The sequence below is a fragment of the Eleutherodactylus coqui genome, chromosome 8, assembly GCF_035609145.1.
Source record: "Eleutherodactylus coqui strain aEleCoq1 chromosome 8, aEleCoq1.hap1, whole genome shotgun sequence".
NCBI classification, from domain to species: Eukaryota; Metazoa; Chordata; class Amphibia; order Anura; family Eleutherodactylidae; genus Eleutherodactylus; species Eleutherodactylus coqui.
Genome location: NC_089844.1, coordinates 71,757,356 through 71,901,534, shown reverse-complemented (window position 1 = coordinate 71,901,534; position 144,179 = coordinate 71,757,356).

Sequence of the window (144,179 nt, the reverse complement as noted above, 5' to 3'; positions counted from 1 at the left end):
AGATCAGCATGGCTGAAAGGGACTCATACCTTGTCTCTTTAATTTTTTACCAGACAGAGGATTGTACTTTTTATAATACTTGTATCCAATATTGCAGCTCAGTTCTGTTCACTTATAGACTAAATCATATTGTTATTGCTTGTATTTATTTTCTTTTTTTATCTTGTTCATACTATTTAGATTTTATTGATTTTACTGTTTTACTTTTCTTCCTTCTAACAATGCAAATCTATTATACTAGTATCATTGTATGCACCCCGGCCACACTTCCAGTCATTGCAGTTCATGTGTATTTGCCATTTGGAACGTTAAAATGTGCACCCCCATAGTTCCCGTCAATGGAGCGCACAAACATGCGCTCCAGACAATCAGCTCATGCCAACACTTTCAGCGATCGGGAATACATGGTTCCACGGTTAAAGGGGTTGTCCTGCGGCAGCAAGTGGGTCTATACACTTCTGTATGGCCATATTAATGCACTTTGTAATGTACACTGTGCATTAATTATGAGCCATACAGAAGTTATAAGAAGTTTTTCACTTACCTGCTCCGTTGCTGGCGTCCTCGTTTCCATGGAGCCCGCCTAATTTTCAGCGTCTAATGGCCAAATTAGACGCGCTTGCGCAGTCCGGGTCTTCTTCTTTTCTCAATGGGGCCGCTCGTGCAGGATGCCGGCTCCGTGTAGCTCCGCCCCGTCACGTGCCGATTCCAGCCAATCAGGAGGCTGGAATCGGCAATGGACCGCACAGAAGCCCTGCGGTCCACCGAGGGAGAAGATCCCGGCGGCCATCTTCAGCCGGTAAGTAAGAAGTCACCGGAGCGCGGGGATTCAGGTAAACGCTGTGCGGATTTTTCTTTAGGTCCCTGCATCGGGGTTGTCTCGCGCCGAACGGGGGAGGGGGGGTTGAAAAAAAAAGCACGTGCCAAATTGAACAATTGGTGGGAAACTTAAAAGACATGTCCTCCATTGCCCTTAATGTTGGGAAAGGAGGTAGTTAAGAAGTGTATATAAATATTATTCCTGTATTGACTAGCTGTTATCTGTGCCTTATAAAGGAGGTCTTGTCCTCTGAAACATGTTGCATTTCTGTTTGCTGTATTATACTTGTCATAAATAAAATGGCGTTAACCTACCGCTGTGGATCTGGATTTAGAGATGCAATGTTTATGTTGTGTTCAAGGCACACTTGGATTCTTGGGGGGGTCTCTATATTGGGACCCTCTATGAAGTAAGTTCAATTTTCACATATTTTATCTTATTTTACCACACACTACTTTTATCACTCTTAACCCCCTTGGGACTTATTTTGGTTTCCCTTATATACCGTACGGCCAAAGTGTTTTACCCTTTGGATATCCTGCAGATGCTCTACTTTGGTGGATGTCCTAAAAAGACAAGGGGTTCCCTCCTGACAAAATTAATTGCATAGAGCCATCTTGGATTGAGGTGTAATGACCTACCCATCCAGAGTAGATTGATCACGCCAGGTGAGTTATCTCTAGTTTGGAGACTTGTATTTTTTGCTACTTTCGATCCTTGGAAAGCTGCCCTTGCTTTAATTTTACATGTATGGCTTTGTGCCAGGTAAACAATAAAGGAGATGTTGTGCTGGTGGCCCCTTTGGTCAGCTGAGCTCAGAAACAGACCCCAACAAACCTGAAATTCCTTTCCTATCCTATGGATAGGCCATCAATATCACAGTCCCAAAAACTCCTTTAAATGTTCTTAAAGGGGTTGCGGTATAGTCAAGCTGCATAATGCATTTCCTGTTTTGTTGTTTAAATATACTATATTGTGCTATATTATGTTAAAGGCCTATGGCCCTTTTAAGCATGTGGCAGGAAGTGGAGAGGTGACACACCAATGACCACACAGTTATCAGGCGTTGCTCGTGTGAGACTAGATGTAGAGTGTAAGTAAGGAAGGTGAGAGAAAGCTACTGAGAAGTTATTGCTGTGGGAACACCGTTCCATAGACTCCAATGCAGATCCGCAATCTGAGGCTTGATTCTGCATAGAACAACTTGATACCTGATCATCGTGGCTACACCGTAGATCAACAGACCCCAGAGTTAAGCTTCAAGTGCTTACCTGGTACATACCTCTTCAAACCTGCGATCTAACCAGCATTTCCTAAGACCTGTTAAACTTTTTGGTTGTTACATACCGTAGTCATGACCAGTGCCCCCTATAACTACCCCTGAACATTACATATGTTGGAGGGGCCTGGAAGAGAATGTACCCACCAGACTCTCTAAGGGTGGATTCAGACGAACGTATATCGGCTCGGTTTTCACGCCAAGCCGATATACAATGTTCTCATCTGCAGGGGGGGAGAATGGAAGAGGCAGGAGCAGGAACTGAGCTCCCGCCCCCTCCCTGCCTCCTCTCCACCCCCTCTCCGCCCCTCTGCACTATTTGCAAAGAAAGGAGGCGGGACGGGGGCAGGGCTAAGTTTCGTGAATTAGCCCTGCCCCTGTCCCGCCTCTCCTCATTGCAAATAGTGCAGAGGGGCGGAGAGGAGGCAGAGAGGGGGCGGGAGCTCAGAGCACTGCTCCCGGATCTCCCAGCCTCCTCCCCTGCAGAGAGAGACGACGTATATCGGCTGGGCGTGAAAACTCAGCCGATATACGTTCGTCTGAATCCAGCCTAAGACTGTATCCCTGCCCATCAAGATGCTGCCCTCATTATCACCCCTGTCCGGCCAGCCCATTCCCCTTTTATATTCCAAGCATTTCAGAATAGAAAATCTAGATATTTTCACTAAAGAATGTTCCCAAAACAAGGGTTTTGGAGGTTAAAGAGTCAAGGACTGCAACAAAATATCTTGCAATTCAGCAAAAGGCTTCCAAGAACCACTTACGAACAACTGTGTACATAAAGATATCTTCTAACACCAACAGTTGCGGCTCGAGATGAGGGAAAATTTACAAAAGTCTTCTCTATTGTTTCTCAAAAATGCAAATCACTGTGAATCATGTGAAAAGATGGAAAACTATTAACACAATGCTTCCACATTACCAATATACAGAGGTTTCCATTCTGGATCCATTGGGAAAGTCCAGCCACGAGATCATATGATCCATACTAATTACCCAACCAAGATCAATTAGATTCACATCATGGTGTCTAATATGAAGCCCTGATTAATTGCAGTCTTTAAAAGGGATTTCTACTGTAATGATCATGCTACCATCTCTAGGCTAGAAAACTGCATCTTCCTATAGACAAAGGCGGATGGAAATTGTATTCCTTTTTTCTTCCTACTTGCATTTCCCTGCCGCTACACTAACATGTTAACCTAGTTACAGCAATTAGTGCTTCATTAGTAAGGCTAACTAACTGCAGCTTGATCCTGTAATGATTTACCAAGGTTTTCCATATACAAGTGCATAATCAATGTTTTCCAATTACTGCTATCGTGCAACCACTATTTCAAATAAACTAGCTAATAATACAACCCCATTACGGAGGCTGGAGAAGCAGAGGCATTTAATTGCAGTGCAGAGCGTCTTCAGCTTTTAAAATTTTTCACACTAATGAACTGTCATGCAAAAAGTTGTATTGATTTTTACACCACATGACTTCAACCACAAATATGTAATTATCCCTTTTATATCTAGCTGGGGGATTAAAATAATCTATAGTATGTAGCCTTTACTTATCCCTGATAGGTTTAGTCGTCCTTTACCCTTTTCAAAACATTGTAGTTTTTGATGAATGAACTTTAGACGTTTCTTTCTATCACTGCCATTTGAGATCCGTTTGCATCTTGGCAGTAAAATGTTATTTTAACAATTGCAGGAGAAGAAAAAAATCAAAAATTAAAGAAGTTATTTTCCAAAGCTATTAGGTTGCAGATAAACTTCACAGCTTGGAGTTGCTGCTCCATAAAACATACAGAATATCTAAGTGCAATACCTACAATTAGCTCTTTCCAATAGCATAAGAAGGATGTGCTTTAGGCCCCGTTCACACGAATGTTGTATCGCGGCTAATTTGCCGTTGGCCGAAAATCATGGGCATCGAAAGGATTGGGTTGTAATGCATTCGTTCAGATAGGCAGTTATCCGGCGTGTAAAATCGGCCGGCTGGAAAACATAGCACATACGCTGCCGATTACGGCCGTCTGCTTTTACGCATGGACAGAAAAGATAGATCTTGCCCTATCTTTTGGCCGTGATCAGCCGGAAGCTCCCATTGAAGCTGGTGAAGAGTCAAAGCAAAGCAAAAAGTTGCAGCAAGTTCTATTTTCTTGTGATTTTCGGATGAAATTCACCCATTCAGTTCTATAAGGTCATTTTAAAAAAATGGATTGCAGAGTCACCTTAACTGATGTGTTGCATGTCTTGAACTGTCCGATGGGACAATTCTGGCATCAGTTTTCACTACAATTCTGGAGGTAAGAAAGCCAGATGTCTGGGTATATGGTTACCCAGCTTTAGATGTCAGATTATGAGACAGACTGAATAATTTGTGATTGAGTTATATTGTACTATATTAATTTCACATGCTGCATTTTGATGCATTTATTAATGTTTTGTTTAGCCAAAGTAGGAATTTAAAGGGATTGCATCAGAATTACAAGTTTTCCCGTATCCACAGGAAAAGGGATAACTTGTTGAGTAATGGTAGTCCCACCGCTAAGACCCCCACCCCCAAGAATGGGGGTTCTATGTCCCCCATCCTCCTCAGTGAGGACTTACTAGACTCACCGCAGTGAGGAAGAGATTCAATGGAACAACCTTTGGGAATGCATTCTAATACTCCATTCATTTTTAATGGGACTGCCGGAGAAAACGGATTGGCAAGCACTCGAATATTCCCTGCAGTCCCATTGAAATGAATGACGCTCTGATAATGCATGCTCCACCAACACTCCATTCAATGTGACATCACTGGAGGTGGGAAAACTATCCCTGCAGTGATGAGAAGAGGGGAACATGGGAACTTTGTTCTTGGGCGTCTCAGTGGTGTGACCCCTACCGATCAGCAAGTTATCCAATATCCTGTGGACAGGGAATAACTTTTGGTACAACCTCTTCTTGGGCTTCTTGCACACTGGTGTATTTTATATCTCTGTACAACCCAAGTTTACATAGAACCATAATACAGCACTCAATGGGGCCATACGTTGCTTCATTTCATATGAAGGCATACATAATCTTCTGTTGGATCTGTATGAATCAGAAAAATCACGGTCGGCTCCATTGTACACTGTATTACAGAGTTATTTTCCCCTAGAAATATTGTGCAGAGGCGCGTATTTTGGAACAGGCAAATGCCTTAGGCTGCCTGTCCACTGGCATTATTGAATTGCATTCCCTGCGGCGATAATCCAGCCGTGGGGAACTCAATGCACGCTTTCCATAGCATTGCTATGGATAGTGCAGCCCCCCTGTCAATGAGCGGAGAATCATAGGGATTTTCCGCTCGCAGGCGGCAAATCGCAGAATGCTGCAAATCACCGTGATTCTCCGTGGTCAGCCTATCTGTCAGATAGGCTGATAGCGGGGTTCCGTCTGCCGGCTTCTGCTCCCGGGCGGCAGCGGAGATCTGCCGCGGGATACCGCAACGCCCGTGGACAGGCAGCCTTAGGCTCCATACAACAGAGCTGTAGGATCTCCAAGTACACCTGAATGTGCTCAATGGATTTAGAATTAATTGGCAATAATTAAAATGGAGGCAGGTAATATCTTTGTCCCATGAGCTTGTGGTCACATGATGGATTTTGATGCTAATTTTATATGGATTCTGTGTCAAATCCACATCCCATGCATCTGATAGGGAATCTGCGGCTCTGTAGCTTGTATAGCATGGATGTTCTAATGTGTGGATTTAAAATCTGCATTGTGGAAAAAAAAGAAGTGATGCATCAATTCTGGATGGGAAATCTGCATCAGGGTATCCACATGTGGATTAGTGCCATTTGTGTGTATCCTTGTGTGGTGCAGAGTATTAAGGCAGCAGCAATGCAGTCCTAAGCTCTCACTTTCAACCTGAAGGCTGTGAGTTCAATCCCCACATAGTTCAGTTAGCTCCTTCAAGGTTGACTCAGCCTTCCATCCTTTTGATTGGTTGGTAAAATCAGTATGCAGCTTGCTGGGGGTAATAAATTTAAAAAAATTACCTGAAAGCGCTGCAGAATAAGTTGGCACTATACAAATAACAAGCCCCTTGCCTTCCCCATACAAGGCTCAACCTTGTATTTCTGCTGCTGATTATGTGGTGGATCTGCATTGAATTTTTCCAACGCAGAGTATACAGTGTACACCTACTCTAACAGAAAACTGTTCAGGCCCTTAAATTCTCTATTATGTACACCAAACGCAGCCTATTACAGACATGTTGTCAGCATCTGAGTAAGGCCTCATTCACACGAGCGTATAAAAGACGCTGAAGTTAACTGCGCTAAAAAAACAACCGTGGCTAACTGCGCAAAAAAAGTGTGAACTGGCGATTTTCTATAATCAAGCCACGAGCTTACTTAGTGCTGAATTTGCCCATTTACACGATCGGCAGCTGTGTGTTGCGTGTTATCCAGCTCCCATAGGAGTCTATGGAAACTCCTGTGCGGCTCACACCAAAGATAGGTCAGGTCCTATCTTTCAACACAGCAGTTGCTCATGTCCTATTATTGTAGGTGCGCTTTTTTTACGCTCTTAAAATTCTTTCATCTGAACGCTTCCATGGTAATCCATTGGTTCTATTAATTTTTTTGCGTGGGTAACTATGGAGTTCGTTTCACACTCGTGTGAATGAGGCCTTCTTCTCGAGCACAGTGACTAACTAGTTTTGAAATGAAGGGGAGTGACCCAAACCAGTAGAACCCTTTTCAAGTTTGATTTAGCTAAAAGTTCGGTTGAGCACAAACCCAAACTGAGCTTTTAGCAAAGTTTTACCCCGGATAGTGTTCTACTGGTTCGGTTCTCTCAACACTAGTCTTGAATACTGTTGTATAAGACTAAGAGCCATAAAAGCCTTGTATAATACTATGGTGTTATACAGGGCTCTAGTGGCTCTTAGACAATGTTATACAGCAGCTTTCGAGGTTTTAGTAAATTTCCAGTTTGCTTATAATTCGGACCAAATCAAACTTATTGCAAAATTTTGGTGAACTGGCCAAACCGAACTTTTCAACAGTTTGATCATCACTAATCTTCAAGCAGTCTTTAAGGCACATACTATATATTTAGTGGTCCCTGAGGGAAAAGAATACTAATTGGAGCCTGTACATTTACATGCATGGGCACCATGTTGAGAACTTAGCTTGCGTATTGTTGCCTATTAAAAAGGGCCTTTTTGTTTAATAAGTAAAATTTTGTGGGTCCCATGCAGTACCTGGTGGGTAGTAGGTGGGTAGCAGCACACAAGTGATTTTGGGATGCCCATTTGTCTTGACCCCTGAGATCAGTACCATTTTTATTGCACTGCCCTAAGGTCTCATACACACACATGACAATGCCATGCACACTACAGGACCATTACAATTCCAGAGGCACCTGGAGTTGCATTTTGGGCGAATACGTTTTTGTGGGTGCCATGTTTAAAAACAATATGTGGACCTAGAACACAGCCATGTGCATGAGCCCTGAGTCTGCAAAATATTTGGGAACGTGTTATAGATAAAATGTAGCTATGCATTGTTAAACATTCATACATTGGACTTTTCAAACCCATATATTAAATGGAATCTGACAGTTTATATGATCCCCAAAAACTAAGGTTATCAGCTCAAAGGAGCTGAAGCAGTGAGTCCTGTGATGTGACACTTACCGCTGTCAGCTCTATATCTTTTTGTAGTTAAATTAGATTGCAAGTAAAACTCCAGCTTAATATATACAGTAAAAGCAATTCCAATAATCTAGAGCAGATATAGATTGTTATCCTACAATTTTGGGCTTTCTTCTTGCAGATTTACTGGATATACTCTTGTCTGATTCAGAAAGAAGAACGATTAATAATCTAATCCCAATACTGCATGATTAAAGGGCGTCTGTCATCACCTTTGAGACCTATAAACTACGTAGGTGAGGGGGACCTGGGGGACAGGGGACTGGGGAGCTGTTTTCTATACTCACTGGGTCCCCTATTTCAGTTCTGTGCCCCCAAGATATCAGCGTCAGCACACAGCATGACTTTTCACAAGGTTGTGTGCAGTCGCAGGACATGGTGCGCGATGCAGGTTTCAGGATACAATGCAGGAAACAGAGTTACAGAAATGTACCACTTTTATTTTGGATCAACTAACTGTAAAAGAAAAGTAGTGTATCATTGAAAGAACAGATCAACCTTCACGGTATTCAATAGTAACTACATCTAGAAACGTCTTAGAAATATTACTGTATCTGCGATAACAAAATAAGAGAAGTTCACACTTTGTATGAATAATAACAGTGGAAACATACAGTATGAATGTCAAGATCTGTTGGCCACAACGGGGTCATGGCGCGGTGGTCTCGACACCTAGATGCACTGTTCCAGTCTGTCCCACAGGTAGATGTTTATGTTTTGGTGGTTTGTAGAGATGAGCGACCACCAAAATGCTCGGGTGCTCATTGCTCGAGTCGAACTTTCCGCGATGCTTGAGTGTTCGTTTCCAGTAACGAACCCCATTGAAGTCAATGGGCGACCCGAGCATTTTTGTATATCGCCGATGCTCGCTAAGGTTTTCATTTGTGAAAATCTGGGCAATTCAAGAAAGTGATGGGAACGACACAGAAACGGATAGGGCAGGCGAGGGGCTACATGTTGGGCTGCATCTCAAGTTCCTAGGTCCCACTATTAGGCCACAATAGCAGCAAGAGTGCCCCCCCCTCCCAACAATTTTTACTTCTGAAAACCCCTTTTTAGCAAGGCATACCTTAGCTAAGCACCACACTACCTCCAACAAAGCACAATCACTTCCTGCATGACACTCCGCTGCCACTTCTCCTGGGTAACATGGTGCCCAACCCCCCCGCACGACCCAGTGTCCACAGCGCACACCAAAGTGTCCCTGCGCAGCCTTCAGCTGCCCTCATGCCACACGCTGTCCCCATAGCCACACCACCCTCATGTCTATTTATAAGTGCGTCTGCCATGAGGAGGAAACGGAGGCACACACTGCAGAGGGTTGGCAGGGCCAGGCAGCGAGCCCCTTTAAAAGGGGCGGGGCAATAGCCCACAATGCTGTACAGAAGCAATGAGAACTCCAATCCTGTGCCACCTCCGTCAGGAGCTGCAAACGTGGGCATAGCAATGGGGAATCCATGTGCCACACAGTATTCATTCTGTCAAGGTGTTGCATAGCTCAATCGACACTGCAAGGGGAAAGCCGTCTGGCTCTGCCCCCTACCCAAGTCAGTCATTGTCTTTGTGCCAGACAGGTCAAACACCGCGATGGGAGCTAAGTTTGCACCAACAGCATAGGTGGGTCCTAGGAAACCCAAGACATGAACAAAAAATTGATCTGAGCGGCCAAACATGGCAGACTTGCACCGCGCCCACGACATAGGCCTCGGCCCACAGCTTCAGCAATCCTAGGCAGGAAGCGAACTTTCACTGCACCCAGGACATAGGCCTCTGCACAAACCCTCAGCAATTGCGGGCCTACAGCGGAGTCCTATGCTAGCGTAGCTGTGCACGTCTCATTAGCGCTGTATTGCTCCTGTAGTTTGTCCCAATGCAGTGCCCCGGATAGTAGAGCTAACGTCAGGTTAAATACAGGTGGGCTTCGGCCCACACTGCATGCCCCAGTCAGACCGGGGTTTTTTATAAATAGTCACAGGCATGTACAACTCCGCAATGGGAATTCCGTGTGCACCCACAGCATGGGTGGCTCCCTGGAACCCACCGGCGGTACATAAACAAATCCCATTGCAGTGCTCAGCACAGCTGAGGTAACGTCACATTAAATGCAGGTGGGCTTCGGCCCACACTGCATGCCCCAGTCAGACTGGGGTTCTTTATAAGTAGACATATGCAGTTAGAACTCCGTGTGGACCGACAGCATAGGTGGGTCCCAAGAAGCCACCGGCGGTACATAAACAAATCCCATTGCAGTGCCCAGCACAGCTGAGGTAACGTCACATTAAATGCAGGTGGGCTTCGGCCCACACTGCATGCCCCTGTCAGACTGGGGTTCTTTAGAAGTAGACACATGCAGTTACAACTCCGTGTGGACCGACAGCATAGGTCGGTCCCAGGAACCACCGGCGGTACATAAATAAATCGCATTGCATTGCCCAGCACAGCTGGGGTAACGTCAGATTAAATGCAGGTGGGCTTCAGCCCACACTGCATGCCCCAGTCAGACTGGTAATATGTACCTTAACAGTAAACGAGTTGGTGGGAAATGGCCTCACCACCATCATGTCTTTGGGAAGCCTCCGTTTCCACACCACAGTGACATAGCATTAGTAGCGGTATAGTCAGAGCCCATAATTAGTAACATTTCAGCGGTAGCATTAGGGACAGGCCCCAGTAACATATCACTAGCAGCAGTATAGGGGGAGCACAGTCTTAGTTCCATTTCAGTAGTAGTAGCAGTCAAGACAGGCCACAGTAACATTCCCGTTGCAGCAGTTTAGGGAGATAACAGTCTCTTTCACATTTCAGTAGTTGCAGTATAGAAAAGGCCCCAGTTACATTTATGTAGCAAAAGTGTAGGCCAACCCCACACACCTTGCTCTAGCATGAGTGCAGGCGAAGCCCATAAAAATTACTAGGAGTACACTGTAGGCGAGGGCCCAAGAAAATTGGTGTACCAACAGTACTAATGTACCTCAGAAAAATTGCCCATGGCCAACCAGGAGGGCAGGTGAAACCCATTAATCGCTTTGGTTAATGTGGCTTAATTTGTAACTAGGCCTGGAGGCAAGCCTGTTAAAATAAAAATTGGTTCAGCTACAAGTTTCAACTCTTTAATGAGAATTGAAACGTATAAACATTGTTTGCAAAAGTCATATGACTGAGCCTTGTGGGCCTAAGAAAAATTGCCCGTTCGGCGTGATTACGTGAGGTTTCAGGAGGAGGAGCAGGAGCAGGAGGAGGAATATAATACACAGATTGATGAAGCTAAAAGGTCCCCGTTTTTGATGGTGATAGAGAATGATGCTTCCATACGCGGGTGCAGCCTACGTATTGTTTAGGTACCACTGCTGTCCGTTGGTGGAGAAGAGAAGTCTGGGGAAATCCAGGCTTTGTTCATCTTTATGAGTGTAAGCCTGTCAGCACTGCTAGTTGACAAGCGGCTACGCTTATCCGTGATGATTCCCCCAGCCGCACTAAACACCCTCTCTGACAAGACGCTAGCCGCAGGGCAAGCAAGCACCTCCAGGGCATACAGCGCGAGTTCAGGCCACGTGTCCAGCTTTGACACCCAGTAGTTGTAGGGAGCAGAGGCGTCACGGAGGATGGTCGTGCGATCGGCTACAAACTCCCTCACCATCCTTTTACAGTGCTCCCGCCGACTCAGCCTTGACTGGGGAGCGGTGACACAGTCTTGCTGGGGAGCCATAAAGCTGGCAAAGGCCTTGGAGAGTGTTCCCCTGCCTGCGCTGTACATGCTGCCTGATCTCCGCGCCTCTCCTGCAACCTGGCCGTCGGAACTGCGCCTTCTGCTACTAGCGCTGTCGGATGGGAATTTTACCATCAGTTTGTCCACCAGTGTCCTGAGGTATAGCATCACTCTCGAACCCCTTTCCTCTTCGGGTATGAGAGTGGAAAGGTTCTCCTTATACCGTGGGTCGAGCAGTGTGTACAGCCAGTAATCCGTAGTGGCCTGAATGCGTGTAACGCGAGGGTCACGAGAAAGGCATCCTAACATGAAGTCCGCCATGTGTGCCAGGGTACCTGTATGCAACACATGGCTGTCCTCACTAGGAATATCACTTTCAGGATCCTCCTCCTCCTCCTCAGGCCATACACGCTGAAAGGATGACAGGCAAGCAGCATGGGTACCCTCAGCAGTGGGCCAAGCTGTCTCTTCCCCCTCCTCCCCATGCTCCTCCCCCTCCTCCTCCTCCTCCTCCTCAATGCGCTGAGATATAGACATGAGGGTGCTCTGACTATCCAGCAACATACTGTCTTCCCCCGCCTCCGTTTCCGAGCGCAAAGCGTCTGCCTTTATGCTTTGCAGGGAACTTCTCAAGAGGCATAGCAGAGGAATGGTAATGCTAATGATTGCAGCATCGCCGCTCACCACCTGGGTAGACTCCTCAAAGTTTCCAAGGACCTGGCAGATGTCTGCCAACCAGGCCCACTCTTCTGTAAAGAATTGAGGAGGCTGACTCCCAGTACGCCGCCCATGTTGGAGTTGGTATTCCACTATAGCTCTATGCTGCTCATAGAGCCTGGCCAACATGTGGAGCGTAGAGTTCCACCGTGTGGGCACGTCGCACAGCAGTCGGTGCACTGGCAGATTAAACCGATGTTGCAGGGTCCGCAGGGTGGCAGCGTCCGTGTTGGACTTGCGGAAATGTGCGCTGACCCGGCGCACCTTTCCGAGCAGGTCTGACAAGGTTGGGTAGCTTTTCAGAAACCGCTGAACCACCAAATTAAAGATGTGGGCCAGGCATGGCACGTGCGTGAGGCTGCTGAGCTGCAGAGCCGCCACCAGGTTACGGCCGTTGTCACACACGACCATGCCCGGTTGCAGCGGTCGGTCTGCTCTGTCAGACCCTGCAGCAGTTCGTGGGCCATGTGCCTCTTCTCTCCTAAGCTGAGTAGTTTCAGCACGGCCTGCTGACGCTTGCCCACCGCTGTGCTGCCACGCCGCATGACACCGATTGCTGGCGACGTGCTGCTGCTGACACATCTTGATTGCGAGACAGAGGTTGCGTAGGAGGAGGAGGAGGAGGGTGGTTTAGTGGAGGAAGCATACACCGCCGCAGATACCACCACCGAGCTGGGGCCTGCAATTCTGGGGGTGGGTAGGACGTGAGCGGTCCCAGCCTCTGACTCGGTCCCAGCCTCCACTAAATTCACCCAATGTGCCGTCAGGGAGATATAGTGGCCCTGCCCGCCTGTGCTTGTCCACGTGTCCGTTGTTAAGTGGACCTTGGCAGTGACAGCGTTGGTGAGGGCGTGTACAATGTTGCGGGAGACGTGGTTGTGCAGGGCTGGGATGGCACATCGGGAAAAGTAGTGGCGACTGGGAACCGAGCAGCGCAGGGCCGCCACCGCCATCATGTTTTGGAAAGCCTCCGTTTCCAGTCTCCAGGCTGATCAATTTGGCTATGTGCACGTTTAACATTTGAGCGTGCGGGTGCGTGGTGGCGTACTTGCACTTGCGCTCAAACAGTTGCGCTAGCGACGGCTGGACGCTGCGCTGAGAGACATTGCTGGATGGGGCCGAGGACAGCGGAGGTGAGCATGTGGGTGCCGGCCGGGAGACGGTCGTGCCTGTGTCCTGAGAGGGGGGTTGGATCTCAGTGGCAGGTTGGGGCACAGGGGGAGAGGCAGTGGTGCAAACCGGAGGCAGTGAACGGCCTTCGTCCCACCTTGTGGGGTGCTTGGCCATCATATGCCTGCTCATGCTGGTGGTGGTGAGGCTGGTGGTGGTGGCTCCCCGGCTGATCTTGGCGCGACAAACCTTGCACACCACAGTTCGTCGGTTGTCTGCACTCTCAGTGAAAAACTGCCACACCTTTGAGCACCTTGGCCTCTGCAGGGTGGCATGGCGCGAGGGGGCGCTTTGGGAAACTGTTGGTGGATTATTCGGTCTGGCCCTGCCTCTACCCCTGGCCACCCCACTGCCTCTTCCAACCTGTCCTGCGGCTGCAATTGTCTCCCCCTCTGAAGACCGGTCCTCAGTTGGCTTATCACACCAGGTGGGGTCAGTCACCTCATCGTCCAGCGGCTCTTCCTCCAAATCCTCTGTGCGCGCCTCCCTGGGACTTAATGCCCTTACTACTACCTCACTGATAGACAACTGTATCTCATCGTCATCGTCCTCCTCACCCACTGAAAGCTCTTGAGATAGTTGCCGGAAGTCCCCAGCCTCATCCCCCGGACCCCGGGAACTTTCCAAAGGTTGGGCATCGGTCACGACAAACTCCTCCAGTGGGAGAGGAACCATTGCTGCCCAATCTGGGCAGGGGCCCGAGAACAGTTCCTGGGAGTCTGCCTGCTCCTCAGAATGTGTCATTTTCATGGAGTGAGGAGGCTGGGAGGAAGGAGGAGCAGCAGCCAGAGGATTCAGAGTTGCAGCTGTGGACGGCGTAGAAGACTGGGTGGTCGATAGATTGCTGGATGCACTTTCTGCCATCCACGACAGGACCTGCTCACACCACTCAGTTTCTAATAAAGGTCTACCGCGTACACACATATATTGTGAGATGAATCTGGGGACCCCAGAAACTTGCCTCTCTCCTAATCCCGCAGCAGTCGGCTGCAATACACCTGGACCAGGAGCTCGGCCTGTGCGCACACCCTGACTTGGGCCTCCGCGTCCTCGCCCACGTCCACGTCCTCTAGGCCTACCCCTACCCCTCAGCATGGTGTATTACGAGTAGAGCAGAAACAGAACGCTGTAATTAAATGTGCCGCTTATTGGCCTGTGGTTGGAGGCTGACTTCGCTTACGGAACGCACAGCAGAGCCAGGAAACAATTATGCGCAAGCCTGTTGTGAGACCTAGGTGCGTATGACTGAGCTGCTGCAATTCACAGCGCAGAACCAGTGAAGTGGACAAAGCCCAGTGGTAGGCCTTAAAGGAGATGTCTCGAGGCAGGAGTGGATTTTTTTTTATTGCCCAGTCCCCCTAATTAAGCATACATTACTAAGCCCCCCTGTAAATGACTTTTCTAGCTGGTTCGTACTTACCGTTCCAGCGTTTCAGCAACTTACACTACCGTTCAAAAATTTGGGGTCACCCAAACAATTTTGTGTTTTCCATGAAAAGTCACACTTATTCACCACCATGCGTTGTGAAATGAATAGAAAATAGAGTCAAGACATTGACAAGGTTAGAAATAATGATTTGTATTTGAAATAACATTGTTTTTACATCAAACTTTGCTTTCGTCAAAGAATCCTCCTTTTGCAGCAATTACAGCATTGCACACCTTTGACATTGTAGCTGTTAATTTGTTGAGGTAAGCTTGTGAAATTGCACCCCACGCTTCTAGAAGCATCTCCCACAAGTTGGATTGGTTGGATGGGCACTTCTGGCGTACCATACGGTCAAGCTGCTCCCACAACAGCTCAATGGGGTTCAGATCTGGTGACTGCGCTGGCCACTCCATTACCGATAGAATACCAGCTGCCTGCTTCTGCTGTAAATAGTTCTTGCACAATTTGGAGGTGTGTTTAGGGTCATTGTCCTGTTGTAGGATGAAATTGGTTCCAATTAAGCGCTGTCCACTGGGTATGGCATGGCGTTGCAAAATGGAGTGATAGCCTTCCTTATTCAGAATCCCTTTTACCCTGTACAAATCTCCCACCTTACCAGCACCAAAGCAACCCCAGACCATCACATTACCTCCACCATGCTTAACAGATGGCGTCAGGCATTCTTCCAGCATCTTTTCATTTGTTCTGCGTCTCACAAACGTTCTTCTTTGTGATCCAAACACCTCAAACTTGGATTCATCCGTCCACAACACTTTTTTCCAGTCTTCCTCTGTCCAATGTCTGTGTTCTTTTGCCCATCTTAATCTTTTTCTTTTATTGGCCAGTCTCAGATATGGCTTTTTCTTTGCCACTCTGCCCTGAAGCCCAAAATCCCGCAGCCGCCTCTTCACTGTAGATGTTGACACTGGTGTTTTGCGGGTACTATTTAATGAAGATGCCAGTTGGGTACCTGTGAGGCGTCTGTTTCTCAAACTAGAGACTCTAATGTGCTTATCTTCTTGCTTAGTTGTGCAACGCGGCCTCCCACTTCTTTTTCTACTCTGGTTAGAGCCTGTTTGTGCTGTCCTCTGAAGGGAGTAGTACACACCGTTGTAGGAAATCTTCAATTTCTTAGCAATTTCTCGCATGGAATAGCCTTCATTTCTAAGAACAAGAATAGATTGTCGAGTTTCAGATGAAAGTTCTCTTTTTCTGGCCATTTTGAGCGTTTAATTGACCCCACAAATGTGATGCTCCAGAAACTCAATCTGCTCACAGGAAGGTCAGTTTTGTAGCTTCTGTAACGAGCTAGACTGTTTTCAGATGTGTGAACATGATTGCACAAGGGTTTTCTAATCATCAATTAGCCTTCTGAGCCAATGAGCAAACACATTGTACCATTAGAACACTGGAGTGATAGTTGCTGGAAATGGGCCTCTATTCACCTTTGTAGATTTTGCACAAAAAACCAGGCATTTGCAGCTAGAATAGTCATTTACCACATTAGCAATGTATAGAGTGCATTTGTTTAAAGTTAGGACTAGTTTAAAGTTATCTTCATTGAAAAGTACAGTGCTTTTCCTTCAAAAATAAGGACATTTCAATGTGACCCCAAACTTTTGAACGGTAGTGTATAAAAATTTTCCCAAGATGGCCGCCGGCTTTTTTCCCGTCGCTTGCTGTAGCCCGACGTGCGCGCTCCCGAGACGCTACCAGCTGTGTCTCCTTGACCACCGGACGCCACGCAGCCGCCGACCGGACCCCTGGAGTGAACACGGCCGACCAGTCACCCACCGCCAGGCAGCAGGTAACCGGCGCAGCCCCCCCCCCCGGCACAGCGGCAGCCCCCCCCATCGCAGCGGCAGCCCCCCCCCATCGCAGAGGCAGCCCCCCCCATCGCAGCGGCAGCCCCCCCCCCCGGCCCATCACTTACCAGGACGGCGGGACAGCTGGGCGGCTTCCCGGGACAGCTGGGCGGCTCTGCACCTTCCTCTAACAGAGGATGGTACAGAATGGCCGCTCCAGCGCGCTCCCGAGCAGTGACAGCTCGTCTGCGCATGCGCAGAAGAGCTGTAGCGGGGAGCACACTGAAGCGGCTCGTGCTGAAAGGAGAAGAACGGACTGCGCAAGCGCGTCTAAAAAAGCAAGCTGCCAGCGAATTTAGACGGAACCATGGAGACGAGGACGCTAGCAACGGAGCAGGTAAGTGAATAACTTCTGTATGGCTCATAATTAATGCACGATGTATATTACAAAGTGCATTAATATGGCCATACAGAAGTGTATAACCCCACTTGGTTTCGCGAGACAACCCCTTTAAGTATTTTGCCTCAATTTTTTAAAATGGTGAGGTGAAAAACCAGAGACACCGCATGCAGCGGATATAATGTGTACTGTTTCCCTGTGGCGGGATGACGGCGGTCATGTAACGGGCGCAGCAGAGCCAGGAAACAATAATGCGCAAGTGTGCTGTAACGCTTAGCTGGGTATTAATTAGCAACTACTACCCCCAGCAGACACTGTATGCAGCGTATATTATGTATACTGTTTCCCTCTGGCGGGATGACGGCGGTCATGTAACGGGTGCAGCAGAGCCAGGAAACAATTATGCGCAAGCCTGTAGTGAGACCTAGGTGCGTATGACTGAGCTGCTGCAATTCACAGCGCAGAATCGGTGAAGTGGACAAAGCCCAGTGGTAGGCCTTAAGTATTTTGCCTCAATTTTTTAAAAATGGTGAGGTGAAAAACCAGAGACACCGTATGCAGCGGATATAATGTGTACTGTTTCCCTGTGGCGGGATGACAGCGGTCATGTAACGGGCGCAGCAGAGCCAGGAAACACTTATGCGCAAGCCTGATGTAACGCTTAGCTGGGTATTAATTAGCAACTACTACCCCCAGCAGACACCGTATGCAGCGTATATTATGTATACTGTTTCCCTCTGGCGGGATGACGGCGGTCATGTAACGGGCACAGCAGAGCCAGGAAACAATTATGCGCAAGCCTGATGTAACGCTTAGCTGGGTATTAATTAGCAACTACTACCCCCAGCAGACACGCAGTAAACTGAAGACAGTCACAGGCAGCCCAAATATAGTATTTTTCCCCAATTTTTTTGAAAAAGCCCACTGCCCATATACCCAGTATACCTCTTTCCCTGTACCACTGTCCCTGCCTCACCAGTACTGCCCCTATACTGAGTAAAATGACTGCAGACTAAGGACGCTATGGTCTGCACGCCCGATATACAAAAAAAAAAAAGTGCAACAATGCTAAAAGCAGCCTCAACAGTACTGCACACGGTCAGATGTGGCCCTAAGAAGGACCCTTGGGGTTCTTGAAGACGAATATAACGCCTAACACTCTCCCTATAGCAGCTACAGCAAGACAGCACTTTCCCTGATCTCTGTCACCATGCATCTGTGCTGAGCCGCGGGCGGGGCAGATTTAAATACTCGAGTGTCATCTGATCTCCCCAGCCACTCACTGCAGGGGGGTGGGATAGGGCTGGAACGTCACAGGAGGAAGTTGCAATGCCTTCCCTGTGCTTCTATTGGCCAGAAAAGCGCGCTAATTTCTCAGGGAAGGAAATGTAATGGAGTCGAGCACCGCGTGGTGCTCGTCTCGAGTAACAAGCATCTCAAACACCCTAATACTCGAACGAGTATCAAGCTCGGACGAGTACGCTCGCTCATCTCTAGTGGTTTGTTATTTCTTTGGGTGTTACTTTGGTCGTTTGTGTTCCCTCAGTGTTTCCTCTGTCACTGATTTTGTTCTTTTGCTTTGTCTGTGGATTTTACCCCAGTGTTTGTGGAACTCTGTCTGTCCATTTGCATATTTAAGTCTGCTTCTGGGTCACAACATTACTCCACGGGGTTTTAAAACGGACCAGTACAAGGTATGTGCCATTGTGGATTAGGTGCAGCCTGAAAATTTGGAGGTATTTCAAAGATTTTTTGGTTTTAGCTAACTGCTACCATATGTTTATACAGGGATTTTCAGTAATAGTAAAGCCTTTGACAGATATGACGAAGAACGGTGCCTTTTCTTTAGAGTGGTCCTCAAGCGTGGTGAGAGCTTTCCACACTTTGAAGTTTCTCTTCTGCTCCTTTTCTTATTTAACCCGAGTCTTCTAAACCTTTTGTGGTAGAGATGGATGCTTCGGAGGTGGGAGTGGGAGCAGCTCTGTCTCAAGGCACTAATGAGTTGAAAAATCTCCATCCTTGTGCTTTCTTTTCACAGAAAATTCCTTTAGTTGTACAAAATTATGATATTGGGGACAGGGAACTGTTAGCTATTAAGTGGGCTTTTGAGGAGTGGCAGCATCTTTTAGAGGGGTTTCAACATAAGGTGACAGCTTTAACTGACCACAAAAATCTGGTGTATTTGGAGTTTGCTAAGAGACTTAACCCTAGACAGGCTCGGTGGTCATTATTCTTTTCTCGCTTTGACTTTATTGTCACATATAGCCCTGGTTGTAAAAATGTCAAAACAGATGCACTCTATAGGAGTTTTGTTCCGGTAGTCTTTGACAAACCTCCGGCACCAATTCTGTCTGAAGGGTTTCTTCTGTGTGCAGTTTCTTTGGATCTGGAGGAACAGACCCATAAGGCGCAATATTTTGCCTCTTTGATCTTTCAGGGGAAAAGCTTTTTGTTCCAATACACCTAGACTCTAGTTGCTGTCTTAAATGTATAGTTCTGTTCTAGCAGGTAGAATCATAGAATGGTAGAGTTGGAAGGGACCTCCAGGGTCATCGGGTCCAACCCCCAGCTCAGTGCAAGATTCACTAAATCATCCCAGATAGATATTTGTCCAGCCTTTGTTTGAACACTTCCATTGAAGGAGAACTCCCCACCTCCCGTAGTAACCATTTCCACTCATTGATCACCCAGGTCATCGGGGTATCAACAATACTAGACGGTTAATAACCAGAATTGTCTGGTGGCTTTCCATTAGATGGGATGTTTTTAGTTTGTCTCTTCATGCAGGGTTTGTGCCAGATGCAAGGCTCCCCAGAATTGTCTGTCTGGGAAGTTATTACCTTTGTCTGTACCAGAGAAACCTTGGACTCACTTGTCAATGGATTTCATTACTGATCTACTATCAGGCAGGCAACACAGTGGTTTGATTAGTGGTGGACCTATTTAGGAAGATGTATCATTTGAGTGCTCTGCATAGTCTTTTCTGATGCTAAAACGTTGGCTAAATTGTTCTTGACTCTTGTGGTCAGGTTACACGGGTTGCCATCTGATATCGTCTCAGATCTGGGTGTCCATTTTGGGTCTTCATTCTGGTGCTTCCTGTGCCATCGATTGAAAGTACAACTGTCTTTTTCCTTCGGCTTATCATCCTGCTTCTAATGGTAAAACTGAAAGATGTAATCAGTCTTAAACAATATTTGTGGTGTTTTGTCTCCAACAATCACAAAGATTGGTCTTGGTGTTTACCTTTGGCAGAGTTTTCATTGAATAAGTCTTTGGAGTAAATGGGAACCTCTCCCTTTATTTGCAATTATGGATATTATCCGTGTCTTGGTTCTTTTTTGAGACTCCTTTCTGAGGTACCAAAAGAGAATGAATTTTCATCTCATCTCGAGAATGTTTGGGTGGAAGTGCAGAGAAACCTTATAAGATCTGTAAGAGACTACAGGAGGGGAGCTGAGAGCAGGCAGTCTGAGGGGATTAATTTTCGAGTTGGTAATTTAGTGTGATTATCTGCTAAAAATATTAAGCTAAAAATACCCTCCTTAAACTAAGCCCACGTTTTATTGGTCCTTACAAGATCAAGAAGATCATTAATCCCATTTCATTTAGATTGGAGATTCCTGGTTCTCTTAACTGATGTTCTTCACAAATCACTGATTAAGAGGTACGTTAATCCAGTGAATGGAGAGTTCTCCCCTCCTCCAGTTCTTATGGATGAGAATTTTCAGTTTGAAGTCAGTCAAATTATTGACTCTCGCCATGTAAGGAATTCCGTGCAATATTCGGTGCACTGGAGGAGGTACTGACCAAAAGAAAAGACTTGGGTTACAGTCACAGATATCAGACCTGATCACCTTGTTAAGACTTTTCATACTAATAGACCGGGCCAAAGTTCTGCTATAAAGCTAAGTGGTGCTTTTGTTTGTTCATTAGTGTCCTCCTTCTGTTAGTTATTAGAGTTAGTGGCCGTGGCACGAGACAAGAGGCCACCTTTATCGAGACGATAACCTCACTTTTAAGCAGGGCGGTTCTAGACCTAGTAGTCATGGTGAGGTTGAGCCTTATTCCTTCTACTTAGATTATATAATATTTTACTCCGTTCCGCAGTCTGCTCCCTGTGTGACCACAACATTACATTCATCCTGGGTGTGGTGCATCTTACGCTCAGGGCGAACTAGGCAACTAACACTTTAACACAAGGGCTTAATCTACACAAATCGTTGATGCGAAATACCCTTCTGCGGCTTGCAGGTTCTGGAACCAAGTTGCCAAAAAATTTACTAATACTGTATACAAATGTCCAGGCTTGACTCCAATTACTTTACCCAATAATAGTCTGATACTAATGATTTGAGCCTCCATTAAATCACTAGTATCTGAATTAATATTTTTCAAATATTCTCAACCTTCACAGCAGACCTGCTAACTGACAAGCAGGTAGAAGCAGAAAAAGAGGTGGAGCGAAACCCATGCAGAAGGTTGGGGCCTACTGGGCATGAGCGGCTGTGTTATAACAGGTATATGTATCTCAGATAGGTGAATTTAATGTTTTCTCGTAATTTGGATTATTATTCCTTCACCTCCATGCTAACTCACAAGTCCTTACTGGTGTGCACACTGATCAGCTTTTAATGAGGCCGGCCTCAATTAAGGCCTGATATCGATGTCCTTTGCTGATTATGGTCTGGCTGTTAAGCAGAGCGGTGTGGAAGTCAAGCGGTGCAGCTTTCTTCTGTAGTTCTTTAGATTTGCAGTTCCTGTTCTCCTGCTTTGCAGGTTCTGTCTCCTCACAGCTAACCTTTGTTCAGCTGCACTCTTCTTTATAGAGCTCCAGTAGCAGTAATCTCCAGCAGTGGCAACCTCTCACTCTTTATCTACTGTGCTCTCTCCTCAGTGGCGCAGCTATAAATTCCCTTGTTTATAGGGCACCAAAGGCACTAAGAAAGTTTACCTGTCTCTTCAAGGGGATGAGGCTTCCACCACATGGCACTTCCAGCACCTCTATATTCTCCTCCGCCCTGCCTAGTGACATGGCCAGAGGGGGCAGAAGAAGAAATAGTAGACAGTGGCAGCATAAATGGTGAAAAATACGGAATTATAGTTTACTGTTCCATAATCCTGAATTAGGCAACGTTTCAACCGTAGTGGTCTTTTTCAAGCCACCATCAGTAGTTCAGACTACTGATGGTGTCTTGAAAAAGACCATTACGGTCGAAACGTTGCCTAATTCAGGATTATGGAACAATAAAATCTAATTCCGTATTTTTCACCATTTATGCTGCCACTGTCTGCTATTTCTTCTTCTTCTTGAAAATAGTTAATGGTTCATTAACTCTTTAGGTGGCTTTGCATTTTTTACATCTCCCCCTTTTGGGATAACAGTTGAGTGCTACTGGATTTTTTTGTATTATGGCCAGAGGGGCAGGATCTGGCAGGTTGTCTCCCTGCTGTGTCCCAGGCAGAGGGAGGGTCTTAATGTGGCAGTTGGACTATTCTATAAGCGGACTATTCTCTCTTACAGGCGCAGGCTCTCCCATTCATCTCTATAGGACAGCGCATGTATTAAGCCTCGTGCAAGAGTCAAGCTTGTGCTAATTTCTCGGAAAAACAGCACTAGGATGGGGCACCCGCTGAGTATAAAAAGCAGCTCCCTGGACCCCTCATCCCTCACCTTTGAGCCCCATGACATAGTTTATGGAACGCAAAGCTGGTAACAGTTGCCCTTTAAAGAAGTTTTTATAGATACACTGTAGGTTATCTATTGTTATCATTTTTGTAGTTTGTTTATTTACATTCGTACAGTATGTTGCTTGTATTTAACATTGTCCTGTAAGCAATGCTTTAAGAAATAGTGATATATTGTAGTTATGTTATCGGCTCACATAGAACTTTCGTCTTTTGCTTAAGATTCTCATTCAGTCTTACTATGCATCTCAACCGCTAGGCTAAAATTCAGTAAATTCGTGACATGCATAAAATAACATGCGGAAGAGTAACTGTAACAGAAAAAAATATAAATGCGACAAGCAAACGCAAGGCATACTTAAATTTCAGGCATTGCTGTGTTTTGTAAAAAGGTCTCTGGTATAATAAAAGGCTATTAACATGACTGCTGACATGAAGCTATCAGAGTCACGGATATTGATGAAACTCTCAGCTCTCAATCTGCTGCACAGGAAGTTTATCATGCAGCTGTCAGCTTAGACAGAGCCCACAAACAATGATAGCAGCTGACATTTCCTTTAGCTCATTTACAAAAACACAATGTTTTGGAGGCATTGCAGATTTCTGTAAGCAGACGCCATATAAATGTGACTATATAATGTAACTGGAATTATTCACTGACTGTCATTTAGCTCTTTTTTTTTTTTTTTTTACTCCGGCCTACACCGTGTTCCTTCTGCAAGAGCAAGTTGCATGTATTATGGCAGATTACAATCAGGAGATAATGCTTTGTTTCTCATTATTCTTAAAGGGGATGTCCGATATGAATTTTCGAAAGATAAGCATATAACAGTTTCTTGCTAAAGGGATCACAGTAATTAATTTGTAGGAGAATGCAGGAAGCAAATGGTTAATTTCCATCAAAGCACCATCACAGAAGAAATAAGTATTACACAGTGTCTATTGAACCGATGGGCTGACCATATAATCGGGTACATGCAGGATCTTTGAGCAAAGGCTTCTATACAAATCAGACAAAAGTTGTTCAAATCCACTGATTTTGGCAGAACTGGATAACGGTCGTATGTTTATGAGGGTCTCCTGACTTTCCAACTTTAATGGGGTGGGGGTGGGGGGAGGGGAAGATACAAATGCACAGGCGAATATTTGGGAGGAAATGCGAAGATTTAACTGTATTTACAAGGGTTTGGATGCTCTGAGCACTAGGTGTAAGCCCCTCCCCCCGAAAGTTCCTGGAAGATTCTTGGCGCCTCAGGTGCTGATATATAATGGAATGTAGCTGTATCACAGGAGTAGGAGATGCAGTAGCAGTGTGTGTTAGAAACTGCGCTGAAAAATAAGTTGGCACTATACAAATAAAATTTTTATTTTTATTAACAGCACACAGGAGAGAGCATCATCATCTGAAGGAGCAGTAGATGCAGAGGAAGTAGTGGTGGACGCTGATAACAGATGCTGATAACAGAGAGCGGCATGAGCAGTGCTGTTCCCATTCTGGAATAAGTCCAGGGAAGAGGGCCTGATGACTGGGGCTGCATACAGACTGCAAAAGGGCCCTGATCACTGGGGACCAAAAATCAGAGCAGCAGCAGTCTGCAGAGGAGAGAGAGCCATCAGTGTGGCTTCAATGACAGGAAGACCACCTGGATTTCTGAAGACTCATGGTGGAGGAATGCTCTCAAGTCCAGACTTGCTGAAACTGAACAAGCCAGTACCATCACACGATAGGCGTAAGTGAGGCTGACCTCATTAAGAGCTGATCTATGTGCACAGCATAAGTAAGAATTTCTGGGTCATTAGCAGACCTGCTGTCAGAGGTGATTCCATTGGCACTATGGTTAAGAAAATGGTTAATCGATAGCACAAGACATGAAAGACTGTTCATTATTAATGGACTGTATGAACTCTACTGGAAGTTTTTGTTTTATGCTAAAATTTCAGTCACCTAATTAATACCAATGTGATTCATGTAAGGGTGCAACAAGCCACCTGATGCCATAAGTGTAGCAGTGAAGTGTGTCTAAAAGATCTTATAAGAGAAATTGACGCCAATGACGTTGGGCATCGTGGGAGAGGAGATGCAGCCCCTGTGGGTTGGAAAAGGCCTTAGCTGTAGTTAGCGGAGTCATTATTAACCAGTTTTAGTAATCAGGTGACTAGTTGCAGCCCAGTTCGGGGCACATAACTTGAAAATTACATTTTAACATAAGTGCCCTTTTATGGAGTGAAAACAACATTTTAGTGAAGTTCAGTTTTTCAGATATGTGCTGCCTCCACCTCTGTTTGTCACCGCCGTGCCATAACACCACCAACAATAGATGTTATTGAGGAGACAAGGATCCGGTATATTGAATTTCAGTGCACATTCCTTTTGTGTCCACTAGGGGAACTGTTTAGCTGCAGATTTCTTTACTGCCCCCATTGAAAACACAAGAATGGCCGAAGTGAGAGATCAAGTATATGGGGGGAACCAAGAGAAATAGCTGTCAACTCATTGTGTGCGTTTTCTTTGAAGGTGTATGGGCACCTAAAGAATCACTCTACGCAAAAGTCCATCCACTATAAAATCTGTTCTCCAACCTAGACACCCCCTTTATGTTTAGTCTGCATAGTATTTCACTTGTTAAAACAGCAGTTTGTGTTCCAGACCTGCAGTTGTGTTCTTACTCAACATAAAGTTTCAACCATATTGAGACATTTTGAGGCTGTGGAGAACACTCTTTAGCCTCTCAGGTACTCAACTAAGATGCAGGTTTACACATACACCTTTTGTCCAATTTTCCTTTTACCTAGTACACAGGCTACAGCAGCATATAAACATTATGTCAAAGGGGAGACCTGGAGCAGTGCTGCTGGACACAGTATAAGCTTGTTTGTTATTTTTACACCTGGGGAGCATGTTGAGCTACAATTGGAATAAGTCGGACAACTCCTTTAACCATTATCAAATAGGGTAAGACTTGTATTTTTTTAGATAAACAATGCATGCTGGGGCTGCAATATTATGACTTATGCTTCACATTGTTATTATGAAATACCAGTCTTAAGTCTACAAGCTAACAAAATTGCAAAAAGTATACGTCTGTTTTAAACCATTTTCAGGAATATTAGTGACAGAAAGAAGAAAAACTTTGGAATTACAAAAATTCTAAATGGGTATAATAACTATATTGATGGCGTTAAGGCCACTGCTGAGCATTTGACCTTTTGTTCAGTATTTTTAGAACCTGGTTTTCACAATGATGGTGTGCTTGGGCTTCGTATTACTTCTAGTTGTGAGGGCTCTAATCCAGTGTTTTTGAAGGCTGATGTTGTGGGTAAACCTGTGCATGTAAAGTTGAACAAGGAGATGGGCTCAGATGACATCCACCCAGACTTCTTATCTTAATCCCTTGAGGACGCAGCCATTTTTTTAACATATTTTTTTTCTCCTTCCAATCTTAGAAAAATCATAACTTTTTTGATTTTTCTGTTGACGTAGCTGTCTGAAGGCTTGTTTTTTTTTTTCAAACAAGTTGTATTTTTCAATGGTACTTTTTAATGTATCACATAATGTAAAAGCTTTTCAAAAATTCTTAAGTATAGTGAGATTGCCTTTTATTACATTTTTTCTTGGAGATGGGGTGACCAAAAATTCTGATGCTGTGTATTTTTTTCTGCTAACATACACTATGTGAGATAAATAATGTCCTGTTTTAATAGATCAGACATGCGGCAATGTCAAATATGTTTTTATTCTTAGTTTTACATTTTTCTATTATAAATATGGGAGTATTTCTGTAGGCATTTTATTAAGATGTGCCACAAGCATGTTTTAATAGTCAGAATTATATAGCAGCACTGGGGACCTTCAGAAGGCCCCGGATGGCCATAACACACGAACGGCACCGCACAAACACATTGCAGGGGGGAACACTTTTGAGGCCTCCACTTGTTGATTATATCATTTAAATGTAGCTCTGAGAAGTTATAAGAAAATATTTATAACACAATGGTTTATATACCGCAGCTCAGTTCTATTAACTCCTATATAATGCAGTCACCATATAATAGTTAGATACCAGTGCTATACAATGATAGTGATTACAGTGCATTCACCTCCAGTGATCACCTGCGATGTCTTTTCTGAATGGAGTCATCCACTTTCTCTTTTCTTCTCCAGCTGGCACAAACTGCCATGAAGATTTCTTAAAGCTATAACTCATCTCTACACACTTCCTCCATCATACTGTAACCCCCAATGCCTCTCACAGTGTCGCCTACAGTAAAAATGAAGTGAAGTGATCCCAGGGGCACTGCAGAAGCTCAGGAAGGAGAAGATCTGGTAAGGAGACTGACGGGGAGGAATAAGTAAGTATAGATTTTATTTTAATGACAAAACCCCTTTAAACATAGAGAACAATTTAGAATAATTAAATCAATAATTTTAGATAAACTTCTTAGATAAACTGGATAAAGGGTCAAACCAATAGAAAATGCAGTTCAACGTCTCCAAATGTGAAATAATGCACTTGGGGGAAAGAATCCTCGGACTGAGTATCTCATCAGCTGTGCTGTGTTGTTCAGGACTTTAGAAGAGAAGGATTTAGGGGTTCTGTTTTCTGACAGTGATGATGAGTAAACAGTGCTGTTGGGCAGCAGAGAAAGCAAGTAGGATGATTGGCTGCATAGCTGGAGGTATAACCAGTAGAAAGAGAGAGATTGTGATCCTGCTGTATAGAGCTCTGGTGAGACCACATCTATTGTGTTCAATTATGGATACTTCATCTACCGAAAGACATTGATAAAATAGTACGAGTCCAAAGATGGGCTACAAAAATGGTGGAAGGTCTCGAAAGCAAAATTTACTAGAAAAGACTTAAAGAACTTTATTTGCATAGTTTGGAGAAAAGAAGGGAAAGGGAAGACATGATGGAAACCATTAGATATGTTAAAGGTATAAGTAAGGTTCATCAGGGAAATGTTTTTATTAGGAAGCTAAACACTGGAACAAGTGAGCACAATCTGAGATTAGTTGGGACTAATGTGTCTATTGCTGGTGAGAAGAATTGGCTGGCTTATACAATAGCAGGAAAAACTTCATCGATCATGTAAAAGAGGATTCAGACAAGAGGAATGAGTGACATGAGCATCAACTCTGACCAATGCGGTGGGCATTCTAAAAGGGAATCCAAAGAACATCAGTGGTGCCACAACAGGTACTCGTACATACAGCAATATCTGGACACGGAAGCCTTTATTACATTATTCCAGTTTTAAAAAATCTTACATTTTCCATGATATAATAAAGTAAATTAATAATTTTTCCATGAAACAACTTATTTAATAGAACAATAGGAAATTCAAAAATACATCTAGATTTCGATAAACCCAGTCAATGTACTATATTGGACTTAAAACACATTTCAAAAACATTAGAAAACTTGCACTTATCTATTTATATCCGTCGACTGAGTAAAGTCACAATGAGAGACGGCTGTATGCTTGCTCCAAATAATGAAACTCCTGAGCCAAGCGTAAACTATGACATCAATCATCAGTAACATCGCAACGAACAGTTTATGAGGCGAGCAACCGCAGTGCTGACCACTATTGTCATTGACATCAAAGCTGCAAAAATACCACAATAAACAGATTTTGCTCAATATATTTTTATTCTGGTCTTGTAATTTCTCTGGAATGAGTTACAAATTTTGCATTGGAAAATGCTTTTATCTCTACTTATTGTAACTTTTTATTCTCATTAGACCACCATGCCGATAAACTTAAGGTTTTTGCACACTACAGAAGTGGTACAATTTATGGATTAGACAAAAAAACAATATCTGAGCCAACCAAATGGATGATTGTCCAAATGACAACAATTTTGCTCAATTTAAGGGGTTAAGGGTGAGAGAGTGCATACTGATTGATACAACAGTGGGGCACAATACTTAAATATAACAATATGAGTTTTAATACCCTGTCACCTACCTTCATTCATGATGGTAATGCCCAGGGTGCCAACACAAGAAATGCCCAAGCGCTCATTTCACTTATCCAGGCTTCATCAGGAAGTATTCAAATAACACCAACAGAGGGTATATATGCAAAGTATCCACTTTTTGTTTATACAATATATACCATCTATTAGTGTTATTCTAGAACCTTCTGGCAACGCCTAGATAGGTGAAACATGCTTTGGGGCATTTCTTGCGTTAGCACCCCAGGGATTACTATCATGAATGAAGGTAGGTGACAGGGTTTATTAAAACACCACTTTATATTAGACCATTTGAAAGAAAACAGCTTGATGGAAGCCCTGGAGGTTGCCCTCGTGATGCTTTTATAGTTAACAGGGCCTCTCCATAAGTATGACTGAGTTTGTCTTGTCCATCTGTATTGTCAGTGTTTTCTATGTGAGTGAATTTGATGTGTATTACACCTCTGGAGCACTGAATTGGTTTGCTGTCTGGAGTATGTCTGAAAAATGCATCTTTTTGCATGTCATGTGATCATGTTTTATGTGTATGCAAGGATGTGAGGTGAAGAAAGTTAGTTAGTGGTTCTTCTTGAAAAGGTTAGTCTGCAAGTTCACTGGAGTTGGAAGAGCTGAAAGACTTCTAGTGAGTGGGAGAACTTGTGCTTTATCCTATGAGGAGCCCTAGGATGAAAGAGGCTGAGCAATTGCCTTGTGTGTTCCCTGGGCTCAATTCACCCAGGCCTTCCTGCTGTTGACCTGGAGGATGAGAGGAGCTGCCGTGCAGCGCTGAGTGCCCTTCTTTAAACATGAGTGTTGACCGGTAGAGACTTGGAGAGTGAGAGAAGGAGAGAGTCCGGGAACAGGACCCCACAGATAACTTGGACTGTGGACTCGTCTCTAATCCTGTGATTCCTTCCTGTCACACCAGTGTTTGCACCAGTGTCCTGATGGGGTGTGTATATCAAGTTGTTTGGACTGTTGAACGTTAACACCAGTAAACAGGCTCAACCATCCATTCCCGATTCTGCTCAGAAAATGTAACCCCTGTGTGTGGACTCTTTATTTTCAACATCAGAATTTACTGCAGAGGAAGGAACAGTGGCGTCATGAGTTACAAGAGGACATTAAGGTAACCCCACCACTTGAGTTACCCTGTGAAAGTCCCCCAGCAGTAACTTGGACGGGTCCTGTGCTACCCCCAGGGGAGGGGATGGTAGAGCCCAATGACAAGGCTTTATCTACCCCACTGTCTAGTCAGCTGTGGGCCCGCTCTTCGGACGCTGCTCTGTGACCTATTGCTTTATTTAAATACAATATATACGTACAGTATGTATCTCAAATGGTACAAACAAATTGCACTTGTCCTACCAACATATCAACCTAAAATTTGAAAAGTTATGACTGCTGAAATACGGAAAGGCAAAAATGAAAATTTACTTTGGCCCTTAAAAGGGTACAAGGTACTTTGAAAAAGTGTATGCAGAAGAGAAAAAAAATCACAAAAAGCAGCCATTTACTTACCAATATACTCATACAAGAGGGCAGGTAGAAGTACCAAATCCCTCAACATGCAACAGCTAAACTGCTCTAAGGAGGAACATTGCACAGGAGCAAGGTACTGATGAACAACCACTCACACACCTCTTAATGCTCCTTTTACATGGGACGACAGTCAGCTTAATGACTGCACAAGTGCTGGCATCACCGTTAAGGTCATTAGTGCTCGAACAGAGCATTTAGACCGCTGGATCGCAGGCTTCTTGCTCAGTGCTTCACCTTCTAATTCTAAGTGCTGAGCGAGGAGCGTTTACATGGAACGAGAAGCCAGCGGCCCAGCCATAGTTTTTATGCTGACTGAAAGTCGGTGATAATGACTTGCGAACGAATACTGAGTGATTTTTTTTAGCATTTACACTGCACATTTGAACGAATTTTGAGCGATAATCATTACGTGTAAATGGGCCCAGAAAATGTAAATGGGTCACAAAATAAGGGAGGCAGCTGCTTAGTACTATGCTTGCACATAGATAAAGCACATAAAGGGTGTCAGGCCACATAGTACGTGTAATGCACCATGCAACCTTATAACTTATCACTGGCCAACAAAAAAATATTTTGGAATGTTTCCTTAACTTCATGAATCAAATCTTACTAATTTTGGGGTGAGAAAAACGAATATGACAAAGAAAAAATTTTATTAGTTCTAGTTTCTGTGATATACAATAGATGGAAGTATGTTATTTTAACGCATTATGAGAAAGTGATACATTTTAATTACATATGCTAACAACATTGAAAGTGCATTTGAAACTTTTTTTAATGACTGTTACATTCCAAGAGTTCTAAATTTATGGAAGAGATCCTGGCAGGAGGTTCGGGGTGAAGAGAATCATGTGGTGACTACATGAGATCGTTTTCTTGGTCGAATCTTTCCCGTGTTCATCACTGACAGCTCCACAAGTAGGAGGGAAAAAAATCTAGGTGGGAGTGTAGAAAATCTTGCATCCGAGTTAACGGTATTTTTCCAGAAGTACTGTCACCAACTGAGTGTAATTATCTCCTTTGTTGCCTAAGAATCCATGAATAACTCCCTTTAAGGCTTGCCAAGCTTCCTTTTCTTTTCCCTCCAAAACTTAGTCAAACGCAGGATTCTGTACAAGTTGTGGAATTTGTGGCCCAACAAAAATACCTTCCTTAACCTTTGCATCACTCGATCTAGGAAATTTGTTTCTTAAGTAGTTAAATGCCTGTCCTCCCTGGTTCATAGCTTTGACAAAATTTTTCATTAAATCCAGCTTTATGGCCACCTGCAGACGACCAGGTCGGATCCGGCTGCGAGCGCCTGCAGAGAGCACCGCGGACTCACCCGCTCCCGCAGCTCTTTCATGTGCCGGCTGCCTGTGTGCGAGCCCCGCACAGAATTAGAGCACGCTGCGGTTTGTTTGCTGCGCGTGATTTCGCGCAGACAAACCGCGGCCATCTGCATAGGATTTGCGTGCTGTAATGCAATCCTATGCAGGCGTCCAGAGGCGGAAATTCTGCAGGGAATCCCACCGCGGAATTTCCGCCCGTCTGCAGGCTGCCTATATGAAAGGGAAGAAGGACATCTTTTGGGTCCACGAGAGGCTTGGCAATGACATTTTTCTCACAGGCTAGTCCGCTTGAATGTAATGTGATTTCCTATACCTACTGTTCTACATACATAAAAAGCAACAGTATTTAGGGTACCCCAGTTGCATTCCTAAGAGTACAGCGATGACTTTTAGATTGCCACAGATTTTCCACTTGTGTTCAGCATATTTGATTGAGTTGAGGAGGGCTGTCATGTTTGCGTAAGTCTCCTTCATGTGAACTGCATGACCAACAGGAATAGAAGGAAGACAGTTGCCATTGTGAAGTAATACAGCTTTCAAATTAAGCTTGGAGGAGTCTATGAATAGCCTCCATTCAGTTGGATCATGGTTCAAATTCAAACCATTAATGTTGCAGCAAACAACCAGATTGTTTTTCTTCTCAGAAAAAGGAAGCCGATCCCTCTGACGTTCTCTGTACTGTGAGACCCTGACATCACGTTGGAGAAGATTCAATTGTTGTAGTCTTGACCCTAGAAGTTCCGCCTTCTCATTTGACAAGTCAAGGCCTCGAATGAGATCACTCAATTCTGCTTGACTCAGTCTGTGCGGACTATCATCTTTTACCTCAAAGTCAGGGTCATGAGATGTGGAAGGCTTGTTGGGTTCTTCTATTTCCACATTTTCTACTTCAAGCTAATAATGTTGGGGTGGAGTAAGAACTGGTAAACTATCTGAATGTGGAATAGGTCGAATAGCAGATGGAAGATGGGGTATTGAACTGTTTCTGTTTTCTTCATTGACAATCCTGCCTTTAGAGACTGAGTCAAGCAGAAATAGCAGTCATCTGTATGGTTGGTAGACTCCTGCCAAACCATAGCCACAGCAAAAGCCATAGATCGTTTTTTTTTCATTTTTCAGCCATTCTCGTAGTTTAACTGAACAAGACTTGTAAGATATATGTGGAGCCCATGACTTATCCTGGTCCCCTACCTTCATACCAAAATAATGATGATAGGCTGTCTTCACAAGAGGCATCAGATTGTGTTTCTGTGATGAAAATGTTATTTCAATACAAATGTAACAAAAATTATTCACTAAATTTTCATGGCGTTTTGATATAGCAAATTTTACACTTCCAAAGCACTCCAAAACCAGAAATTCTGAAAAAAAGAAAAATAGAAACAATATGAAACTCAGTCATAGCAACATTATATTTATAACCTACAAACATATGGAGAGCATTGTATCATGTCAGTTGAGAGGTGTGACAACTCCCCCCCCCCCCAAAAAAAAATCACAAAATAAAAATGTAAACTCTTAAAAATGACATGTCACTGTATTTCCAAAGCAAGAGCTAATCAGTCATTTTTGTGGTGATTTTTGAATTCAGCAGATGGAATTTTGAGCCTGAAACAAAATCATCATTGGGCAGTGATAACGTAGTAATGCCATATTTCAATCCAGCAGTCTTCCCTGCACTTCATGGGTGAACCACACCGGCACCCTGGCCTCCCCCAGCGCTCAAAGCTGCACTGCATGTAACTGATATGTACCAACAAATTCCAGGTATTGGTTAATATTTTGGCCAAAATACACAAGCCCACAACCCAACATTAAAGGTCCTCGTTCTCTTGAGAGCCCCTACACTAACATCAATTTAAACGCAAGATAGATATATGCAGCAGAATTTCCACACAGAAAATCTGCAGTATTTACAGTAGCCGCAAAGTGGATATTTAATCCATAATCAGTATGTAAATTGACCAGCAGTGCGGATTTTAAATCCACAGCATGTCAATCTATGCTGCAGGTTTTTCACAGAGACATTGCAATTTTTACCTATGAACTATGTGGGGCTATAAAATCCACACTAAAATCCAGAATACATAATCCATTGCTATTTACTTAAATCACAAAAACGCAGTGAATCCAAAGGAAAAATACGTGCAATCTACAGCTGCAAATTTTTAAATAGTCATGCAAGAGAAAGAACAGAATCTGGAGGAGGAAATGTCACCATTTCAGAAACAATACCTTTCAGCACCTTTGAGCCCTATAAACTACATTATGTGGCTCAAAGGTGAGGGAATCCGCTGAGCAGTGTCTCATACTCCCGGGTGCCCCGTTCCAGCACTGTGCCACCAAGAAATCAGCACACACACACAGCATGACGTTTTTCAGAAGGCTATGTTCATGCACTTTCTCATTGATCTCCATGTGGTTGCCTCAGTGGCCCAACCCCTCTTCAGCTAGAATTTACCTGTGTTACCATACCCTTACATCATAAAAACATAAATATGCCATGCTTGTACGATACGGATTAATGCAAATGTCTTGCTTCATGTTTACATTTTTGGTCTCATATGTTTTTATATCTGTCGAAAGTTTTTGAATACTTATTTTCCAGATTCAGAAGCAACATACATCACACCAGTAGGAGGGCTTGGCAACACAAGAGGAACTGCAGGTTGGGGAGAGTGACCAATAAGAATCCTCTGAATCAGATGTAGAACCAGAGGCGAAATTAATGGAACAGCATCAGGCTCCCGCAGTACTTTCACAACCAGATCATTCCCCACTGAACTAGCCAACTCACTACCTGCTGGGATGTGTTACAAAGTGGGATACAAACAAGTCCCCAGGTCATAGATAGGGTAGAACGTGGATGAAGATGCTCTGTCCATGATTCAGATAGTGGACCACAAAGATCAGTGGGACTTCATGGGTGCTGTATTTTGCCAGTCAGTTATGTGACCTTGCACAGGATCAACAATGGGCTTTTGACCCAGTGGTCTTTATGGTCTTTGAAATCTTTGCATTCCTCCAGTACATTGCTGATACAGAGGACATTATTGTTTGTTTATGCAGACTGGGATTCATTCTTCAGCCTGTTCCATGGGCAGCTCGCCAACAATCTTGGCCTACAGTCATTCAGACACAATGGCGATTTCAGCAGCGACATTGGACCTTCTCCTATTCTAATTCTTCATTCCCATCAGCTTTACCTTCATGGTTTACTTTTTCCTACCTCTCCTATGCAAATTTTCCTCTACCGTCTTCTTTATATCGCCCTTTTACTTTTTCCTGTTCTCACATTACAACTTGCACGTCTACCATCATGTCCTCTGCCAATACTTCTCCTACACAGAAAGTGGTGCTCCCCCAATTCCACATTTTTTATTAACTTTTTTTTTTAGAAATAAAGTATCAAGGGTGAAGGGTGAGTTTTGTTAGTACTAATGGGCATGGGGAATGGTTTGATGGGTAAGAAGGGTATTTTTTACAAAGTTTTTTTTTTTACAAAAATCTATTTTGTATTAAAAACGAATAAAGCATATAGATTTAAACCTTGGCTTTTATTTTTAATTAAGTAGTGCAGAAATGGAACTTCAGTGGGCTTTTGCCCTAGTGAAGCCTATCTTGAAACCAAAAAGCCTTTTTTAAACATTTGGTAATGGTAGAGAAAGGCTTTCTAGGTTCACAATGGGCCTAAATTCACTAATACAGAATAGTTTTCTGTATGGGTGCAGTGGAAAAAAACAGTTCACAGAGTGTGAACAAAAATATTTTTGTTTGTCTTTGAAACAAAAGAAAATTACATTTTAAGCACAATGAATAAAATCAGTTAAACAATAATAAAGAAGATTATGCAGGTGATCCACCATCTATAACAAAAAAATGCATGAGAAAAATTAATTCTGCTATCAAGGACACAAAACACAGACACAGGAGCATTCCCAGGGCACTGCACCTTCAGCGCTCATGAAATAGTCAAGAATGGTGTCTTGTGCATGGACACAAGAAAAAGTCAGACTGAAAGTACCCAACTTGATGGCTGGGTGCAGTATGTCCATATCTACACTGGGATTATGGTCCCAGGCAAAGTTGTAGAGCACACTGCACGCCAACCACAGCATCAACTGTGGTTGGCTTTCCCTAGATGGCGGTGGTTAAGATCCTCCACTGACTAATCATGATTCCAAAGGTGAACTCCACAACTCTATAGGCCCAGCTTAACGGATAAATAAAAATCCTCCTCTGGACATTGAATCCCTTTTGCGAGTAAGGAGTGACATAGGAGGAAAAGCTTCATCTGATACAAAACAAAGGGGACTAGATATGCGGCTCCTGTAAGAGGTCAGGGGGCTGGTTTCTACCACTTTCTCGGAGAGGTTGCAGCCTAATTTCCGAAGTTCACAGCAGCTGACAGTCCCTGGTGGTGTTATAAGTGCCAGCATTAATGGTTGATTTGCCAACCTGAAATTGAAATTGTAGTGATGCACAGCTTTGTCCTGTGGTCAAAATCTGAAAGAGAAAGCAAAAAAAAAAGAAGAAGAAATGAATAGATGGCATTTTATGAAAATGAAGGCACTGTTTTAGATGTAGTAAACTTTTGAAATTTCAAAATGCTTGATCAATGCAATCGGGAAACAATCAATGAAAACTTCAATACTTAATTTTTGGAAACAACTAAAGCAATTATTATAAATAATAGACCACTCAAATGAAAAAGTCAAGAAATGCAGAAATTTTTATGCACATGGACTATGAGACTAGACTAGTTTCACATGAGCATATTGCGGCTATGTAGCGGACAGGGTCAGTTCTCTGGGTTGGGGAAGACGGCAGAGTAAAGTCTTATAAGGTCACGGGTGGCTCTACCATCTTCTCCTTAAAGACCCAAGGTGTAGCTGGCCCAGCCGCACACAAGACCCGGGTATAAGTAACCGTGTTAAATAGCTTTATTACCAGTCTGTCCTCGTGATGCCAGTGCGCCTTTTTAGTGAACAAAGTGAACAACACAGTCCATAGTCAAAGAAATAGTTTTAAATCGGAGGCACACGGTTTTTCTTTTACTTGTACAGTCAGATTACATTTTTTCAATACACGGCATTAAACAGTCTTAGGCATAACAATGCAAACACTTTTGTTCCTTATTCTTCCCTTTTGTATCCAGAAACCACTCTTCCCATTTTCAACCTCTGAATGTCCGCAGTCTCAGTTATCTGATGGACAATTACTGGGGGTGCTTCCTTTACTTGCTGGGCACATACCACATGTGCTTCCATCTCTCTGTTGCAGTCACGCTCAAACATCGGGGTTCTCAGTTCTTATTTGTGCTTCCTACTGCGGTAGATGAACGGAGAGACTATGCACTCACCACCGCCAACTCCAAGGAAATAGGATCTGCTTCTCACACACTCCTGAGGAAAGACAGTCCATAGCCGTGAAAGGCAGCCCAGGACTCGTCTCGGGTAAGCTTCAGATCTCCTGTCTCCTCCTCACACAGCCTCCTTTTCTGATCACATCTCCACTCTCCGACTTGAGCAACCTTCACTGCTGCTCTCCTGCATCACACCTCCTTTTTTTCTCCGACTACTATATTCTTCCGGCTCCTCCCCCAAAGTTTTTGACACACTCAGCAGGATAGGGAGACAGAACACACCATAAACATAGGCTGAAGTGACACAAGGCACCAACATACACTTACGAAAACTCAAGTACAATTCACCAGGAAAAAAGACAAACATCACAGAGAAACACTCTAACTTTGGGACACTACAGCTACATTTATGCGTCCGTAATATGGACAAGTGTCCCGGCCTGACCGTGGGTATCCTAACTTGATCTCCAAGCATCCAAGATTCCCATGATACTCAAAGTTCTGAGTGAAGATACTCACGGTCAGGTTTGGAACACAGGTCTGTATTACAGACGCATAACTGTGGCCATAATGCACTCATGTGAAACTGCTCTAAGAGAAAAATTGTCCATCTGAATTACACAATTTACTAAAATACATCTGTGTGCTGTATGTGGAATAGTGTGTAGAGCAGATACAAGGAGGTCTTGCGAGGCCCAGAGGGCACAGTAGCGAGAGTTCGAGTCCCAGATGTAAGGAGGGGACATGTATGGACATCCTTATATGTCATTATTAATATTTTGAACTGAGTTTTCAGGGCATTGAGTCACCACTGAAGGGATTAGCAAAGTGCAGAAGCAGAGCTAGAATGAGGAGGGAGGCACAGCAAAACTGAGGGTGGATTGTAGGGGAACAAAGCCTGTTAGATGGGAAACCATAGAGAAGGATGTTGCTGTAGCCTAGGTGGGAAATGATGAGGGGATGCACTAGTGTTTTTGTTGACTCAAGGATAAGAAAAGACGGCCAGCCGAATTGATAGATTTGCTTTAAGGATAAGTGTGATGGTTCTAAGTTTAAAAGAAGAGAAGTTCTCAGTGATCCATGATAGGGCTTGCATAAACGCAGTAGAGTTGCGGATAAGGTGGGATGGGATTGGGTAAAGTACAGGTGAGGTGTGATTTAGAGAGCAGGATGGAAAGGTTTTAATCAGTAACCAGGGAGAAGCAGGTAATGGGGGAAGAACACTGAGCAGTTATGCAAGTGTTGCGGTGACTGTAAGTTGAAATCTTAACATTATGAACTTGTGTTTGAACTATGCGGCTAAATCTTAAAATCATGGGTGGATTAAAGGTATTAATATGTTTCATCCAGCAATTATCCGATGTGTTTGGCCAACTTTTGTGTAAGCCAGCCTGTTAGGATCTGTTATTCTGTAGATCTTCTGATGCCAGCGTCTAAATGCAATGTTCAATCGCACCTTAAAAGTAAATCACTAGAGTAAACAGTGTCACATAATTGCTTTAGTGGAAACCCATAAATCCCCTAAAGCAATCAGCAAATTGTTTCTGTTGCTTCATTTTGATGTTACATGAGTATCTCCCTGTAAGTTAACTCTAGTCGTAAAAGGAACTGTAATGGTTCCACAGGGTAGAAGATAATGAATCAATCTACAAAAGAGTAATGAGTAATAGCTAAATGATGGCTGATCTTTCAAACAAATCCAGTCTGAACTTCAAAACTGAAATTGATTCCAAGCAGAGACTATGAAGTTAAATTGATCTATTGCCAATTCTACTAATAAAATTGATTCTAAATGCATAGCTTCTTAGCTGTCACTGATTAATTCTCGGGCATGAATGCACTTTCAGAGTTATAGAAGATGTGTTCTATTTAAAATTGCAAATGCAATCTCACAAACTGATTCAGATGCGTAATGGGATGATAAGGCCCTGAAGACGAAAGCTAGGTGAAAACAATTATATGAATTTACAGTATTGCAAGAAGTAGCAGTAAACAGCAAGCTGAAGATTCCTTGTTTTGGACTGTATGATCTACAGTGCGGTAATGAGCTTCATAATAAATAATTTAACAAAGAAATGCATTCTGTATTGTCTTCTCTGTGTTTTTCTAGCTCTCCTTATATAACTTTGGTTGCAAAGACAGAGAGATCGGCAGAGCTACTAAATTCAATGCTCCCACAATGGAATCAGAAGTGGCTGTTGGATGACAGCCAATCATCCTGATAACTGATCTATGTGCCAGATCAGGTCAGGAAGAGAACGCTTTATGTGATCAGCTTTTTAGATTGCATGTAAAATCCTTACTTTTCCACTTACGTTGGAGGAAAACCTTACCCTAAGTTTCAGTTATCCAAATACTAACTACCACCTGTCCGTCTGTGTGTGAGTTACATGCTCTGCCCCTGATCATATGACAATGAAATCAAAGGTCCTTCATCCCTGTGCAGATCCAAAATACTAACGACCACCTGTCCGTTCATGCATGAGTTACATGCTCCACCCCGATCCCATGACAGTGACATCATCACAGGTCATTCATCCTTGTGCAGATACTAACAACCACCTGTCCATGAGTGAGTGAGTTAAATACTCTGCCCATGATCACATGACAGTGATGTCATCACAGGTCCTTCATACTTGTGCAGATTATGGGCGGACTACATTCCCTACAAGGTCCCGCGGTCTCAGTTGCTATGGAATACTAACAACCCCCTCTCCGGACAGCAGCCATGTGCTTACAAGACCTGTGATGATATCACAGTCGTGTGATCAGCAACCTGTGTGGGAGGAGTCTGGGGGTCACATGACCAGGGGGTAATAAGTGTGTACAGGACTCTGCCATGCTTCTTGTGATCCCTGTTGTATGTGATAAAAAATGTATATAGCATAGCTGAATGTGATGTACATGTAGCAATGCTGTGTGTGTGTGACGTGCATGTACCAGAGCTTTGTGTGTGATGTGCATGTAGCAGAGCTGTGTGCACTGGTACTATAATTTCCTAATAATTACTAGTCCACTCCATAAAGATCAATGTACCTAACAGGCATGGCTCTGCCTGATTTTTAACTATATTATGTTGAGAGGCAAACTTCAAAAAGCTGTTTGGGATATATATCCTCCAAAGTCAGTTCCTCAACTCTTTACACTAAATTTCATCCTATGCTTTCATAGATGTATACTTTCACTGTAAGTCTTCATCCTACATATGTACCTGCATAGACTATCCCATCTACATCTGCTGTTGTTGTAATGTATGCTCCCTTTTGTATGAAGCAGACATTTGCAATTGACCAAATGGATTTTATTTATTTACAATGTGCAACTTTACTGAGTGGTTCTTGAACCAGAGCCAACTTATGCTACAAATTCCACCAAGTCAGGTCATGTCAAAGTAACTGTTGACTATGTCTTACTGTGTAACTGTGAGTTCATGAGAAACTAGTCTATACCACAGCCTGCCCTGCCTATGGTCAACTCAGTGTTTACACTGCCCCGGTGTCTCCATAGGTCCACATGGCCACTACATCACTACCTTTCATGGAAACCTGTCTAACTTTGGCTGCAAGGGTACAACGTGCATCATACATATGCACAGTTTAATTTTGGAGCACGGCTCATACCACAGACTGTTAAACACAGTTCCAGTCCAAGTCCTTTTGTTAACCCCTAATGACGCGGCCCCTTTTTCTTTTTCCATTTTCATTTTTTCCTCCCCCCTTTAAAAAAATCGTAACTCATTTATTTATCCATTGACGTCGCTGTATTAGGGTTTGTTTTTTGCGGTACGAGTTGTGTTTTTCAATGGTGCTATTTAAAGTACCATATAATGTACTGAAAAACTTTTAAAAAGTGGAGTAAAATGAAAAAAAACCGACATTTCGCCATCTTTTAGTGCGTCTTGTTTCTACGGTGCACAAACAACATGATAACTTTATTCTATGGGTCGGTAAGATTACTACGATACCAAACTTGTATAGTTTTTTTTTTACTATACTCTTTTTTTTTTTTTTTTCAAAGACATTTAATTTTTTTCAATTATCTTCTGCTGTCATTTTGTGCGCGCAATAACTTTTTAAATTTTCTGTCGACATAGTTTAGCAAGGGCTCATTTTTTGCGGGATGTTCTGTAGTTTCTGATAGTACCAATTTGGAATACATACAACCTTTTGATCACTTTTTATTGCATTTTTTCTGGGAGACAGAGTAACTAAAAAAGTGCATTTCTGGCGGGGGGGGGGGGGGGGGTTTCGGACGACGTTCACCGTGCGGGAAAAATAATGCGCTACTTTGATAGTTCGGACTTTTACGGACGCCGCGATACCAAATACATATTTTTAATTTATTATTTAGATTTTTTAATAAGAGATATGCCCAAAGGGGGGTGATTTATTAAACTTTTTCAACTTTTTTTTTTTCAATTAAAAAAAACTTTATTGATTTTTTTTTACATTATTTTGAAGTCCCCCTGGGGGACTTTAACATGTGATGCTTTGATCGCTCCTGCAGTATGACGTAATGCTATAGTCCCCGGCTGCCATGACACCTGCACGGCTCCCCCAATCTCACCGCAGGGGGTGGGGGTGCGGGACCCCCAAACATCATTCGGGGGATTTAAATGCCGCTGTCAGAATTGACAGCGGCATTTAAATGGTTAATAGCCGCGATCGGCCGCGCGGCCGCTCGCGGCTATTGCCCGCGGGTGTCAGCTGTTATAAACAGCTGACGCCCGTACTGTATGAAGAGAGGTTGCCACGCAACCTCTCTTCATACATACCCCGACGCTCCATGATGTACCGGTACGTCATTGGTCGTGAAGGGGTTAAAGGGGTACCATCTGTAAAAAATGCTCAATCTAACTGGAAGCGATTGTTGTTTTGCAGCAAGTCCTTCATACATTCCAATCGATCACTTCCTTCTTTCATCACCTTTCATTCACCATTCTACTCTCAGAATCGTTGCTCGAATGCTCTTTTCGACAACGATTGCAAGCCAGTTGAATGGTGGATGCAGTATTCAGCACCCCTCAATTTCCAGTTGGGCAAACACTACGCTAGGTGCTATTTTCACCCCTGGGTAACTTTTCTACAGGATTCTTACAGCTTTAATTCACTCATATCATGACAAAAGCTCTTGCTATTTTTATGACTTCAGGAGCCACAGTCCAAGAAGTCTGAAGAAATGTAGCGGGATGTCCTCTAGTTTTGCAAATGTAGTCGTGTTCACCCTGAACTCTTTTTTCCAATATCATACCATTGTTGGAAAGCTAGTTTATCACAACAAGCAGGATTTTTTTCCAAATGTAGTAATTCCTTGGAGTAGCCCAGAGTTATGATTCATTTATAGTGGAGTGACAACATAATGCTTAGGTGTCACAATCTATTAATGCTGTTCAGTATCTTCTGTTTATTTTTAGAACCAATTGAGGCTTAACTGATGATGAAAAATATACAGTCAAGCATATTTACTTCACCTTTACAAAGAACCTGGTATAGACCCAATTAATTTGTTATTCCTGTCACAACAGGTACAGTATACTTCACAAATGCCATTTCTTTATATGTCTACTTGCTTGACAGTTATACTGTTTTAAGCACATCATCAGATTCTCTTTGAATAAGACGATTTTTCTTGTTTGTATTAATCAATATATTAGTCGTAAAAGAGATAGAAGTGTTACTTAAGGAAAAGCACTGTAAAAATGTACAGGGAGCATTAGGGACAGATTAGGAAATCAAAGTGGCCCTGGAAAAAAATTACAAAGTGGCCCCATGTTATAGGTGGACCCGAACCGGAAGCAAGTGGGGGTGAAGACAAGTATGAAAGAGTGAGCATATTGCCTGCCACAGCCACAAAGGTGGTAGTAGGGGAGAAGCCTCTGTGGCATGCATAGCTCTCCACAGCAAATTTACTATGAAGCACAGAACATGTTAGAACTGGAGGTATACATTACGGTGCCAACTATTTCTAACCCATTAAGCCTCCATGATGTAAATGAACATCATCGACTAGCTTGTCTGTAGCTTCTATGACAGACATTTATGTAATGTGTCCTGCACCCGCATGATCCCTATGTTGACTGGCAGCCGAGCTGTCGCTGTATTGGCCAGGATCAGAATGACTTTGATCACTGTTATTTAACTCCCTAGATACCATTGTCAATAGAAAGCATGGTATTTTAGGTAATTAGGCAGAGGAAGGGGGCTCCCTCTGTCCCCATCGGCCCCTATAAATGCAATTGCGATGGATAACCATGGCAGTCAGAGGCCTAGGAAATGCCCCCAGGCATGCCACAGTTGTATGCCTATTAGGCTCGTCCTTCAGCAAAAGTTAATAGATTGCTTTCCAGTTTTAGATGCACAGAAAATAATTATTTGCTATACTGAGTATACCAAGGATCACATTGTGGGTCTAAATGAATAGCAGAATAAATGGTAATAAAGTTTATTTAAAAGACTTCTGCAGTTAAAAAAAGATTTTTTTTGTAGAAGTGAAAGAAAATAAACCACACACACGGTATCACTGTAATACTCATGGCCCATATAATCAACTCCATACTGTCAATGCACAATTCCCATTATACCAAGACCATCTTTATCAATAATAACACTACAAAATGGGCAAATAATCCGTGATCACATATTACCACCACATAGTGATTAGTACTAACATATTGTTACTAAATAAAGACCACTACAAAGATCAGTATTACCAATAATAACACCATATAAGGGCCAAATAATACCTCCAGACCTTGACCTCATAATACTAACACAGAGTTGCTGGAAAAAAAGTCTACACAAAGACCAATATTACCCTCCTCCCCTTACATACACACAGTGACCATATATCAATATATACTAGATTCACACAGGCGCTTTTGCAGACTTATAAATGATTACAGTACTCTTATTTCTAGGGATTACAGATTACATCTTTTCTGACTGGAGTCTTTCACTTTTCCTTTTTCTTCATCTGACCCAGACCATCATGACGACTTCTACCGGTCACAATTTGTCCCTGCAGAATTTGACCCAGACATTTTTGACTCTTTAATTTTCCAGAGATCTAGCTTTATTTTTCGAACTTCTATATAATCTCTTCATCCATAGTGCTCCAGAAAGTAGTAATGCCACCGGAGGTGACCCACACAGTCATAGTATCCCCCTTTTTGTGCTCCCTTTTCATGTCCAACACAGAGTAAAAGTTTTCTTATTCAATATTAATGCTCCTGTTATGCCCCCACTCAGTAATAATGCTCCATATTAGGTCCCCCACCCAGTTAATAATGCCTCTTGCAGGCGCCACTCAGTAATAATGCTGCTCATAGGCTGCCCCTCAGTAGCAGTGCCTCTCATAGGCCCCAACCACCCTCCCAGTGCCAACGTGCCACTCCTCCTGCTCCCAGGATCTGTACTCCGGATCATGATACCAATGTAGCCAATCATGGGTCTCAGTGGTGATGCCCACTGGAGCAGCACAAGCCCTCTGAAGCCAATGATTAGTGGCAGTGGTCACATGGAGAGATGGCATGTGATCAGCTGAAGGAAAGTAAACAGAGACCACTGAGGGCCATTGGATTGTGGTGCTGGAACAGTGGGGGATTAACCCTTTCCAATCCACTGTCTGATGTCTAAAGACATTATGATTTAAGGCTGTACAGCTCCGATGTTGGAAGACGTCCGTCGAGGTTCTCTTACTGTATATTGCCAGCCTCTCTGCTGTCGAAGCCTATCCAACGTGTCACCTCATGCAGTACTGGCTTTAGCCAGCAGATAGCGCCATTTTATAACGTCAGAAAAAGAGTAAGCCCCCTAGGAAAACCAGGATACAAATTGGATTGGAAAGGGTTAAACAGCTGAGTAATACTTGTTATTATTAGTTTACTGCATCGCCTTTCTTTCCAAAAATGATTTTTCCATCCCAGATAACTCCTTCAACCTCCTTGATCGTCCCCTCAAATTTTTCCCAGAAAAAGGCGAAGTTCATGCGACAGTCTGTGCAGCAAGGGGTTTTGTTAGATCTACTTTCTGAACCAACATGCTATTTTGACATCATTTGTCATAGTTATGTTATTAGACAGTATTACAATGAAACGGAGCACAATTCCGAAACCGCCATCAGCAACTTCTTAAACTGCGGAGTGCTGATGTGTGTGTTTTCTGCAGCGCAAATTTCACTACTTTCAATACCTTATAGACGTAGGAAAATCTCACAGAATTACACTTTAGCAATAACCTGGATTCTATAGAATATGATATAAAAGGCTCACAAACAAGCTACAAGGATTTTTGTGTGCGCAGTTATGGTCCATCATTATTAAATGTCTCTTGCTGGACGGAAGAGGTGCTTTATCACAAACAGTCATTCATCAGCACTTGCCAAGCCAGCTCACATCTGACCTCTGCAGCAATAATGCTGCATCAAGTAGGCCAACTACCCAGTTTAGCTGCAGAGCAGGGAGCATAAGATGGCTTGAAGATTAAGTGCACTGCTTCATGTTTTCATTCCCAGGAGCCTTGCGGGCTGATGTTGTATTGATTGGTAAAGTTTACCAGTAAGTATCACAAACAACAATAGCCAGGTCAACGATCGGTGATGCCTGAATGTGAATTCCCCCGTGGTGCCCGGGAATGCTGGGCTAAGGCAGCGCTATCATGATGTCTGAGTGCAGGTTGAATAAGGTTTTGAAGGAAATCGAGAGACTGAAAACCCGCAGTCTGAAATGACATTTAAACAAGCTGCATGTGGGAATGCAGCAAGCAGTAATAGGACAATTATGTACAACCAAGCACTAGATGCAGGGGAAAAAATGTCCAATGGACTAATTGCTATTTGAAGGATGATTAATTGATAAATAACTACTTAATATTCCAACTTCTCTGCTTTGTACAATAAAGGATGGATATGATTGCAGTTCATTAACTGTATTTAAAGGTAAAATACTCCGGTGATCTGCTGCTTCATATGTCACTACGTTATGCTGCTGTCTGAGCAATACTTCAGGTATATATAGAAATGATAAGCATGCTGTGATAGAAGACTTCTTTTCTGATACTTTGTCTTTTAATTTGAGCCTCGGAATTTTAAAATCAAAATGGCCTTCAAATGAAAAGTAATCCTTGGCGCTGGCACACTAATGAATTATACAACACAGCAAGTATACATAATCATACAGAAGGTATGTGTCACGTCCAAACAGGACGCGCTGGATCTGCAACCTGAAATACTCACACAAATACACACCAAACAGTGGTAAACAATGCAGACAACAAGGAAAACATAACCTAATTCAGGGAAGGGACATGTCTATATGTAGGTAATCCGCCCTGAGAAGGGCGAACCTGGCCATGTAGCTCGGCCACTAGCTGACCCTATGTGGGATAGGAGAAAACCTCAGCAGACTAGATGAAAAGACAATAACCACTGTACTTAGCTTTGAGAAGACTAAGGCAAACAGGTAATCCAGCTCCAAGCTCTGACTTCACCCAAAGCAAGAAAAAGGCCCAATGTCCAAGGGCAGATTTGAATTGCGGAATTCGCGTGGGACAGATGTTTAGATAATCCGCAGTTCAGGACGCCCATAGGGAAGCATGCGGATTTGATTTGCGGATGCCACACATGGAAAAGAAATCGCAGCATGCTCCATTTTACCGCAGATGGGCTCCATTCATCTCTGTGGAAGAGAGTGATGCACAATGCATCTGCAATTCAATTGCGAAAGCATTGCGGATTTGTAGGCAGATACCTCTCTGGTTGCTTGGAGACCAAGCAGGGAGGTGGGAGAAGGTAGGTACTTAGGGCATGCGATTTTTTTTTTTTAACGCATCGGCGATTCACAGTGCATCCCTGAACACCGGCAAGCATTTAAAAATAATTTCCGCACTGACATGCAAGTCTTCCACTGTGGAAATCCACATGCAGTGCTCATGAGAATAAAGACTGAGATTAAATAGCTCTGAGCTAAGCACCAGGCCAGCCTTAATAGACCTAACAAATTACCTACAAGTGAGGCCAAGCATGTCTAAGCTAACACCACTCCCACCAGAGCCAGAAGACAGAGAAACACATACAAAACCTGTACCAGATCCCAGAATCGTTGCAATAGTATGGAGGGTTGGCAGCCCAAAGTAGAGTTGCCCCAGACAAGAAAATACAACAACCGCTTTTCTGCGTACTTTGCTTACATTGTTTAAAATAATTTATTTAAAGTAAAATACCTCTTTTAATTCACATTACTTCCTTCTATCCACTGCCGCGGGTTTAAAAACTAAAGTGAATGATAACTGATATTCAATTACTTGGTAGCAGGCATACCTAGGTTTTTTTACACATGAGACAAAAAAGTAGCTTTCTGTCTTAAATATTGGGGCTGTTTCACATGAGCGTATGCGTATTTGCGTTCTCTCAGCCGCACTGTAAGGCTTCATTCACACGAACGCATAAATGGCAACGTTTTTACAGCTGACCAATATATGCGACCATCTGAGGCATTGGTTTCTAATGCATTCATTCACATGGATGAATAGATGGTGTGTAAGTACGTTGGACCGTCAAAAATGGAACAAATGCGACCAAAATACGGACCTGGCATATACACGGTGGCTAAAAAGATAGTTTTAGAACTATCTTTTGCCCGTGGTGGCTCCCATAGACTCCTATGGGAGCTGGGGGGAGAAAGAGAGGGATAGGCATCTTAGCAGCGTCTAACGCTGCGAAAAGCTTACAGTTGCCTCTATATAGACATTGGAAGGCATCCCGAAGATTTTTGCAGAGTGAGGGCTTTCCAGGGTGCAACGTATTTTTTGCTAAAAATTTCGCTCCCAGTCATGTGAAGGGGTGAGAAAATGCTGACCGTGATCGCGGAAAAACAGCTGTTCATGGCCTCATGTCCACAGGCGGGTCGGGTTCCGTGGGCGGAAGCGCCGCCAAAGGATCTCCCCGCCCGTAGCATGAGGACATTCCGGACACATGCGGGTCGTCCGGCGTCTCCACCTGTGCATGTGGGTGGACACGCCTCCCGCACATGCGCAGTGGATATTTTTTATTCTTTAATCTCTTGCTTTCCCATAGGACCTGCAGCACACCCAGAGTGACAGTTCTGAGTCTGGCGCAGATCAGACGCCTTCCATTGACTTCAATGGAAGCCATCCCTGCGGGTCCAGCAGCAAAACGCAGCATGCTACGAGTTGTTTTCCAGACTGGATGGTCCAGAAAACTAAGCTGCGGGCTCCATGAATTGCCTATGGGTGGCTTGAACTCCGGATCATCCGCACGGGTGCCCCACGCGGATCCCGGAATTCAAACCCACCCGTGGACATAAGCCCTATATAGAGGCCAAACCAATTGTCCAGAAGTTCAGCCATCACTACTCAGCAGTCATGTGTGCATGAACTGCACGTCACTAATGAGGGTGGTGATTGGCTGCAGCAGCCATGTGAGCTATGAACGGCACATAACTGCTGAAGGAACTGATGTGGGACATTTTAAAAATAAGTGCTGTGTTTCAATTTTACCCTTATCAATCCCTTGCCAAATGTTAAAATATTTTTGAAAATAACTTTCGCAAAAGTTAGAGTAGCTTGTTGGTGGCCCCCCTAGTCCATAGTAACTGGGGCCCCCTCCTCCCTAGGTTACAAATAACGTGTTTTTGGACAATTTCATAGCCATATCTGGTTCAAGGAAAGTTGGGTGGCCAACAAGGTGGTACTCATTACAGCTCCCACAATCTTTCAAACTGTAACAAAGGTCATATTACCTGTTGTCCCCCTTCCTAAAAGCAGATGCAACTAAAACACCAACATAAAAGATTGACTTTAAAGGAAAATGCTCTTTAATATTTTGGCTCAGCCATAATAGACAAAAGCGGATATACTGCCCAGTTGTCTTCTAAGCATACATGTATCGCAGAGTGCTAGCTTGCATTGCGCAGTGTCTGCATTCTTTTCTGTATAATTAATTATATAACTGGAGCACAATTAATTTCACCTACAATAAAACATTCAACATTTTTTTTATGAATGAAATAAAAGTCAACTTTCCAAGGTGTAGTTTATGTTGAAGTAAGCCTGTGTTAATATTTCCTAATCATAGTGACCTCAGCCTGCCAGAATGTACAGACCCCTAATCCAGGCTGTAATGTTTTGTCATTAACCGCTCAGCATTGGCCACACCAGTCGTATCAATCGAGCAATGCCTCAGGCACCACTGGAATTAATTACCACAAGAAGCACTGCTGGTTTGAATTGTCATCTTGAATTTATCACTTGCCACTTAATGCAACTCATCTGACCTAATACCTCCTATATGTCACCAGGGTTTTGGCTCCATTTCCACTAGTCTAATATCAGGGGTGTTCTGTATGCCTAATACTCATGCAATGTTGAGCACACATCTGCTGGAGACCTGGATAAAAGATCCTACCCTAGAGGCATAGCTTGCTAACAATGCCCCTAGCAAATTGCAGATAACCCATACGTCATGTAACATCTGAAGTTTACAGCGATTCCGAGCCCAAGCTGACACATTTAATTTTCGCTTCTCAGAGATGATAATCTTTCATTTCATTGGCTGTAACAACTGCGACCATTTGTGTCTTTCTTGTTTCAGTTTTTAGAGTTTAATGAAGCTGGCTGTCCTCATGTGGATGAATAAATGGCTCTAGGGGGCTTTTGGTATTAGGCCTGCTTTCCTACAGTATAAAATGAGCAGAAATAGCTCATTAAATAACTCACAAAATATATATAGCCTAAAGTACAGTCGGGTTAAAACCCATGATGTTTTAAGGGTTTTTTTTCTGGTCTTTTAGAATGCTTTAACAGTGATCCGGTTTTATACTTTCCTGTGCTCCTTTTATTGAATTAAACTATGATTCCAGACAAGGAATGGAGCTGAATCTTGCAGAATGGTCTTCTAATGATAGTACATCTGTTAAATCAACATATCAAGAGCCGTTGTCTAGATTTTTGTCAAGATGTCTTGTAAAAATACCATCAAAATGGTTCAATATGAGCGGCATGTACTTTACAACCTCTATTAAATATAACCAGTTGTTTTTCTGTATACCATAAATGTAATACTATATTTAATACTGCGAGGAAAGGTTTTATTTAAAGATTTTGATAAATATATTGCAGGGAAGAAAAAAATGCAACCAAATTTATTTAAAGCCTACAGAGTCCTCTTGATAACATAAATTGCATATACCACATTGCCCGTGTTGTACTGTTTGCAGATTGATATGATTGTATATGAATGCTACATTCTTACATTTTAAGGGAACGTGTCATCAGAAATTGACCTATTGTTTAAATAAAGTTTTTTGGGGGTGATTTTTTTTTTCAATCTTCCATTTCGCATTGTATATTTAAGGGTTTATTCAGACAGGCGTATATTGGTCGGGTTTTTATGTCCAGCTGATATACGCTGCCCCTCTCTGCAAGGGGAGGAGGTGGGATGGGATGAGAGCTAGTGCACTGAGCTCCCGCCCCCTCTCCACCCTCTCTCCGACCCTCACCATTAATTGCAATGTGGGAGGAACCTAGCTCCGCCCCATTCGGCCCCTCCCATTGCAAACAGTGGCAAGGGACAGAGAGGGGGCGGGAGCTCAGTGCACTGGCTCCCAGCCCATCCCACCTCCTTCCCTTACAGAGAGCGACAGTGTATTTCGGCTGAATAAGCCCTAAAAGACACCTTAAAATCTTACAGTTTTTACTCTATTCACTTAGGCCGGGCTTACAAGGGCGGATTTGGATTATGGATTCTGCGATCGCCATCAACATGGCATTGAAAGGCATGTGTTTTTGCTTTTTCATTCACAGTCGCGGATACGAATTGTGTATTGTGCAAGTGGAAGAAAAATTGCGGCATGCTGTATTTTAGCGCAGATTTCGCGAAGACGGCCCCCATTGAAATCAATGGATGCAAATTAACATTGAGTATGAGTGGCAGAAACTTCAAAGGAAAATAGACAGAAAAGCCAGAATGCTGGCTGGAGACAGAGAGAGATCGCACATCAGTGCAGAAAAACGCTCGCATCCGCGATCTTCTGCAATCATTCACAATTACTTTCCACGAATGATCACAGAAATCCGCATGTGGAATTCGACCCATTCATGTGAGTCTGGCCTAAGTCTAATAATAGTCTGACACTTCCTGTTCTGCAGAGATCACGTTCAGTAGTGTCATGGCACTGGCTGCAAAGAAAAGATTGGATCTGGATTGACATCAGACTGTTAGCCCTGGCCTGTTACATACTCACGCTAGCTGTGGCATGCGCACTGCCTTTTCACTTTCCTGTTGCTTACGGGTGAATTAGTTGATTGGGATGTGGGACAGCCCAGCCAACCAATTGCCATTTGTCTGTGTTCAATTATTCTGGCTCCACCTCTCAAAGGGCGCCAGTTATACTCCTGCCTTAGTTAGTCTAACTCTGGTCTGACATGTTGACTGAACACTTAATTGAAAACCTGTTTGACTTCAGTCTGCTGTATGATTCCTGTCTGAAAACCCTTTGCCTGAGGTTATATCTGGTGCACTCAACAGTTCTTGATCCTGATCTGCATATTTGTCAAGCTAAGTCTGTCTGGTGATTACTTTATCTGGGGTGTGCTTACATTTCATACCGATGCATCTGTGGTTGCACCATTTTTATTCCATCTAACCTTTGCCACTTACGCTGTTATCAACTACAGAAAGTCAAGATCACCCCAGGTTGCTGGCGTGGGTCGTCAGGAACTTTGATATGGGGCCGTCCTTATCAAAGCAGGGCTCTTCTGTCAGTAGGTTAGGATTAGTACTTGCTTCTCTCCACTATTTAGTTTTATTATATAGAGATTGTATTATCCATGATAGCATATTGTGTGTACATGTTGCAGGTGGTGGTGCAACACAGGTTCAGGATGGCGCAGAAGCTGGCAGACCGACGGAGGCCAGATTTTTTTTAGAAAAACAAAGTTTACTAAACAAATTGTTTTACAAATTGCACTCCATAGGAGGGCACCATACTTTAAACATTAATTCTTCCTAAAGAGACAGTAACCCTTTTATCTACTACAACCCAAAATGCACTTTTATCACTCAGCATCCCTTGCCATATTATACATTACCATAACAGGGATTCACCTTGGAGAGTCAAGGCATTTCAAACACAATAAAAAAATAACATTGTATTACTTCATACTCATCATTGTACTCTGTATTACTAAAGGTCTGTGGCATAACAACCTTGCAACCTAATGCACCATAGGTACCATAGTACATCACTACATTTTGGAGCTTTGAGTCACTGCAGACTCAAATGTACCATAAGGGGGAATCAACTTTTCCATCATAGCATCACTGTGCCACGTACACTTTATTCTTTGCATAGTGCTGCTACCCCAAGTGCCTTTTTCCCTGTCACATTGTTTTACAGAACACATTGCCTACTATCTGTACTGCACATGGAATCACTCACTAACTAAAATAGCTAACTGGTAACCTCAAACATGGTATCACAACTCTTGCATTACAGTCCCTTTGGGAGGGATTGTTCCATCTCCCTTATTTACATATTACCCAGAGGGACATGAATGGCCTTATAAGTCTCCTTACTCACTCACCTTCTAGGTGCTCTCTCTAAGGAGAAAAGATAGCCTCCCATTCCTTTTGGAGAGATACTCCCTATGTCCACACTCATCTGTCTGTCATTGTTCCCAATAGTGTGCACACTATTGTCTTGTTAGACCGGTCTTAAATATCCTGCAAAGCTGCTCAAAGTTTCCGGGTTCAACAGCACCATCATCTGCTTTAGGACCAAGTCCCCTCTGGAAGAGAGTCTCCCTCTCCATCCATGCCGCTTGTGATCTTCGGGCCCTGAATCCCTGGGTCATCTTGCTGGCTTCACTCCTGCTCTGTTTCCCTAGCCTGGGTACAGCACCCAGGTCACACTCCCAATGCCCGCCAGTGTCAATGCAGTGTCAGACTACAGTGCCACTCTCTGCTCTTCCTACACTGGTCTGACCAGTGATGTAGCTCTATTTCTTTTATAGGATGCCTGAGGTGTCTCGAACATTCCTGAGGGGGTAAGAGGACTTTCCTCTCCCATTGACCTGCCAATGGCCATTCTTCACAAGACTAATACACTAGCCGCATCAGCACTGATCAAGGGGCAGATCCCTCCTCCACACACAGCCTCTTAGGAGGCCTTAAAAAAAATAGCACCAACCAATAGCCCATCCTCCCCCATTTCTCACCACTACTACCTGGCAGAGGAGCATAGTTTCACAAACATTCTCCTGCACCTGTCATGAGTGCTACCAGCACTCCTCACACAGGCTCCAGCAAGAGCCTGCACCCTCTCCATCTCTCAGCTGGTTCTTGGACTGTTAGGGGTGGGGCTTCATCAGCAGCATTCTTGAGCTGCTTCAGCAGCGGTTGCCAGAGATTGCGGCGTAAGGGGAAGTGTGAAGCACTATTCTCTTATATACGTATAGTTAGGGCAACTAATTACATCTGATCTGGACAAGGTGTTTTGTGTCCGGTTTGGATGTAACAAGTAGTCATGTGACTATTATTACAGGCATGATTACAATGAAAGGTAACACCATTCACAAAAGTTGATGGTCACGGCTCACAACATTCTTCCCTAGAGTTAATGAGTCATCCCTTGTATATTGTTTTTTTATGACCCTTGAAGCTGCTATAAGAAATAGGAAGTCTCATCCTATTATTAAGCTTAGTGGGCAGAATAAAAACTAAGATATTAGGATTTTTTAAACTATACATAATAACATAGAAAATGAAAAAGAAATTAAGCATAAAAATACAATAAGTCAATTTCTGATGACACCTTCCCTTTAAATGTAAGAATGCAGCATTTATATACAATAATATGAAAAATTAAAAAGAATATATTTAAGATAAAAACTTAAACAATAGGTCAGTTTCCAATCCCTTTAATAGATACATTACTAGAATGCCCATGAACTAATTGCAATTTGCTTCATGTCACAAAGTCTAACTCACCATATGAACACGATTCTTTAACCCAATGTTTCTCAATGTTCCTAAGCCAAAAAACTAATCTATCCAAATCACTTATGTTAGAGTACCCCAAGGCTGTGACCAAACACATTAAAAAAACAATATGAGGACAATGTAAGTACTGCCTCAAGACAAGACATGTACCCCCTGAGGTATACATACCAATAGTTGAGAAACCAATTCTTAATCTTAGTCACCGATGAAGTACACTCATTGACAAAAATGAAAAATGAATCACATGGAGTTGCTAGAATCACATTAAATGTTATATGTGTGTATGGAGTGATGATATATGTAGGATACGTTTATTGCGGAACACTGTACAATTCAAAGGCAGCTCTAGTACCCTATTGGGCTGCCTGTAGCCTGTATATGTGATGGGATATGGTCGGGCATGGAGACATACGAGCCTCATATGTTATCCACATTTGCCCACAGATATTGCAAATGGGCCACTAAATCCTGCACACTCATAGGCTGCCAAAGCTGGCATCCCAGCAGGTCTCATAAATGCTTGATCAGCAATAGATCTGTTGACCGAGTAGCAGTTAGGGCAATGTGTCGCTGCATAGCAAAGGCAGGATTCAAGTGCTCACCATGAGGACTCAAATACGACTGCCATCAGCTTCCAAATAGAACCTAGATTTATCACTAAAGACGATACAGTTTCAGTCCATACATGTTCAGGTTTCTTGTTCATGACACCACTGCAAATGAAGGCAACGGTGTTGGAGTGTTGATAGCAAAACATGTAATGGGCGCCGTGACACCAAATTTCCTTCTGTTAAGGACCTGGAAATGGTCCAGGCAAAGATAGGGTTCTGTAATTAAGGTGCCACCTGTGTCTGGATGGTGGTCAACAAAACTGTTGGATCTGTTCATGCTTGTTGGCAGACCAAACGATCTTCTCCACTGGTGGTCTGCCTAGGCCTTCCGAAGCCTGTTCCCATTACCACTGCTCCCAACACCTCCTGCAATCTTGGTCAGAATGGCCCAGGTGGTGGGCAATTCATCAAAATGACAATCCTGCTTCTCTCATTCTAATGAGGCACCCCCTCTCAAAGTCTGTTAATGTGGCAAAATGTCTTTGAGTGCATCATGATGCATGTCTAGCAGTCAACAATCTCTCAACAAGAGGTACAATACACAAAGGTATTCTCTGAGAGCCGTTTCATAGGGTTATGGGGAAAGCACTTTATGGCTTCTGGTGGCAAGACTAGGTGTCTAATCAGACCACCAGTGTAATTTTTTTAATTTAAATGCTCTTTATTAAAGTTTTCAATTTTTTAACAACTTAACCAACTCTATCCCCTCCCCCTCCAGTGTATATGGTGTTACTTGAACTTGTTTCTTCAGTTGGACCAAACGCATGTTCCTAAATTGAAGCTGGCAATATACATTTTACTCTGTTGTCCCCATTAAGGGTGCATTCACACTTGCATTTGGGCTTTCTGGCATAATTCCATCTCTGTACCTTCTTTGGGGCAGAAAAACGGAATTGAACATTTCCTTTTATTTTACCATTTCTTTCAATGGGATATTGTTTCAGATATTATATATATTGTAGTTGTCCTGCCTTCCAGACTCTATTATAGCCAAGAGTTGTATTCAGAATTCTGCTGGTCATTTGAAACAATTTGTCAAAAGATTTGTTTTGTCACATCTAAGACAACATGGCTCTGCAGTGGAGGAATGTGGAAATTTCATGAAGACACCGGACGCTATCTATTAATATGATTTTGCAAGATAGACAGTGATGGTGCATTTATAAGATATACCATCACCTCCTCATTGGTGGTCCATTAACTGAAAATGGATTTGTCTGTACACAAGGTGTGGTTGGAAGTGCCCCTATGCAGGGAAAATTCCAAAAACACCTCTGTCAGCTTATTTTTGGGACAAAATGGGGTCTGAGAGATCAGACTTTTAGTGATCATAATATTATGGCACGGTCTTATTACTAATGACTAACAATGAGAATGGAAGAGTACTAGAGATGAGCGAGCACGCTCAGATAAGTCAGTTACTCGAGTGAGCCTTGCTCCTATCGAGTAACTGCATTCTTGACCGAGCGTGCTCGGGGGGAGGTGGGGGATAGCGGGGGAGAGAGTGAGAGAGATCTCTCTCTCCACCCTCCCGGGCATGCTCGGACAAGAATGCAGTTACTCGAGAAGAGCGAGTCTCGCTTGAGTAGCTGACTTTTTCGAGCGTGCTCGCTCATCTCTAAAGAGTATCAATGAAAGTTTTGCTGCTGTTTTTCTTGAACTAAGCTTCATTACCTTTCATACTGTACAATGTTTGATATACACGTTAAATATACAAATGACACAGCATACAATTGTCCTGTATGGTCACTTTGATTCCGGTAAAATGAAGTTAATGCATTAAGTTAATAAATTTAACGTTTGATGTCAAGCGAACAGTTACAACAGTTGGCTCTGTGTAGTGAGAGATTTAGATCCCAGACATAAAAGACTAGGAATGCAGGAAGGTAAGTGTTGTAAATTATTTTATTGTAGAAACCACAACACATTTTGAACTGTTGATGCTTATCAAACTTTAACTTGACACAACAGAAACCTACAGCAGTCACTCAGAACTTTTTAGATTACTTTTTCAGTAGCCTGTCTGTCTGCCACTCTCATCAGCACTTCATTATCACATTATATACTGTACCTCCACAATATAAACCTAGATCATAGAATCAAAGAATGGTAGAGTTGGAAGGGACCTCCAGGGTCATCGTGTACAGCCCCCTGCTCAGTGCAGGATTCACTAAATCATCCCAGACAGATATTTGTCCAGCCTCTGTTTGAACACTTCCATTGAAGGAGAACACATCACCTCCTGTGGTAACCTGTACCTGTTCTATACTTTTCCATGATTGCTCCTAAAATAATTATCTTATGGAAAACAATGGAGGTAAAAAGTGGAAGAGGTGTTAGAGTCTGAAAATATAGCATGGTATGTTCATACATAGCGAAAATGCACTATTGGTGTGGGTTTTGACTCGAAATTAGCTGCAGATCCACAACTGATTTCGGTCTGCAGCTCCTTTCACTTCACAATCAACAGCAGCGTAGGGAGAAGCTCTCACATTCCTCACCAGGCAACCGCTATTAAGCGCCTTGGCCACCAGTCAGCGGAAGTGGGTGAATCACCTGACTAGGGGCCATAGCGCTTGCTGGGTGAGGGCTGCTCCATGTGCTGCACTGAGGGGCTGCTGATTCAGAGGTGAGAGGAGCGGCAGGCCGAAATCAGCTGTGGATCCGCAGCTGATTTAGAGTCAAAATCCACACCAATAGTGCATTTCTGCTATGTCAGAACATACCATGCTACATTTAGATACTCTAACACTTTTTCCACTTTCTACCTGTCTGTTGACAGCTCTGGTGCTTCTGTCAGGATGTTGCAGGGGACATTCAGTGGTTGGATCATACCACCTCACTCTGCAGACCATGAATGTCTTTCTAACGTCTCTCATCCCCTTCCTGTTCAGGTTGAACTCTTTCCTGAAGAACCACCCCTCCAAAACGGTTCCTTCTTCTGCAGGTTACAGGTTGACAATCCTTTGGCTCCTTCTTGTGAGAACTACAGGTTATATGACATCATCAGAGTAAGGAAGTTGCCATGTTTATCCGATGCATTATGCAGCTGTGTAACCAAATGCATTATGTAGCAGTTTAAACCAGTGGACAGGAGTATCAGCCGAAAGATGAAGAAGCAGTCTAAAACTGCCATACTGCGAAGGCAATTAAATCACAATCAAATTGTAGCTTGAGGTCATAGGCATAGCGTCAGGGGGTGCTGGGGTTGCCATGGCGACCTGGCCCCTGCACCCAGGGGGCCCCAAGGCCGCCCTCCGCAATACTAACATGCACATTTAGTGCATTAATCGCTGGCCATTCTGACCGCAGCAAAATTCTCATCATGCGGCAGCCAGAACGGCCAGCATGAGAGGAAGGCTTGGCAGAGCAGGAAGGAGGAGGGAGGAACTCACATGGGCCAGCAGGGGAGGATGGAGGAAGTCACATGGGAAGGCAGGGGAGGAGGGAAGAAGTCACATGGGGCAGCAGAGCACAGTGATCATGTGCTGCCCCCTGCTTCCTGCTGAACGGGAAGCTCCTGAGTTGCTGCTGCTGCTGCTGTCACATGAAGGAGAAGTGGACTGGGCCCTGGGGTAAGTGCATATGTGTGTGTCTGTCTGTCTCCCTCCTTTATCTATATACTATCTATCTATATATATACTATCTATCTGCTATCTATATACTATCTATCTATATACTATCTATCTATCTATCCCACATCTATTTATATACTATCTATCTATCTGCTATCTATCTATATACTATCTATCTATCTGCTATCTATATACTATCTATCTATCTGCTATCTATGTACTATCTATCTGCTATCTATATACTATCTATCAATCCCATATCTACCTATCTATATACTATCTATATACTATCTATCTATATACTATCTATCTATCTATATGCTGTATATCTATCCAATATCTACCTATCTATATACTATCTATCTATCTATATACTATCTATGTATCCCATATCTATCTATCTATCTATCTATCTACTATCTATCTGCTATCTATATACTACATATCTATCTATCTGCTATCTATCCATCTACTATCTATCTATCCCATATCTATCTATCTACTATCTATCTATCCCATATCTATCTATATACTATCTATCTATCCCATATCTATGTATATACTATCTATCTATTCATCCATCTATGTATATACTATCTATCTGCTATCTATATACTATCTGTCTATCCCATATCTATCTATCTATCTATCTATCTATCTATCTATCTATCTATCTATCTATCTATCTATCTATCCCATATCTATCTATCTATCCCATATCTATCTATCTACTATCTATCTATATACTATCTATCTATCTGCGATCGATCGACTATCTATCTATCTATCTATCTGCTATCTATCTATATACTATTTATCTATCCCATATCTATCTATACACTATCTATCTATCTATCTATCCCATTTCTATCTATATACTATCTACCTATTCATCCATCTATCTATATACTATCTATCTGCTATCTATATACTATTTATCTCATATGAGATAGATAGATAGTATATAGATAGATAGATAAATAGATAGATAGTGTATAGATAGTATATAGATAGATAGATAGTGTATAGATAGTAGATAGATAGATAGATAGTGTATAGATAGTATATATAGATAGATATATAGTATATAGATAGATGGATGAATATATAGATAGCATATAGATAGCAGATAGTATATAGATAGATATGGGATAGATAGATAGTATATAGATAGATATGGGATAGATAGATAGTATATAGATAGCAGATAGATAGATAGATAGTATATAGATAGCAGATAGCTAGTATATAGATAGATATGGGATAGATAGATAGTATATAGATAGATATGGGATAGATAGTATATAGATAGATATTAGATAGATAGTGTATAGATAGATAGTGTATAGATAGATATGAGATAGATAGATAGTATATAGATAGCAGATAGATAGTATATAGCTAGATATGGGATAGATAGATAGTATATAGATAGATATGGGATAGAGAGTATATAGATAGATATGGGATAGATAGATAGTAGATAGATAGATATGAGATAGATAGTATATAGAAAGATGGATGAATATATAGATAGTATATAGATAGCAGATAGTATATAGATAGATATGGGATACATAGATAGTATATAGATAGATATGGGATACATAGATAGTATATAGATAGATATGGGATAGATAGATAGTATATAGATAGCAGATAGATAGTATATAGATAGATATAGGATAGATAGATAGTATATAGATAGATATGGGATAGATAGATAGTATATAGATAGATATTAGATAGAAAGATAGTGTATAGATAGATATGAGATAGATAGATAGTGTATAGATAGATGGATGAATAGATAGATAGTATATAGATAGCAGATGGATAGTATATAGATAGATATGGGATAGATAGATAGTATATAGATAGATATGGGATAGATAGATAGTATAAAGATATGAGATAGATAGATAGTATATAGATAGCAGATAGATAGTATATAGATAGATATGGGATAGAGAGATAGATAGATAGATAGATAGATAGATAGTATATAGATAGATATGGGATAGAGAGTATATAGATAGATATGGGATAGATAGTATATAGATAGATAGACACGTGTTCAGAAAACGCAGCTTGAAATCATGGCATTTTTACCAGGTTTTCGAGCAGCGTTTTTGAACACAGGTTACAGCGTCTGACGGCACTTTTTAATGTACCCCATCGTTGTGAGGAGGTGTTTTAAAAACCACGACAATGCAAAAATAGAACAGACAGCTCTCGAAAATCACAGCGGTAGAAACACCATGTTCGAGCGCAGGTTTAAGTAAGCTCATTTAAATTTCTGGGAGTGTTGTACCGCGGTTAGTACGGCGCTCGGGACACCGGCTAATAGCGGTAAAAAGCGGTGTGTGAGAGTGGCCTGCGGGGCTACAAACAAATTTTCATGTGCAGGAAATGTGTCATGTTTGGAAAGATTACGCCAAGGGGCAGATCATGTATGCAGCACGATCTAGGTATGGGTACGGGGGAGTGTAGAGTGGAGGCCCAAGGGGGAGCCCCGAGCTGAACTTTTGCACCCGGGCTCCTGAGCCCCCTAGGTACGCCCCTGCTTGAGGTCCTTTCCTTTGTGAGCCTCTTTAGCTCAGGTGTAACACTAATCAAATAAAAGGATCCTGCCATACTCCAATAGGCATACTCTGAGCAGATGTCTCAGTACCTATTAGTATATTTAAGGGTATGTTGCAGCAAGTGATGGAGAATAAAACATACCCGGTATACATTGGGCGAGGTTTTCAAATAGTCTGCTAATTGGCTGTATGTTTTTGCTAGTAACACTGCAGCTTTACTCACAAAACCGCGTGACCAATAACATGATTGTTAATAGCCGCGTAGTTTTGCAACTAACACTGCGCTATTACGAGCAACATTGTGTAGCCAATTAGCAGACTATTTGAAACCTCTGCCCACTGCATATGGGCATAATTTTGTTTGCATGGTACCCCCACAACATGTGTACATACCCTAAAATCAGTACATGCGGGAATAGGACTGAGCCAATCATAGAAGATGCTTTAAACCTTAAATGTCTAATAAAACTTTAATTTTTCTATTTTTAATTAAATCTGGTCCTCATTAAAATATTACTAATTCTTGAAATTCTGTAAATGATTTACAAGCATGGCAGGAGTTCTGTAAGTTTCATTTCTAAAGTATACTTTAGCCTTCATATTTGACATATTTCAATTTGTAAGAAATACTTTTAGAAACTGGTAAAAGAAAATTCTAATTCCCTATCAACTTGAGAGCAAAATTTAAATTTTGCTATTGGCTAATCCGATTCATTATTTTAGAATCTTGAAGTACAATACTCTCTGGAGTTTAAAGTGAGTACAAAACCCGACCATTGATTTGATTTGACAGTATCATAGCAGAACAATGATGCGGAATATGTCTGAGTTCACATCTTGCTCATTAAAAGTGCTCATCCAGTTACCCTTCGCCCCTTGACCTCTTGAGAGGATAAAGAAGAAACTGCTAAGTACACTTCAGTGTTATATGAACAGCTGTTACCAGCTTTCCTACAGTCAACTGTGCTTATTAGTTATCTCTGCCATCTCTGCCCTTTGAAGCGGAAGATCTGTTAGATTTAAAGGCAAATCATAGCAGACTTTATATAGTGGGAGTATCAGATTAAAAAATGTACAACAGGATTTTTTTAAAGCATAAGACGTACTGATGGAAAGCAGTTCCAGTTCTTATTTCAGTAAATAATATGCTTTTAGGCAGGGTGATTTATGGTTGTACTTAGAGGCGTAACTTGAAGCTTCTGGGCCACAATGTGAAATCTGTAACAGGGCCCCCACCTATAATGCTTTATTCATAGCACTGGGCTCCCTATATAGAGAAAAGTGGCCTCATGGGCCCCCTAAAGCTCCTGGGCCTGGGTGCAACCGCATCCCCTGCATCCCCTATAGTTTCGTCCCTGGTCGTACTCAGAACTATGATAAGAATTTACACTGTGTACACTAGTATAAACACCCACACTTTGCAAGCTAGTCCCCCCACATAACAGCAACAGCTGTGCGCAAGAAGGACCAGGACAAGCATAATGCATTTTAACTTATTTTTACAATCAGGAGGAGTTCTCCTGCTTTATTTTCATCTCCTGTCTTCTTGCTTGTTATTGGGGCAGACGTTATGTAGCTGTCTCAAAGTACATGCATTAGACTGGGTCAACTGACACATTGGAAAACTGTACTTGATTGGTTAGCATCTCTTTAAATATTCCTGGCTTCTGTACTGCGGTTGCTGGTTATAGCCTAAGCTATGTGTGTTTAAATCCAATACTACTGCTTTAGTTCCAGTATCTTCTTCTAGTCTAACTTGATCTTTTCCTTAAAGTCTTGATAATATAGTTATGCATAGTCTATATATATATATATATATATATATATATATATTGGTAAAACAAATAACTGTGTTTGTTATAAAATTAGTAATCATTGATTATGACATAAAAAACAGCAATCGTCTTTTTAGGTGTAGTCTCAGATTTTAAAATTATTAGTGATGTCACTAATTTTGCTTTTAAATGGCTAATGTGTCTAAAAATAACTTTTATTGGTTCTATTTAAAATATAAACTTGACCGACGGACAAACACAGAACAGACAACAAACAAAGTCAGGTCTCCACTTGTCCAATAATGGACCTCGGGGAGGATAACCGGAATCTAGATACTGCGAACACACTTCTTGTTTTTACAGTATGGGAAGGAAGGCAGTCTCGTGCTCCTTCACTTGATGCATATGATCACAAGAGGTGAAGACAATTCAGTGTGTACCAAAGCATCATACAAAGACACCTATATAATGGTCAGTACTGAATGATAAACAAGGTGTAGGAATAACTGACTTAGAAGGTCTCTGCTAAAAGTGAGCCAGATGTTGATTGATGCCTATATGTTTGGCTATACATGTGTGCCTATATTAGGTGCGCAACACCCCCACTAGATTGGTAATGGGTGGGTGTGGAGAAACCCCATAAGCTTTGACTGGAGTACGGTATTGATCCCGACCATTGTTACTCAGCAAACATAAGTCTATCAGAGAACCACAACAGGGTGACCGTATACCAGTACTGTTAAAGGTTTGTCTATAGAGCAGTGCAGTATACTTGGAAGACACCCCTCAATAGTGATTCCAGCGACAATCCTTCAGCAAACCAGAGTCAATGAGAGGGTATCAACTCTGGTTTGCTAGTTTGAAGGTGACTGGATACCAACTGGCAAAGATTAGAAAGGTACAACAGAGGCCTAAATACTTCAAAAGAGGCAGCATAAAGGTACAGAGTCCGCACTTAAAAATTCACCCTATACCAGTATCTAGGTCTGACTAAAAACTGACCCTACTCTGTTCTAGAATCATCAGTAAACTCAAAAAGTTAATTACTCAAGGAAATAGACCCAATGCGTTTGCAACGGCATATACATGATGCCGTTTTCTCAGGAGTCTGTAATGAGTGCTCCAACTGATGGTGCGTAGAGCTAAAGTGATAGATTCAGATAAGCAGAAAAACAGCCACAATGGTGACCGGTAGCATGTCTAGAGAGACTGCTGCCAAATGTCGCTCAAAAAGTTTTTCTTACATTCTCATCTTGATTTTTTTCCCTACAAATTTGGGTGACGTGAGTGATGAACATGGGGAAGGATTCCACTAGGATATTGCCACTATGGAAAAAAGAGATTAAAGCCACTTCAACTCAAACATGATGGACGACTACTGCTAGTTTCTGCAGCTGTCAACAACAGACATTCACAAGTCCAAGAGCAAGTGCCTAAGCAAGTATACTTTTGAACACTGTATGTGCATTGCATAAAGACCCACGTGAACTTTTTATTTACACGTTTGTTAATGTGAACAAGTTTTTGTAATCTCTCACAGTTTGGAAGCACAATTTATATGTCTGTATGAATAGCAAATGATACCGTATATAACTTCAGAACCCGACGTGTTAGGCAAAATCTGACTGTAGATTTGAACTCTACACACTTGGTTTAGTACAGGACACATGAAATACCCCAAATAGCAGACAACAGGTTTTTTTCTGGGATCCAGTGCAGGGAGAAAAAAAATATAGGATTTACCAACCTGTAGATTCCCTTTAATCTCCACAACAAATATTTCCTGCACCTACAAATGAGTGGAGGGAAAAGGGCAAAAAAACTGATAGAGTGGCACAACCTTTTTTTTTAGACAAATGTGCACATTAGAGATGAGCGAGCACCAAAATGCTCGGGTGCTCGTTACTCGGGACGAAATTATCGCGATGCTCGAGGGTTCGTTTCGAGTAACGAACCCCATTGAAGTCAATGGGCGACCCGAGCATTTTTGTATATCGCCGATGCTCGCTAAGGTTTTCATTTGTGAAAATCTGGGCAATTCAAGAAAGTGATGGGAACGACACAGCAACGGATAGGGCAGGCGAGGGGCTACATGTTGGGCTGCACCTCAAGTTCCCAGGTCCCACTATTAAGCCACAATAGCGGCAAGAGTGGGCCCCCCCCCCTCCCAACAACTTTTACTTCTGAAAAGCCCTCATTAGCAATGCATACCTTAGCTGAGCACCGCACTACCTCCAACAAAGCACAATCACTGCCTGCATGACACTCCACTGCCACTTCTCCTGGGTTACATGCTGCCCAACCCCCCCCCCCCCCCCCGCACGACGCAGTGTCCACAGCGCACACCAAAGTGTCCCTGCGCAGCCTTCAGCTGCACTCATGCCACACCACCCTCATGTCTATTTATAAGTGCGTCTGCCATGAGGAGGAACCGCAGGCACACACTGCAGAGGGTTGGCACGGCTAGGCAGCGACCCTCTTTAAAAGGGGCGGGGCGATAGCCCACAATGCTGTACAGAAGCAATGAGCAATCCAATCCTGTGCCACCTCCATCAGGAGCTGCACACGTGGGCATAGCAATGGGGAACCTATGTGCCACACACTATTCATTCTGTCAAGGTGTCTGCATGCCCCAGTCAGACCGCGGTTTTTTATAAATAGTCACAGGCAGGTACAACTCCGCAATGGGAATTCCGTGTGCACCCACAGCATGGGTGGCTCCCTGGAACCCACCGGCTGTACATAAATGTATCCCATCGCAGTGCCCATCACAGCTGAGGTAACATCCGATTAAATGCAGGTGGGCTTCGACCCACACTGCATGCCCCAGTCAGACTGGGGTTCTTTAGAAGTAGACACATGCAGTTACAACTCCCTGTGGACTGACAGCATGGGTGGGTGCCAGGAAGCCACCGGTGGTACATAAATATATCCCATTGCATTGCCCAGCACAGCTGAGGTAATGTCATGTTTAATGCAGGTGGGCTTCGGCCCACACTGCATGCCCCAGTCAGACTGGGGTTCTTTAGAAGTAGACACATGCAGTTACAACTCCGTGTGAACCCACAGCATGGGTGGCTCCCTGGAACCCACCGGCGGTACATAAATATATCCCATTGCAGTGCCCAACACAGCTGATGTAACATCAGCTTTAATGCAGGTGGGCAAAAAATTAATTGGATTACACTGTAGGCGAGGGCCCCAAAAAATTGGTGTACCAACAGTACTAATGTACATCAGAAAAATTGCCCATGCCCAACCAAGAGGGCAGGTGAAACCCATTAATCGCTTTGGTTAATGTGGCTTAATTTGTAACTAGGCCTGGAGGCAGCCCAGTTAAAATAAAAATTGGTTCAGGTGCAAGTTTCAATGCTTTAATGAGCATTGAAACGTATAAAAATTGTTTACAAAAATTATATGACTGAGCCTTGTGGCCCTAAGAAAAATTGCCCGTTCGGCGTGATTACGTCAGGTTTCAGGAGGAGGAGCAGGATGAATATTATACACAGATTGATGAAGCTAAAAGGTCCCCGTTTTTGATGGTGATAGAGAACAATGCTTCCATCCGCGGGTGCAGCCTACGTATTGTTTAGGTATCGCTGCTGTCCGCTGGTGGAGAAGAGAAGTCTGGGGAAATCCAGGCTTTGTTCATCTTGATGAGTGTAAGCCTGTCGGCACTGTCGGTTGACAGGCGGGTACGCTTATCCGTGATGATTCCCCCAGCCGCACTAAACACCCTCTCTGACAAGACGCTAGCCGCAGGACAAGCAAGCACCTCCAGGGCATACAGCGCGAGTTCAGGCCACGTTTCCAGCTTCGACACCCAGTAGTTGTAGGGGGCAGAGGCGTCACCGAGGACGGTCGTGCGATCGGCTACGTACTCCCTCACCATCCTTTTACAGTGCTCCCGCCGACTCAGCCTTGACTGGGGAGCGGTGACACAGTCTTGCTGAGGAGCCAGAAAGCTGTCAAAGGCCTTAGAGAGTGTTCCCCTGCCTGTGCTGTACATGCTGCCTGATCTCTGTGCCTCCCCTGCTACCTGGCCCTCGGAACTGCGCCTTCAGCCACTAGCGCTGTCGGATAGGAATTTTACCATCAGTTTGTCCGCCAGGGTCCTGTGGTATAGCATCACTCTCGAACCCCTTTCCTCTTCGGGTATGAGAGTGGAAAGGTTCTCCTTATACCGTGGGTCGAGCAGTGTGTACACCCAGTAATCCGCAGTGGCCAGAATGCGTGTAACGCGAGGGTCACGAGAAAGGCATCCTAACATGAAGTCAGCCATGTGTGCCAGGGTACCTGTACGCAACACATGGCTGTCCTCACTAGGAAGATCACTTTCAGGATCCTCCTCCTCAGGCCATACACGCTGAAAGGATGACAGGCAAGCAGCATGGGTACCCTCAGCAGTGGGCCAAGCTGTCTCTTCCCCCTCCTCCTCATCCTCCTCATGCTCCTCCTCCTCCTCCTCCTCAACACGCTGAGATATAGACAGGAGGGTGCTCTGACTATCCAGCGACATACTGTCTTCCCCCGCCTCTGTTTCCGAGCGCAAAGCGTCTGCCTTTATGCTTTGCAGGGAACTTCTCAAGAGGCATAGCAGAGGAATGGTGACGCTAATGATTGCAGCATCGCTGCTCACCATCTGGGTAGACTCCTCAAAGTTTCCAAGGACCTGGCAGATGTCTGCCAACCAGGCCCACTCTTCTGTAAAGAATTGAGGAGGCTGACTCCCACTGCGCCGCCCATGTTGAAGTTGGTATTTCACTATAGCTCTATGCTGCCCATAGAGCCTGGCCAACATGTGGAGCGTAGAGTTCCACCGTGTGGGCACGTCGCACAGCAGTCGGTGCACTGGCAGATGAAACCGATGTTGCAGGGTGCGCAGGGTGGCAGCGTCCGTGTGGGACTTGCGGAAATGTGCGCAGAGCCGGCGCACCTTTCCGAGCAGGTCTGACAAGCGTGGGTAGCTTTTCAGAAAGCGCTGAACCACCAAATTAAAGACGTGGGCCAGGCATGGCACGTGCGTGAGGCTGCCGAGCTGCAGAGCTGCCACCAGGTTACGGCCGTTGTCACACACGACCATGCCCGGTTGGAGGCTCAGCGGCGCAAGCCAGCGGTCTGTCTGCTCTGTCAGACCCTGCAGCAGTTCGTGGGCTGTGTGACTCTTCTCTCCTAAGCTGAGTAGTTTCAGCACGGCCTGCTGACGCTTGCCCACCGCTGTGCTGCCACGACGCGCGACACCGACTGCTGGCGACGTGCTGCTGCTGACACATCTTGATTGCGAGACAGAGGTTGCGTAGGAGGAGGAGGAGGGTGGTATAGTGGAGGAAGCATACACCACCACAGATACCACCACCAAGCTGGGGCCCGCAATTCTGGGGGTGGGTAGGACGTGAGCGGTCCCTGGTTCTGACTCTGTCCCAGCCTCCACTAAATTCACCCAATGTGCCGTCAGGGAGATATAGTGGCCCTGCCCGCCTGTGCTTGTCCACGTGTCCGTTGTTAAGTGGACCTTGGCAGTAACCGCGTTGGTGAGGGCGCGTACAATGTTGCGGGAGACGTGGTCATGCAGGGCTGGGACGGCACATCGGGAAAAGTAGTGGCGACTGGGAACTGAGTAGCGTGGGGCCGCCGTCACCATCATACCTTTGAAAGCCTCCGTTTCCACAACCCTATATGGCAGCATCTCCAGGCTGATAAATTTGGCTATGTGCACGTTTAACGCTTGAGCGTGCGGGTGCGTGGCGGCGTACTTGCGCTTGCGCTCCAACACTTGCGCTAGCGACGGCTGGACGGTGCGCTGAGAGACATTGGTGGATGGGGCCGAGCACAGCGGAGGTGAGGGTGTGGGTGCAGGCCAGGAGACGGTGATGCCTGTGTCCTGAGAGTGGGGTTGGATCTCAGTGGCAGGTTGGGGCACAGGGGGAGAGGCAGCGGTGCAAACCGGAGGTGGTGAACGGCCTTCGTCCCACCTTGTGGGGTGCTTGGCCATCATATGTCTGCGCATGCTGGTGGTGGTGAGGCTGGTGGTGGTGGCTCCCCGGCTGCTGTTGGCGCGACAAAGATTGCACACCACTGTTCGTCGGTCGTCTGCACTCTCAGTGAAAAACTGCCAGACCTTTGAGCACCTCGGCCTCTGCAGGGTGGCATGGCGCGATGGGGCACTTTGGGAAACAGTTGGTGGATTATTCGGTCTGGCCCTGCCTCTACCCCTGGCCACCGCACTGCCTCTTCCAACCTGCCCTGCTGCTGCACTTGCCTCCCCCTCTGAAGACCTGTCCTCAGTAGGCATAGCAAACCAGGTGGGGTCAGTCACCTCATCGTCCTGCTGCTCTTCCTCCGAATCCTCTGTGCGCTCCTCCCTCGGACTTACTCCAATTACTACTACCTGAGTGATAGACAACTGTGTCTCATCGTCATCGTCCTCCTCACCCACTGAAAGCTCTTGAGACAGTTGCCGGAAGTCCCCAGCCTCATCCCCTGGACTCCGGGAACTTTCCAAAGGTTGGGCATCGGTCACGACAAACTCCTCCGGTGGGAGAGGAACCATTGCTGCCCATTCTGGGCAGGGGCCCGGGAACAGTTCCTGGGAGTCTGCCTGCTCCTCAGAATGTGTCATTGTAATGGAGTGAGGAGGCTGGGAGGAAGGAGGAGCAGCAGCCAGAGGATTCAGAGTTGCAGCAGTGGACGGCGCAGAACTCTGGGTGGTCGATAGATTGCTGGATGCACTTTCTGCCATCCACAACAGGACCTGCTCACACTGCTCATTTTCTAATAAAGGTCTACCGCGTGGACCCATTAATTGTGATATGAATGTGGGGACGCCAGAAACGTGCCTCTCTTCTAATCCAGCAGCAGTCGGCTGCGATACACCTGGATCAGGAGCTCGGCCTGTGCCCACACCCTGACTTGGGCCTCCGCGTCCTCGGCCGCATCCACGTCCTCTAGGCCTACCCCTACCCCTCAGCATGGTGTATTACCTGTAGTGCAGAAACAGAACGCTGTAATTAAATGTGCCACTTATTGGCCTGTGGTTGGAGGCTGACTTCGCTTACGGAACGCACAGCAGAGGCAGGAAAGAATTTTGCGCAAGCCTGCTGTAACACTTAGCTGGCTGCATATGAATTAGAACAACTACTCCCAGCAGAGACCCAGTACACTTGTGGACAGGAATACAGCGGTGATGTAAGAGGCAACACAGAGGCAGGAAAGAATTTTGCGCAAGCCTGCTGTAACACTTAGCTGGCTGCATATGAATTAGGACAACTACCCCCAGCAGAGACCCAGTACACTTGGGGACAGGAATACAGCGGTGATGTAAGAGGCAACACAGAGGCAGGAATGAATTTTGCGCAAGCCTGCTGTAACACTTAGCTGGCTGCGTATGAATTAGGACAACTACCCCCAGCAGAGACCCAGTACACTTGGGGACAGGAATACAGCGGTGATGTAAGAGGCAACACAGAGGCAGGAAAGAATTTTGCGCAAGCCTGCTGTAACACTTAGCTGGCTGCGTATGAATTAGGACAACTACCCCCAGCAGAGACCCAGTACACTGAGGACGGTCACAGGCAGCCCAATTAGATTTTTTTTCCCAAATGTTTTTGGAAAGGCCCACTGCCCATATACACTAAATATGTCTTCTATCCCTGCCTCACCACTACTGGCCCTGGACAATGTAAAATTACTGCAGGATGCAATGCTCTGCACGACCGATATACAAAAAAAAAAAAAGTGTGTAACACTGCAAAAAGCAGCCTCCACGGTACTGCACACGGTTAGATGTGGCCCTAAGAAGGACCGTTGGGGTTCTTGAAGCCTAAGATAACTCCTAACGCTCTCCCTATAGCAGCTCCGGCACCAACAGCACTGTCCCTGATCTCTGTCAGAACGCATCTGTGGCGAGCCGCGGAAGGGGCCGATTTATATACTCAGGTGACACCTGATCTCGCCAGCCACTCACTGCAGTGGAGTGGTATAGGGCTTGAACGTCGCAGGGGGAAGTTGTAATGCCTTCCCTGTCTTTCTATTGGCCAGAAAAGCGCGCTAACGTCTCAGAGATGAAAGTGAAAGTAACTCGAACATCGCGTGGTACTCGTCTCGAGTAACGAGCATCTCGAACACGCTAATACTCGAACGAGTATCAAGCTCGGACGAGTACGTTCGCTCATCTCTAGTGCACATATTTGAATAAAAATGTCGTTCCTTTATTAAAATAAAATAAAATCCAGCACAACTGGACTGTACCTACATATAAGATTTGTTAGGGAGGAATTATGGATCATTCCTCTTTGCAAATGAGTTTCAGTTCATCAATATTTCTGGGATGCTTTGCCTGTACAGCCCTATTTACTGATGTGTCCTTCAGTACCTTTTTATTTTGCCTGGACATGTCCAGTTACAGGAGGCTGTGCCACAGTATCTCAGTAGGTCAAGACTCTGGCTTGCCCAATCCAAAACACAAATGTTTTTCAAAAGTTTTTAGCTGATTTACATGTGTGCCGGATGCATTGGAGCAATTTAATAATATAATGGTGGATATACAGTAGTCCTTAACTTATGATATTTCAATTTCAATGGCAATGTTTGTGGTGAGACCAAATTATTTGCTTCACTATGCAGTGAGCAATTTGCATAACCGTCTCTGCAAGAAGATCCTTCGTATTGTATTTGTGATTCATTTCTGTTAATGTTTAGCACAGTAATGTGAAATAGCCGTAGCTCCGGGTTAATTTCTATTACCTTTTATACTTATATAAAAATAGTGCTTGTTAGATTTATTGAATATTTACCGAATTTTGTGTTATAAGAAGCCATATTGAGTAATAGGAGAAGATGTCTCCCAGAAGCATACTTAGATATAAGACACCATCATCTTTTTGCTCATACAGCAGGGAAAAGACTAAACCAGTTCAATAAACAAGTTGTAAAGGAGGTTTTATGCAACATTAAAAGATAACATTAAACGTATATTAAACAAGTACGGAGCTGCCGTGGTGTTTACTCTATAATTTAAGGCAATTACTTTTTGAATTATGATGTTATTTAACTCAGTATTTAACAGAAGAGGCTTTTTTTATTTTGGGCATTAGAACCATTTCCAGTTTATGCTGTTCATTAGATTTATGCATTAAAACTAATAGTAAAACACAACAACTGTCTTAAAGTACTGGATGCTCAAGTGTACCTGCCTTGCAATTTTTATGCTATGAAACCAGCAGCTTCTGCAGCCCATTTTCAAACTTTATGGTTGTGCATCTCCTGCATCTTAAAAAACTAAACTTCATACTCTATGTGGTATGGCTGAACCACCATAACAAAACTTCACAGAATGCCAAAGTATTTGACTATAATTAAAAGCCCTTAGTGACCAGCCTACAGTGTTTTTATGTTCTGCAGCTGTCGGGTACATATAAAGGGAGATTGCGCTGTGATTTATTTTCATACATCACGGCTGCCGCCTGTTTCTTACAGCCAACACCCAGCGGCAATAGCTCCGATGAGCCGCGTAGCTCATCGGAGCTGTTAACCCTTTCAATGCCCCAAACGATATTCGATCAGATCAGAGGGAGCCGTGCGGGTGTCACGGCAGCCGAGGACCTTCTAAAAGGCTCCGAGCTGTCTTAGCAGAATATCTATCAAGCCATGCCTATGAGGACTAAAAAAAAAGTAAAAATAAGATCATAAAGTCTTACAAAAAAAAAAGTTATGAAAGTTTAAAAAAAATATTTTGCCATATTTATAATAAAACAAAAATACATATTTGGTTTCGCTGCATCTGTAAAAGCCGGCACTATTCAAGTAATGGATTATTTACCCCGCACGATAAACGTAATCAGAAAAAAAAAATAAAGAATGCCCGAAATGCGCTTTTTTTAGTCGGCACGCAAATAATCAGCCCTCGCACAACTATGTGGACAGAAAAATAACTAAGTTATTGCGCTCAGAGGATAGCTGCAGAAGATAATTTTTAAAAATGAAATATCTTTGAAAAAACGTGGTACAGCAAATAAAAAAAAACATACAAGTTTGGTATCATAGTAATCGTACTGACCCGTACAATTAAGTTATCATGTCCCTTTTGTTGCAGTTTGTGCGCCGTAGAAACAAGACGCACTGAAAGATGGCGGAATGTTGTTTTTTTTAATTTTACTCCGCTTAGAATTTTTAAAACGTTTTTCAGCATATGGTACTTTAAATAGCACGATTGAAAAATACAATTTGTCCCGCAAAAACAAGCGCACAGACAGCTACATCTATAAATAAATAAAAGAGTTACAATCTTTTAGAAGCGTGAAGGAATAAACGAAAATGGAAAAAAACAAAGGGCCTGCGTCATTAAATCTCGGTTTACACAGCGTGGATTTGCCACGGAAATTCTGTGCGGAATTTCGCTGCAGCAAATCCACCTGAGGCCTTTAATCCCGGCATTAGCCAGCCATTTGGACGAGATTTGTCAAAAATCTCATCCACGCGAGATGGCCAATCTGCCGCAGCAAAGCCTGGACGCAGCATGTGTATCTTTTTTTTTTCCATTACGGCCGTACTGCTCTCTATGGGAGCGTCGGCCACAATGGAAAAGCATGTGGCCAAGCTGCTCCAAAGCCCGTGGCTAAATGCCGCGAGTTTTGAAGCTACGCTTTTCCGGCTGAAATCTTATATTTTTTAGCTGCTGCAAAAACGCAGGCTTTCCGTCGGGATTCCGCACTGTGTGAACTAAGTCTAAGGGGTGTAGCAAAGACATACACATCTATTGCCTCCCTGACATCCTCTAAAGCTGGGTTCACACCAGCATTAACTTTTTCCTTTGTTTGGCTCCATCTCGGGAGCTGACCAACTGGAAATCAGACATGCTGCATACGGTGTATGCCAAACTCGATTTTAAAACCAGGCGAACCTTATTGACTACAGTTAGATTTGTCCGGTTTATGGCATATGGTCTGTAATTTTTTCAAACCAAATAGCACCACATGCTGTGCTGGAGATTTCAAAGAGAGCCTCCAATGCAGAGGTCAACATAGCCTTACACAGTTTCTCAACTTTTAGCCTTAAGGCTGACTTCACATAGGCGTATTTGCATGCATATTTGCATCTGCAAAATTTGCATGCGCAATATGCGAAGTGATGCGTGAAACACTGCAGAATTACACTGCAAGAAAAACACATCTGGAACTAATTAGTCACATCAATTGGTGTATTTGTTTGCCGCATGCAAAACAACATGTATTGTGGGGGGGAAAAGTACAGTAAAATTCACATATGTGCGCACAAAAAAACTTGCTCATTCCGCAAAAACACAGCTCTCCAGTGCGCGCTATTGCACTTACGCCCTAAAGGGGTTGTCTGAGTTAACATTTTTGCATTTTAATGTACCGAGTACCAAAACATAATAAAATTGCCTATATTCACCTCTCCCAGCTCCCCGCATGTCCCACTCTGGCAGCTTTGGGTCTCCCCTGCGATGGAATGTTTATAGGTTGCCAGGAGAGGTAAGTATAAGCTATTTTATTATGCTTTAATGCAGGGAACATTAATTTAAAAAATACTGGACAATCCCTTTAAGTACCTCCAATAAGTCATCTTTTCAAGATATCCTATAGAGAGAACAACTGTGTCCATTTCTGAGACACTGATAATAATTACAAAACCTGTAAATTACTAAGGAAGTTCTGAAAAAATGATCTTTTGATGGTCCTTGAGGACTCACCTTGAGTAACATGCTCAAACACTCTCCCCCTCTTTGAGTGAAACAATGGAGGCTAGTAAAATGTAAAGACACTACCGTGTTTCCCTGAAAATAAGACCTTGTCATATAAATTTTTGCCCTGAAAGAGGCACGGGGTCTTATTTTCGGGGATGTCTTATACTTACCTCAGCCAACCAGAGCCTGCGCTCGATCAACCAATCACAACCAATGAATGGCTGTGAATGTTTCATCGAGCGCCACAGTGATTGGCTGAGCAGCGGTGCTCAAGAACCAATCAGAGCAATCACTTGCTGGAGGCAGGATTTACAAACCCCGTTACCAGCAAGCAATGTTCTGTCGGCGCTGAGAACTGCAAGCAAGCCTGCCCGTAACTGTGGAGACCAGCGGGAAGGACCCAGGATGGTATCTGCTAAGTAAGCATTGCTTTTTTTTCATGTAGTGTAGCTGGGGCTTATTTTTGGGGTAGGGCTTATATTTCAAGCCCCTACTTGAAAATATGGGTAGGGCTTATTTTAGGAGTAGGTCTTACTTTCAGGGAAACACAGTAGAAGTCATGTAACAAGTTGACCTTGGTATCCTTGACTTGATTTGTGTACTTTCATTATTTTCCATAAAATTTATGCATTAATTGATAACTGGCTTGTAGTATATTATTGTAACTACATTGCAAATTTTGGTCTCAGAAATCAGCAATATCAACAGTATATTGGCTTTTCATCTCTGAGATATAAAAATCTTGACAGGTTGTTGCCACCATTACTCCGTTGATCAGAATGCAAGTCCTACCTCTTCAGGTCAATAGGAGCGATGGAAAGCTGTAGTCAGATTGGTCCACTAGCAGTGGCAACGCAAATTTGAGATATTTACAAATATTGTAATGCATTTACCTTCTGTATCACCCCATTACTTGTAGTATGTAAGCTCGTTGGAGCAGGACCCTCACCCCTATTGTTTCCATCAATTGATTACTACTTGTAACTGTGGTTTTATTTCTGTTCTCCCCTGTCTTGTAAGTGCTGCGGAATATGTTGGCGCTTTATAAATAAAGCTTATTATTACTTTTTGTGTGTTGGGATGGGGCACTATACAATAGAAACAGAGCTTCAGAACGAGTACATTACTAAAGCACTGAAAATACAGGGTGGGCCACAGCAAAGTAAGCTGCTACCACACTCTTATGAAGGCTGTCTAGAAGGAAAACTGTCTTTGTTGCCTATTGCAACCAATCACAGCACAGCTTCCATTTCTTATACTGCTGAGGTAAAATAAAAGCTTTGCTGTGATTGGTTGCTATGGACAGCAAAGACAGATTTTGTTTCAGACAGCTTTCATAAGAGTGTGATGCCTGCCTACTTTTCTGTGGCCCACCCAATATTTTACAGCATGTTATGATAGGTACACGTTAAAGGGAACCTGTGACTTTGAAAATACAATATATTCTGTCGGCCGCATGTTATAGAGCAGGAGACGTTGAACAGATTGATATACATTTTTGTGGAAAAAGTGTATAATTTGTATCTTATTGATTTATATCTCTGCTCATTCTGAGATTAGATGTCCAGTGGGCGGCCAAAATGTTGTGTAGCTGCTATAGCAACCCCCCAAATAACTAACTTTAATTAATTCCCAGCTCATAAACGTAGTATATCAAAATAAATATAAGGTATTAGTAAACAATTTAATTTAGGATTCATTTACAAAAGCAAATGCTAAAGAGGTGCAAACCGTAAGTAGAGGAGGGCATTTACTAAGCCCAGCTTTTGCAACATCGGGCATAGTATGATTTCCTCTGGCACTCAATGCACTGAATACATGAATGGGTGCAGGCCTCTTCATGTATAGAGCGCATCCCAGCAGCTCAGTGCGCTTTTTTAGAAATGTATGCCAGGTCCAACCTAGTGTAGATTTCTGGTATAATTTACTCCAATTTCTGGTGTAAATTATACATAAATCTGTCAATTTAAGCAGCAGCCATGTAGACTCCAACAAGCTCTACCCACTTTTTTAAAAAGTGGCAGGGCCGAAACGAAAAGGAAAAAAACTAATTGCATATTTTTGCGCAAATACCCGCTTGTTGATGCACGGCAGATATTCTATATAATAGGACCGTGACTGAAATTTGCTGGACATTGGCTAAACTGTCCCACCTCGAATGCAGCAGTGTCTCTCCTCGGCCAATGTCACATCGGGCAGGGAAGAGTGGCTGACAACCCCCTTTAAACTGCTCTGAAAACTTACATGTTATTCCCTAACGTGTATATATATATATATATATATATATATATATATATATAAATTGGTGACAGTTTAGGTGAACAGTAGCATGTGGACCTCTGCCATCCAAAATATCCAATATCTCCTAAAACATTTAATACCACCGTTTCTTAACCTCTGTATATATGTAATATTGTGTACACTGGGAGATTCTCTCATTTTAAAAAATGTTCAATTGCCAACTTCAATAGCCTCCAGGATTCAGGAAATGGACTAATAATTTGACTGGCTACTAGATACATTCTTCATAAATATCCACGACGGGGAGGCATCTTCATATGTTGAGCTGTCCTTGCAGGACATGTTATGTAAAGTGTAATACAGTATTACCGGGTTTTACAAATGCAAGTCCTAAAATTATATATTTTAAATCTATTACATAATGAATTGCTTTTATGTTTCTCTGGTTTATATTTATACTCTGCTCGCCATAGCTCAAACCCCAGAGTAATGCTTATCATTGCAGTAGCTTGTTTTTTCCCCGAGTTGTATAACATATGAACACCCTAGTCCTCATTTCCGAGGACAGTTAATTGGCCCTGCTGATGTTGCAAATGTGATATATGAATGTATGTGAGAGTAACATCATCATTATCAGGACCCGAAGATTTTGTGTATCCCCAGACTTGTGCATGCTGGGATTATACTAACTTAATGACTTTTGAACTGGAATTCCAGCTGTTGAGAGCAGCAATCTCCTCTTGTGTTGCTGATACTTGCAATAGCTGCTTCACCGGGGATATCATTTCCTGGATTACTAATGTAAATATAACTTAAAATAGGTAGTATTTCAAAAAGCTGGCACCGTCTGGCCAATGCTAATAATAAAATATAGTCATCTTTCATACTATATTTAAGAGTCATCAAACAGGAGGGAATGCACCTGTAATCATATTCAGCAGCACAGTTTTCTCCATAGACCTCATATAATAATCATTTAACAGCCTTGACTGTAAATCCTTTACTTATAGCGGAGGAAACAGCACATAAGCAGGTAACCTGGGAATGCTAAAGCATAAAGAGAGAAAAGTATGAATCATGATATAGAGCAGATAGAAAGGTTTTGAAAAGGTTACAGCCACACAAAAACTGAGCGCTGAGACTTATACCATCATCAGTTATCTATATTAATAAAAACGGAGACAGGCTTCAATATGCTGTCATTGGGTACAGAGCAAATGCAACGTCTTTGTAACAAGCATTGGGCCCAATATAGAGGGAATCCATGTCAACAACAAGCAACTATGTCTTTTTTTAATGTGGGGTGCCCAGAACTGGACACAATATTCCAGATGAGGTCTGGAAGATGAGAAGGAGTACTTCTGCTCCTTCTTTAGAAAAATGAGTTACTCTTTAAAGGCAGAATACAATAAAGAAAAGTAGCAGTACAGAATAGTCATCAAGACATCAGCATGATATAAGAAATGAGAATAAGACATGCTATAAAAGAATGGTTTAGAGAGGAGGGGTGATACTTTCACAAGCTAAGTAGATATAGACGAGGTGTAGCAAATGTAGTGGCCCGGAGGGTCCTACAGGATAACCACACAATCATAAGTCCTGAAATACCAGATTATGTGCTCCTACGGTATAGAAGATATTGTATGAAGGAGAGACCCTGTCTTCCCCCTTCTTCATGGGCCTAAGCTATTCCGCCCAGTAAAGCTTACTCCAGGTTAGCTGCTGCCATTAAAAAAATCCCTGATTGGTAGAGAGGGAGGAGAAGATACAGGCGTGGGAAAGCGAGCAGGGCGAGACAGGATAAGAGGTGCGAGAATCAATAGGAAGTGAATGAGTGGAGAAGGTTGTTGTCAGGAGGTAGACGAGAGATGAGGTGTGTAGCAGTGCTGCTGAACTGAACGTTGCTGGAGTGAAGAGTAGGAGTACCAAAAGCTACAGAATCAACTACAGTGTGGAGGAAAATGGAACTGGGTACCGTCTGCACAACAGTGAGTTGTACGAGCCCCCGTAAATGAAAAGCCAGGAAAAGTGCAAGTGGCCCTATCATAGTTACTCCATTATCTGCTAAAATAATCTTTTGGAAAACAACTCTCAGATAACTAAGACTGGTGGGATTCTTTTGTGAGTAACCTTAAATAGAGAGAGAGAGAGCATTAAAAAGGAACTGTATGTGTTATTCAGGTGTTCAGAGCAATATTTATTTAAATACAAGGCAAGACTGCAACACTGTGAACTGCAACTGTTATATGTGCCTTCACAAAAAAGCTTAGTAAACTGTGCACCTTTGGTTTGCAATAAAGCTACGTGGACTCGTTTCAATTATTTCATCACCATCAACTGGAGTTCAACCCACAGAGGTACTGGCATCTTGTGACAATACTGTTTGAACAACTTGCTATAGTCATTGTACCTGTTCCATTGCACGTGACCGAGCTAGGCCCGTTTGCTGCCGTTGTTGGGAGAGAGCGTCGAGCCAACCGTGACATCCATCTTGTTTTGCCCTGGTCTCCTCCACTACAGCTTGCCTTCGGCTCGACGGCCGCACAAAGAGCAGAAACTTGGTGTGCCTCAAGACACAGCAGCTACATTTTATCAAAGAGATCTCTTGTGTCTTGTACTACAGCTTGGCCCCATCCTATCCATGTAATGGTGATCAGGTGCAATACTAATCAGAAGAATCAGTAATTTTTTTTACTCTCATAGTATTGCCACTGAAAATAACAAAAACTGCGAAACAAGTTTTCTTACAACAAAGAAGCTTTACATTATCACTACACTTTGCTATATATATATATATACATATATATACATATATATATATATATATAGTCGGCCTCAGCATTATAATAAGGTTATAAACATATTAGCTAAACAATTTGAAAGAAGTGATATTGTTGGGGATATAGTGTGATGCAAAAATGAGGATATGATGCAGTAGATGGAGCAGCCAGAGTGAAACGGATTTATAACTAACATAAAAAATACTAATTATTACACTGGGGAACAATTTTGAACAACATTTTTGTTGACTTCCTTTTTTCAGGTGATTTAGACTAAAATAGGCATGCTGATTTAAAAAATGCAGCTAGTTTTCTTCTATCATGTCAGGTTTTTTTCTCCACAGCTTATCCTAATGCCTGGGTCGAGATGAGCTTAGTGTTCTCCTATTGGTCAAAAGCAAACCTCCCTCAAGTGGGGAGGGTTGGAGGATGACCTTGGCAACCAGCGACAGGTTCTTATTTGTCTTGGCTATTCAATTACCCATGCGACAGTGTGGTGAGGAGTTGTGTGCCGCTCTATTTATGTTTTCATTTACACATTTATTTCCTGTCCTTCAGATCAGGCCTGCATCTGCTATTTCTCATTGTAAGTGTCCAAACAGCCCTGATTGCTTTTGCTATATCTGTGGCAGTTTCACCATTCCCAGTCAAAGGGCAAACATTACCGCATTAGTCAAGAAAGCCTATTTTACATATTTCAAAGTTAAACTTGGTGATCAAGATAAGTCTTGGGCCCCTCACAAGGTGTGTAAGCAGTGTGTCGCAAGTTTACAGATGTGGACGAAGGGAACACGTAATACGTTGCCATTTGGTATACCTATGGTTTGGTGACAGCCAAGAGATCATTCCAGTTACTGTTACTTTTGTACAGTGAAAACGTCAGAATATACCAAGAAAAATAAATATAAAATAGAGTATCCTAGTCTACCATCATCATCTATATGTCCGGTGTCTCATTCATCTGAAAACCCAGTACCGGCTTTCTTTGAACTACTCTTTCTTAAAGAACATGATTATGGTGAAGAACTAAGTGACAGCAATGATGATGTTTTTGAAATTGAAGATGACTTAGTTTGTAAGGGATTTGGTCAGCATGAGCTAAAGATTTGGCATGAGATTTTGCAAAAAAGGCTTGAGAACTCCTAGCATCAAGCCTGCATCAGAAAACTTGTTTGAAAAAGGAGTGAAGGTATTTTACTTTCAATCCGGAGAAATTGCATTTCTGCAATACTTTAGAAGTGACAGTGGCTTTGTATATTTTCAATAACATACATGGTTTAATGGAGGGATTGGGAAATCCAATCTATAACTCAACTAAATGGTGACTGTTCATCGATAGCTCAAAGCGGAGCTTAAAGTGTGTCCTCCACCACAATGGCAATTTATTTGGTACAGTCCCAATTGGTCATTCAGTTTCTCTTTGCGAAGAATATGGAGAGTCGTTGAGTATTTACAATATCACAAATACAGTTGGATCATCAGTGTTGACCTTAAAATGGTATGCTTCCTTCTTGGTCAGCAACGCGGATACACCAAGTACCCCTGCTATCGGTGCATGTGGGACAGCAGAGCTCGTGAGAAACATTGGATAGAAAGAAACTGGCCTCCAAGATCTGACCTCAAACCTGGTAATCCAAACATTCTACATGATCCACTTGTTGACAGAAAGAACAATATATTCCCACCTCTGCACATGAAACTGGGTTTCATGAAGCAATTTGTTAAAGCTTTGCCAACTGATGGAGACTGTTCCAAGTACCTCATTTTGGCATTTCCTAGCCTGTCTTTTTAAAGGATTAAAAGCTGGTGTGTTTGATGGTCCACCAATTTGGCAACTCAAAGATGAACACTTCATCAGGACAATATCATAACTCCAAAAGAATGCTTGGTTATCATTCAAAAACATTGTCAAGGACTTTCTTGGAAATAAGCGAGCAAAGAATTACACTGAAATTGTCCAGGAACTCTTGGAAAGTTACAAAATGCTTGGTTGAAACATGAGCATCAAGGTGCATTTTCTGCACAGCCATCTTGATAACATCCCGGAAAACCTTGGTGCAGTCAGTGATGGGCAAGGTGAATGATTCCACCAAGATTTGAAGATCATAGAGGTATCAGAGTAGATAGGATGTACATATGATGGCTGACTATTGTTGAAGCATCAGTCGAGATTGACTGTAGATTGAACGCTCCAGGAAAAGCTATAAGCGTAAATTCTTACCTTAACTGCTACTACTTACACACAATTTGACATACAAAAGCAATACATCCTTTGTATGGGCAAGATAACTTTAAGTAAACATTACATTCAGGAAATTTCTTGATTTTTCTATTGTTACATAGTAACATAGTTCGTAAGGCTGAATGAAGACAATGTCCATCTAGTCCAGCCTGTCTAGCCTCCTGTTTTGTTGATCCAGAGGAACGCAAAAAACCCCAAGAGCAGAAGCCAATAGCCCTTTTGGGGAAAAAATTCCTTCCCGACTCCCTAATGGCAATCAGACTGTTCCCTGGATCAACCCCTAATAGTTCCTACCTGCCTGTATACCCGGATTAACAAATAATCTTAGATTTATAGCTTATAATATCCTTCCTCTCCAGAAAGACATCCAGTCCCCTTTTAAACTCCTCTAAGGATTTTGCCATCACTACGTCCTCAGGCAGAGAGTTCCACAGTCTAGCTGCTCTAACAGTAAAGAATCCCTTTCTGTGTTGGTGATGAAACCTGCTTTCCTCTAAACGTAGCGGATGCCATCTTGTTACCGTTGCAGTCCTGAGTATAAAGAGATCCTTGTATTGTCCCCTCATGTACTTATACATGGTTATTTGGTCGCCTCTTAACCTTCTTTTTTCTAGAGTAAATAGTCCCAATTTGGATAGCCTCTCTGGGTATTCCAGTCCCGTCATTCCATGTATTAGTTTAGTTGCCCTTCTTTGAACCCCCTCCAATACCGTAGCATCTTTCCTGAGCACCGGTGACCAGAACTGTACGCAGTATTCCATGTGAGGCCTGACAAGTGCCTTATATAGTGGAAGGATAATGTTCTCGACCCTCGCCCCTATACCCCTTTTAATGCACCCCAAAACTTTATTTGCCTTTGCAGCAGCTGATTGGCATTGGTTACTCCAGTTTAGTCTATAGTCCACTTGTACCCCCAGGTCTTTTTCCATATCACTTTTCCCTAGCGGTACCCCATTAAGTGAATATTGGTAACAACCATTCTTGCTGCCCATGTGCATAACCTTACATTTATCAACATTGAACTTCATTTGCCATTTTTCTGCCCAAGCCCCCAGCTTATTTAGGTCCGTTTGTAGCCGCACATTGTCCTCCATTGCATTAATTATTTTGTATAATTTTGTGTCATCTGCAAATATTGAAATTTTGCTGTGCAGTCCCTCTATCAGGTCGTTGATAAATATATTGAACAGAATGGGGCCCAATACTGAACCTTGTGGCACCCCACTAGTGACTGTGGCCCAATCGGAGTATGAGCCATTTATTACCACCCTCTGCTTTCTATCATTGAGCCAATTTTTAACCCAATTACACACGTTTTCACCCAATCCAAGCTGTCTCATTTTGTATATTAGCCTATTATGTGGCACTGTGTCAAACGCTTTAGAGAAGTCCAGATATATGAGATCCATAGACTCTCCCAGGTCCAGCTTAGAGCTTACTTCATCGTAGAAACTGATCAGATTTGTCTAACATGGGCAACCCTTCATGAATCCATGCTGGTGAGGGGGACTTGGGGAACAGTGAGGAGTTATTCCCTTGTTCTCCTTGAGGTGCTCATCGATGGCGTCTCTCACAATCCCCTCGAAAATTTTTCCAATTACTGAAGTGAGACTTACCGGCCTGTAGTTGCCAGGCTCACTTTTGGTCCCCTTTTTATAAATTGGAACCATATATTTTGCAAGGGGTTTATTTTATTCCCCTGTATCTCGTGTGGCATTTCCTTTTCGTTTGTGAATACGCTTGAAAAGAAACTATTTAGTAGATTTGCCTTCCCTCCATCATCCTCAATGATTTCCCCTGCATTATTTGTTAAAGGGCCAGTGCTCTCCCTGCAAATCCTTTTGCTGTTAATATAGTTGAAAAATAGTTTTGGGTTGTTTTTGCTCTCTTTGGCGATCAGTCTTTCCGCCTCCTCCTTGGCAATTTTGATCGTATCTTTGCATATTTTGTTTTTTTCCCTGTACGATTTTAGTGCTTCTTCGCTGCCTTCTTGCTTTAGTAGTTTGAACGTTTTCTTTTTTTCGTTTATTGACCCTCTTACCGTCTTGTCGAGCCACATTGGTTTCCTTTTGGTTGAGATTCTTTTATTTTTAAAGGGAATGAACTGTTCACATGAAGTGATTAGGATCCTTTTGAACTTCTCCCATTTGTCCTCCGTACTGGCATTTTTGAGGATGTTGTCCCATTTAATGTTACCGATAGTAGTTCTAAGCTCATCAAATTTTGCTTTACTAAAGTTTAGTTTGTTTGTCGCTCCCTGATAAGGCATCTTATTGAATGACAGCTGGAAGTTGATTATATTGTGGTCACTGTTCCCCAAGTGCCCCTCAACCTGTACCCTCTTTATTCGGTCCGGTTTGTTAGTTAGTACTAGGTCCAGAATGGCCCTCCCTCTTGTTGGTTCCTGCACCAGTTGGTTCAGATAATTATCTTTAATTACTCTCAAGAACTTAGCACCCCTGTGAGATTTGCAGGTCTCATTTTCCCATATTATATCTGGATAATTAAAGTCCCCCATGATAATTACTTCGTTGCGGTTTGACACCTCTTCTATCTGCCTTAATAGTAAGTTATCAGTTTCTTCTGTTGCTTTTGGTGGTCTATAGAAAACCCCTATCAGGATTTTGTTATTTTTTCTTCAGTGTATTTCTACCCACAGAGATTCCACCTGTTCTTCTCCTACCCCTATGTCCTCCCGTAGTCTTGGTTTTAAGTTCGATTTGATGTACAGACATACCCCTCCCCCTTTCTGCTTCCTTCGGTCTCTTCTGAAGAGATGGTACCCCTGTAAATTCGCCGCCCAATCACACTTATCGTCAAGCCATGTTTCCGTTATTCCAACTATATCATAACTCTCATCAGTCATTCTTGCTTCAAGCTCAAGCTCACCCACTTTACCAATCAGACTTCGTGCATTTGTGGTCATACAATTCATATCGTTATTTTTGTTCTTTAAATTCGTTTTGTTGCTATTCGTACTAATAGCTGACCTCACATTTCTAACTGTACTAACCCCCCCCCCCCGTACTCGACCCCCATTCCCATTTCTTTGACCCAGGTTGCTATCTACACTGACTACCCCACTATTTCTCATTTTTCCCTCCCCCCCAGTCCCTAGTTTAAACACTCCTCCAGCCTTCTAGCCGTCTTTTCCCCCAGCACAGCTGCACCCTCCCCATTAAGATGCAGCCCATCCCTACGGTAGAGCCTGTAGCCGACAGCAAAGTCAGCCCAGTTCTCCAGGAATCCAAATCCCTCCTTCTTACACCAACTCCGGAGCCACTTGTTTACCTCCCTAAGATCCTGCTGCCTTTCTAGTGTGGCCTTAGGTGCAGGTAGTATTTCCGAGAAAACTACCCTGGAGGTCCGCGCCCTAAGCTTGGACCCTAGGTCCCTGAAATCATTTTTGAGGGCCCTCCATTGATCTCTAATTTGTTCATTGGTGCCAACGTGCACCATGACCGCTGGATCCTCGCCAGCCCCTCCCAGTAATCTGTCGATCCGATCCGCGATGTGTCGAACTCGAGCGCCTGGAAGACAACACACCGTTCGACGATCCCGGTCTTTATGGCAGATTGCTCTCTCTGTCACCCTAATAATTGAGTCCCCCACCACTAGGACCTGTCTAGCCTACCCTATGCTCCCCGTCCCCTTCTCACTGGAGCAGTCATCCCCCTGGCGTTCAGAGGACGTGTCGTGCTGCAGCGGTGCTGGCTCTGTAATGGCATCCCCCTCATCTGCCAATCTTGCAAACTTGTTGGGTTGTGCCAGTTCAGGACTAGCCTCCCTGGTTCTCTTCCCTCTATCCCTCCTTCTTTCTGTCACCCAGCTTCTTGCCTGCTCCCCCTGCTCTTCCGTACTACCATCCGCCCCCACCTCTACCCCAGCGAGTGCCTGCTCAGTGAGCACCGAACTCCTTTCCATGATGTCAATGGCTCTCAGTGTTGCCAGTTGCCCATTTAGATCCAGAATTTGGGCTTCTAAATGTACGACGTGCACGCATCTTGCACAACAGTATGCACCCTCGATCGGCTGATCAAGGACCGCATACATTGCACAAGTAGCACACTGGATGACATTGCCAGGCATGGAGCTCATCCTAATGGGGATCTACAATTTACTTGTGGAAGTAGTGAAGATAGACTTGTTCACACTCCGCTCACACGCTGTCGCCTATGTGCAACCACTCACTCGCTGCCTCCTGCAAAGACCACTCACGTGCAGTCGCTTACACGCTGCCCCCTCTGCGCAACCGCTCACACGCTGCCCCCTCTGCGCAACCGCTCACACGCTGCCCCCTCTGCGCAACTGCTGACACGCTGCCCCCTCTGCGCAACCGCTCACACGCTGCCCCCTCTGCGCAACCGCTCACACGCTGCCCCCTCTGTGCAACCGCTCGCACGCTGCCCCCTCTGCGCAACCGCTCGCACGCTGCCCCCTCTGCGCAACCGCTCGCACGCTGCCCGCTCTGCGCAACCGCTCACACGCTGACCCCTGCTCGCAACCGCTCACACGCTGACCCCTGCTCACAACCACTCACACGCTGACCCCTGCTCGCAACCGCTTACACGCTGACCCCTGCTCGCAACCGCTCACACGCTGATGCCTGCACGCAACCGCTCACACGCTGACGCTTACCCTCAGCTCAACCGCTCACACAACAAAAAAAAATTTTTTTTTCTCCTCACGAACACTTAGACCCACAGACACACACACTTACACTAGGTACACAGAAAACACACTAGGACACACTAGATACACAGAAGACAAACACTTAGATTCACACACACACACAGAAGATACTTATCGGCTCCTGTTGCAGCTCCTCCACAGTGACGTCACATGCTCTCCCGCCTCTCCCGGTGGCTGCTCACTCCACCTGTCACTCTGCCCTCCTGCTGCTGCTACGGGACCTGTTCATCTTCTACACTCCTCCTGCCTGCTCTTCCTCGGACTCCTGTCACCTCCGGGCGCCGGTATCGGCTCCTCCGCTGGTCCAATGCCCCCTTCAGACCCCCGCTCGTGCCTCTGCCTCGGCGCGCTGCTCCTGGCGTCTGACGTCACTTCCGCTTGTCAGAGATCTGATTGTATGTTCATTTTATATAGTTTTTGAGAAAAAAGGAGGGTATCATGTATCTTAAAAAATTGATGTGATAGAGAAAAAATGGCATCATCTTTAGATTCAGAAGCCAAATGTTAGTAAAAAAAAAACGAGTGTAAGATCTAAGTCAATGAAAATTTTGTCTCCGGTGTTATTAAAAAAGAGAAATGCAATTATACTCCACAATACCAACAGAATAATGCTGTACTCTATCTATACAATGTACTGCTAACTAGTGATGAGTGATTGTTCGTGTTGGTATTGTGCTGATTTCAAGAAAATCATCATAAATCGCAATGGTTGATTCCAACTCTTATTAAAGTCAATGAGAAAAAAATTGAATTCGCTAATTTGCCCTCCAGAAGGACACCAATGCAATCAAAGCTGTCCTGAATTTAAATGGAACTACTGCCACACATCTGGGGAACAATGTGCTCCTCTCAAAAATTAGTGCACAGCGGTGTAGGGGTCAATTGCAGCACAGGACTGCCAGTGAAAACAAAGAAGGCCCCCATAGGGTCTCCCAGATCATAAATTGTGCCAAGGAAGACATCAGGTGTGCTGCTTGTTTTAAAAGCAATGTCATAACTTTTTGCAAGAAGAAATTCTACCAGGTGAAGACAACACTCAAGCTAGGGCCTGTTCCAAGGAACAGCTATAGAGCTACCAAAAAGATTGCTATGAAAGGCAGCAGGTGTGCTGCTTGTTTCAAAAGCAATGTCATAAAGTTTGCAAAGGACAAATTCTACCAGGTGAAGAGAACAGCCAAGCACGGGCCTACTCCAAGGAAAAGTTGTAGAGCTACAGCCATTTCTTGCTTCGGAGAATTTTCTTTTTGGGAGAAGAAGGAGGAGGAGGAAAAATGGCGAAAGCAGGAGGAGAGCAGCAGCACTACCAGCACCAGCACCTTGAGGGCACAGTGTGTTTTTTTTATATAAATCTATGCTCAGTTATATGTGAGCAAAAATTGCCAGCATTTTTATTTTGATAAACATCAATCAATCCACATTGTCCATGGACAAGCTGATGTGCCTGTCAGTTATCACACCCCTAGCTGGGCAGAACGCCCTTTCTGATAGCACATTGGCAGCAGGGCAGGCAAGCAGCTCTAAAGCATGTTGCGTAAACTCTGGTCACTCATCCAGTTTAGACACTCAGAAGTTAACGGGGCAATGCCATGTCTGAGTACATCTACACAAGAGTTGACATGCTCTTGGACCATCATGGATAAGTGTTGCCTGCGACTACAAGTCCTACCCTATACTTTGCTGTAGATTGCAATGGGCTGAAAAACTACGCCACATCTCTGTTATTCTTCCCTTTTCACCGGTGGTGGTGCTGCTGTTTTGGTTTCCTGCTTGTCCGCCATAAGCCACAGAGCTGCGATCCATTGTGAGTGCATCCCTGTGGCCATGGAGAACTGCAGTGTTCAAGCTGCCTAACAGTCTGTAGTTATAGTGCTGCATTTAGAGGTCCCTCTCCACTACTAGAATGGGGTTTATAATTTTGACCTTGTAGTGAGGATCAAGGAGAGTTATGCGATGGTCCTTCTGCAAGCACTGCAGCATAAAAGCGCTCATATGCCTCCCATGGATGAAGAAACACGTTGGAGAAGACACCTTCCTTTCTTGCCCAAACCCACCCTTCCTGTGATGTTGAGTAATGACGGACTGGCAAGGTAATAGGGAGATTGGTATCCTTTCATCCTCCTCCTGTGACAATAACACATTATTGTCCCTGAGGCCCTGTAGCACTTGTCCCAGCAGGCAGGAAACACAGAGGGTCATACTGATTAGTGCGTCCTCACAACTGACCATTGTGGTCTGAATGTATTCTACACTATAAGACCAGTCTCACATGGGCGTTGTAAAAAAACGTGGCATTTTTAAAAGCTGTTGATAGTGCTTTTAACACATTCTATCATTGCAACGGGTGATGTGGTGTATTAAAAAGCATTACAAAGCACTAAAACAGAACAGACAGCATTCATTTAGTGCGGTGTTAGAAACGCTGCACTAAAATGCTTGTCTGAGAAGCTCTATTGAAATCAATGGAGGCACAGCATAGCGTTTTTAGCGGGCGTTTAAAATGCCTGTTAAAACGCTGTATAAAATGCCCGTATTGGGCATAAAGTATTTTTTCCTTTCTACAATGAGCATTTTGATGCCCTGTTACCTACGGTATTTGGGCTGGCAGGACCCTACTAAATAACTACTTTCCCCCTTTGGACCACATCCTTATCAAGAGTCGCTCCACGCTTTCTTTCTTCTGGATAAAACAATAGGCGACTTCAGTTCTAAGCATAAACAGTGATTTTTGTGGCATATATTTACTATAATTGGCTCCTGTTACAGTACATTCTCTTAATAAGAGGATCTTCAGTGCTTCATCTCAAGGACATTCAAGTCTCTTTCAGAGATGAGTGACACATAATCAAAGGAGAATATTTGCTGAAGAAAGAGGAAACTACTTAGAAAAGACAACTTTGTCCGCTTGTGTGATTGTGAATCAAGGGCAATTGCAGAGTAAGGCTGCCTGTCCACGGGGGGACGGAATATCGCTAGCTATATTCCGCTGTGGGGGAGGAGGGAGGGCACTGACAGTTCTCCGCGATGAGCCTATCTAATAGATAGGCTCACTGCAGATAATCGCAGCAAATCTCAGCATGCCGCAATTTCAATCCCGCAAGCAGAGAATTGCTATGATTCTCCGCTCATGGACGTCTGGCTGTGCTTTCCATAGTCAGCCTATGGAAAGCATTCACTGTGTTGCCCGTGGCCGGATTATGGCCACGGATAACACAGTGACATATTGCCCGTGGACAGGCAGCATAAGTGTCATAGTCTGGGATTAAAATGAGTGAGAGATACCAAAACAAAAATACAGTATTGTTCGACAATACAAAAAACATCTACCGTAAATCTCAACTATCACTGCTATCTTGACTCCATTACTTACACTACCCATGTTATGTGTTTTGAAAGTTAAGCTGTACAGTTGTAAGAGGGGTACAGTTTATCACTGTTTAACAATAGTATGATGTTGTTTTCCTTGTAATTGTACTATCACTTTAAGATGGAGTAGGAATAGAGGAACAGAGCTGAGCAAGAAGAAGAGACAGAAAGCAGTTGAGAGAGGTACTGCGTGCAGGATGGAGGTTAAAGAAGGAGTCTCTCCTGGTGTACTGCATTGTTGCAGATACAGCCCTGAAGAGGGTTCCCTCCAGGAGAAAGAGATAAAGCCATTGAGCAGCTTGTAGAGTGTGCAGAGAGGGCAGCTAAGCTGTGGACAGAGAAAGAAGGGAGCCTCTCCTGGTTTGTGCTACAGGGTTGAAGCCAGGGGTGTAACTATAGAGGATGCAGGGGATGCGGTTGAACCCAGGTCCAGGAGCCTTAGGGGGCTCATAAGGCCTCTCCTCTCCATATAGGGAGCCCAGTACTATGAATAAAGCATTATAGTTGGGGGCCCTGTTACAGGTTTGCATTGGAGCCCAGGAGCTTCAAGTTACGCCTCTCTGGTTGCAGCAATTTTCATAAGGAAAGTTTTCCTCTGGTGAACAGGGAAAGGAGTGTTGAATAGTGAAGTCAGTGCCAAGTAGTTGCTCTGTTTCATCCGCAACACTGAACCTGCGCCAGCAGGCCTGGAAGAGAGTCATCCCTGGTCATCCAGACATAGTGTTGCTACAGGTATCTTGCTCTAATAGACCTAGAGATTGGTTAGTGAGATAATTAGTATTCATTGCTGGTCCCGGTTGACCAAGGTAGGACTCTGCTTAACAGCCATCCACACGGATTCTTGAACTCTATTGATAGACTGAGATACCCCAGATTACTGGGTCACAAGTTACTGTTTTGTTGTTTCACAGTTAATAAAGTATTGTTTGTTCAGTAATGGCGACTCCTGCGCCCTATGTATGTCAGGCTGAATTCGACCTGGAAAACCAGCCAAGCCATGAACCCACTGCCTGCAGTCCCATACACAGGTATAAGGGCTTGAAGACATACCGAGTATGGACCGGCAGTGCACAGGCTGCATCACAAGTACTATCATGTGGTCTCTCCGAAGGGCACTCTATTCTCACCTAGAAGCAAATATCAGACTCACTGAGGAGCTTCCACATCTCACATTCACTATAATGGAAAATAGCCTTGTATGCACAGTCAAATCTCCGTTGGAAATAAAGAATCACTCGCCAATGTCCTTGGGATCAGTGGTAGTCCAGACTCTTAACAGCTATTGATCCAACTTTTATAGCATCAATCAATCATCAATTCACACACTGTGGTTGAGCACTGTGCAATTTTCAGAATATGCTGAACTTTTTTATATGTTTTTCATTATTGGCTACTATAGGAAAAAGCACACCATTACTGTAAAAACCACAATCTCGGGTTTAGCATGCAGTACTATAATTTTGGATCATAATAGCACAATATAGCAAAACATCTTGAGAACAAATCATCAAAACCAAGTAATGCTATAGGTTTAACAAATGCCACACCATGTATTTTCTTCAATGATATAGCAAAGTCACACTGTTTATATATCAATGGATCAATTAATAGAGCACTTGGAATACCAATAAGTTTATTGAATAATTGAATAATATCCACTGTATGTATATCTTCAGTAGAATGGTGGCAAGATTTAAATGGTCACTAAGTTTTAACAATTTGTGCTAATGTGATAGCCAATGTGATAACTATCAAAAGTGAAAATCACTTTATTTACCTAAAATTACATATTTGTGCTGAAAAAAATCCCTATAAAGAGCTGGCCACTAGGGGGCCTCTTTTTCTAATTTCTTTTTTACTACCTGTTGTCATGGCGTCGCTAGTTATAGAGATAACAAGATGGAGAACAAGAAGTGAAAGAGGGTGATGACTCTTGCTTCTCATTGAAGTCTATAAAAAGCAGAGGGGAGGCAGAGGGCGAGAGAATCAAAGGCATACAAACGTGCTGTTAGAGCTAATAGTGTTTTTTTACTGTTCTACACATCTACGCTATGCAATACTTGTCTAGTATATTCCATTATGATGTTATTTTTTATGTGTGTGTATGCCACAGAGATTTAGTGAGCAGAATCTGCAGTTCCCTGCACACAGTGTACAGAAGACAGTATGAGAGCTAAGGATTCATCAGTTCTGAGACAACTGAACATACAATCCACACTTTGCAGAGGGGAAAACTAGTGATAGGTGTACAATATAATTGTCTCAAAAGGTGTTATTCCGCATGTACGCACGCATCAGCTTATTCCAAAAAGTCATCTAAAAAGTTGACTTTAAGGTATGGCACTCTGCTGGTATATTTGTAATTGAAATCTAATTCCATTATGGTATACATAAATATACATTAAACTGTGAATCTTTGCATTAACACCATTGAGGATCTGCTTGCCTAAAAATTGTTATGCATGCTCAGTGTTAAGTAATAATGTAGCCTTTAATGACTGTATGATGGAGCTGCCAGATACTAGCTCCTGCCATAGACTGCTTGCATTTCCCTGCTGGTGACTACTAAGATATCCATCTGGGAGTTATTACCATACCCTCGTCAATTCAGAACGGCTTCAACATAATCCATATTTGCTGGCAAAGCTCCAAGAGCAGCCAGAGAGCAGCAGTCACATGACAGAATGACACATATCAGGCGGCACGCACATAAACTATGCTTGGGCGGCTAAGCAATTCAGTAATGCAAATAGAGTGGATGTTTCTTTGACTAGATAAAAAGGACAAATCCTTTTCCTAGACATACATCTATGTGTATTCTAAGTATGCTGCAGGGTCAAGGGATCAATGAGAAGGGAGGAATACATTGCTAGTTACTGAAGGAGAATTTTTACATCCTTTCCCACAACTTGCAATTTTTTTGAAATAATATCCTGAAAGTCAGTCCCCTCCAAGTGTGCGCAATATTCAATGTGTTTTGTGTTTTTGCTGTAATAATTAGAAATTATTATTATTGTGCATCCTATCACACATAGTAAATACTGTACATGACAGAAATAAATATGCCAATGACCCTTTCATTTTTTTTTTTACTTTGCTTCCAGAAATTTCAGCTTTAAAAAGTGTCATTTGCATTCAACTTGAGTATGGAAGCATTTAATGAAATTCAACTGTACTTTGTATTACGTGTTCAGGTCTGAACCTAATTGTTAGGTCATTGGTTTCAGGTTACTGTGATTATGGCTTGGAAATTGCATCGGCAATTTGATTGTAAATATATAGAACCAAACTTAAAGGTCTGTTGGTTGCTCTTGTCTGCCAACTAAATTGCATTGGTGTTGCTAGTGTAGAAGACAGGGTCAGTTCTTTGGGTCGGGGAATACGGCAGGGAAAAATCTTATAAGGTCATGGGTGGTTCTACTATCTTCTCCTTAAAGGGGTTGTCTCGCGGGAGCAAGTGGGGTTATACACTTCTGTATGGCCATATTAATGCACTTTGTAATATACATCGTGCATTAAATATGAGCCATACAGAAGTTATACACTTACCCCTCCGGTGCTGGCGTCCTCGTCTCCATGGTGCCGTCTAACGCAGTCTTCTCCTTCCATTTAGACACGCTTAAGCTGTGCGGTCTTCTGCTGTGTTCAATGGTGCCGCTCCGGCGTGCTCGCGCCGCCAAGGTCTTCTGCGCATGCGCAGACCAGCTCTCCGGCGCGAGCACGCCGGAGCAGCTCCATTGAACACAGCAGAAGACCGCACAGCGCAAGCGCGTCTAAATGGAAGGAGAAGACAGCATTAGACGGCACCATGGAGACGAGGACGCCAGCAACGGAGCAGGTAAGTGTATAACTTCTGTATGGCTCATATTTAATGCACAATGTATATTACAAAGTGCATTAATATGGCCATACAGAAGTGTATAACCCCACTTGCTGCCGCGAGACAACCCCTTTAAAGACCCAAGGCGTGGTCGGCCCAGCCGCACACATTACCTGGTATAAGTAGCCGTGTTGAATAGCTTTATTATCTGTTTGTCCTCGTAACACCAGTGCCCCTTTTCAGTGAACGAAGCGAATAGCAAAGACTACAGTCAAAGAAATAGTTTTAAACCAGAGGCACGTGGTTTTCTTTTACTTATGCAGTCGGATTACATTTTTCCAATGCACAGTATTAAACTGTTTTAGGCATAACAATGCAAATACTTTTGTTCCTTATTCTTCCCTCAACAAGTTTGTATCCAGAAGCCACTCTTCCCATTTTCAAACCCTGAACATCCACAGTCTCAGTTATCTGACGGACAATTACTGGGGGTGCTTCCTTTACTTGCTTGGCACATACCATATGTGCTTCCATCTCTCTGTTGCAGTCACGCTCAAACATCAGGGTTCTCAGTTCTCATTTGTGCTTACTACTGCGGTAGATGGACAGAGGGACCATGCACTCACCACTGCCAACTCCAAGGAAACAGGATCTGCTCCTCACACTCTCCTGAGGAAAGACATCCCTTAGCTGCGGAAGTAAGCCCAGGACTTGGCTCGGGTAAGCTTCAGATCTTTTGTCTCCTCCTCACATGGCCTCCTTTTCCAATCACATCTCCACTCTCTGACTTGAACAACCTTCACTACTGCTCTCCTGCATCACACTTCTTTTCTCTCTTCCATTACCAATCTCTTCCGGCTCATCCCCCAAAGTTCCTGACTCACCATGCACACCTCACACACACTCAGCAGGATTAGGAGACAGAACACACCATAATAGGCTGAAGTAACACAAGACACCGACATACACTTACGAAGACTCAACTAAAATACACAAGGAAAAAGACAAACATCACAGAGAAACATTCTAATTCTGGGCTACTAAACTAGCTGTTGGCAACAGGGGCAAATGCCTTGTGTCTTTTGGCCGGTGTCTTGGGTATCTTTGTACCAATGATTACCACATTTAATTGTATTTGCTTTTTTCTTTGGCGACTTCTCTCACATGCAGCAATAAATGTCTTAATAGACAGCTCAGATATGATGGAAGCGCCCAATCAAAAGCCTGGGTCAGGAGTTTGGAATTGCAGAAGGTCTAGGAACACTCACTAGTAATGAATCGCACATTGGACAATTCTAGCCCAATTTATATATGACACATTGCTATATCAGATGCTAATTTTGAGATTTCTGATGAAGTATAAGCTGTTAGGGAGGTATGTGCAGACTGTCTCTAAAGTCAACATCTGTTCCATGCTTCTGGTTTAGTAGCTGGTCACTGACAAATATCCTTTATTAGGGGTTGTACCAAGGCCATATGAAGGCCATAGGGTAGGGGCCCCAGCTACGGACACCCCTCTATGACCCCGAATGGAGAGTCACTTAGTAAGAGGGCTCCTATTCTAGTGGCTTTTTTGCCATCTTGTGCTGCGGGCTCTTCAAATAGCTCATGGGTTGGGTGACAGGTGCTGGACCCTCACAAATCTGACATTGATGACCTATCAATATCCTAGACCCAGATAGCTCCTTTAATATATACAGACAATTACAAATAGTCCTTTACATACACACATAGATATACACAGGTGTGCTTACACGGACAAAGTGCACCTAACGGGGGTGGACAAAAATATGGAAACACTGTACGAAATGCATGCCTTCAATTACATGGGATTATAAATCATATTTCAATAAGACATGTACAGATCAATTTTAAGTGGAGGTAATATGACACAGATGCTGCTGGGCATGAGTGAACATCTGCCGGAGGAACAAGGTTCTATTGGTCAAGGGTTTGAGCCACTCAGCTACTGTTAACTGCTGAGTCCTAAAACCACCCAGAGCAGGGCAAGAGGTGAAGTAAACACAAATTTGGCAAGTAAGCTCTCAGCCAAGCAGTGGTCAAAAGGGCAGCTCAGCGCTAATGATTAAAATGCAATGCGTTTTGTATGGTGCTTCCATATTTTTTTCAACCCATAGTACATAACTACACCAGCATTCTATCAGTGGAGCTGGAGGAAAGATAATGGAGCTCATTCTGCTTCTTCATGCTTGCAAAGGCGAGGAGCCATTGCTGCCTTTGGGAACAGGTGCCGCTCCTTCCTCTTCTTATAAGCTGTCAGTGCAGTAGACACATAGGAGCCATGGCAATAATAGGACACTTCCAAGCGGCATGAAGTCTGTGGGATGTATGAGTAGCAATGAGTTCACCTCCTGCTCCTGAGCTCCTCTGGACACTGTCCATAGACGCCAAAGCAAAAGGGGCCCCTTGAGTTAATCCGAACATGAATTACTGGCAATTACTAATGAAACACTGGCAAGGGACTCCCGATAGTAATAATGGCCAGGCCGGTGGCTTCTCAGCTAGATGACAACCCTATGGGAAACAGAGAGCTCATAAACCTATTATGGCTCCTGGGCCCTGGTGCAACTGCACCCTCTGCACCCCTTAGAGTTACACCAACAGTATTGTATATTGTTATACATGAAAAAGCTGTAAAAAGAACTTTCATTTTTATGACGTCTGCATGAATCCTAATACTCGTCTTGGTTAGCAGGAATGTGAGAAGATATACTACTGAGGACATTTTAGACCCCATTTGCTAAGCTAAAAATGTCAATCAAACTGTACACAGGAATGTTATGGTATCACTTTCTGTCCTATGGGGATGAAAATCATTGTGCTCTTGTACCAAGAATCATGAGCATCATTTCACAGGGGAGGCTGCAAGAGCCATTATTCTGGAGATAAAGTACACTGCAGAAATGATTGTTTCAGTACAGTGCAGATTTCTTGTTCATTTTGCTTATAACAAGGTATACTTCTGAATAGAAAAGTGCATCTCAATAACCTTTGACATCTTTGATTATTTCAACATCAACAAGGTTCAAGAAAAGGTGTACAGTATGTTCTAGTTATTTCAGGATTACCGTACTGTACGTGGGCTAAAGAATTGCCTTCTTTTGATTTCAGTTACTACTTCATTGATTCTTGTTGTTATCTGTGACATGATTAGGTTGATGAGACTGAGGAGTATAGTAAACCTTTTCATTAAAGGGGTTGGCCACTTTCTTCTTACAGAGACACAATATCAAGTTTATATTGATACGTAAATACTAGAGATGAGCGAACGTACTCGTCCGAACTTGATATTCGTGCGAATATTAGGGTGTTCGGGATGCTCGTTACTCGTAACGAGCACCACGCGGTGTTCCGGTTACTTTCAGTTTCCTCTCTGAGACGTTAGCGCGCTTTTCTGGCCAATTGAAAGACAGGGAAGGCATTACAACTTCCCCCTGTGACGTTCAAGCCCTATACCACCCCCTGCTGTGAGTGGCTGGGGCGATCAGATGTCACCCGAGTATAAAAATCGGCCCCTCCCGCGGCTCGCCACACATGCCTTGTGACTTAGCTGAGGGAAAGTGCTGCTGCTGGTGCTGCTGTAGGGAGAGCGTTAGGAGTCAGTGTAGGCTTCAAGAACCCTAACGGCCCTTCTCAGGGCCACATCTACTAGTGTGCAGTACTGTGTTAGCACAGTATTTTTTTTTTTTTTTGTCCAAAATTGGATCTGCAGAGCATTGCGCCCAGCAATAGGGACAGAAGTGGGGGTTAGGCAGGGAGAGTGTTAGGAGTTAGTGTAGGCTTCAAGAACCCCAACGGTCCTTTCTAGGGCCACTTCTATCCGTGTGCAGTACTGTCCAGGCTGCTGTTAGCAGTGTTGCATTTTTTTTTCTTTTCTCAAAACCGGCTGTGCAGAGCATTGCACCCGGCATTAATACTACAGGGATAGAATTGTGTAGGCAGGGCCAGAAGACATTTATTATTCATTGAATATACGCAGTGGGGTCTTCCCTTTGCTAAAAAGGAAAAAAATTATATTTGGCCAGCCTGTGTCAGTCCTAAGGTCTCCGTGTACGTGTGTGCTGCGTGTACAACGTACAAAAATCAGACGCAACCAGCTACGCTTTACTGCAGGCTTGCGCCATTGTCTTTCCTGACTGGCAAATACCTGCTCTGCTAGAGTTAATAACTCTGCTACACTAAAGTTGTGTGTCACTTTTTCAGGGCCACACTACAGTTCTAAAAGTTATTGTTCATTGAATATACGCAGTGGGTCCTTCCCTTTGCTAAAAAGGACAAAAAATTATATTTGGCCTGCCTGTGTCAGTCCTAAGGTCTCCGTGTACGTGTGTGCTGCGTGGAGAACGTACAAAAATCAGACGCAACCAGCTACGGTTTACTGCAGGCTTGCGCCATTGTCTTTCCTGACTGGCAAATACCTGCTCTGCTAGAGTTAATAACTCTGCTACACTATACTTGTGTGACACTTTTTGAGGGCCACACCACAGATATTAAACTTCTTGTTCATTGAATATACGCAGTGGGGTCTTCCCTAAGCTAAAAAGGAAAAGAAATTATATTTGGCCTGCCTGTGTCAGTCCTAAGGTCTACGTGTACGTGTGTGCTGCGTGTACAACGTACAAAAATCAGACACAACTAGCTACGCTTTACTGCAGCCTAGCGCCATTGTCTTTCCTGACTGGCAAATACCTGCTCTGCTAGAGTTAATAACTCTGCTACACTATACTTGTGTGACACTTTTTGAGGGCCACACCACAGATATTAAACATCTTGTTCATTGAATATACGCAGTGGGGTCTTCCCTAAGCTAAAAAGGAAAAGAAATTATATTTGGCCTGCCTGTGTCAGTCCTAAGGTCTGCGTGTACGTGTGTGCTGCGTGTACAACGTACAAAAATCAGACGCAACCAGCTACGCTTTACTGCAGCCTAGCGCCATTGTCTTTCCTGACTGGCAAATACCTGCTCTGCTAGAGATAATAACTCTGCTACACTATACTTGTGTGACACTTTTTGAGGGCCACACCACAGATATTAAACTTCTTGTTTTTCATTGAATATACGCAGTGGGGTCTTCCCTTTGCAAAAAAGCGAAAACATTATATTTGGCCTGCAGGCTTGCGCCAATTTATTTCCTGCTTGGGAAATCAAATCACTGGTAATACAGCATGCTGAGGGGTAGGGGTAAGCCTAGAGGACGTGGACGTGGCCGAGGACGCGGAGGGCCAAGTGAGGGTGTGGGCACAGGCCGAGCTCCTGATCCAGGTGTGTCGCAGCCGACTGCTGCGCGATTAGGAGAGAGGCACGTTTCTGGCGTCCCCACATTCATCGCCCAATTAATGGGTCCACGCGGGAGACCTTTATTAGAAAATGAGCAGTGTGAGCAGGTCCTGTCCTGGATGGCAGAAAGTGCTTCGAGCAAGCTATCATCCACCCACAGTTCTGCGCCGTCCACTGCTGCAAATCCGAATCCTCTGTCTGCTGCTCCTCCTTCCTCCCAGCCTCCTCACTCCACTACAATGACACCTGCTCAGGAGCGGGAACACTCCCAGGAACTGTTCTCGGGCCCCTGCTTAGATTGGGCAGCAGTGGTTCCTCTCCCACCAGAGGAGTTTATCGTCACTGATGCCCAACCATTCGAAAGTTCCCGGGGTCTGGGGGAAGAGGCTGGGGACTTCCGCCAACTGTCTCAAGAACTTTCTGTGGGTGAGGAGGACGATGACGATGAGACACAGTTGTCTTGCAGTGAGGTAGTAGTAAGGGCAGTAAGTCCAAGGGAGCAGCGCACAGAGGATTCGGAGGAAGAGCAGCAGGACGATGAGGTGACTGACCCCACCTGGTGTGCAACGCCTACTCAGGACAGGTCTTCAGAGGGGGAGGCAAGGGCATCAGCAGGGCAGGTTGCAAGAGGCAGTGCGGTGGCCAGGGGTAGAGGCAAGGCCAGACCGAATAATCCACCAAGTGTTTCCCAAAGCACACCCTCGCGCTATGCCACCCTGCAGAGGCCGAGGTGCTCTAAGGTCTGGCAGTTTTTCACAGAGACGCCTGACGACCGACGAACAGTGGTGTGCAACCTTTGTCACGCCAAGATCAGCCGGGGAGCCACCACCAACAGCCTCACCACCACCAGCATGCGCAGACATATGATGGCCAAGCACCCCACAAGGTGGGACGAAGGCCGTTCACCGCCTCCGGTTTGCACCGCTGCCTCTCCCCCTGTGCCCCAACCTGCCACTGAGATACAACCTCCCTCTCAGGACACAGGCACAACCGTCTCATGGCCTGCACCCACACCCTCACCTCCGCTGTCCTCGGCCCCATCCACCAATGTCTCGCACCGCACAGTCCAGCCGTCGCTAGCGCAAGTGTTGGAGCGCAAGCGCAAGTACGCCACCACGCACCCGCACGCTCAATCGTTAACCGTCCACATAGCCAAATTTATCAGCCTTGAGATGCTGCCGTATAGGGTTGTGGAAACGGAGTCCTTCAAAGCTATGATGGCGGCGGCGGCCCTCGCGCTACTCAGTTCCCAGTCGCCACTACTTTTCCCGATGTGCCGTCCCAGCCCTGCACGACCACGTCTCCCGCAACATTGTACGCGCCCTCACCAATGCGGTTAGTGGCAAGGTCCACTTAACTACGGACACGTGGACAAGCACAGGCGGGCAGGGCCACTACATCTCCCTGACGGCACATTGGGTGAATTTAGTGGAGGCTGGGACAGAGTCAGAGCCTGGGACCGCTCACGTCCTACCCACCCCCAGAATTGCGGGCCCCAGCTCGGTGGTGGTATCTACGGCGGTGTATGCTTCTTCCACTAAAGCACCCTCCTCCTCCTCCTCCTCCTCCTCCTCCTCAACCTCTGTCTCGCAATCTAGATGTGTCAGCAGCAGCAGGACGTCGCCAGCAGTCGGTGTCGCGCGGCGTGGCAGCACAGCGGTGGGCAAGCGTCAGCAGGCCGTGCTGAAACTACTCAGCTTAGGAGATAGGAGGCACACGGCCCACGAACTGCTGCAGGGTCTGACAGAGCAGACCGACCGTTGGCTTGCGCCGCTGAGCCTCCAACCGGGCATGGTCGTGTGTGACAACGGCCGTAACCTGGTGGCGGCTCTGCAGCTCGGCAGCCTCACGCACGTGCCATGCCTGGCCCACGTCTTTAATTTGGTGGTTCAGCGCTTTCTGAAAAGCTACCCACGCTTGTCAGACCTGCTCGTAAAGGTGCGCCGGCTCTGCGCACATTTCCGCAAGTCCCACACGGACGCTGCCACCCTGCGCACCCTGCAACATCGCTTTAATCTGCCAGTGCACCGACTGCTGTGCGACGTGCCCACACGGTGGAACTCTACGCTCCACATGTTGGCTAGGCTCTATGAGCAGCGTAGAGCTATAGTGGAATACCAACTCCAACATGGGCGGCGCAGTGGGAGTCAGCCTCCTCAATTCTTTTCAGAAGAGTGGGCCTGGTTGGCAGACATCTGCCAGGTCCTTCGAAACTTTGATCAGTCTACCCAGGTGGTGAGCGGCGATGCTGCAATCATTAGCGTCACCATTCCTCTGCTATGCATCTTGAGAAGTTCCCTGCAAACCATAAAGGCAGCCGCTTTGCGCTCGGAAACAGAGCTGGGGGAAGACAGTATGTCGCTGGATAGTCAGAGCACCCTCCTGTCTATATCTCAGCGCGTTCAGGAGGAGGAGGAGGAGGATGAGGAGGATGAGGGAAGAGACAGCTTGGCCCACTGCTGACGGTACCCATGCTGGTTGCCTGTCATCATTTCAGCGTGTATGGCCTGAGGAGGAGGAGGAGGATCCTGAAAGTGATCTTCCTAGTGCGGACAGCCATGTGTTGCGTACAGGTACCCTGGCACACATGGCTGACTTCATGTTAGGATGCCTTTCTCGTGACCCTCGCATTCTGGCCACTACGGATTACTGGGTGTACACACTGCTCGACCCACGCTATAAGGAGAACCTTCCCAGTCTCATTCCCGAAGAGGAAAGGGGTTCGAGAGTGTTGCTATACCACAGGACCCTGGCAGACAAGCTGATGGTAAAATTCCCATCCGACAGCGCTAGTGGCAGAAGGCGCAGTTCCGAGGGCCATGTAGCAGGGGAGGTGCGTAGATCGAGCAGCATGTACAGCCCAGACAGTGCAACAGTCTTTAAGGGCCTGGCCAGCTTTATGGCTCCCCAGCAAGACTGTGTCACCGCTCCCCAGTCAAGGCTGAGTCGGCGGGAGCACTGTAAAAGGATGGTGAGGGAGTACGTAGCCGATCGCACGACCATCCTCGGTGACGCCTCTGCCCCCTACAACTACTGGGTGTCGAAGCTGGACACGTGGCCTGAACTAGCGCTGTATGCCCTGGAGGTGCTTGCTTGTCCTGCGGCTAGCGTCTTGTCGGAGAGGGTGTTTAGTGCGGCTGGGGGAATCATCACAGATAAGCGTACCCGCCTGTCAACCGACAGTGCCGACAGGCTAACACTCATCAAGATGAACAAAGCCTGGATTTCCCCAGACTTCTCTTCTCCACCAGCGGACAGCAGCGATACGTAAGCAATACGTAGGCTGCACCCGCGGATGGAAGCTACGTTCTCTCTCACCATCCAAAACGGGGACATTTCTGCTTCATCAATCTGTGTCTAATATTCCTCCTCCTCCTCCTGCTCCTCCTCCTGAAACCTCACGTAATCATGCTGAACGGGCAATTTTTCTTAGGGCCACAAGGCTCACTCATCTAATTTTTCGAAACAATTTTTATATGTTTCAATGCTCTTAAAAGCGTTGAAACTTTAACTTGAACCAATTTTTCGTTAAACTGGGCTGCCTCCAGGCCTAGTCACCACTTAAGCCACATTAACCAAAGCGATTAATGGGTTTCACCTGCCATCTTGGTTGGGCATGGCCAATTTTTACTGAGGTACATTAGTACTGTTGGTACACCAATTTTTTGGGGCCATTACCTACAGTGTAATCATAGCAATTTGTATGTTCTTCACCTGCACTCATGGTACAGAAAGGTGTGTGGGGTTGGCCTACACTTTAGCTACATAAATGTAACTTGGGCCTTGGCTATACTGCAGCTACTGAAATGGAACGAAGACTGCGCTCCCACTATACTGCTGCTTCGGAATTGTTACTGGGGCCTGTCTTGAGTGCTACTATTGCTGACATGGAACGAAGACTGCGCTCCCGCTATAATGCTGCTAGTGATATGTTAGTGGGGCCTGTCTTGAGTGCTACTATTGCTGACATGGAACGAAGACTGCGCTCCCGCTATAATGCTGCTAGTGATATGTTAGTGGGGCCTGTCTTGAGTGCTACTATTGCTGACATGGAACGAAGACTGCGCTCCCGCTATAATGCTGCTAGTGATATGTTAGTGGGGCCTGTCCTAATGCTACGGCTGAAATGTTACGAATTCTGGGCTCTGCCTATACCACTGCTAATGGTATGTCTCTGGGGTGTGGAAACAGAGGCTTCCCAAAGACATGATGGCGGCGAGGCCATTTCCCACCAACGCGGTTACTGTAAAGGTGCATATAACCATGGACACGTGTAGAGGACACGTAGTGCCTCAAAAACATCCCCCTCCTCCTCCAACAGGGAAAACAAACATTCTTGGCAAATGCCTTTGCATTGGTTCGTCTGGTGGCAGTCCAAGAATTTCACCTTTACCGACACTACAAGAAAGACCCCCCACCATCCCCCCGCCACGGCCCACTTAATCCTGGCCACATTCCGAAAACCAACAAAATAAAACCGCGCTACTAGGTCCGCAGTCACCACCACATTACCACCAACGCGGTTACTGTAAAGGTGCATATAACCACGGACACGTGTAGAGGACACGTAGTGCCTCAAAAACATCCCCCTCCTCCTCCAACAGGGAAAACAAACATTCTTGGCAAATGCCTTTGCATTGGTTCGTCTGGTGGCAGTCCAAGAATTTCACCTTTACCGACACTACAAGAGAGACCCCCCACCATCCCCCCGCCACGGCCCACTTAATCCTGGCCACATTCCGAAAACCAACAAAATAAAACCGCTCTACTAGGTCCGCAGTCACCACCACCTTACCACCAACGCGGTTACTGTTAAGGTACATATTACCAGTCTGACTGGGGCATGCAGAGACACCTTGACAGAATGAATAGTGTGTGACACATAGGTTCCCCATTGCTATGCCCACGTGTGCAGCTCCTGATGGCGGTGGCACAGGATTCTATTTCTCATTGCTTCTGTACAGCATTGTGGGCTATCGCCCCGCCACTTTTAAAGAGGGTCGCTGCCTAGCCGTGCCAACCTCTGCAGTGTGTGCCTTGCGGTTCCTCCTCATGGCAGACGCACTTCTAAATAGACATGAGGGTGGTGAGGCATTAGGGCAGCTGAAGGCTGCGCAGGGACACTTTGGTGTGCGCTGTGGGGGGGAGGGGGGGGCGGTTGGGCAGCATGTAACCCAGGAGAAGTGGCAGTGGAGTGTCATGCAGGCAGTGATTGTGCTTTGTTGGAGGTAGTGTGGTGCTTAGCTAAGGTATGCCATGCTAATGAGGGCTTTTCAGAAGTAAAAGTTTTTGGGAGGGGGGGGGGCCCACTCTTGCCGGTATTGTGGCTTAATAGTGGGACCTGTGAACTTGAGATGCAGCCCAACATGTAGCCCCTCGCCTGCCCCATCCGTTGCTGTGTCGTTCCCATCACTTTCTTGAATTGCCCAGATTTTCACACAAGGAAACCTTAGCAAGCATCGGCGAAATACAAAAATGCTCGGGTCGCCCATTGACTTCAATGGGGTTCGTTACTCGAAATGAACCCTCGAGCATCGCGAAAAGTTCGTCCCGAATAACGAGCACCCGAGCATTTTGGTGCTCGCTCATCTCTAGTAAATACGTTTAAACAGCACAGGTGAGAAGTAGTGTCGCTTGTCGTGATCAGTCAGGAATAGAGATGAGCGAGCACCAAAATGCTCTGCCGGGGACCAGGAGGGAGCGACAGCCTGCAGGAGCACCGCAGAACGCCTGGTGAAGTGAGTAATGATTTTTATTCTTTGCTCTGCTGTATTACCGGCGTATAAGGTGACAGTTGGGGGGTCGTCTTATACGCCCCGTCGCCTTATACACCGGTATATATTTTTATTGTAACACATTTCTGGATAAATTGCAGGGAAGGGCTTCTATATTTAAGCCCTTCCCGACAATTCATCCCGGCGCACGCCGGCAGCCCATTGCTTTCAGTGGAACCTGCTGTATTGCCGGCTCCATTGAATTCAATGGGCAAACATTGTTCTTCTCTGCCACAGCTGTTACAGCTGTGGCAGAGAAGAATGATTTGTCTTCTATATGTTCTCAATGGGGTCGGCGCTGCTGCCGCCGACCCCATTGAGCGCATATAGAGAAGAGAACAGAAATCGCAGATCGCACATAGGTGCGATCTGCGATTTCTATGGCCTAAGAAGGACCGTTGGGGTTCTTGAAACCTAAAATCACTCCTAACACTTTCCCTATAGCAGCTCCGGCATCAACAACACTTTCCCTGAACTATGTCAGAATGCATCTGTGGCGAGCCGTGGGAGGGGCAGATTTTAATACTCGGGTGACACCTAATCTCGCCAGCCACTCACTGCAGGGGGGTGGTATAGGGCTTGAACGTCGCAGGGGGAAGTTGTAATGCCTTCCCTGTCTTTCTATTGGCCAGAAAAGCGCGCAAATTTCTCAGGGAAGAAAATGAAAGTAACCCGAACATCGCGTGGTACTCGTCACGAGTAACGAGCATCTCGAACACCCTAATACTCGAACGAGTATCAAGCTCAGACGAGTATGCTCGCTCATCTCTAGTCAGGAAATAAAATCGGGACGATTTTGGCTAAATCAGATCAGATCTAATTTTTAGCAAAAATCGCCATAATATTGGATGGGTGTATTGGATCAGCACTGCTGCCTTGCAGTAGCTACAGTTTGAATCTGACCTTGATGGGGATTTGAACCTGGGATCCCACCACTACAAAGCAGCAGCACTAATCACTGGGCCAATGCTACCTTCTCCAATGTTGCTCAAAGAGGCAAAATTAGAGAACATGATTTTTTACTCCTATTGATTTTAGTGGAAGTCGGAATTGGGAGTTTTGATTCACAATTACATTTTAAAATCAGGTCAGTTACTCCCGTCCCCATTATTTCACTAATCACTCAACACTATTGAGAATTCTCACTTGTAAAGCAGTACCCCCTGCTTAAGCATCGGTTCACTCACTGCAAGCCTGGAGTTCCTGTCCGTAAAACAAGGCAGGTGATGGAGGGGCAGGTGACCTGACCCATCCATCAACAGATTCTAATAGTTCTGTGCACCACATTAAAAGGTAGCTTCAGTATGTATATCCATCAATAGCCCTTTTACAGATGGGTGGTTCAAGTTATCCACTACTCAAGGAGGAGATGGCACTCTGCAAATAAGAAATTTTCAACTGTGCTGTCATTGCAGTAAGCAATCCTTGACCTGTCTTGTACAGGTATACTTCTGGCCGGCAGAACCTCCCACATACACTTGTACCATTATTCCCCAACAAATGTTGTATAACCACCCACGAAGTAGCTCCACCACTCTGTTTTCACCTTGTCTACATCCATGTCTGTTTTGCACTTAGCTTGCTCCTCTGTTCTCGCCCCCTCTTTAAGATGCAATTACAGAACAGGTTCTAATATGAACAAACGGGGCACAGCATTACATAAACCTCTCCCACCATTACATGAAAACCTATTTACTTATCAATAAACCTGTTCATTCAACTCCATTAAAATAAGTAGAAGTTGGCCAACCTATTTAAATTTTAGTATGGAACTTGCCATAGTCAGCAACCGATCACTGTGGATCTGGCTCTTGATATCTCTGGCAAACAGCTGATTTTACTGAGGGGATAGCTGAAGTCAACCAGACTTTTCCACTTCAGTGGCTTCAACAGGAAAATGTATTATTACATTGTGGACATTCAGAAGAAAGGCTTGTGGACATTCAGAAGAAAGGCTACACGAATGGCATAAGTCTTCCCAAGCAAAAGTGAGTACTTGTTGCAGCTTTCCACTCTAGTTCATAGAAGGAGTCCCAAGTGGTGGGACTGGCTGTACAGTTTGGCTGCCATATACCTGCTGATTTTATTAAAGATAGTTTTTTGGCTCTGCAACCACCACTTCTCTTTGTTCTTTTACACTGACCTGTCATAGGTTCAGGTGCTATCAATGAATCTGTCAAGTGAACGCTTTCCATTGCTCACTGTCAATCAAATCTGACATCATCCATTGCCAGAGACTACCCACTTGACAAATTTAAAGCGCCAGGAGCTGAATCTAATGGAGGTTGGTACCGAAGAATGGGTGGAGTAAAGACTAAAGGTAATCTCAAATAACCTAGTCCGAAATAGGTAGGAAATTATTTATAAATCATTCATTGGTGTCTTCGATAAAAAGTAGATTTCGGTCACGACTTCTTGGTCAAAAGAAAGGGGCACTGTGGAAGGAAATTGTCAGGGCTGGTTTGGGAACAGATGACTGGAAGTCCCTACAGCCAACCCTCTTCCCTGTACCTACCTACTTGCCCCTCTGGGTGACAACTGGGCGGCAGTCCCTACTCTGCACTGAAGGGACCCCAGGGAAGGGACAGGAGAGACAAACTAACCAGACCACAGACAATAACAAAATCCAAGACAGGGCTAGAGAGGCAAATAATTAAACCAAAGAGCAATCAAGAAATAGGGAACGTCAGGAGCAAAGTCAGAGCAACCCGGTCAGAAGACAGGAATGAGCAACCTGAGTGGCTGTTAGCTGGAGAACTATTAGCAAACACTGGCAGGGACTGACAGTGTCTGAGGAGCTAAATACCCAACACCCCGCCCAGGTCAGGGTGGGGCCTGATGACACACTGGCCGGTAATGCATGAAGTCAGGCCCTCCTCCGGCCGCGCCCCCTATAGGGGAACTTCAAGCCCGGCCACCGAGGCCCCGCCCAACATCGCAGCGGACCCCACGTCACAAGCCGACCCGAATGCCAAGCGGCACAGAGGCCCGCCAGGCCCACGCCACGCACCACCACCGCCACGAGTAAATCTCCTCCTGTCAGAAATAAATCACCAGTCCTAGGGATCAATTACTTTTAAAACTGTGCCGGTAAAATCAGAAGGCATGCTCCAAATAAGTAGTGTCATGGAATATAAAGTGTTAAGTTTCAGAATGCAATAATTGTATGTTTCTTACCTTGTATTGGACTATTAACCCTTAAATAGAAGACTAAAACCTATGCTTTGTAGTGTCAGGATTTTAAGATAAGAAGTCAACAGACAAATTAAATAAGGCTAAGCTATGTTAACAGAGATGACACAAACCCATTGCAGAACTATTGTCTAATGCAACAGTAATATCCTGACTTAGGTAATTCTATGTCTGAGACGGGCCTTAAGAGCTTTGAGAATATTTGGTAGATGTCAATAAGTCTTGTGATCAATAAGTATTTTCACCTTTGTAACAGTAAGCTATGTAACACTAATCTTTGTACCAAGCAACATTTGGATATGCCAATTCCTTCTGTATAAGAGTTGGCAATGTTGATAATAAAGTAGAATTCATTGATTCTCACTGGAGGTGTCTTGACATAACATGGAGTGATTTCATGCTATTGATAGATAATGCTAGCAAAATCTCCTCATCACGGGCTTCCATATCTACCAATTTGGCACCTGGCAACGAGGTCATCAGATCGGTGCCGGTGTGGTCCGATAACAGCAGTTTGGGAAGTTCCCATATTTCCAGCATCACAGTTGACAAATACAATATTTAAAGCTTGTTATACATTTACACATTCCGCAGCCATGGGCAATTGTCTACTAGACATTTGCCGATCTCTAAACTCAATAATAATTTCATTCCTGAGCATCATTGTCCCACTTCTTTCCTACATAACCTCATTTGTTACTGTCTAATTGAGTTACATTCATAGAAAGCTTTCTTATGGCAAAATGGCACCTAAAAAAAAAAAACAATTTGTCTATTAAAAAAGAAGACCTAATACAGCTATGGTTGATGTAAAAGTTAAGTCATGGTTATGACTGTAGGAAACAAAAAGCAAAAATATTCTTCTGGCTGTCTGGACAAGTATAGCACCCAAACGTACATCTGTAAAAGGATACAGATCTTCACTACTTCCACAAGTAAATTGTAGATCCCCATTAGGATGAGCTCCATGCCTGGCAATGCCATCCAGTGGGCTACTTGTGCAATGTATGCGGTCCTTGATCAGCCGAGGGTGCATACTGTTGCTCAAGATGCGTGCACGTCGCACATTTAGAAGCCCAAATCCTGGATCTAAATGGGCAACTGGCAACACTGAGAGCAATTGACAGCATGGAAAGGAGTTTGGTGCTCGCTGAGCAGGCACTCGCTGGGGTAGAGGCAGGGGCAGATGGTGGTACGGAAGAGCAGGGGGAGCAGGCAAGAAGCTGGGTGACAGAAAGAAGGAGGGATAGAGGGAAGAGAACCAGGGAGGCTAGTCCTGAACTGGCACAACCCAACAAGTTTGCAAAGTTGCCAGATGAGGGGGATGCCATTACAGAGCCAGCACCGCTGCAGCACGAACGCCAGGGGGATGTCTGCTCCAGTGAGAAGGGGACGGGGAGCGTAGGGCAGGCTAGACAGGTCCTAGTGGTGGGGGACTCAATTATTAGGGGGACAGAGAGGGCGATCTGCTATAAAGACCGGGATCGTCGAACGGTGTGTTGTCTTCCTGGCGCTCGAGTTCGACACATCGCGGATCGGATTGACAGATTACTGGGAGGGGCTGGTTAGGATCCAGCGGTCATGGTGCACGTTGGCACCAATGAACAAATTAGAGGTCAATGGAGGGCCCTCAAAAATGATTTCAGGGACTTAGGATCCAAGCTTAGGGCGAGGACCTCCAGGGTAGTTTTCTCGGAAATACTACCTGCACCTAAGGCCACGCTAGAAAGGCAGCAGGATCTTAGGGAGGTAAACAAGTGGCTCCGGAGTTGGTGTAAGAAGGAGGGATTTGGATTCCTGGAGAACTGGGCTGACTTTGCTGTCAGCTACAGGCTCTACCGTAGGGACGGGCTGCATCTTAATGGGGAGGGTGCAGCTGTGCTGGGGGAAAAGATGGCTAAAAGGCTGGAGGAGTGTTTAAACTAGGGACTGGGGGGGAGGGCAAAAAGAGAAATAGTGGGGTAGCCAGTGTAGCTAGCGACCTGGGTCAAAGAAATGGGAATGGGGGTCGAGCAGGGGGGGGTTAGTACAGTTAGAACTGTGAGGTCAGCCATTAGCACGTATAGCAACAAAACGAATTTAAAGAACAAAAATAACGATATCAATTGTATGACCACAAATGCACGAAGTCTGATTGGTAAAGTGGGTGAGCTGGAAACAAGAATGACTGATGAAAGTTATGATATAGTTGGAATAACGGAAACATGCCTTGATGATAAGTGCGATTGGGCGGCGAATTTACAGGGGTACAATCTCTTCAGAAGAGACCGAAGGAATCAGCAAGTGGGAGGGGTATGTCTGTACGTCAAATCGAACTTAAATCCGAAACTACGGGAGGATATAGGGGTAGGAGACGAACAGGTGGAATCTCTGTGGGTAGAAATAAAGGGAGGAAAAAATAACAAAATCTTGATAGGGGTTTTCTATAGACCACCAAAAGTAGCAGAAGAAACTGAAAACTTACTATTAAGGCAGATAGAAGAGGTGTCAAAGAGCAACAAAGTAATTATCATGGGGGACTTTAATTATCCGGATATAATATGGGAAAATGAGACCTGCAAATCTCACAGGGGTGATAAGTTCTTGAGAGTAATTAAAGATAATTATCTGAACCAACTTGTGCAGGAACCAACGAGAGGGAGGGCCACTCTGGACTTAGTACTAACTAACAAACCGGACCGAATAAAGGGGGTACAGGTTGAGGGGCACTTGGGGAACAGTGACCACAATATAATCAACTTCCAGCTGTCATTCAATAGGAAGCCTTATCAGGGTGTGACAAATAAACTAAACTTTAGTAAAGCAAAATTTGATGAGCTTAGAACTACTATTGGTAACATTAATTGGGACAATATCTTCAAAAATATCAGTACAGAGGACAAATGGGAAAAGTTTAAAAGGATCCTAATCACCTCATGTGAGCAGTTCATTCCCTTTAAAAATAAAAGAATCTCAACTAAAAGGAAACCAATGTGGCTCGACAAGACTGTAAGAGGGACAATAAACGAAAAAAAGAAAGCATTCAAACTACTAAAGCAAGAAGGCAGCGAAGAAGCGCTAAAATCGTACAGGGAAAAAAACAAAATATGCAAAGATAGGATCAAAATTGTCAAGGAGAAGGCGGAAAGACGGATCGCCAAAGGCAAATCTATTAAATAGTTTCTTTTCAAGTGTATTCACAAACGAAAAGGAAATGCCACACGAGATACTGGGGAATAAAATAAACCCCTCACAAAATATGTCATACCTAACGCCAGAGGAAGTGCGGAACCGATTAAAGAAGATTAAAATTGATAAATCCCCAGGCCCAGATGGAATACACCCAAGGGTACTAAGGGAACTAAGTGATGAGTTAACTATCAAGACCGTTGTTGTACCATTGGATTGGCGCATTGCCAACGTGGTTCCAATTTACAAAAAGGGGACCAAACGTGAGCCTCATAACTACAGGCCGGTAAATCTCACTTCAGTAACGGGAAAAATTTTCTAGGGGATTCTGAGAGACGCCATCGATAAGCACCTCAAGGAGAACGAGGGAATAACTCCTCACCAGCATGGATTCATGAAGGGTTGCTCATGTCAGACAAATCTGATCAGTTTCTACGATGAAGTAAGCTCTAAACTGGACCTGGGAGAATCTATTGATCTCGTATATCTGGACTTCTCTAAAGCCTTTGACACCGTGCCGCATAATAGGCTAATATACAAAATGAGACAGCTCGGATTGGGTGAAAACGTGTGTAATTGGGTAAAAAATTGGCTCAATGATAGAAAGCAGAGGGTGGTAATAAATGGTTCGTACTCTGATTGGGCCACAGTCACTAGTGGGGTACCACAGGGTTCAGTATTAGGCCCCATTCTGTTCAATATATTTATCAACGACCTGATAGAGGGGCTGCACAGCAAAATTTCAATATTTGCAGATGACACAAAATTATACAATATAATTAATGCAATGGAGGACAATGTGTGGCTACAAAGGGACCTAGATAAGCTGGGGGCTTGGGCAGAAAAATGGCAAATGAAGTTCAATGTTGATAAATGTAAGGTTATGCAAATGGGCAATAAAAATGGAGGTTACCAATATACACTTAATCGGGCACTGCTAGGGGAAAGTGATATGGAAAAAGACCTGGGGGTATTAGTGGATTGTAGACTAAACTGGAGTAACCAATGCCAGTCAGCTGCTGCAAAGGCAAATAAAGTTTTGGGATGCATTAAAAGAGGTATAGGGGCGAGGGACGAGAACGTTATTCTTCTATTATATAAGGCACTTGTCAGGCCCCACATGGAATACTGTGTACAGTTCTGGTCACCGGTGCTCAGGAAAGATGTTACGGTATTGGAGGGGGTTCAAAGAAGAGCGACTAAGCTAGTACATGGAATGATGGGACTAGAATACCCAGAGAGGCTATCAAAATTGGGACTATTTACTCTAGAAAAAAGAAGGTTAAGAGGCGATCAAATAACCATGTATAAGTACATGAGGGGACAGTACAAGGATCTCTCCCAGGATCTGTTTATACCCAGGACTACGACGGTAACAAGAGGGCATCCGCTACGCTTAGAAAAATGCAGGTTTCATCACCAACATAGAAAAGGTTTCTTTACTGTTAGAGCAGTTAGACTGTGGAACTCTCTGCCTGAGGACGTAGTGATGGCAAAATCCTTAGAGGAGTTTAAAAGGGGACTTGATGTCTTTCTGGAGAGGAAGGATATTATAGGTTATAAATCCTAGTTTAATTGTTAATCCAGGTATACAGGCAGGTAGGAACCATTAGGGGTTGATCCAGGGAACAGTCTGATTGCCATTAGGGAGTCGGGAAGGAATTTCTTCCCCAAAAGGGTTAATTGGCTTCTGCTCTTGGGGTTTTTTGCCTTCCTCTGGATCAACAAAACAGGAGGCTAACAGGCTGGACTAGATGGACATTGTCTTCATTCAGCCTTACGAACTATGTTACTATATTTCATTACAAACTTTCCTGCATCTAGTTGCCTTCTTCCTTTTTCAGGGCATATTCACAAGTGGTTGGTGTTTTTTAGGCATTCTTTGGTAGAAATATGTTATGATCATTTTTACAAAATTCACTGAGGATAGACATACTTACTAAAACATGGGCAGGTAGTGTACAAATACCAATTTCCAGGAGCGTGCAGAAAGACAAAATGTTGTAATGGATAGGTGTAGATATGGGATACCTCTCCCATATAGGATTTTGCCTTTCTGCAAGCTGCTGGGAATCGGTATGTCTACTTCCCCATGTATCAGTAAGTATGGCCGCTCTCAGTGATATTCATGTGGATTGATCCCTTCTCCATTTTTTCATTTTTTTTTTATTTTTACAAAAACGCCAGGAAAAAAGATAAGAACATCACTGGCAGCATTATGTTGTAATGTACACTAGGTGAATGAAAGAAATTGAGGCATAATCTTACCCACTGTGATTCAAGGGCCCATATAAACCTGGAGCTGGAACTAGTTAATGGGCTACTTCTTTCATTCCTGGTTTATACCTCACCTCACCAGGGGCCAGCGCTCTGTAGCTCTCTTAGTCTGATTTTGTTCAGATTAACCCTTCCTTTCTTGCACTGAACATAGAAACCAGTACATAGCAGTAGGAGATAAAAAGGGGGCACAATTTTCTGTATGACCATGCAGAGCATGTTATCAGCACTCAATCACTAAGAAAATGGCACTGGGCCCACTAGACTCAATTGCCCCCTGGCACATGTCATCTCCACTTACTTAAATGAATGGCCCTGTCCAAAAACTATACCATAAAGAAGTATCAGAATTTTCTTTTACTTCCATTCCTGATTCACCCAGAGCAGTATATTATACCAAAGCAAAATCCATTTTAATTCTATGTATTTTATCTTTCTTCCTTTTGAATCAACTAGGGTGCTCAGAATGTGACAGTTTGGTTGAAAAGCTACTGCTATGTAAAGTGAATTCATAGACAACAGTCTCTGACACATTGACAACCTAAGTCTTGCACTTTCATATAAACAAGGAACATAGTCCAAAAATAGGTATATGATTTTACAAATTAGCATTTGCTCTGTGGTCTTGCATTTGCACACCTTAATAAATAGCGTATTTATAGATGGAAATCCTTGCGTTTCATTTTGGCTAAGCGACATACTATACATGCTATATTACAGTAGGCCCTTATTTGTCAGACATTATATTACATCTTATGTCGTCCATTCATATAGAAAAGCTAAAAACTCGGAAAGTAGGATTCTCCAATGTTTATCTGTAAACAAAGATGAGAATTGTCGAGGCTACAGTGATGTCTGCGAATCTTTATTGTTATAGAAGTTGTAGAAGTATTACCCCTTTATAAACTTCTAAGGTTAACAGAGAAATAAACATGAAGCATATAATAAAAATATGTTAATAATATAGAAGTATAATAATTGGAAATTGTACTATAAGAGTGCTATGAATATCTTTGGTGAAATAATAGTTTAACCGGTTTTCAAAAGCTTACAAAAAAGAGGCACAAAATAACAAAGTAAGGCTTTGCTCAGGGGCTGCTACACTTGACCGGGGGAATATCTAACCTATTTGTGCTGATTAGTTTGTTATTTCATGCTATTCCCTATCCTTTGTCTATTTTTTGAATCTCAGAAAACCCATTTAATCTTTTCCATTAAGTTGGCAATATAACATGCTATACATGCAATGTATACTCAAATCCTTTACCAAATCTGGAACACATTATTCCAAAAGGACATAGAGGCTTTAACCTGAGCATACAGATTAGATAAATATGTAATCAAGCATTTAATGTGTATGCGGGCAACCAGGCTGTTCTGCAATGGCAAATATCGGAAAATAAAGGATCAATAATGTTGGATTGCAACATGTCTGATGTCTCACTCTACTGTATAAACATGCATGCTAGACTAAATTTAGAGCATACATTCATGTAGAGATTAGAGGAGATTCAGGCATCAGCTATTCTATGTGGTGGCCACCTTTAGCCAAGAATGACAACCTCAAGGTTACCTATTTAAAGAGACTCTGACACCATCTTTTTTCAGCCCTCTCTAAGAGCAGCATAAGGTAGTGCCGGTCACACTGATTACAGTAATATGTCTGTGTGTGTATCTGTGCAGTAGTTTGGGAGAAACTTTCACTTTATTAGTAGCAGCCACACATGGAACTAGTCCTGCATATTCAAGAGTTGCAGGCTAGCCACACCCACCCCACCCTCCAGCCTAGGGGCATAACTATAGAGGATGCAGGGGATGCGGTTGCACCCAGGCCCAGGAGCCTTAGGGGGCCCATAAGGCCCCTCTTCTCCATATAGGGAGCCAAGTAGTATGAATAAAGCATTATAGTTGGGAGCCCTGTTACAGATTTTGCATTGGGGCCCAGAAGCTTCAAGTTACGCCTCTGCTCCAGCCAATGATTGGCAGCTCTTTCTCTCTCAGTAATAGGCAGACAGCAGTCAATCATTGGCTTGAGGATCATAGAATCATAGAATGGTAGAGTTGGAAGGGACCTCCAGGGTCATCGGGTCCAACCCCCTGCTTAATGCAGGATTCACTAAATTATCCCAGACAGATGTCTGTCCAGCCTTTGTTTGAACGCTTTGGATGATGTGGGTGTAGCTAGCCTGCAGTTCATGAATATCCAGGACTACTTTAAGCAGTCCACTATGCGGACTATGTGCTGCAACTGATAAAAGGTAAGTTTCTCAGAAACTACTACACAGATCCACCAAGCAGACATATCACTGGGATTAGTGTGTCTATCACTACCTTATGCTGCTACGAGAAAGGGGTGCAAAAAGATGGTGACAGAGACTCTTTAACTGTCAATTTACAGCATACTGGAGAAAATATAGACACCCCCTTTAATGCCAGTGTAACGGAGTGATCTGTAAGCATCCATATTCACCGCCTTAAAAAGCCATAATGTTACTTTGTATTTTATGCACTGTTACAAATTGTTACTGTGCCTTTAATTGTAATGTCATTGTAATGCTGAGAAATGTATTGCATTTGTTCGTGTTATTTAATCTGACGCAGTTTGGCACCCTCTGGCACTTAGATTAGGAGCTGGTGAACTGTTGCTGCAGTGATGTCACATTCCTGTTTTGGTTAATGCCACCATGAAAGGTATTTCTGGACTATCATTCCACAGGAAGTGGCAGTCAGAAGGGGTCATTTTGCTAGCACCCTGTGTCTGACTTGATGGTGTATGTTGCAGCACTTCAAGCCCTGCGACAAACATTGGTAGGTGATGTTTAAATGTGTAAGTGGTTGGCACCTCTGATGAGAGCATGTACAGTGAATGCATGTTGAGCAGTAAGGCTCTCTAGGAGATTGGGCAGAGGTTTGGACCTAGGCGGTCACCAAGTAGCACGTTGGTGGCCTGTGGAACAAAGATCAGGGCGTGACTGCAGCTCAAGGGAAAGTAGAGTCAGGCCACCTGTCTGCTGAGAGAGACAGTTCTAGTTGGAGAGAGATGGGTCCTGGAGAGATGTCACTGGGACATAGTGAAAGAGGCTCAAAGTATAATGGGTCTGAGAGAGTTGTTCCAGGGGAACCAGTAGCTGCTAGGAGTCTTGTATCTGCCCCCCACCCCCAGTTTAACAAAGGGACTGGTTAACCATACACTGGTCAAGGAACGTGTATGCAGCTGAGGCAGGTCAAGTTAAATCTAGAAATGGGTAATGATATAGTGGTCAGAGACACCCCTGGAGGAGCAAGGAGTATCTTATAAAAGGGGCTAATGCAACCCTATAAACCACATCAGGCAAGGCATGCTGTGGTAGGGGGTGGCCTTTTTTTAGACCCATAGTGCAATAGAAGGTTTGGGCAATAACCATCAGCCATCTTGGGTGTGAACTGACTATTAGGTCTCACCAAGACTGCAAGTGTTCTTCAACCGCTCTGCTGTTCAAGAGACTGTGCCCATAATTGTGAGAGTAATCACTAAGCTTTGTTCCTTATCTAGAGACTATAACCAATATGCTTGTGTACCACTTAAAATGGCAGTAACTGTCAAAATTCCTGTGCCTTTTTGTGAAAAAAATAAATATTTTTGTTTACAGCACAGAGTGTCAGCCCCATTCCAGTCAATTAGCTAATCACAATGCTTGCTTTGCTGGAGGCGGGGTATTTAAGCCCCGTCACCAGCAAAAGCTCCGATGTTAGACGAGGATGGTCTTCGGCAGCTTAGTTCAGCGCCGCTGCCAAAGACCATCAGGAGTCAACGGGACGCCACAGACCAGGTGAGTATAAGCCCCCTTTTCCCCGAAAGTAAGACACTGTGCCCTCTATGGAGCAAAAAATAATATAAGACAGTGTCTTATTTTCGGGGAAACACGGTAGTACTCAGTTAAAGTAAGAACCAGGCCTTGCTCAGTATTTGTTGAGGACTTGGTTAAAGCATTTACTTGGCCATATAATAGATGCATATTATAGAGCTATGATTGTAATGCCATATATCTCTAGATGAAAGATTTAAAGCAGTGTGATACAGTCTCTACTGTACTTTTGGCTATTGATGTCAACCCATATTTCAGTATTCAAGGGTGCATTCTTCCTTGGCAATAACATTCTCTTTTATTAGCTGTCATCTACTGGACATCAGCTTTAGTTTTATAGTACAAGGGATGATCGGGTCATGTTAACCAAATGATGTGTCTCTAGATCTTCTTATATTTCATTCTGATGTCAAGGTTTATTTTACAAGTTTCACAACTTTCATACTTTAAGATGAAAAAGAAACATAAAAATATTTCTGTGAATTTCACAGTAATATTTTGAGTTGTGGTCATTTATAAATTAGGCTTTATTGTTACATTTTAAAGTGCTAATGCGTCAAGTTCCAATTTTTCGTGTTTTTGTATCTTTTTATAACATCTAATATGGATATAATTGGAGAAAGGAACAGATTTCAAAAGATTAAACAATATGGAGAACTAAGCGATACTTCAGAGGTTGCCGTCACACTTGGGTTTTGGTGCCTGAAGGAGCTGAAGGCCCCCCTTGCATTTTAAGACATATTATAGACAATACTCTGTAAATGTAAATGATAATTCAGCAAATGTGGGCATTGTTTGTACACATGCAATTCACCCATAAGACTCTGTTCACACTAGTGTCATGGCTTCCATTCCTAAAAGAGCTATAATGATTCTGATGGATAGGAATTCAAACTGACCATAAGGAGCCCGGAAGGATTCAATTGAATCCTATTTGGGTCCATTAGGTTTTTTTCAGGGTTTCAGTATTTTGAACTAAAATAAAGACCAATGTAAAAAGAGAATAAGATTACAGTATACATGGCATGCATCCAATGGAATTATTTTATGACTGGGTAGGTCAAAAAATAAAAAGAAGACAGTATACTCACCTGTCCTTATCCCCCGAGACCCAGCTGAGCCAATGAACTCCTGGCATCATGGTGCCCAGGATGTAAACACTGATGCCAGGAGTCTGGATAGTGACACTGCGGATTCTGATTGGCTGCAGCAGATACTTGACTTCTAATGAGTGTCTGTGGAAGGGATCTAGGATACAGCAGCGGGAGAAGATTATCTGGTTCCGGGGACCAAGAACAGGTGAGTATACTGTTTTTTTGATTTTTGACCTTCCCACCATTAACAAATATTTTCTTATAATCGCACAACCCCTCTAAGTTGGCCAGACAAAAACATTACAACAATGTTGGTGGGATTGGCTGACCATCTAATATATGTATGTGGGTGTCTCTACTCTACCATAAACGATAGAGATCAGGTGAGAGAAGGATGTTGCAGTTGGATTTCAACATGACCAATCCTTTTGTTCTCAGGAGAGACAAGCCACCTCCAGAGAAGGCTTGATACATAGCAGTCTTTGTGGAAGCAGCGCTTGGCCCACCAGCTTCTTCTCTCATACATTTCCAGTCAGTTCAGATAAGGAAATACTGCAATATAGACAAATGCTTGTGTTAAAGGCTTGAGTGAAAGTTTAAGGAAGATTTGTTGGCCAAGTCTCTTGTGTTTTACTCTTCTATGTCTAAGTACAAAGATAGCTTTTGTTCACAAAAAAACATAAAGGTTTATTTTTTTACAAAGACATTTGGAAAATAATGTCAATGTGCTAAACTCTCCAGTTTAGCACATTGACATTAGCAAACTGTTGCAGTGAACCTGATCACGGGGGTCCCAGGCGGCAGACCTCCGCTGATCTACTATTGATGGCCAATATAAGGGATAGGCCATCAATAGTTTACAACTGGACACCACTTTAATGATTATCCTTACAGGGTCAATGACTGTTCGTCAATTAGTTGGCCACCATAGCTTTATCCAAAGATCCAGGGAACCCTAGACATGTCCATGTTGTTGTGGTCATTTGACATTCATAAAAATTAGTGCAAAGGAAAAACATCCTAAAAATGTCATCTGTTCACTTAAAAGTATGAGTAGGACTACTGCAGTATTTTAATTGCAGCAGTTTTATTTTATAATAGTATATATATATATATATATATATATATATATATGTATATATATATATATATATATATATATATATATATATATATACTAAAGGTGAAAGACAGAGTATGACTCTATAGTACAAGTATTTGTGACTACCAATCATTGCACATGCACTTTGAAGCCAATTACATGACTTTGGGGTCTAGATATTTGTTTGGTGAGCACACAGATTGGTCTTAGAGGGGTCTTTTTGGACTTTAAGAATATAAGCAATATCAAGATTTACTGTGTCATTTTTGCCCTGTGTGAACCTTTTATATTCAGCATACAGACACCATGGAAAGCGTCCAAAACACGTCTCCAGCAACCAATAAGACAGTGTAAACATAGTCTCCAAGTAGAGTTAAGTTTAACATTGCGACCGTTGTCCAGAGATCGAACACAGAGATAACTGCTGTTCTTCCATTTCTCTTTGTGCAGTTCAGTCATGACCCTAATTAATGTGCTTAGTTTAAACATGCAATTCTCCAGCTAATGGGTGGCTCTGTTTAGACAATTAGGCAGAGCTGACAAGGAAATATTCCCTCAAACCCGGTCATAAAAAGTACATTATGCCATATTATTATGAGTCAAGTAGCGTTTATTACCTGTGCACTACAATACAGAGTGATCAATCATTACCTGCCACTGAGCTATGTTAACATGAGATCAAAGAGTGAACGCCAAGTTAAACAAACAAAGACACATAAAAATCGCCTTAGTATTTTACATATATAGTAAAACGAAAAAAAAACTTCAACCTCCCATAGAAATTGATTTACATAAGCTGGGAAAAGTAGATAAAGTTTAAGGTTACTTTTGTAAACAGTCAGTAAATAATCTGCATGGATGTATGTATAAGTAACGCAAGTACCGGTGACTGGAGGTTCAACTGAAACCTAGGAAAAATGCTTTTTGGAATGAACTTGGACCTTTATATGGGATCGTAAAGGTAATCACATTGCCTAGGTTATTTTTTATGCAGTTTTTACATATGGCTTTGTAATAGCTTCTCAGATTTCTTTATTCTTTAAATTAGAATTAGTGGTATATGTGGTAATATTCATAGTGCATAGTATTGTCTCATTCCTGATATTTGCTATTTTTTCCTATTTTTCAAAGAAAATGTACGTTACAACAAAGGCAAAATGAATAAACACAAAAAAGTAGACTTAACACCATCTGACTTTGAATGAAAAAGTAATTACCCCTTCCTCTTTAGTTACTCAACCAGTTGACCAAATGTCATAGTGGACACACAGGAAAATTCAAAGAGAAATAGTGGGGAAACTGGAGAATGACCGTGAGGGGGCTGAACATAAACCTAAAGATGTCTCAATGTGAGCTGGTTGATAACGACTATCAACAAGGTCAGCGCTTGTTTAACTGGCCTTCATATAAGCCAATTTTACAGTGTACAGATGATGCGTAATCCTATATGTGACTATTCATCCCCGATACAGTTTCATCATTGTTGGCCTCACATGCCCCATTCACATGGAAAAATATTTTGCTGACGCTGATGATTATTTTTCAGCTGTACAAAAGATGAGATGAGCCAATCCATCTACATATAACCCAAAATTGGGCAAACGAACATCTCTACAAATCTTCCGTGATCATCAGGCCATTCAAAAGTCCCGTAAGTGTACTAAGAGATTATCATTTTTGGATTTTTGGGCTGCCTGTAGCATATGTCCAAAGGATTCCTTTAATTTTACGGAAAGCTTTTGTAGCAAAAGAAATTTAGAAATGACAAAGGAAAGAGAAGTGTCAGATGTCCTGTCCACCATTCCTACTGAAGATCTAGGCAAAGTTGGGAATATGAAAAGTGCCGAAAGGCAACATAGCCAGGGAAAGGAATATGATATCTCACCAGGGCTGCCATCAAAACTCTCAGGGTTCCATCCAGCTAAATGGTTTTGGCCTGATGTATGTCTCTCTGCAGTTCTGTGCCTCTTCCACTGCTGTTCACTTTTTCCATTTCTCCTTCTCCAAGAACCATACACCTTACAACACCAGCAATCAAACCTTTCAATTCTACTGGGAGCAGCTGCCAATTAAATTTGTTCTGACTCTTCCTCGATAGCAGCTGTCAAGAAAAAAAAGTTTTGGGCATTTTGGATTTCAACATGTTTCATCCTTTGTTCTCATGGGGAATAAGTACCAGCCATGTCGGGTAGCAACTAATTCTTCTTTTCCCATTGAGAACACGTGCATACTTGTCTCAGCATGCATGTAAATGTGGGATTGGGAGGAATAGATGTCATCGGAAAGAACAATCGAAGGCTAATGGCAACTTTTAGATACAGACAGCTATTCAACTTCCATTGAAGTGTATAATTTTTTAATGCCGTGAGCCCCTCCCTAGTTGCATCTGCCGACAGCCATATTTTTTTTATCTGGCGCCTTCTAATGGTGAGCTGACAGTCAACCCTCTATTTGGCCAGGAACCCTGACAACACTTCCTTGATTGGCTGCCATGATGGTGGCTATGCATCTTACCAATCAACACAGTGAGACTGACTATGCCTTTTATTCAGATGTTATGCTGGGCCCAAATATAGTGATGATCCAATCTAGAAATTCAGATGTTCATAAATGATACATTCGCATTGTGCCTAGCTGTGATACATTCACATTGCGCCTAGCTGTGATACATTTACATTGCGCCTAGCTGTGATACATTCACATTGCGCCTAGCTGTGATACATTCACATTGCGCCCAGCTGTGATACATTCACATTGCGCCTAGCTGTGATACATTCACATTGCGCCTAGCTGTGATACATTCACATTGCGCCTAGCTGTGATACATTTACATTGCGCCCAGCTGTGATACATTTACATTGCGCCTAGCTGTGATACATTCACATGGCGCCTAGCTGTGATACATTCACATTGCGCCTAGCTGTGATACATTTACATTGCGCCTAGCTGTGATACATTCACATTGCGCCTAGCTGTGATACATTTACATTGCGCCTAGCTGTGATACATTCACATTGCGCCTAGCTGTGATACATTCACATTGCGCCTAGCTGTGATACATTCACATTGCGCCTAGCTGTGATACATTTACATTGCGCCCAGCTGTGATACATTCACATTGCGCCTAGCTGTGATACATTTACATTGCGCCTAGCTGTGATACATTCACATTGCGCCTAGCTGTGTAGGTTCTTAAATTTGGGTTGTTTTTACTGTTTGATAATTCTTGTCTCGGGAGTTGTAAAATTGTTTCATAGGTCTGCTGCATTATTTCAGCATTATAGCCTCTTTCAGAAATTGGTTCTGCATTATGTCTGCTTCTTTTATAAAATGCTCCAGATGCATACTGTTCCTACATAACCTTCTGCACGGCCCATATGGAATATTGTTTAGAACAAAAACATATATCATTTTATTCCAAGCATCAAAACATCCCAGCATGAAAATGGTCTTAGTGTGAATATATAAACACGTTAGTAGCGTTCAAAGACATGCGAAAGACTAAAGTAGGCCTGGATAAATACAGTGAAAGTGGTAGAGAAGTGGAATTGATGAAGCAGTAAGACCAACAGGAAGTCACTGTTAATTGACTGATTTGCCCACACCCCTACTCTACATGTGAGCTTTGAGTAGTACATGCAATTCATGTCCTTTAGCGTGCAGTTTGTTGGGTTGTCTAATTCAGTAGTGGACGTAAGGGCAGCTGCACACGGGCGTATTTGCGCACACAAAATCTGCGCACGGAATACGCAGTGAATAGAACCCATTGATTTCAATGGGTCCCTTCACACAATTTTTTTCTTCTGCACGCATTTCAGGTGCACCAAAAAAAAGGCATGTTCTACTTTCGTACACAATTGGGCAGCAAAGGCCCCCGTCTGCATGGAATCACACACTGAACTGTGCGATTTTGCAAGAAAAATAGAAAACACCTGTGACTAAGTAGACTGGCCCGTCTACTCAAACATGGCAGCGCAAAAAAGTACAGTAAAAAGTGCCAATACTGGCACAATAGCTGAAGATCGCGCTCCCTGCACAGCACATATACGTCACGCTATTATTTTTTGCGGGCTGAGCAGTTTCTATTGGCAGTATTTGGTAGAACGTATAATTTATTGATTACCTTTTATACATTTTTTCCATGAGAATGGAAACAAAATGCCAATACCTCTTTTGTTTTGGTTTTTTATATTTTTAACTTCATATGAGACACTTTACTGCTTCTGTAAACATAGGCCGGGAGTTAAAATGAGTGGCCCAGTGAAATTAACAGAGATTGTAACAAATATTCTGAGTGCCCTTTAAGGAAGACTATAACCAAGATGCTTTGACTGCCAAACTCGAAGCCAAGTGTTATACCTATTGAGCTTGAGACCATTAAGCCCAGTGCCTCCTGTGCAGTAAAGCTGATTCAAGTTTATTGCTGCACGTCAGCTCTTCACTTCGCCACACTCAAGTGGGACCACCTATTAAGGGTCAGCTGACCCTCTTACCTGCACATCAGTGCACATCAAAATATATTCACTCCCCTTCATGTGCACCATAAATACTACAAGGAGTGCTGTCCAAATCTAGCACTCTAGCCAGGAATCAAAGATAAATTGGTTCTCAAGTTTATTTTCTAACATATTAGATTGGAACCCCTCAGCTAGCCTCTTACTCAGATATTTTGTCATTCTGTAAGGCAAAGCAGAGCAGAAAAACCTGCCAGGAGTTTCTGAAAGCCCCTCACCAACCTCAGTGCATGAAGTTCAGCCGGGTAGCTGTCAAATGGACAATCATTCATTTAATTACATGAATGAGAAGTGTACATCAAGGCCCAGAACCTATTGGACTTTCTGCTTTGACACAGCATCCAAGTGTTTCTGCAAATACATTCAAAGGACTGACTGTTGTTTAGTGGCAGAAGCAGAAAGAGAGCAGCAGTAGTTCCACCACCACCAGTACCTTGAGGGCACAGTGTGGTCTTTGATATAAATCTACACTCAGTCATATATAAGTAAAAATTGCCAGCGTGCTAACTAATGGAATCTGCAATGGGGTGGGCAGAAGTTAGGTGAAATCCATGCCTTGTTCCTTTTATTAACACTAGATGATCTATATTGTCTGTGGACAGGCGGATGCATTTGTGAGCTATCACACCCCCTAGCTGTGCTGAACACACTTTCTGATAGCACAATGGCAGCAGGGCAGGCAAGCACCTCTAAAGCATGTTGTGCCAGCTCTGGCCACTCATCCAGCTTAGACACCCAGAAGTCAAAGGGGCCTACGCCATGTCTGAATATATCAATGCGGGAGTTGGCATACTCTTGGACCATCATGGATAAGTGATACTTATGACTCTAATTCCTACCCTGTACTGTTGCTGCAGCCTCAGACGGGCTGAAAAATTTATATGAAACCTCTGTTAGACTTCCACTGCCATTAATGGTGCTACTGTGGCAGCTTCCTGCTCGTCCATCATGAGCTGCGAACCTATTCAGAAGTATACCCACAGCCATGTGGAAATGTTCTGCTTGAGTTACTTAACAGTCTGTCCTGATAGTGCCACATTTCGAAGTCCGTCTTCACTACCAGAATCAGATTTGTCATTTTGGCCTTGTAGAGAGGAAAAGGAGGGTGGACCCCTAGTAATGATCTGATGTTTTGATGTGGGGTATGCAACGGTCCTTCTGCAAGCACTGCAGCATAAGAACACATATGCTTCAAAGTGCCTAAGTGTGATGACCCACATTCCTCAGGGTCAGGCCTGTGAGTGTTCTCCAGCTGATTTCTGTTACCATGCAGCGGTTGCTGGTCCTCCCAGGGCAGTGGTGTCCGGGGTCCCTCGTTCGGAGCATGTCCCCCCGGCTTGTTGTTTGGCTGCCGGGGGTGTGGGAACCTGGCCGGCGTGGGCGGTGTGATGCTGGTGGCGCGTGGCACCGTGCGCGCATGCACCTGTAAGTGCAGCTGCTGTGCACGAGCTCCCTTTTGTTGTGTTCTGCTGGGAGTTCGCTGTCTCCCTCTCTCCGCCCCTGGGTGGAGGCTTTTGTTTATAGGTTGGGCAGAGAATTGCAATCACTGTCAGTTATTGGTTTCCCTCAGTGTGTTAGCTAGTCTGCCTCTGTTGGTCTCCTGCTCGTGTCATCTTGTCTGCTAACCCCAGTTGCCCGCCTGGGGTTAGCCAGGAGTGGAAACAAGCAGGCAGGGACAGGGGTTGTGGGTGAGATCTAGGGCACCCGGGCTGGCGTATCAAGGGTAGTATACCATAACAATTTCACTATCCATGTAGAATAGTTGGGGTTAGTGATGGATGAAAGGAACATTGTATATCCCCTTCCATGCCTCTAGTCCTACGTTATGCCTCTCCTCTTTCTCCTCTTCTTCCAATCCTCAGACAACAGGGATGGTCATACTGATCATTTAGTAAGTGCTGTACTGCCAGGTTCATCACATAGACCAGGCAAGGTACATGTGTGAGACTGCTGAGGCAAAGGGCTGCGATCAGGTTGCTCCCATTGTCACACATGACCTTGCCTGGCTTCATACTGTGTGGAGTCAGCCACATATCAGCCTGGTCCTGAAGAGACATCAACAGCTTTTTTGACCATGTGGCTGCACTCACCTAGGAAAATGAGTTTAAGGCAGCATTTTGGCATTTACTATGTGCACCAATATATGGACCTTGGATGTTGTCACATACAGAGGGCGTTGAAAGGTGGTATGAAGAGATGGAGGAAGAGGAGGAGAAGGCTGAGAAGGGGACAAACAATGATGAATCTCCCACAACTTTTAGGGATACCATGAAACAAAGACCATTACTTTTGGTTTCATGCTCAACCTGCAGGACATTGACCCAGTACGCTGTTAAGGATATGCTTGTTGGACCACATGTGTGTGGTTAGGTGTACCCTGCCACTGACAGCATTCTTTAATACCATGGAAGACGTTTTGGGCAAAGAAATGGGCATCTGGTGCTGTGGGTTAGCATAGAGTATCATCTTGTGGAAGGTGTCTGTGTCTACTACCGTAGCTTGAAGAACAGCATTTCCATTGCAGCCAGCTGTGCAATGCATGTGTTCAGGCTTTGTGCTTGTGGATGGTTGGGGTGGTATGTTTTTTATGTTCCCATAACTGGGGAATTGAGGGCTAGCTGCTGACCTAAGGCACTCTGGAATATGGGGTAGATATTAATGTTGGTGAAGATGGTGTTGGCTCAACTACTGCTCTCCCAATTATTGCCCTCCATTTCCTACTCCTGGCTCTGAAGTCTGCAGTCCAATCATCAATTGTGGAGAAGAGGACTGAAGTAGGTGTGCTACTGCTCCTACACAAAACTGCCTGTCTGTGCACAGAGGGTACTGCATGAAAAAAGAGGGAGATGGAGAAAAAGGCAAAGGAAAAGTGGAAACGGGATCAGGATGAGGTTGACTCTTTGCCTTCAGGTCCAGGTGGGCTTTTCAAGGCAGCGTGTGGTAGGAGTTCATGTGATTGTTCATACACATTGTGTTGAAGTTGTTTGTGTTCTTGCTGCATTTTAACTGCTTGCCACAGATCTTACAGATGACTTCTCCTCTGTCATCACTTGCAGTTTCAAAGAATGCCTAGGCAGAAGTCCTGTGAGTAGACCTAGTTGCCGGTCAAGTTTTGGTGCTTCTAGCAACTAGTAGTAGCTGATTGCGACAGTATGGCACTTATGTTTGTTTGCGACACCCTATTCCCTGTCTTAGCATAGTGAGGGCCCACAATGTCCTCCTCTTCCTCCTCCCCCTGTGAGCTGCTATCATGACTCTCCCTGTCTGTCTATGTTGGGTCAAGGGCCTCACTATCTTCCACCTCATCTTCATCTTTGTATTTCTTCTCCTTCTAAATGGACCCTATGTCACAGTGAGCACTAGGAGCTGGCACCTCCGTTTTATACACATCTGCTGAGTACACATTTGCTGTGAAGGGCTAACCACGTGCACTAACCCACCCTCATCTTCTGCAGGGGAGGAAAAAAATGGTTGGGCAACAGTGTATTCAATGTTTGGGTCTTCTCCCTCTGGTTGTGTGGACTGTCTGGTTGACATCCATAACATTGAATGATCAAATAGCTCCTCAAACTGACCCATGTTGACTGTCTTGGAAGGTGCAGGGGATTTGGTTTGGAGTGAAGTAGAGGGGGAATGCTCATGGCTGACTGGTGCAGATTGACTGCTGTGTGCCTTCAACTTCGAGGAAGAGGAGGTGGAGGTACTTGAGGCATGTTGTGTCATCCACTCTATGACCTGTTCTGCATGCCACAGATGTAACACCTGAATAGAACCACTTCTAGGGGAGCTATTGGTTCAGTGAGAGCCACTTTAAGTGCCAATTTGACCCATCATCTACCACTTTCACAAGCACCTCTGACATTTCAGCTACCCCTTTCTTTCTTCATTTTAACTTTTATATTTTTTTATTTAGTTGTTTTTTGGGGGTGGAGTGTCACCTTTAGTGTAGTTTTATAACTTATCAGCTAACTTTATAGTTTGCAGAAAACCACTGCTAGCTGCGTAAGACCTGCAAATAATTCGTAGTGGCCGGACTGGTGACTTTGAACGACATCTGAGGCTGCTAACAAGCACTGTGTGTATTTGCTGTTTCCCTGTTTGGGTTTCTTTTTGTATCATTTAACAAAAAAACTCACCGCTAGCTAAACAAGTTGCATTCCCTGGGAGGCACAATATGTGAGAACAGAAGGCCACAAAGTATAGCTTCTATCTTTGTGAGTTGTCCCTTTTGGTGCAGCATAATTGAATTCCCCGAACCCCACTCCTAGGTTTGCAAATAATTTCTAGTGGATGGACTGGCAACACTGAACAACATCTGAGGCCACGAACAGAGAACTGCAATATTCTCCACACCAAAAGTATATTTTGTTTGTCCGCTTTGATGCTAAATACATTGACAGTAGCAGAAATATACCCTCTCCGAATATGCAGACCTCATTTCGTATAGACATATAAACGTGATGCAGGAAGTTTCTCTGCTCCCTCCAAGAGAACCCTGTTAAATTCTCTGCTGGTTTACAAGCTTTCCCACCCAGCAGCAATGTATTCTCTGTAGAATATCTATCCTTATTAATGACAGACCACATCTTATATAGGCATCTAAACGTGGTGTGGCTTCTCTGCTCTGTGCTCAAATGTAATATGGCCACTGGTTTCGCTTTGGCTATGTTATATGTGGCTAGGTCATATGATGCAGGTGTCCACTGAATCTGTGGCCCATAAGCAAGATGGAGGATGCGTGTGGTGACATCAGCAAGGCACCCTGGCTGCTGATTGGCTGCACGCTGACCTCAGCCGTAGGTATCATTGAAAATTCAATTTACTGCAATTTTCGGCAAAATTGGTCTAACCCAATTTGATTGTGTGAAAATCAGGACAATTTTATAGCCCAACCAATCAAGATGAGCAACACTACTGTTATCATTTAATCCATTAATTGTGCCTCTCCCCTCAACGAAGCCCTAAACTGGTCCCAACCGTTCTTTAGACACAGGGACCATGGATACTGAGTTTATTACTGTGAAGGTCCTAGCTCTCAGACCACCATAGGTGTCACTTACTGACACATCATAAAACAAATTTACATAGCTGTAATTTCCCACAATATATGAAAATGCAAAGTATGTCTCTTATACATGCAACGCTGGTAGCTACTAAATATAAATATATATATATACACACATATACATAATTTGTACATATATATATGCAATTATCGTATATATGCAATTATGCGATGTGTAAATATATATGTATATGTGTATATATATATATATATATATATATATATATATATATATATATATATATATATATGGAGAAAGAAAGAGATATTCAAACATTATTGATAAGTATTATATAGTGTAGCATTTAAACCGCATTTTAACGCTTCGAGTCCATTTACTTTTACCAGGCTATGCACACGTGGAAGTGAATTTACAGTATCAGCAGTTTATTATTTGATCGATGTGTTGGTTTTCCCAATATTTAGATGATGTTCAGGACAGTTGTGTTTTGCTAGACTGATTAAGGTTTATTAAAACTGGTCCACTTTGGGTAAATCCAATCAGTAAAACTCTAGCATCAAGTTATCATTCGTGACTGCAGCTCATTAAGCTGCTTATTGTGTAGTGCTTGGGGGACATTAAATTTAGCAGTCTATTGAGCTGATCTGAAATTTCTTTTATTAACAGACACTGAGAATCATGGCTATTTCTCCTACTGAAAAACCTTGCTACGGTTATAGCCCTAATAAAACAAAAAAATTATGAATATGAATCTCCATCATAGACTGAAATGTCTAAAAAACACATAAGAGAAAAATAAATGCATAAAATCGTAAAAGGCTTGTAAACATTTTACATAAGCAAGTTGCATTTACAACACCCCTATCATTGTGTTGTAATTGCAGCCATATTTACCAAAAACATTATAACTGTATAATAATAGTACTAACAATGCACAAAATATTACAGCAGGATTAACGCTGGTTTTTATAAAATGTGTTCCTATATGTTATGTTGCAGTAAAGTGTTCTACAATATATTCCAAAAAATCTAGTTAATCGTCTGCAGCTGAATTCAGGGTTAATAAGAATTTAATATTAAAAGTTTGACCAGGGCTTTCATTGGAGAGTGAAACATCTGATCTCAAGCCAAAAAGTTCCAAAATTCCAACAGTTGATTAGCTATGTTGTATAAAGTTCATTATTGAATCATCTTATAAGTTCAAAAACATCAAGCTGAGCTGAAAGTGCAACATACACATACCACAAATATGTACTCTACAGGGCTTTGGGTGTAACATTGGTTTAGGTACTGTTCTTTTTTGTCCTGTAAGACTTTTAGGACTCTTGTGGGCTTGCACCATTCTCTTCGAATCAGCATTGTTCTGTGCCTCCATGGGTCCTCGTGGCCATTCTGCCACTTGCGATCATGGATTCCCAACTACCCATGACTTGTATCATGCAGCATGTACATCACATAAGACTTTGAACAACACAGGAGTACAGTCCTACAGCCACAGTATACTCAACACAGTCTTTGCCCAGGCTCAGTGGCATACCTATAAGGGTTGCAGGGGTCACAATTATGACTAGGCCACTTAGCCAGGGGGCCTGCATGCCCCCCTTGCCATAATAACTTTCAATGCAGCACCGGGAGTGCTGCGCCACAGACACATCTGCAGTGATCAGCTTCTCGTATGCACAGATGGAGTACCTTTCCAGGCCCCCTCCCCTCATCCCCAGTGCCCCTGCAGGTTCCATCCAGCAGAAGCCTATCATGATGCAACTGGCTACCTGACGGGCTATGCGACTTCCTGCACAGCATAGCCTGACTACTCCCCCTATCTCTGATGCTTAAAACATAAGAAGAGGAACTTGCATAGCCTGACTGGTAGGAGATGCATTATGCATTATGGCACTCTTATATAGGCCATATTTTATAGTGTTTCAAATGCCGCACTAAACTCTGTAAAACGCCTCCATTGATTTCAGTGGGGCTTCTCAGACAAGAAAGAACAAGCTCTCACAGAGCTCAGTGGATGAAAAAATAAAAATGTTATGAGTTTTGAAAAGTGGAGATGAAAATCTACAAAAAAATCATTGAATCATTAGGTCCAACTTTGAGTCCTTAGGCATCTTTTGATCATGAAGATCATTGCCACAGGTAGGGTACATTCATATGTAGCAGAAAATTGTGTCGATTTTCCAAAGCAGAAAATCTGCACTAAAATGCACAGAAGTTCTGCATCAAAAACCTTGTATTGGTGTAGACTTTGACGCAAATTTTCCACTGCAGAAATTATGTGGATGTTCTGCTGTAGAGAATCCGCACCATTTTCAGCTATGTCTGAACCTACCTTAAACCACCATAAAAATTCGTCCATACATTTGATTAAAATATCCAGAATTGTAGATATAAAAATAGTTATTTGGTTTGTGGAGAACAGTAATAGATTGCACCGCATAGAGAGACGTCAACCCTAAGGCTAGCCCTGGTTTGGCAGCAGTGTGGCTGTGGACCTTAAGGAGAACAGAATGTGGTTATTATTTTGTGGCGGCACAGGTATGGGAGGGTGGTAAATGGCTTAGAGGTAACAACAGGTTGTGTGCAGAGACAAATGGTGACTCAAATAAGCGTTTATGGTGGACTTCACCTAGATAGAGAAGAGAAGGAGAAGGAAACAACACCAATCAGAAGAGAGGCCACCTGTAATCACTGGGGATAACAGCATTGTAATTGCTATCACTATCGGACTACTATATGTTGCCTGCATTATTAAGTGCTATACAAGAACTGAACTGCTATGTAATATATATTGTATATTTAATTCTTTCAACCAAAGACACAGCACAATATAATGTACAGTATAGTATAGCAAAACTTTTTTTAATCACCCACTGTGACCTTTAAGTTACTCAAAAGAAACATTAAATGGGTTGAAATGTCACACTGGGGAAATAAAGAATATTCTTTTCTAATACTCTGGGAGTTCTGCGATCTCTTGGATTGCAAAATATATGTACATGTGTATAATTTTCTTTGTGGATGGAGGTAACAAAATAGTCTTGTGTCCTCAATATTTAAAGACTATAGCAACACCCTTAGTGGCTAGCTCCATCAATAGACTACTTAAGACCCAGCAATGCAGCAGAAATTTCTGAATGGACCATAGGTAGTCATAAAGAGTGTGTGTGTGTGTGTTTGGGGGGGCAAGCTAAACTTTTTGCACCTGGGCTATGGGTTTTTAGCTACGCCTCCGCCCAGGCACTTATTAGGAATGGTTATCATCTCTTAAAAGGACTGATCACATTAGCTTGTAACATCCATGCATCAATAACTTTAACACAGAATGTCTTGGCATGCAGATCACAGTGCAACACTTGAAACGTCACTTGTTATGCAGAATGAAGGATAACTCATTAATACTTATTCTTTTCTTCCAATAATGCACTGAGCCCATTACTGCCCCTCTTTGTCCACCATTTCACTCACTCAGCCACACTTCAATCAACAGTTCCCTTTGGTAGGCTCAGGGGCAGCCAGTCTCTCGCTGTTTTCTGGTCACTCTAAATCTGGGCTAGCACACCAACCCAACAGTAGCTTTCCAAGTATTTCAGTCTATGTTCTATCCTACTGATTTATCTCACTGTGGCTACAGTTGGGATTTTCTGTAAAGTAACACTCAGGCTCTCTAGACGTCATGGTCCCTCCCTTGAGTTTATTACTCACGGAGACTATACTTGGACATTGGCGCACAGCACCACTCAGGCTTTTCACACGCATTTGCCTCTGCCTTTAGCCATCAGTGGTTCTCACAATAACTGCACTCATGCCTACTTGCATAGAGGAGCAAGCACTCAAGCAATTCCATCACCCCATTGAAATGAATGGAGCGTTGACCATGCATGCTCAGCCAGTGCACCATTCAGTGTGACATGACTGTGGGTTGGGGAAGCGTCCCTGCAATGATGAGAAGAGGGCATATGGGACCCCTGTTCTTAGGTTGGGTGGGAGTCTTAGTAGTGAGATCCCCACTGGTCAAAACCTGTAATTCTAGTACAACCCCTTTAAGCAACACCAACTAACAAGACCAACATGAGCGCTTCTCCTTTTGACCCCTGCTTTATGTCCGTGTCCTTATAAAAGGCCCTGATCCCAACAGACCTTTATTTTTTTGTTTCTCAGCCTCATAAATGATAGTACCAAAAACAAGTTGAAATTACTCTAAATTCTAAGTTGCAGTCTGAGCCTTTCCTCTTTGCAAGAGTTGGCTTAAGTTTTTACTTTAGCTACAGAACAGCAGTATGAAATAGCATTTTTATTTCACTTTAATACTTTTTAGGCAATGTTAAATTTAAACTCTGAGACAAGAATGCCAGGAGCCTTATAGCGAACCCCATTGGTTTTTTCTTTGGTACATTTGGCCTTGCCAGATTCAGAATAAGAAAAATAAAATAGCACTTAAAAGTTCCTTTACTTTTGAGTATAGATTATGCTTTAATGTGAATTGAAAATGGTGTTCGAAGATAAAACTTCCACCTTGACCTTACTTTCTTTTTTTTTAAATACTTACACATCACTGCAACTTTTTCCTACTAATTATTCAAATTTTCAATCATAGTTTGTATGTGCATCTCATTGCCTAAAAAGTTTACCCACCAGCTTGGTCACTAAATCAACGCTATTTAGAGGAGATGGCTCTAATAGCTTTCTAATAAATGTTGCATGGCATTGCATTCAGGCCGTTTTTGAGTATTCTTTTAGGGACTACATTGCAATAATTAGTTCAGTTAAAAAGTAAAGACGTTCTACTTTATGCCACTTATTAATAAACACATTTTAAATATACATGAATAAACACACATTAAAAAGAACTCATATAACATTTATTTAGTGTCTTTTAATGATGGCATTCTGAAAATTAGGTCAAAGAAAACAAGAAATTTACAGAAGAAAATTTACATATGAGATATTTACTCTTCACATCTACATTATTTATACCATGCGCTATGGTCATTGGATTCAAAATGATACAATTATCAGCAAAATCACTGGCAACAGCCAAAGATGAATCTATAGCTTGCTCTTAATATGCTGATGGGTTAATAAAGCAAGACAATTTTATTGCCTGTGTCTTTAAAACTGCAGAGACTGCTTCATCGGAAGTTATCCTTCCACCAGGGAAGAGTGATGCTTTATCTAAAAGAGTATTATGTGCATATAATGGAACATCGAGAAGAGCTATATGTCTACATATACACCGATCAGCCATAACATTACAAACACTGTCAGGTAAAGTGGATAACATTGATTACCTCATTACAATGGCTCCTGGGAAGGAGACAGCAAATGAATAGTAAGTTCTTATAGTTGATGTGTTGGAAATAGGATAATAGGCAAGTGTAAGAATATGAGCAACTTTAACAAGGTTCAGATTGCGATGGCTAGATGACTGTTTCAGAACATCTCCAAAACAGGGCTTGTGGGGTTCTTGGTATATAAGTGGTCATTATCTACCAATAGTTTTCCAAGGAAGGACAACTGGTGAACTGGCAACAAGGTCATAGGCACCAAAAGCTCAGTGATGCAAGTGGAGAATGAAGGCTAGCCCATCTGGTCCAATTCCACGAAAGAGCTACTATCGGACAAATTGCTGAAAAAGTTACTGCTGTCCGAATACACAGTAGATTCTAACTTACAGCATATGAGTCTGCATAGTTATAGTCTAGTCAGAGTGCCCAAGCTGACTCCTAAAGACTGCTTAAAGGTCCTACAACAAGCATCTGAGTATCAAAGCTGGATCATGATGCCAAAAAGACATTGTAATGTGTGGGACGAGTCACATTTTCATTTACATCATATAGATGACAAACTGCATATGCAACACTTACCTGGGAAAGAAATGGGATCAGGATGCATTATGGCAAGAATACAGGTCTGTGTTGCTGGCAATGTTCTGTTGAGTCTTGGCATATATGTGGATGTAAATTTAGGACACATACCACCTACCTGAACATTGTTGTAGACCGAGTACACCCCTTCATGCTAACGGTATTCTCTAATGGCAGTGAACTCTTTCAGCAGGATACTGCACCCTTCCACACTGCAAAAAGTGTTCAAGGAATGGCTTGAGGAACCTGACAAAGAGTTCAAGGTGCACAAAGACAAACAAGGTACAGCTGCACATAATGACAAATGTAAACATTGAATATATGAATAATGTTATATTACCTTTCTGTTTTATTTACTAGACATAGAAATGTAAGGTTCTTAGTCTACATTTTGATCAATTTGTATAAGTCCATCTATCCCAAGGCAAATTCATTAGGTGGGACCCTATATTAACAGTCTTAATGCTCTAGGGCTTAGACCTCCAAATTCAAAGAGTTCAAGATGTAGACTTAGCCTCCCAATTTGCTAGATCTCAATCCTATCGAGCATCAAGCATATGTGGGATGTGCTGCAGAAAGAAGCTCAATATAGATATCTTCAGAGGTCTTGTGGAGTCCATGCATTGATGAGTTAGAGCTGGTTTAGCAGCATGATGGAAACCTACACATTACTAGGTAGGAGGTTTGAATGTTCAGACTGTTCACTGTATGTTGTAGAAAATAATGTTTTATTTCATACTAATAATGTTGCACTAAAATTGGTGTAGTGGTTGCCCTTTAGCTCAGTAGTTAGCACTGTTGCCTTGCAGTGCTGGGGGTTTAAGTTCAAATCTGACCAAGGGCAAAATCTGCTTGGAGTTTGTGTGTTCTCCCTGTGGGAGGAGACCCGCTGGGGCTCATAATCTGTACTCACATATTTTTAGAGTGTGGGAGGGAATCCACACAAGCACAGGGAGAACATACAGACAACCATGCAGATGTTGTCCTTGGTCACATTTGAACCTAGGACCCGAGTGCTGCAAGACAACAGTGCTAACCACTAAGCCACCTTGCTTCTAATAGTCAGCACTAATAAAACTGATTTCTTCATAAACATTCTTTAATTGACAACTCTACCCATATTAGTAAAGACAACGCTCTTTTATGCATGCATGCTATTGCACAGGTATCCATGAACACTTTATTTACTATGCCATTTCTAAGTTTCCTTCAGGCCTTATCTTTAAAACTAAACTCCAAAGCCGTTGGTGGCCTATTTGCTGTGCTCTGAAATTTCAGTGAATATGGAATTATGTTTTATACTGGATTGGGTGTCAATAAATGTTACATTGAATCAATAATTGATCATTTATAGGAGCTGTTCACTTCTAACTATCCATGTTTGTTTGAAGGGTGACCATAGAATGTCCAGCTGCTTTGATTCCAGAGCAATCATTTGTAATTTGCAGTGAAATTTGACAGCGAGTGTTCCATTCTCCAGTAGTGCCGCCATTGGAGAAATTAAATATTGCATGTGGCTTATTGAAATCCATAGGCTGTCCATATAATTCATTCCTCCAGATGTAGAGATACCTTGTAGCTGCTCATAGTGCAGCACAATGTAAACCGGAGACAACGGCACATAGGAATACACTGTTGGTAAGCAGTAGGCATCCCCACTGGATAAGCAATGACCTCCATGATCAAGTCAGCAAAAAAGGCATTAAGGCACTTATGAAGGCATGTAAAATAATAAGACAAGCATTTACTTACCCATTAAATCCCACACGCCCCTGTTCCTGCCTGCTTGTCTTTCCTTGCATGACTGCAGTGATAAAATGTCCGTATACCAACATGAACACTGCAGGCATTTACTGGCCTCAATAGTCTTGTGAGCTATACCGTCGAGGCCAGTAATAGGCTGCAGTAATTATGTGAGTATAGGGACTAGAGATGAGTGAGTATACTTGCTAAGGCACATTACTCGAGTGAGTAGTGCCTTAGCCGAGTATTTCCTCGCTCGTCTCTAAAGATTCGGGGGCGAGCGCGGGTGACAGGTGAGTTGTGGCGGGGAGCAGGGGGGAGAGAGAGATCTCCCCTCCGTTCCTCCCCGCTCTCCCCCACCGGCCCCCGAATCTTTAGAGACGAGCGGGGAGATACTCGGCTAAGGCACTACTCGCTCGAGTAATGTGCCTTAGCGAGTATACTCGCTCATCTCTAATAGGGACACATCATCACTACAGCCATGTAAACCAAGACCACTGGAAAGGACAGGAGCAGTGGCACTGGAGCGGTCTAAACTTTAAATGGCAAGTAATGCTTCTTTTATTATTTTCTCAAACTTTCTTCCTTAGCCAAGTTTTTCAACAACTCAGGCAATCCCTTTAATAGTTCAATTGACTTCATTGTTTTAACATCCAGTTTTCCACAGACTTATAAATTTATAACAAGAATATATTTGCCAATTTTATTGTAATGATCCCTTAATCATTATTTTATCCTATTTTATTATCCTTTTTATATTTTACTAAGTATTAAATAGGTGATGATCTTCACTTTTGGTCTTGTGAAATAATGGAACATTGAGTCTATTATATTGTGCCTAATAGTGTTATGTATTGCCAACTTCTTTTTATTTCGAACTTAGGCATGGGTTATGTTTAGTCAATATATATGTGGATGGAGATTGATATTGTTTTTATGTTATTGTTAGAGTACAAATCCATTGAATGACAGAGCACTGAGTAGATGTATATGAAAATCAAGTCAATCTCCAAATACAAACAGCACGTTATAAAAGGCTCATATTTGGTTGTTGGATGACAGCTCACTCCCCGTCATGGTAGCTGCACAGTTTTTTAGCTCCTGTTTCAATGAAACATCAATTGCTATAAAGTCTTCAGTGGTTTAATATGCTTACACAGACATCAAAACTCCCCATCAAACATATATCAATAAATGTTTAATAAATTAATAAGAACATTTACTGTTTCATAGTTGGACGCGTTATGTATAGAATTTTGTGAACATAAACGTTTTCTACAATTTTTGTCAATTTTTTTGCTTTCAGTAGTTATAGTATGAAGGACCAGAAGATTACTGGAAAGAGATCAACATAAATAAATTAAGCCTTGGGTTATGAATCACAGCTCTTGGGGTTCTCCACCACAATTTTATTGTTCCAGAATTTTTGGACAACCCATACCACAGGAATGCTCTTTATATTCCATATACTGCATTTACGCTAATAGTAGACCACATGCTAAAAAAATGTTTAGCACATAAAAATTTAATTTTAGAGGAAGTTTCCATGAGATTAATATTAGAACAGCAGAGATGGTCAGTCAATTGTTTATAATTTAGAGATATCATTCTATTTTGGAAAAAGAATTGTAAATTGTATACCTACCTGACATTTTCTTTTCATTGAGTTTGAAAGCAGCCCATTAAATTTAATTGTTGCATGCATCCAGAATGGGCCGACCTAGCAATGAAATAATAACACATGTAAACAATGAAGCTTATGATCACACCACCTGCAGTGCTATTCTGGCCATCAAAACTATGAAGACTGTTTCAAGCTTTAGACCCCAGCAAAGAAAAAGCAAAGGACTTTGGAAACTTAGAAAGTCAGTACAGATCCACTTTGACAGATTCTTAAAGGACCTGGATGAAGTTGATCTGCCAAGTTGTAAGCTTCTAAAGTATTAAAGGGTTGTCCAGTTCTAAACTATTGATGGTCTATTCTTAGGATAGTCCACCAATAGTAGATTTGCAAGGATCAGCTGCTCAGGACCCCTGATGATGAGCTGTTTGCCGGGGTGGTATGCTTCTGCACTGACCTGATTTCTGCAGGAAACAGACTGCTTCATTCCCACTGCAGTGGCCCGTCTTGGTATTACAGTCAAAGTTCCTGTTCACTTCAATGGAAATTTTGCCTGTAATACCAAGTCTGTGAAAATGGAGCTGCCTGTTTCCTACAGAACTTCTCAGTGCATAAGCACACTGCCCCGGTGAACAACTGATCAGTGGGGTTCCTGATTGGCAAAGTCCCAGTGATCTACTAATCTTGATCTATTCTGTGGATAGGTCAACAATAGTTTACAATAGGACAACCCCTTTAAGATGTTTTTATGAAAAGTTGTCCAAAATTTGGTAAGGTTCCTTATAGGTAGATCTTGGCTGCTGTCTTAACACCAAGGTTATAGACCTTAAAGGGGTTGTCCGGCCATAAACATTAGGTCTCATTACTTCTGTTTGCCCAATACAATGCACTTTGTAATATACATTGTGCATTGTAAATTAGGCAAACAGAAGTTATTCACTTACCTTTTGGAGTGCCCCCCCCCCCCCTGTGTTGCTCCTCGGTTGCCATTGGTTCCGACAAGTCTCTTCTCCTCTTCTTGTCGGGCCAGCTCCAGGTGTTCTCTGCACGGGGACGCGCTTCTTCTACTCTGCGCATGCGCAGTAGATCTTCTTCTGCCGGCTGCTTCAGGAAGCTCTGGTCTGCCTGCAGGGGACGCGCGGCCACGGGATCTTCAGCTGACAGGTAAGGGGAGTGGAGGAGGGGGAGTGGAGTGGAGTGCCGGTCTCTCACGGGGGAGGGGTGCTGCGAGCTGTCAGTAGTCAGGGGTGGGTGTGGGGAGGTGTAGGGGTAACATGTATAGCAGAAAAGGTGGCTTATGTCCATAGCCCTGTTGGTGGCTTTGCATCTATCTAACTAGATTTTTTTCGCTACAGAGAACTAAGATTCTCCTCTATTTAAAAATACTATTTTTCTCTAATTTGCCTCCCCCCTAGTATTTTACTCTGGTGGGGTAGAGTGAGTGCCGTGGTCTTTTGCTTACTACCGGGAGGTGTAGGGGTGACAGACCTGTCAGTCAGTAGTCCCGGGATGGGGGTGAGGGGGAAGGTGGGGGAGCTGCTGGTCGGAGCTGTCAGCCAGTGGGGCGGGGGGAGGAGGATGCTGCTGGTCGGAGCTGTCAGCCAGTGGGGGGGGGGGGATGCTGCTGGTCGGAGCTGTCAGCTGTTGGCTTGGGGGGGGGGGAGGATGCTGCTGGTCGGAGCTGTCAGCTGGTGGCTTGCGGGGGAGGAGGCACTGGAGGGGGACACTGTGGGGTGCATGTGTGTGGGGGCAGTGTGGAGGGGGCGCTGTGTGTGGGCACTGTGAGGGGGGGGGATGTGTGTGTCATGTTTGGTGCTACTTTCACTTTCAATAGCTGAGGATCGCGATCCTGCTAGAGCTGTGACAGCTGTTAGCAGGAGATTCCTTTATCTCCTCAGCATGTCCCCTCATTACTGGACACTGTGACAGGGCTGTCACAGTGTCCAGTAATGAGGGGACATGCTGGGGAGATGAAGGAATCTACTGCTACAGTTGTCACAGCTCTAGCAGGAGATCGCACTGCTCTCCCTGCCCTCTCACTGCTCTGAATGGGGCCGGACGGCTGCCGGCTCCATTCAAAGCAGTGAAGCGTGCATTTGCATTATGACGCCGGTCCTCCAGTCATGTGACCGGTGTCATCGGGAGCGCGCACGCTGAGGAGAGAGAGGCAGCAGTGCATCATGGGAACTACCCAGCGGCGCCACCTTTGAAGAATTCTTCAGGCAAACTTTATAAAGGGAGGAAAAGAAATGAAAAGGTAAGCAGAATATCGATTTTTATGGGAAAGGCTGTTGTGTGTGATGCTTCTACTCCACAGGGCATTAATGGGGGGAAAAAAAATCAGTTTGGGCGGCGGACAACCCCTTTAATTTGAGACTTATCAATGGGATTTGGATGGAATTCTGGCAAGAAATCATCCTTTTTAATATTGTTAGCTATGCAAAACTTTCTGATTTATAAAACAGGACCTGCAAGTTTTGTTTTTAAACAGAGGTTATTGTGACTAAAAAAAGAAATTTCCATGATAAACATGTATGGGTAACTTAGTAGTAAAGAACCTCTTTCTATGTGAACAGACAGCTCTCAAAAATCTTCTCTCGAGTAAAGCAACAATTCAAGAAACCATGCCTTCTAAGAGCAGAAAGTTACAGTCATTATTGCTACTAACTGTTCCACTATGATCTTGGCGAGAACTGGATGCATCCAGGCTAATGTTACAGTCCAGAGGGATCAGCCCTATTGTCATTTACACAAGGAAAGACTAGAAGCAATGGGATGAAACTGAAAGGGAGGAGACACAGATAAGGGTGATCAATGAGTGGAACAGGTTACCACAGGAGGTGGTGAGTTCTCCTTCAATAGAAGTGTTCAAACAAAGGCTGGATAAATATCTCTCTGGAATGATTTAGTGAATTCTACACTGAGCAGGGGGTTGGCCCAAATGACCCTGGAGGTCCCTTCCAACTCTACCATTCTATGATTCTATGATTCTTCTTGGGGGGGATAGAAGTCCGATCACACTCTTTTTGGATTGTGGAGCTGGTGTCAACTTGATCCATCAGGAGATGGTCCAATGGTTATGGTTAAACCTCTGGATTCACCTATTCCTGTGTCTGCCATCAATGCCTCTCCATTGGAACAGAAGTGTTTGAAGTTCTGTGTTCTGGATTTTCGTCTAAAGATTTTTCCATTCTGACCCAATAATCCTGGAGGTCCTTTCCAACTTTACAATTTTGTGAAGGAATTGCACTTTCTAATTGATGGAGAATGCATAGTACTCCAAAGGGTGATCTTCATTTCTTACAGATCAAAGCAAGGCCACTTATTACTATAAAACTCTCTTCCAGAGTATACCATCTGCTTCAGTACTAATTGAAAGTATTTGTCGTTCAACATTCTATTCTCTAAAGTTACAAAATCTACCACTGAGGAAATCTACAACTGGTATGTGTATTATCCTCAAGTTTAGAAGGTTGTTTTCTGCTCAAATCATAATCCGCTGTGCTATTCTAAACAAAAAATTTATACCGGTTACTGGTCTTTCTTGCTTGATTGATTGTTCATATATTCAGCCCAAAATGCATTATCCTGAGACATATAATGTTTGTTCATATATGATATGTTAGTGAAGTAAGCGTGTGTGTATATCTTTGATTTTACTTTGTTTGATTATTTAAAGGGCCAAAGTTGCAGTCAGTAAGTACCAAATGAAGCCTACAAACTTTTGCCTAGTTGTTAGTTTATTAGGAGACCATGATCTGTCAGATGAATTGTCTTCTAAATATGTCTTTACGGCGGCACACTGAGTTCCTATAGCTCTTTCTTTTGGAGCTGTACTCACTATGTGTCTATCTATACTGTTCCTCTACAAAACACTAGATGCCTTACTTCTACACTAAGTAATGTGATGGAGCAAGGCAGGATTTTTTAAATATGGAATCCATCAATAAAAAATCTCTGTATTGCTCCATATCAAGTTGAAACCATGAGGAAGTACAGTATGCTTAGGGTGGCCCAAAAAAACTCAAGTTTCAACTATAAAGCAAGACACCCTCTGATTTATTTCCTTTTAACAAACCTTTATTTGGGGCAGTTTCAGGTTCTTATGTCTACGCCAAGGTTGTGCTGAAAGACCATGAATTTGCAGACTTTTTACTAATGACGAAGAAGAAAAACAACTGTTGCTTCAAGTCGTTGAAGTAAATCGCAAGGATGATTCTATTTCAATGGAAGTGTTCAAACAAAGGCTGGACAGACATCTGTCTGGGATGATTTAGTGATCCTGCACTGAGCAGGGGGTTGGACCCGATGACCCTGGTGGTCCCTTCTAACTCTGCCAGTCTATGATTCTATGTTCCAACACAGATGACCAAGAAGTCTGCGGTCCGGTCCTTAAGCACTGACTGACAAGTATTGGTGCAGTAATTTTGACTATTTTCATATATTTGGAGGTATTTTTGTAGGAAGAGCACAAATGTGTAGATTGTCGGGACAAATGCCTTTGTCAATACTTAATGTTTTAAAGTATAGCGGTTCTATTGCAAAAGCAAATTGTTATTATTAATGCTGTAGCTGGTAAATTGCAAATCTTAAGCGCCATTTCTCATAATATACAACAGTTTCACAAGCGTGAAAATCATGTTTTTTGTAAATAGTAAAGATAGAAAAATTGCATCGTGCTCACATGAATCTCACATTTACATTGAAGTGCAATTCTATTCTTAGAATCGCCCAAAAATGGAACATGTGGCGACTTTTCTATCTCGGCCCACCAGTACGAGAGAAAAATCGCTCATGTAAATAAGAATAACTGAATATGTGTTCTTTTCATGTGCAAGTTCCGTCCATATTGCAGTCAGATGAAACTGGCACATGAAATTAGCCCATGTGAATGCACCCATAGGCAGAAAACATGATTTCAAGGAAAAAGCTCCATATTTCATTAATGATGGTGCAGGAATGACACTCCTCATCTGTGAAGGAGGATCCATATAATAGATTGTTTAAAGACAGCTGCTGGAGTTTGCCTTTTTTCAGGCTATATATTAATATCTTGCATTCTCTCATGACGGTAACGAGGACTACCCTTAGACTAATCTCTTACAGGTAGACCCTCTTGTTTGCATTTTCCCTTGTGTCATGTCTTTTCCATAATATTTTTTCATATGCTATGGCGCTGAAATACTGATAATTAAATCAAGATTTGTGAACAATATAATTTTTCCCAATTTACATGTGGAATCTTGCTGGAATGCCCAGCTTTAGCCCGCTATTATCTGTCCAAGCCTAGTGTCAGGGCAAGACAAAAAGACAATTACCCAGAGGTCCTGCAGGTCTCCATGACCCACAAGGTTTGCTTTTATTTCCCAATTAACTTCACAGTGTCAGCATTTAATTAGCATACATTAATAGGCATAACACTAGCAGCTTGGGTGCTAATTATATACTAATTAATAGTTATGTTGCTGGTAGCTACACTAAACTAAAGCATCTTACTCAAGCAGTCGGTTAAGATGGGAATCTCAGGACTACAATAAAATGGAAACCATAGGATGACAACTTTTTAGGGCTAAATATAGTATATAAGTTCATTATTAGGAACTAAGCCTGAGATGAATGTTGAATGTGATTATATGACTCTTGAGTCAACATATTATTATTCATTGTGGCTATTATAGGTCAAACATAAGCATTATGCTACTTTAAAACTGTTATGGAACAATAATTACATATATTTTTGTGTTCTCAGAGTCAGACTCCACCTTTTACCACCATGCTGCTTTTAGGTTCCATTCTATGTATTCATAAAGTGGCCAAAGCCATGATTTGCTGACACAGAGCTCCAAATTCCCAACAAAAACATAGAGGTTAAATCTTTCTCCACCTTTGTATCCAATATAAAAAAAAGTAATATTTAGAAAATGATCTTCATTAAAAATGCCCTATTATTTTATGTCTGGACCTATCCAGACCTATGTGTCTCCATGGTAACAGACAACAAACAAACCCTGTGTAGTCTGATCATGCAGGCACGTTGCCTTACACCTGTCACCTACTTTTTCCTAACATACATTTGATAGGTTGGCAAAAAATGGGTAATTTTAGCAAAGTAATTTCACATGCTCCGTGGTGTGGGCTCCAAGCTTTCCAGGTTCCTGTAGGAGCCTATGGAAAGTACGCAGCAAAGATAGGACACGTCCTATCTTTCCCACACCTTGGAGCCAACATGCCAGTTTTCACTCGCCTGTCTTATCTTTTGTTAGGATCGTGGAGTTTTGCGCACCTAGCAATCTCCATGTGAACACTTCTATAAGAACCTATTGGTTCCTATTAGAAGCGTGGT